Genomic DNA, 121,896 nt, shown 5'->3' with positions numbered 1-121,896 from the left:
TGTTGTAAATCTAACACCACTGGCCCTGGCGACAGCTCCGACAAACACAATAACAACGTAAGTTCTTAAGTATATTCGTGCTTAAAGGTTTTTAAATATTAGTTCTGAAATGAAAACCCTTTCAAACTTTCTTTTTTCCACCAATCTTGACAGATCATTTTACCGCATAAAAGTGATCATTGTTGACAAATAGGTCAAAAATTGAGAGAAACACTTAAGCCTTTATCATAAATCACTACAGAATCCAAATACAAGTCACACTGCACAAATGTGTTTCTACACGAGTGCTGAAGATATCGAATACACCTCCACCCCACCCCCAAATTCTCTCTCATTCCCAACCCTCTTTTATAAATGCCACCACTAAATCCATTAATTTCACGCTGTTGAAAATGGATATGAATTACACCATGTGTTAGAAAGAATCGCACTTCATTACGACAGACCAGGTATTGATTTACAACCACCGTTACAATTATATATGTGTACGGTTTTGTTTACTTTATGTATCAAAATTAAAACTCGCGTCACGATCATGCATTCACTTGATGGTGTAGATGTTATTGGCAATAAACGGTGGCATGATTCCTTATTCAGCATACAACCAGCTGTGCGGGTCACGTGACCGTTTATATCTACAGCGTAAGTACAGCGTGATGTTGCGGTATAGAAGGGCGCCTCATTCAATACCTGTATGACTCAACAATGCTATGTACTCAACTCTCGCCATGAGACTGCCCTGGTATGGTGTTGTTGCGGAGGCCATCTCCAGAAGCAACTTGCCAGTTGCCTTTTATCGTCCTAATCTAACATGTTGTCATTTACACATCCGATTTAATAAACTGAACAGTGCATTATAGAAGATTACACGAAGAAATGGAAGATTGCAGTACATGGTGTATCCGAACCTGTTCGGAAGCGAAGCTTCCGTGTGGCTCTGTGGACTAGCCTCAAGCCACTGCCCCTCTCTTAGCACTAAGGTGATTAGAACTATGAAGACCGTTAAGATCAGTTTGTCAACGAGGACCAACACGCTGGTAGGCACGCTCCCTCGTGTTCCACAAACTCTATTTTAATATCCTTCTCACTGTATTCTCTCTTCGTTGTGCATGTATATAGCACGACCCGCCTAGCTTCGGAATGCATGTTCGCCCACGCACAGGGAGAAGAAAGACGGCGGGTTTTTAACAACTTGGGTCAAACATGGTGTCGATGTAAAACAGAATTGAGTGACCTGAATTTTCAACAAATGTTAGCTGCCACCGTTGCAGTGTTTGAATGCTTAAAAGTGATGTTTGTTTTGAGTGTACCGTGTCTGAACTGATTGATTTCAACAGTAAATGTCCTAACCTTATCAGCAGAGCCTAAGACTAAGAACCCCCGGTTTAAGTTGGTGTTGTTATCAGCTCCAATGCAGGCTGTAGTGAAGAGTATAGACGTAATTCTGTGACGTCATAATCAGTGTCCACGACGGTGCGACCGAGAAACAATGACACATGGCCACAGCCGTGACTCCAGCGAGTCATGGCGGTATAATGAAATGTCACTGATCATCAATAAATGACGCTTTAATGACATCCCGACAAGTAAGGTTAGCATGGACAAAATGTGGACACTCTTTACATTGTTATGCTGGCATGATGCTCATTTGTCAGCAGCAGGACGAGGTGTCCCGACTGACGAGGTGTTCTGACTGACGAGGCTTCTCTGTAGATGTAAAGAGGGATGCTTGTGTTTTGGACTTAAAGCTTTCATATCGGAATGGATGGCGTCCATGCCCAGTACCGTGTTTCATGTATGGCAGGATCAGCTAACGGCATGAAGATCATGCTCCAGAGTGTATACAATAGACACATGGTTGGGATAACGTGTTACTTTTATATTCATTACTTCGAGACATCCGAGACTTCGAGACATCGAACGAGAGTCGATGTATGTCGATGAGATCATTTCCACTACTTAACTTCAAGTCGATAAATCACACCAGCCTTATAAGTAGGAAACCGAATATTCCAAATTCAACAACTTATCACAATCCGTCTATATTTCCATTAACTCAAAAGCTGTATATCATAAATATTTAAACAAAACTAGACGCACTATATTCCACATCGCCACGAGATCAAGACTGTATGTACAAAGCGGAGACAAATCAGTATCACTACGCTAAACACTCGCGCTGCTCAACTAGCTGTACACTTCATAGCACTTTATAATTCTGCTGGATACCTTCTGGCAAAAGTTGTGCATAGGTGAATATGGCAGAATACACGCCGAGCAAGACACAACTGAGGGACATCTGTTGCTTCATAAATAAATCATTATGACTCATTCATAATTTATCAATAACCTCAATCACGCACTGTGCACAGAAGCCCTCCAACAATGTAGTAAGTGACCCACCTACCCAACTGCACAGTTGTCGTTCTCGATAGCGATGTGTATTCTGCTTGAATTAGATAATATCATATTATGTGGTGTCGACGGTAAATTCTTATACACAACATGACAATATACAGCTCAACAGCACCGTGCCGGCCCTAGACCACCCTAAATACATCCTGAAAGACACGTGGGTATACTGTTGCTATAGCAACGGGGCCAGATCCAAATCTCCCTTGACTATATCTTGCACTATGTACAAAGCATGGGTGATAGGTAAAGGTACGCGTCGTATTGCTGACGAATATGTGTAGAAAAAAGCCAGGATTTACAGTGGTGAAGACGCAGTTGAGTATGTTGGGGAGTTAAGGCGATGAAGAAATAGGACAATGTAAAACTTTGATCGGGAGCCTGAGACGAAACACGAATATATGCTGAACATTATTTTAAAATTCATCACTGTTAATATCAAGACATTCAACTGGCAAGTGTTATAACGGATCCTTAGGCAACAATGTTTTCGCCAATTTACCCGTGAAACAATTAAATATGAAAATATCATAAAGATTAATTCCCTCCTCAAAATCAGGAGCATGCATATTCCTAAACTCGTTCACACCTCGGTGTACCGAGGATGGTTTACATGGAGGGAGTCCTTGGATCTCCCCCGTTAAAACGTCTCTGGTGCCATGACCTGCCTGCCTGTGTAAGCTTTACACCCACGCCTTTAGTGATCCACTTTAGTGGAGCCGACCACGTGGGGTGGAAGTGGGGGTCCGGTGTCTCTTTTATAAAATATTATTACCAATACAAAATCCTAATGAGCCATGTGTTCAGTAGATAGGGTGAGTTCCCTTAGGCCTTTACACTTGCCAGGAGTCATGTCATACGTTTGCATGTAAATCAACAATTACGGTAACAACAACACTCAAGTAGCCACATTGCAACATCGTCGTCAACATGGCGTCGCCTACTATGTTGCCGAGGGCAGTATTGATGGACGGCTACACCTGCTGATCCATTCCATACTTTAATGACGTGATCATTGCCAAACAACATACTATAAATGAATGAAACATAATTCGGAGAGTGGTCAGGGAATTATTATTTTATAACAGGTGTAGCTGTACATCGAAGCTACCCGAGTGATTACCGGTACTCAATGGTCCATACGTACCAGTTAACAATAACACCATATGTTCAAATCAAAATGCCACATATGTCAGTGTGCCAAGGTCAACCTAGTACAGTACCATTAGAATGTAGGTGATTCAGGTGAGATGAACATGGTGATCGTTATGGTGAAAGTTTGATTATGAAGTATCCAGTATTCCCAGACACTCTGTGATAGCACTATGATGGTGAAAGAACGGAAGTAGGAACGATGATGTTAGACTTGCATATGAGGGATGTTGGCCCACTTCCCGGTGTATGTACATATTAGGACTATGCGAACCTAACATCCATGTTATATCGTCAGCAACGGGTATATCTAAAACACCCTTACTCGGCATGTCATTACCCTCTGTATACCAGCGTACAACTATTACAAATCAAACGTCCGCCACCTTAAGAAACGTAGACAGTGTGGCGCACTTACTTTAAGTGTTCGACGGATAAAATCATGTTTAAATCAATGATCTATGTTCAGTGAATATGTCAAATGGAATATTTCTGAGAATGCACTAGAACACAAATATGCCGCTTTGTCCACAGTCACGTGATAGTCGACATACACTGACCTGGCCGCTTGCTTACCGTGTCTGTTTCCTCCGAACTGACAAGTTGTCGTTGCAAGAAAGACATTTCAATGAAAGACCGTGTCACAAAACACAGTTATCTATTTCTACACGTCACCCTATTCAGAGTTGTTTGCCATGAAGACCAAATTGACCGGCTAATCTGTCCTTTATGAATGTAGCTTCCAGAAACACGCCAACAACCTGGAACAAGGACAAAACTGTTCACACCTAATCAAAATGTTTCTGGGGTAACCTGGGGTAACCCCAGTCCTTCATTCCACCAGCCAGGTTACTTAGGAGATAAACACCATGTGTTGGCCAATTTCCGGGTGTTATTGAGTATTTGAAGCACGGGAATGCATTTGGAACCGACGGCGTCAGCCGGAGGTTTCAAATGAAATATTCCCGTGCTTCAAATACTCAATAACACCCGGAAATTGGCCAACACATGATGTTTATCGACATTGTAAACACAAAAGTAAACCAAAGGGTTTTACTGTCTGCACTCGTTTTCATCGAGTAGGGGTACAGCAGTGAAGTGTCATCAGCTGGCCGTTTCAGCTGGTTCCCATGGTAGCATCTGGAGTTGCTCATTTGTGACGTCATTCTAACTTTACGTCACAATATGATTTGAATGACGTCACCACTGTTGATGACGCAACAAAACAATTGTTTGCGAGGTTTCTACGTGTCAGTACGCAGTAAATAGTCTTGCAGTTTCCGGGAATCTAATACCATTTGATCATGTTTTTCAACCAATCAGATTACAGAACGCAGTGACTTTTAGTTTACAATAGTAGTTCTCATATACATCGCACACAATCACTACGACGTCACTGGAATCTGTCACACACAATCACTATGACGTCACTAATCTCCCTGAAGGCGTGGTTCTAGATGCATCTAAGCGGTTGTAGGTGGTTACTGGTCCTTGCCTGTGGGCACCACGGACACTGCCATGACACACCGGGTCACACTTCCATGGAAACACACGGAAACATTTTGGACAAACATAATTCCGAAAGCAGTGGCCAGTGGACTTCGACATTATGTTTAGCTGCACCATTAACGCATAGGAAAGCCAGTGATGACGCTTTGTACACTGACACTGTCTGAAATGGAATGTCTATAGTTTTGGCGACGGAGGGAGGCGGAGTCCTGACAGCTGATGCAGATGCACACGTCACGATGATGTGAAACATGTCCACAGTACCGCTACACTATCCATCAACACACTTCTCCATCAGACTGTATGCCACGTTGAACGGGGTTCCGGGGAATATTGGCCGTGCGAACGTTACATCCATTATTCCATGCTCCTGTTCGTGTGCACATCATCACCGTCATCACTATCACTCTTGCTGCGTCACTGGTTATTATACACGGTGTCTTGAATGTATTGAACAAATGTGTATTACTATTTAAACACCAAACCACAAATGTTGATGTGGTACATATACGTACACATGTTGATGACTCATGCACTACTGAGGTTTTGCATAAAACAGTTAAATCGAAGCATGTTATATTGTCCAACTTTACTTCCAGAATGCCACTGAAGAAACAGCAAAAATCCAGAACATCAACACCCGATAGCCCTGCACCGAGAGTCACGGTTGTCAGTAAAGAGTCCTCTACTCCGGGTGATGAAGCATTAGCCATAATTACTGTGCATATGAAATCACACCATCCAATCAGATTATCAGAACTGCAAGTGAGAAGTTTCATATAAGATATACTATGTACAACAGTAAATCAACGTAGTAGGTCATTTAAGTTCCTTCACTTATGTCCTATATACAATCGTTCACAGATCGATGTAGTTCATCCAAAGAAACACTTGCTGACCTCGTCTACACAACGGTTTCATCCAAGTCCATCTCCACCTCATTGCTCTCCTGGACGTGGTACAACTTGCCAGTATCTCGGATCTGTTTAGTGGCCATGTTGACCAGGTCCTTCTCTTGTTGTTTGACCATCTTCTCCACGCGCTCTACCGTTTCATTGAAGTCGAACTGGTCCGCGCGTTCCCTGATCGTGATGGTGTGATCAACTTCGATCACGTTTTTTCCCTTCAGCGCCATGACTGGAGCGGCGTTCCTAGCAATCAGCTTCCCGACCTCAGCTAAGCATGACTGAGGCTTTGATATTGCGTCCGTGTCCGAGATGTACTGTAGCTCTGGGAAGTTGTTGGTCTCGCGGAGTTCCTTGTACGAACAGGGCACGCAAACACAGGCGCTGTTCACCTTCGTGAAGAATGTCGTCTGCATCTTCCCCTGGGCTAGACGGTAGAAGTAGGTGGTCAGTCTGCTTGGCCGTTCGTGGTTCAAAGACAACTGATTGAACTCTTGGATGACCTTGAGCGTTCCGTGATCCTCCCCACAAAGGTCACACAGTGTGCTGGTGTACGTCATCCCAAGACTCCGACTCTGAACACTCTCGCTCTTCAAACGCCTCAAGTTGTGGTTCACTCCATTAAACTTCTTTACGATTTCGTCGAAGTTGGTCAACAATGAGATACTTGCCTCTTGTTCACTGTCGTACGCCGAAGAGGAGGCCACTGACGACATTGATGTACTCGGCGTCATTGACGACAGCGGGGACATAGGTGACAGCGGGGACATGGGCGACATCGGTGACGGTGGAACGCTCCCATAGTCGAACCTCATGAAGCAGATAGGACACCTCAGACTGGTATACCGTCTGGCCATATGTTTCCGCAGGCAGAGGTGGCACAGGACATGTCCACAAGGGAAGGTGTCGGGGGCCTTGCTCACCTGGACGGTCTTAGAGTAATCCGTCGTGTTGTTGTTATTGTTCACATTATCATTCTCTCTGTACTTGGCCGCATCGAACAGCTGCACCGGATTATCCGGTTCATACATGAACGTGGGTTGGTAGTAGGAGCCTCCTCCCCCATTCGTCTCCGAGGCGTCGTACAGCTTGATAGGACGACCTTCCATGATGACGGTGCGAGTATCACACACACATAAAACTATCCACTGACGTCTCACATTTCCGACGTACCATCAGGCCAGTCAATAACTACTTGTCTTAGTCACCGGAGTTCCACAGAAGTACCACATATAGTCCTCTTCAGAGACGTTTCACGTGTTATGTCTCTTACTGGCGGGAAAACTGTATTTTCTCACTCTCCACCCTTGTCTGCCCGGGCTTCAATAGCGCTGCACTGAAAAGGTTCCTGAAAAGAAACGAAAAGTATTAGTAAACCTGCTGAGACGGTGCAGCATATGAAGGATCTATTCTCTACAATGAATGAAAGCAGAGAAAGGTGGCACAGTTGAAACTTGCTCGTCACTTGAAGATGTCGCCCACCTGACCTCCTCGCGGTGTAAATATTAATACAACACACACAGCCCTTGTGGAGGACATCTTGTCTACACACGGATACATGGTCTGCATACTGACATTCTAGTATCAAGTCGGGGTTAAAACATATAATTCTAGTGTAACTTTGAGGATCAGAATGAATTCGGGATGAAACCACGATACGTACAATTAGCCTGTTGTCAGGTGTAGTGTAAGCAAATGGAAGGAAGCCTTCAGTGTAAGTTGTGCCGCTAAACAACAATGCATGCATCATGGTGGAGAAGCATGTTTCATCAGCTGAGGATCACGATGAACAGTGAGCCGTGATCGTGGACGTTGCTGTCCACGGGTCTATAGGGAGTAGAGGGCTTGTTGTTAACGCAGTCATTACATTGTACTAGGCTCGTGTTTTGGCAGTTGTCTCAAGTGTTCTATAAACGAATGCCATTGTTTGTAATTTCAAACCTACTGCAATTACCCTCTGTGAAATCTTACCTTGGTACCAGAGACAAGATCCCTGTTTGATACAAGGCACTCACTACGGAGATCTAGTTAGGCAGCAGTCCCGTGGTGGGAAATGATTTCACTTTAACGTGTTCACTACCACTTTAACCAAATAAGTGAGCAAGGCATGGACGAATACTGACATGGCCATTCATCCACGACACATCTTTAACTAAGGTTCACCTAAACTCCCATTTTTTGCCACTGCACTAAGGTTACCTTAGAGACTTACGATCACCTTAGTCCTTTGTGAAAGGAGGCCCTGGTCACGTGTCCTGTACATGTACCCTGGCATACGACGCCAGTCGGAGGCTACATTCTGTAAATAGTGGGTAGACTGCCAGAAGAACCCAGATTGTTCAACACAAAGCCAACCAGTCGAACTTAAGTAATCCTGTTTGCAACATTACCTGACCACACCGAATCGAGTTACTGTTCACTAGGACAGACATACAGACAGACAAACAAAAACATATCAAACATATATACAAGTACGTATGTCATATGCATTCACATCTTGCAATACTGCATGAATCTTGTGTCTGAGGAGTCATTTACAACGTTGAGAAGACTCAGGTCTTTGAGTTAGACGATACAGCACCAATGCTACGCGAGGCACTCACCCCAGAGGTGAGTTTGGGCAGGTGCATACTCTTGTCAAACCCGGACGTCATCAGAATGGTCTTGACAGCAAACAGTTAAAAACTATGACTGATCACTAAATAAGAAACCAATATCAAAACGTAAATCGCATTCTATTGTCCGACACATAATGTGGTGTTGGTCTAAACTGTGTTATTCTTGGGGGTCTGTTCGCATGAATACATTAGCATTTCATCTTGGATATAAAGGTGTTATGGTGATTAAGATTAAGAATAGGACGCGCCAGTACACTTCGCATTCACCACCACCGCAGTACTGTCTCCCTGTCAGGTAAGTTGTCCTGTTTTCACTGAAGGTAAAGCAGTGTTCATCCAGGTTAATGGTGCATCCATGACAAACACAACATCAAGCAGGGCGAAGCAGTAGACGGGTACCCGTCTGCAGAACAACACCTCTGCCCATGTGATCCACGGGACAACTCCACTTCTCTCCGTGGAGACACCTGACGTAACTCTAGTACCTTACCAAGCTTGAAACAGTTCACTCATATACAGACGGCACAACTCATATACAGACGAGACAACTCATATTAAGGCGAGACAACTCATATTAAGACGAGACAACTCATATAGGTGAGTTGCTTGATAACGGTGTTAGGATCTACATCGAAACGCCGCTTCTACTGCTTCTAAAGCTGTCAATCCATAAGAAAAGGGTCTCCTCTTCAACTCATATAGAGACTGCATAGCTCCTACACGGGGAGACGTCGAGTTAAGTCATTAACTATTTGTAATAACAAGGTCATGTCTCTGCTAATGCACATGTAATGGTGCGTATCATTTAATGGTTATCAAACAGCAGTAATTACAAAACCCTGAAATATTCACCCGACCGTTTCCCACAATCCATCATTACATTTATGCACTCAATGGGTTGTATACGCTTGACGTCCTGCTAAATCAAGCATATAGGGAAGGAGATTAAACAATTCCCCATCCGGTCAGTGACGAAACGATCCGTGTAAACTGGTGTTAATCTGCTAAGACTGGATCTGGCATTATGTGGCGCTGTAAGCTGGCCTCAACACACGTTTACACGGTGTTCACATGCTAAATATTAACACGGGGTCCAAGGGTGAGGTTTGAATACAGGTTGGTTGGGGGAAAGTTGACGTTATCCATGATAGGTACGAACCTTCACAGCAAACACCTGTGTTCAAACATTAGACATAGCCACGAGCAATGTGGGTGAATCCTGTGTGCAGGGTGAACAATATAATAATGTTACGATTACCATATAATATACGGAGTGACACTGTCAGGTGTTTGATTATGAGGGCGATTGCTCTACCTCCAGCACCACTTCTTCCCAGGTGCAGGTGACTTAGTACTAAGTTTATGATGGCTGGGGATATCTAGAACTGATCAAAGAAGTGAGACCCGCCCTTGCTACATAATTTCAAGGAACGTGCTAATAAACGCGTTAAAACAGTGCAAAATCTCGTAGTCAGGTGTCAGGAATGTAGCATTGACGACATACTATTGTCCGACATATGTGACTGTCCTGACATGGATGTGGGAACTGTACAGCACGTGGGAGGATCATGTACCAACAGGCAGTACAGTACACATGATCATACACCACCAGAGGGCGCTGTGTATATATGGTGGTCACCGACATACCGGTGACTCACTCCTCGACGATGTACAAAGTGGCCATGAAGTGACCAGCGACCTTGGGGATTTAGCACTGTGTACAGTGAGAGGCTGGGACTAGGAACTTAAGTCAAACTTTGATAACATCTCACAATTAAACCGTTGTTTTGAACTGATTTATGTCGTTCTGAGTGAAACAAAATGTATTTCTCTCACAAGGTGAATAATACGTAGCTATGAATACCAGATCGGCCGGCAATAGAGACCTGGTAATGGAGGGTTGGTCGAGAGTCGATATTCACACACGATAGATACGTGCCCCATCGATCACTGCCAGCCACTTGTCTAGCTACATGTCGACATCCTCTGAAGGATGTGTACATTTATTGAATTATGGCAGGGGTGGTATCACTCATTTCAACACTTGAACTGTTGCAACACAGGGCACATTCGACTCTGACGTCACACTGAGCGAGTGTGCTGATATAATTGTGACTAAACTGTTTAAATATGCAGAGAACAGGTAACATTCTTATAACGGATACTCATACTTGGCTCTTATTTTTTCCGCTTAATGTCGATCATAAGCCAGGGTAATAATAAATGCCATCTTTAAACCCTTTTTGGCATAAAAAAGCCACAGATGAAACTCCTACCTTCCGCTGTTCAACTAGATTTAGAATGACAGAACCATGCAAGTCATAGTCGTGTTTTGTGTAACCCACATTTGTGGTTTCTGACTGCATGGGACACGCCCATCTCATCTCGTGTTACACGAAACGATCTGTGAAGTTTATCAAGATCTTCGCCTGACAGCGATGGGCACAAGTTCGTGACATGTAAACTACCCTTAGTATGACATGGGAGAAAAAGATGTGTACATTTATTGAATTATGGCAGGGGTGGTATCGCTCATTTCAACACTTGAACTGTTTCGACACAGGGCACATTCGACTCTGACGTCACACTGAGCGAGTGTGCTGATATAATTGTGACTAAACTGTTTAAATATGCAGAGAACATGTAACATTCTTAACGGATAACGTAACATAACGGATAATCATACACATTCAATATGACATGGGAGAAGAAATTGTAGTCAAGTGGGAATGTCTCAATGACCCAACAACCAGATGAGGGTGGAGCATGTGACACTTGTGTGTGTTGTAGTACAGTCGGGATGACATGTGTTATCAGTCTTTGGGGGTCATACTAAGAACGAAAGAGAATGACCCTGACTGGTCTTCAGTCCGAGCTAATCATCAGGTGTTACTTTTAGTGAAATATATGTGGATTATAACTGACAAGTGTGTGGTGCATGAGATGTCACGGCATTCCCTGGGGCTACACGCACGTGACGTATCAGTACGCCTCTGTCAGAACTGACCCAAATACAAAGGTAACATTACGCAAGAAAATACAACACCACATATCAACCATGAACACAATAAACACTATCAGGTAATTTCTTTAGTTAAAATATCAACTGGTCATTTTATGTGCCAGTCATGTCTTCCCATAATTATAAGAAATAGAACTGACGTCAAATAAACTTCCCATATACATGGGGTGTACTTAGGAATTCGAACCTTACCACGAGGAACGAATTCTCTTTCTTCATGATGTTTGTTTAACAACTAACCTATAACATCACGTATCAAACATTCGTCACGTAAACATAACTGTACTACTAAGATACCCACCCTTACATCAATGTGGTGTATTTCTTTCCGTGTGAAAATCAAACACATGACAAGGGTCCGTTGGCTACAGGACTGAGTATGTAGCAGCTCCCTACTGGGGTAACCCGACACCTGCTGGGGTATGATCCCCATTATTACGTGCCGTTTTCAAAGTTGAAACAATAGGTTAACAAAGACATGGTCATGGGCACATGACAAAATACATTTGGGTGATGGCAACGAAAATCTTTGCTTTCGACTTTTGTGTAGTGGAGAGCAATATGAACATAGGGCCAATGACGAATTAGAACACTGGTAGTCTTTTTCACCATGAAACAGATAACGTCAGTGTAAGTATGTTCCGGTAATTCAGATGACGCACCCACAGCCACGGCCAAAGGAAGAAAACAACATTATTACCCTGTTAATTCATAAACATGTATATTACAAAGTCTGGATAGTACAATATACTTTAAGACGCGTCTCTTTCTGATTGTGGGAAAAAGCCATCCAAATTCAAACTAGAATGTCTGGACGCGGATCCAGCCCATGTTGTCTGAAGCGCTACCAAGTCAGTGTGGTTGTCCAAGTACATGGCGACCCGTGAAGGTCCCGGGGTAGAATAGGCCTTCAGCAACCCATGCTTGCCATAAAAGGCGACTCAGCTTGTCGTAAGAGGCGACTAACGGGATCGGGTGGTCAGGCTCGCTGACTTGGTTGACACATGTTATCGGTTCCCAATTGCGCAGATCGATGCTCATGTTGTTGATCACTGGATTGTCTGGTCCAGACTCGATTATTTACAGACCGCCGCCATATAGCTGTAATATTGCTGAGTGCGGCGTAACACTAAACCCACTCACTCACTCACTCACCCAAGTACATGGCGGCGGTCTCAGTATGATGGAGTGACCGTGATGAGGTGCTCATGGTTACCATATGAATCCTGCCACCGTATCCATGCAGAGAAGCAGTGAGTGAGTGAGTATACCTCTTGGGGCACTTGTTAACACATTGAAACGATGCGATGCTGGAATTCGAACCCGGACCTTCCGCGTGATGAGCAGACGTTTTAACCACTAGGCTACCTCCTCAGTGCCTCTTTTAAACAAGTACTATAATTACCATGGTTACATAAGCACACATACCAATGTAAAATATAAACAAAAAGCGTAACATCAACACAAAATGCACGAATGCCAAATAAAGATTGTGTTTGTCCTGATATCTGTGCATTAGTCATCGGCCGCTTCCAAGTAACGTTCAGGCTTGAAGTACAAAACATCATTGATCTACACAGTTTTCGTGACAAGCTTCACTGTTGAAGGCATCACGTGAACGTTAATCAATTCACATGCCCAAGGATTTGGAGAGAGCAACACCTGTCAGACACTACAGGTTGTATTGACCAGTGGAGATATCGATTTGTATCACATGTGTTCCTACATACGATCACCTATCTACCTCAGCCTCTCAATGTACACGTTGGGATGATGTTTTACATTATGACGCAATCGCCTAATTGAGCCTGCACCAGATGGCGGGTATCGTAGATCCCACAAGCCGAACAGGACACCATCAATCAGCTAAACACTTCCGCTGAGAGACATAATGTTATTACTGTTCCGATCAATAGTAATTCTCTAACATCCAATAGTTTCCACTGCACAGTTCTTGATATCACCACAAACTCACAGAAAAACTAGGAATTGACGCTTTCACCGAGGAACTTAAAAGTATTATGTCAAATGTTTTCCACACACTTCTCCACCTTGTTTACAGAGACGTTGCTGGGTCGTGTTTACGTGATGCGAAGGGACGTTTTACGTTCAGTTCCCACAATGTGATGTGATTGCAGTAGTGACAAAGGCCGTGTTGTACGGACGACTATGATGACGATATCGATGTTGCTGACGATAGGGGTCTTAAGATGTTGATGAAGTTAATGTAGGTGATGTTAATGACGCTTATGGTGAATGATGTTGACGATGATGATGCAGTGATAAAGGGTATACCGCCGCTCCTGAGTCATCCCTATGGCATTACACCAGCGGCTGCTTCGTGACGATCAGCGAGCAACATGCGGACCTATCTATCTTCATCTGCCATTTCCTTCGGGGATACACTGACACACACAGAACATTCTACTTAAAGTATTGTCTGCAAGCATCTTTCTTTCTGAAATCACTCTCGTCCTGAACAACGGTCGTTGTTTTCCATGTATTTCTTGTCGATAACGACCATACTGCGTGTTTAATGTCATCCAGCTGCAGATGGTGACTGGATAATAGGACTCGACACTCTATCTACACATGATGAAGTCATCGTTTCTATATTGTTGAGTCAGCAGTTTAGACCAACAATGCTTGCAAAGTCAAGATGACCTACGGCGTCAAGGTGACAGGGTCACTGACTATGAGACGTAATTCAGTCGGGATCGGTGAACACTGACCATGTAGAGACGGTCCTGTTGTTTATGCTGGACACCTGTATCAGCTGCCACCCTGTCTCAGTACTTACAGAGCAGCCATGTACGACGAGCATGATGGTCAATAAAAAGTGCATCACCAAGCTCCTTCCAGGAGTAATCGATATCGTGCAACCATGCTACAGTTTAACTGGATTATTATAGGAAGGTCGTGTAACATAAATACGTCAGATCATTCTGGGGCTGACTCTTTGAACTACTCACCACACAGCAATGGAGAAATTATATGACTATCAAAAGGTTATTTTTCCAACAACTCTGTAATCTTCCCCGTCTCACTTTCCAATGTCAGCAAAGAAGCCATACAGCTCCGCCATCTTCAGTCAATGTCAGATGTCTGAGATACCAATATTCGTGACTCGTATTGGTATTACTGATTATGCCCATCTTATCTCCCCTGGGTCACGGTCATGAGCTTCAACGTGGCGGAATAGCTCAGTGGTGCTGTGGGAAATCGTCTGATCAATATCCCGGTTCTTCACACGATCGGTTCTCGATCACTTTCCACATCACCATGGACTTGTAAGGAATTAGGCAATTAATATCAATTCAGTCTGCCCTGACAGTGGTCATTTACATATCAATAACTCCCTGTAGAAGCATGGACCGCTCGCTACCCGTCACTTACAACCATCAAACATATGTATACTCACACTGTGTTATATGAAATATGTTACAATGGAATTCGCCCTCAGTTATCACCCGTTCTTCGTTCTTCTTGCAATACCCGCATTTCATGTTCTGATAGTCGACGCATGCGTATCGCATGTGGGAGACATACACCTGGTCCGAGGACTGTCAAGCTCTAACACCCAGTACAATCCACTAATCATACCACAAGTCATGTATTAAAATACCTGAGGACTATACACTAGTACAAGTAGAGCGCAACATGTCTGTCGAGGAGCAGACGCTTGCTGTGCCTCACAAAGCCTACATTTCTAGGGACAGACATCATTTCTTCTTGCTGGTTTTTGACTCCTGTCGATGTTTGTTTTCACTGGCGTCAACTTGCAATTCTCGAAATACACACAAGGAACATCCAATGACAAAAAATAAAATAAATGATCAACTTTGGACACCCTGTATGGCTGCCGTTTACAGAGTGATCTGCATCTTCTCCCATGTCTCTGGGGAAATCACACACCAGTCCATCTACCTGTAGTTCAGGTGCTTCCATCCACTTTGAATTGAAGAACGTGAATAATCGATATGCATATAGGTTGTGAGACCTATGGACACATTCATCTGTAAAACATGTGATGACCATTCGTTAGGGATGGCGTATGTGGTGTGTGGTGTGTGGTGTGTGGTGTGTGTCGGGGCTTGGAAACATTTCCATCCAATTGCTGGGTGTGTCCTTACATACTTAGGACCATCCCCTTTAGCACTTCTGCTGCAATGTTAAGAACAAGTTGTCTCACACACAATCGGTAAATCCTTTGATTCTAAGCGAAATCTCGTTGCTTGTGCTTTATCACCAAGGCTGCAAACCTGAAAGAACTGATTTAAAACAGACGGACCACCATATTAAGCAGTGGTCTGTAGCATTTATTGAGACAGCCTATATATTTATGCGAGACAGCCTACATTGAGACAGCCTACATATTTATTCGAGACAGCCTACATTGAGACAGCCTATATATTTATGCGAGACACCCTATATTGTGACAGCCTATATATTTATGCGAGACAGCCTAAACCCTAAAATATACCTTGATAAACTAGTGGGTAATTATCCGCGGGACTGATGACATGCATGTCCAGTCCTATCAGCAAACTTGTCACGGATGTCCAGTCACATAACTGGGGCTTGGCAGTACTTGGCAGTTTGTCCCCATTTGAATCTGTTAAAAAACTAATTAATCTCTGCCGTCGACGTTCCACACTTACATGGCCTTATGCAGGTTCGTTAAAATATAAACACTGGATAGGGAGCGTCACTTGGTATGCTGTTAACTTTAAATGCTAACAAAAATCAACATGTTAACAGAAACTACAATTCTCTAAAGCACAGCTACCCGCCCATTACATGTCGAAGTGGTCTCGCCCCAGTGCGTCCCTTCAGACAGATATAGAGTCTTTATGATGACACTTTTCATAGAGGAACTCGTTTTAAAGATAATTCGATAACCGCCACGTACATTTATACATCATAATATCAGGTCTACAAAACGCAGATCTATCCATAGCCGACGTTATGTACCAATAGTGAGGATCAAGCGAACCCACGAGGGGTCGGGTTTTATCACGTTCTTCCCGGAAACGCGTTCGTCACTGGCAAAACCAGAACCGGTTTCAGCATGGGTTTGCGCCAAAGTCCTTGTCTGTTTTATACATCACACGGAATCAAATCTACATTTCACGCTTGGGTGCACTTTAACGACATTTAGCCACAGCCCGACATTAAATAGTTCTTAGGCAAATAAACCATAAATAGATATTAGAGGGTAAGCTCGTTCCTGTGTGTTTGGGCAAAAAGCTTACATTATACACTGTAGAGCTTTATCGTAATAAACCCTTTATCGACAGGCGTAACCACTATATAGAGGAAAAACCATTGAACATACTCCAATAGGACATTTCATTTGATGTTGGCTTGTTGCAAAGACGTTTTGATAGAGTAAAACCAGTATTTTGTGATTATTTTAGAGTTTCAACAGTATCAAACATCTGCTTCAGTTTGTTGAAAGATCGAGCAAAATGCTTTGTAATGATCCTAGCCGAACACAAAGGTGTACCACGCTACAGGGCATGTAGAAGTGAGGCAGTTACTAACGTCCACTGTTATAGTGGAACAAGCCAGCTGTAGACGTGAGGCAGTTACTAACGTGAGGCAGTTACTAACGTCCACTGTTATAGTTGAACAAGCCAGCTGTAGACGTGAGGCAGTTACTAACGTCCACTGTTATAGTTGAACAAGCCAGCTGTAGACGTGAGGCACTTACTAACGTCCACTGTTATAGTTGAACAAGCCATCTGTAGACGTGAGGCAGTTACTAACGTCCACTGTTATAGTGGAACAAGCCAGCTGTAGACGTGAGGCAGTTACTAACGTCCACTGTTATAGTTGAACAAGCCATCTGTAGACGTGAGGCAGTTACTAACGTCCACTGTTATAGTGGAACAAGCCATCTGTAGACGTGAGGCAGTTACTAACGTCCACTGTTATAGTGGAACAAGCCAGCTGTAGACGTGAGGCAGTTATTAACGTCCACTGTTATAGTGGAACAAGCCAGCTGTAGACGTGAGGCAGTTACTAACGTCCACTGTTATAGTGGAACAAGCCATCTGTAGACGTGAGGCACTTACTAACGTCCACAGTTATAGTGGAACAAGCCAGCTGTAGACGTGAGGCACTTACTAACGTCCACTGTTATAGTTGAACAAGCCATCTGTAGACGTGAGGCAGTTACTAACGTCCACTGTTATAGTTGAACAAGCCATCTGTAGACGTGAGGCAGTTACTAACGTCCACTGTTATAGTGGAACAAGCCAGCTGTAGACGTGAGGCAGTTACTAACGTCCACTGTTATAGTGGAACAAGCCAGCTGTAGACGTGAGGCACTTACTAACGTCCACTGTTATAGTTGAACAAGCCAGCTGTAGACGTGAGGCACTTACTAACGTCCACTGTTATAGTTGAACAAGCCATCTGTAGACGTGAGGCAGTTACTAACGTCCACTGTTATAGTGGAACAAGCCATCTGTAGACGTGAGGCACTTACTAACGTCCACTGTTATAGTGGAACAAGCCATCTGTAGACGTGAGGCAGTTACTAACGTCCACTGTTATAGTTGAACAAGCCAGCTGTAGACGTGAGGCAGTTACTAACGTCCACAGTTATAGTGGAACAAGCCATCTGTAGACGTGAGGCAGTTACTAACGTCCACTGTTATAGTTGAACAAGCCAGCTGTAGACGTGAGGCAGTTACTAACGTCCACTGTTATAGTTGAACAAGCCAGCTGTAGACGTGAGGCACTTACTAACGTCCACTGTTATAGTTGAACAAGCCAGATGTAGACGTGAGGCAGTTACTAACGTCCACTGTTATAGTGGAACAAGCCAGCTGTAGACGTGAGGCAGTTACTAACGTCCACAGTTATAGTTGAACAAGCCATCTGTAGACGTGAGGCAGTTACTAACGTCCACTGTTATAGTGGAACAAGCCATCTGTAGACGTGAGGCAGTTACTAACGTCCACTGTTATAGTTGAACAAGCCAGCTGTAGACGTGCTTTATCACGAGACATTTGAATAAACTTTCATTACGTTTAGGGGAAACATTGTTCTTTAACAAACATGTCAGCACATACATTAATAGCACTAACACTGGATGCACCATGTAGTGTCTTCTTTTCAGAGAATGGAATTGAGACCGATATAGTTTTCAGTTGATGATAATCTGCATTGTTCATGGTTTTTCTCCCTCTGTAAAGTCTCGTAAACCTAGAGGAACATCAAAACATGAAACAACACCAACTAAACCCGTTGCGTTTCATTTCCTTTCGCTTTTCAGCATTTTGCGGAGTTACAATCAGGAAAGTGATTGCGGCCGAGAGGATTAAGCAGTTGCCGTGATTCGGCCTAGTGTTCGGAGATGAACCCCCCAATCTGTACATGAATATTCATTAATCCTTCCCTTAGCACAGCTTGACCTCCACTGCTCACAGCGTTCTATCGCCACGTGACCCCCATAACTGACACCCTGCTACAGGAACCCTGCTGGCAACCATCGGGGTCCAGCATAGCGGAATGTGAAGGTCATTTGCAATGGACCGAAAGGTGTTGGTGTGGTGTGTTTAAACAAACAAAAACACACACGCGCGCACATTCATAAAGACATCAGCTATTTGGGCCATATACAACCTCTTGTGCACGGAGGGGTGGTGGGGTAGCCTAGTGGTTAAAGCATTCGCTTGACACGCCGAAGACCCGGGTTCGATTCCCCACATGGGCACAATGTGTTAGGCCCATTTTCTGGTGAACCTCGCCGCGATATCGCTGGAATATTGCTAAAAGCGGCATAAAACCAAACTTACACACTCACTCTTGTGCACGGACAGCCTGGTGTCATTCGTCAAGTATAAATAAACCTCGTCTACTCACAGTCTATTATCACGAGTTTTTGCATATGGCGCCGTCACGTTATGGTCTACGCAGAATCTCTACTGTGTGGTGTCAGACTGACTCCCCGTGAATATCCGGGTTAGAACTGATCCTTGATAACCCTTGTTTGTTGTAAAAGACCTGAGCCTCTGACTTATGTTCTGCCTAGATGTATGTATTGACACCACCCACTGCACTGACTACGGCAGGGAGTCTGCCAAGATGACGTTATACAGGTAACATTCACCTGACAACACATTATATGTATGTAATTGTAATGGGACTGTAACGGCAGTGACTAACGCCACTACATTATACAGGTAGCATTCACCTGACAACACAGTATGTGATTGTTATGGGAATGTAACGTGATCACAGCATGGACAGTCATCGTTATATCGCGTACACAACACATCCGTCGCGCTCTTCTTTGCCGCTAAAGAATGTACCTACAACACGACGCCAGTGGCAGCTAAAGGCATATTGATGTGCGGTGTATTGCGTGGTGCGGGACTGGCACCCCTTGGATACATGCACGGCCACAAGATGCTTACAGAACATGTCACAGATTAATAACGTTTAGAAAACATAGACCATATATATCTGATCCTAAACAACACGTATTACATATTCAAGGTATAGTAATGACGTAATAGAACATATATTCAAAAGTCAGTTAATACCTGATTGAAATCCTTTGAATATAGAATAGACCCATCTGTATCTTGAAGATTACACACGGCATCAAGTGCATTCAACACGTGTAATCAATTAAACATTTGGCTCGCGTGGCTGGCTGGCTGACTGGCTAAGGGATGATGCTGCAGACACGCTGTGTTCCAGCACAGAGAAGCAGGACAGCGACCTACACGGCACCTGCTACATCGTCGTGGGATGTGGCAGCATTACACAGTTGTATGGAATATTGACTAAATCAATAGTGCCATATGAAATTTGAAACAGCCTTTGCTGTAACCCTTTATGTGCCGATATCGCTAACCTGCGAGGTTCATTCGCCTAAACTTCCGTTCACCTGATAATCATAATAACTGTTAACATATGATTAATTATTAATCCAAACACTCACACAGTAGGACCACTAGAGGTGTATGAAATTACTATAACTGAAGTCATCAAAAGGGTTGACATGAATTCCATGTAAGGGTCACCTTCAGTAGCCATGGGTCCAGGTGTCTGACAAGTGAGCACCCTGGTCCACACTGGACCTGTATCGACTGATCTCGGACATATGTACTATCTAGCTCTGCTGTAATGTTCTGGGGTATTCAGTTGTGTGGGAAGTAAAATAATCAATGACTCTCAAGTTCGATCAAGGAAGATGTTGCTTTCACTATATCTGTTGTAGACGCATAAGATTTCTCTCACCTGTACGTCAATATCCACACCCAGCCTACACGCCAGTGTTTAGATAAAACATCGTGCTTGGGAGAAATGAGAAACTTCGTTCAGACATCTTTACAAACGGTTTGCAGTTTTCAAATAAAGTATGTCACATTAGTCTGCCTTGTTAGTAGTACACGACTGTACCTCTAGGACAGACAGGGTGTGAAGACACCCGTCCATAGACTGCCTTGTTAGTAGTACACGACTGTACCTCTAGGACAGACAGGGTGTGAAGACACCCGTCCATAGACTGCCTTGTTAGTAGTACTCGACTGTACCTCTAGGACAGACAGGGTGTGAAGACACCCGTCCATAGACTGCCTTGTTAGTAGTACACGACTGTACCTCTAGGACAGACAGGGTGTGAAAACACCCGTCCATAGACTGCCTTGTTAGTAGTACTCGACTGTACCTCTAGGACAGACAGGGTGTGAAGACACCCGTCCATAGACTGCCTTGTTAGTAGTACACGACTGTACCTCTAGGACAGACAGGGTGTGAAGACACCCGTCCATAGACTGCCTTGTTAGTAGTACTCGACTGTACCTCTAGGACAGACAGGGTGTGAAGACACCCGTCCATAGACTGCCTTGTTAGTAGTACTCGACTGTACCTCTAGGACAGACAGGGTGTGAAGACACCCGTCCATAGACTGCCTTGTTAGTAGTACATGACTGTTTCTCTAGGACAGATATGGCGTGAAGACACCCGTCCACAGACTGCCTTGTTAGTAGTACTTGACTACATCTAGGGCAGACAGATTGTGATGAACCTGGTCTATAGACTGCCTTGTTAGTAGTACTTGACTGTACGTCTAGGACAGACAGGGTGTGATGACCCTCGCTTATAGGCTGCCTTGTTAGCAGTACTTGACTGTACGTCCAGGACAGACAGGGTGTGATGACCCTCGCCTAAAGGCTGCCTTGTTAGTAGTTTTGATTGTATTTCGATAAACGTTGGGTTTATTTAGTCAAATTCGAAAATAAAAGTGATGGTACCATTGTCTCTTCTTATGTCCCTAGGCCGAGCCCGGTCTACACTTCAAGCTATGTCATAGAACTATAGTCGGGAGTCTGAACTCTCATTCAATAACACACAGTAGCAGATACCACCTAGGTGACACTGACTTGATACCTCAACGTGTTAACAATCATGTCAGCAGTAAAACATTTCACGACTTGTGAATAATTTGGGAATGTTGTTCTAATCTGCATTAATATCCGGTAGATACAGTCACGTGCAAATGCTACATGGCCTGGAGAAAACGGGGGACGGCTGTAGCACCTATATGTGTCCATATGACTCACAGGACATAGGTACATTCAAAAACATCCCTACAGTCTGAGAACAACTCCATGGAATGAATACAGCCGATTTCAGCTGGGGTAAAGCGTGCCGTGGTCAGCACTATATTCAATTATACACCTTGACATGTAGGTTCTCCCAGGTAGAGCGAATTCACTTCACTTCATTCTCTCAAAAGCACTGGTCACACTTCGTGGTTACATTATACGTGACAACGTCACAATGAGCTCCGAGGCAGTTAGCAGAGCTGGCGGTGCAGTTTAATGTCAGTGTAATGCCTTATATAGCCGACATGTCATGGCCGGCGTGTAAAAGTACACATCAGACACTGACTACCGTCATACGACTGTCCAATAGTTGGCGAGATGGACACTGAATGTGTGTCCAGTGTGTACTACAGACAATAGAAAGGTATAGAAAGGTAACAATCGATGACACGGGTGTTTTTCGGGACACGATACATAGGTAGAATATGTGCTTGTACCTGTACCTGTATATCTAAGGGAATATAGACAGAAATGCTTGGACCATCTCAAGCAGGAACTGAAGATCTGTTATAACCTTGCAGAAATTCTGCAAAGGTTTTCATGAAATATCTTAAACACAATTCAGTTTAAACAACCTTTTTCTGAGAACGCTTTTACACGTAAAATATTAATAATAATAGCATGTTTCGGGGATCACAGTCTTTTTGAGGATGACAGGTCAATAGAGAATCTCGACATCAAAGAAATACATTTGTATCACTAATGTTCAAGTTGCGCGGATTTAAGGTACTGATGTATGGTGGTAGGTGATTTCAGGCACTGGTGTATAGCGTTAGGTGATTCCAGGTTTCACTTTTCCAATATTGATCATCACATTAACATAAGCAGTCAACAAGCAAACACTGACATCTAGTCAAGATTGTGGCGATAAAGATCTAAAAAGCGGAATGTAATCTGTTAAATAATGCTAAATAGTATCTGTTTTCACAAGAATGAATGTTTTCGTGAAATTCAAACGTTATTTCGTTGAAGTCACGTGACCTCTCAAACATATGTTTGCATCACGATTTCACAATAAATGGCCAGTCATATGGAATTCATAGCGAAACCTATTCGTGTTGTTCAGTGAACCAGCTGATGGCGATGGTTGTGTACCATGTGGTATGCACCATGCGCGGCTTCCAACAACGCCGGCTGCAGCTACGAGATGTATAGTATGTGTCATGTGTACAGCCTTCCAATTACTGGCATATTTATCCATGCGGCAGATAAACGTGGCACACCTACCTCCGAACACAACTAGTATCGTCACACATCCAGGTAAAATCAAGTGACAGCTGATCCGATGACCACTAACTTCCTTGTCCCAAACTAAAACGATTCCAGGGCAAGGAAACAACTCAACTCCGGGGCAATGAAACAGTCCCACTCCAATGGCAAGTAAAACTGAACTCCAGGGCAAGGAAACAGTCCGACTCCAAGGGCAAGGAAACAACTCGTCTACAGGGCAGGGATTCAAACAACGACACAACGCGACATTCATACTATGCACATCCACAGGTTCACAAATTGTACTGATCTAGATCCGTGACAAGACGACTTTCACCTGTCGTCGCTTATGTAGTCTCTGGTCAACATCGTATACAGAAACAGCTCAGATGGGTCGGATCTACTTCTGACCCGACACGCTGGCTTATTACAATCCCTGTCACATGACAATCACTAAACGTATGGTGGTGTAAGTAAACAAACCTACCTACAGTCACACTTTCAGGCCAGACTATAGTCCACAGCCGGTGTATACCACCACACCTGGGCTTCTGCTACTCTCAGGTAATTCACGCAGGACAAAGCGCGCCTTCGTTGCCGGCACGTGTCAGTGGGGATGCTCTGTGAACGCCGTCTACTGGGGATCGCGAGTCACTCATTCATATCGTGTTTTTGGACACCGCCATTTATAGACATATTGACTACTGTACCCGGCACTCCAACGTCATTCATAAACTAGGCCGCCTCGTTATAATGCAGTTTCCGCGGATGGGACGTTAGAGGAATGTATAGAAATATCAGTGACAGTAAGCTATACAGGGTAATAACGAGGTTCCTGCGTGTTGGTACAAACTGAAAGCGTTGTGCTGATTAAATCATGGATTGGATGAATAATACGATAAGGATCAGAATAGGTTTACCTGAGGTTAGAGATCAAAGGATTAATCCATTAAGGTAATCCTACAGGCTCTAGACACGCTAATCCCATATATCATACAGTCAGTACATGCAAAAAACTAATCAGTAAGATAATGTAGATAACATTTACCTTGCTCTTTTGGTAGGAAGGACAAAGTTAGGAGAGTGAGGTGTGCTGATCGATAGTATTTTCCTGGGTGGCTTCTGGGACGAGTGACGGTGTACCTGGTCTCTATGTAACCGGTATTGTGGAAGAGTTGCGGGTGCGGTCCTTACGTCAAGATATTTATACGGGTAACACAGAATGACACAAATCAATGCAGTGACCGTGAAAGCCTGGACCTAACCAGCATGATTCATGTAACAAACTTCTTAGAATATTTTGTGAAATACATTTCGTTTATAGAATAGAACAGGGCGTCCTGATTCGGATAACACAAGTGCAGAACCAGAGAGTTCTAGAAGTTGTCGTGACTGCTGTAGGAGACATATGTCGTGACTGATATATGAAAGAATTCACTGATTGTGTTTCGTTCTACAGATTCTTTCTCTCACTACTGATACTCCAACACAGATCACTTCCCCAGCCTCATACGTCCTCGCCAACTTTGCTGAAGATCAGATAGTTACAATGTGCGACTGGTTGATGTCGTTCCCGGATCTGTACTGTCACTCATACGATCAGCCATTGGTGGGTCTACAATGTATTCCCTGGCGCCCTCATATAACTTGATATATTCCCGCTGCGGCCTAAAATAACTTGCTTTCTCTTCAATATTTGTTGTTTTTGATTAGCATCATCCCGACCTTGATGACCTACACGCCATCGGTTCACTGACTAATTATTCAGTGAATCTGTTATTGTCCTACAGTTTGTGAGGGTGAATAAACAGCTTTTCTGTCGGTTCCTCATACCTGTAGCCTAAAACATTGTTCGTTATTCATTTATTCAGTCGCCAGATCAGTCAGTGTTTTGTGGTGTTTTCGCCACGGATCGATCTTATTGCAGCCTTTGAGAAACAGAACGGTAATCAAGTTAGTGATATCACGCTTGTCCCTGGTTGTGGTTTAATCAGTGCTTTACATAGCAGCTTATGCACATAGACGTCTACTGACAGTCTCGTTTGGTCCCCTTGGAATCTCGTTGAACACGAGACTAAAGAGGGTAATGTAATTCAGTGCACAGGATTCAGTGCACAGTCGAGGCAACTATCGTGGTGGCTGACGACTGTTGATCCACCACCTTGTCGACAGGGCCGAGACTGGGTGATAATATATATTCTCACCCAGTCTCGGCCTTGTATTCCCTGCATCACCATGATAGTTGCCTCGACTGCATGCGAATATTCAATCCTGTGCACTGAATAACATTACATAATGATTATATATATGTGGAAAACACGACACGGATCTTCTACATTTTTCAATATTGTATCTTCAGGGAGAAGTGATTACAGTTAAACAGATTGCTTCGGAAACTACTTGTTATGTATATACTACTGTACGCTCGGTACTGGCATCACTTTCTTTATGTATATATCATGTAATGTAATTCTGGTGTGCCTATGGGTCTGTATAAAGTGGAAGCAACCATTAACAAAGGCGGAAAGCGCAGAATTTGTCCTGAAATCTCATATGATTTAGTAGAATGGTTGTCCTTGATGTAGAAAGGTTTTATGTACTTTTTTTTAGAACATTTGCTAATTCGCAACACAATACAATTTTTTCGAAACCAAGTTCTCAGGAGCGTTTTTGTAAATGTCTCATCAATTATCTATTATGAGAAAGTTATCCACAGCGTGATTCAGGACTATATTGATAGCTTTCCCTCACGCACAACCCATGTGAAACACACCTTTTAGTAGGTAGACACAGGCTTCACATGAATATATTTCGGCAAAATGAGGCAATGTTCTAGGCAATTAACCTTCTAAGTGTGCATGCCGTTGGGTTAAATTTATATACATGCCAGTATAATCGCAGAGAGAGAGAGAGAGAGAGAGAGAGAGAGAGAGAGAGAGAGAGAGAGAGAGAGAGAGAGAGAGAGAGAGAGAGAGAGAGAGAGAGAGAGAGAGAGAGAGAGAGAGAGAGAGAGAGAGAGAGAGAGTTGTTACTTTGCTTCAGTTCCAGTGGTTTGAAACATCTTGTACATACACTTGTTCAGAGTGTTTAACTCGAGCTTATATAAGAAAAAGAAGACAAAAGCAGTGGATATTGCATAACATTTTCCTCTCTGAAAAAGGAACAGCAAGAGAAGATTAATACAGCTAGAGAAGATTAATGCAAAAAGAGGAGAAGAGTGGTGTGACAAGAGACGAAGATTAGAGTTCCAAGAGACGAAGATTAGTGCAGGAAAAGGAGAAGAATGGTGTGACAAGAGACGAAGATTAGAGTTGCAAGAGACGAAGATTAGTGCAGGAAGAGAAGATTCATGTAGCAAGGTAAGGTTAGTGCAGCAACAGGTGACGATTAGTGTTGCAAGGGGAGAAGATTAGTGACGTAGGAGGCGAGGATTAGTGTAGCAACAAGTGAATATTAGTGCAATAAGTGGAGAGAGTAAGTGAAACAAGAGGTGAAGATTAGTGTAACAAAGGAGAAGATTCGCAGGAGGTTTACCTAGCTCATGAAACTGCTTACAGTAAATAGTTGTAAGTCCTAGTGACAAGCTGGTGTCTCGATAACCATTTTCAGTATTAAATAATTTGCCAACGGTCAGAGTTTGGGGGCATTTATAATGATCCTTCTGAAGCCAAGATAACACAGTGAAGTTGAGTTGATGTAATCTACCGTAAACATCACCTACGTGCTGAATATTTTGTCGTTAAAGTCGATAGTGTCCATTTTTTCATATCGGTGTCAGAAAACTGTAGTTATTACTTTGAATATTTACATTAAAACATAAACATTCAAATCTATCTACATTTCCATGGGCCACGTAGTATTAACATTCTACTATTCCAAGACTTCGGGGCGACCAGTCATTTTTTTTCAAGGTCTTTAAGAAACGTACAACTTCTGTTTTTATTGATTATATTTGACACCCAAGGCACCTGAGTTCTCACAGCCACTGTACGAAGAGATCTCCCAAAACCCACACCACCATAAAACAAACAAACAATACAAAAATACCAGACCAAACTGCAAAACAAAGAAAATATAATTCCGTGCATATGTCTGCAACTATCCTTATAATAACATTGAGGCTAAGTACTGCGAATTTAAATATTTTTCATCACAAGAGCGTTTAAACGATTGTGGATTTACATGAACATTTGTTTTTAATTTTACGGATTGATTTAAGTCTGTTTTCTGATTCCTTTTACAACGCGATATACGTGACTAGAGGCAGTATGTGACGACGTGAAACCGTGACTTAACAACCCCTTTCATTCCACTCTGCTGGCCTCCTGACAACACTAGCGTTATTTACTTACAATGGCATACGCTTGAGAACATCATTCCATAGATTGCCCCCAAAACAGTTCCAGATAGTTCTTGTGGGGCACAGAGACTTGTTACAAAAACATTATGCACAGTGAAACACGAGTTTGCAAAGTGATATGGTGTTGAATCACAGTTTGATAAGTGGAGGAGTTAAGCCCTCTTCAACACGTTCGACTTCAAGTCATACTGATCAACGAAGAAAGGACAGTTCATGTCAGATTTTCTTCAACCAGTTCAGCTACACACATCATGTCATCAAACTGCTTCTTTATGTTTATACACCTAGAAGGATGTATCTAGGCAGAAACAACCAAACAGGTTGACATTACTATCGCAGGATGTTATCTATGTATCATTTAAATCTCTTATCCGATTGCTCTGCAACCCGAGCATTGACCACCAGTACGTCGGTAACTTCAGCTACCTACTGAACAGAAACAGATGGAATAAAGTACCACCATCCCTTCAATATGCTAACGTAGCGTTTCGTAATTAATGTAGCGTCTCGTAACAAATGTATTGTATTTAACGCCTTTACACATCACTTCATCAGTGATATAACAGTAATATAGCATGCTATCTGTATCACATTCCAAGATACCATGCACCCTGGTCATCGCGGCTTACCTGCCCTGTCACACGTGTAATTACCTGCCAGATTAAGGAGGGGTGTTCAGGAAATCCAGATCTATTCCGCCTCCATTCAGAACTGTCCTGTAGAACGCGGTCTCAGGTGAGACAATCCGACCACATACTGACCATTACCTGCTGTTACTCACACACAGACACGCGGAAACAATTAGCTGTGAACTCGTGTTTCTCTTTGATGCACGTCGCCGACCAGGTGTCACGTCTTACAGTCAGGTAAGGTCAGATAAGGACACAGGTTGATAAGTGAGGGAATTCTGCTGTGTCAGTGGTAGGAGGGGGTATGAGTATCGAATCACCTGGATTTAACTACAAATGAAAGTATTTCCAGCGGACTCAGGGTGTTCAGGTAGATTAAAGGTCGCCTTGTATTTGCCTACATGTATGTAGAGAGACGCGAGTCATACCCACACCATGACTCATGTACACAGAAACCTACAGTCATTCATCTCACTGTTGCGTATATGGTAATGTATATCTAATTATATCCTACACCTGAGGGTTCTATGTATATTACCTCGAAGCTCCTGTTACTGTGTACAAACCGAATAGCTCACTGCCGTAACATACAACCCCGACCCACTCACTGCCGTAACATACAACCCCGACCCACTCACTGCCGTAACATACAACCCCCACCCACTCACTGCCGTAACATACAACCCCGAACAACCAACTGCCTTAACATGCAACGCCGAACAGCCAACTGTCGTAACATACAACTCCCGAACCGCTCACTGCCGTAACACGCAACAACGAACCTCCACAAACTGAGAGTACACTTCAGAATAGAAATTCGCACTGCCCCACCCCGTACAGAGTACCAAGAGAATCAGCATACCCTGTTCCCTACCACAAACACCTCAGTACAGAAATTCACACTGTCCCACCCCGTACAGAGTACAAGGAGAATCAGCCCCATTCCTACCACACATGCTTCAGTATAGAAATTTGCATTGCCCCACCTCGTACAGAGTACAAGGAGAATCAGCATACCCGTGCCCCATTCCTACCACACATGCTCCAGTATAGAAATTCGCACTGCATCACCTCGTACAGAGTACAAGGAGAATCAGCATACCCTTGCCCCATTCCTACCGCACATGCTTCAGTATAGAAATTCGCACTGCATCACCTCGTACAGAGTACAAGGAGAATCAGCATACCCGTGCCCCGTTCCTACCACACATGCTCCAGTATAGAAATTTGCATTGCCCCACCTCGTACAGAGTACAAGGAGAATCAGCATACCCGTGCCCCATTCCTACCGCACATGCTCCAGTATAGAAATTTGCATTGCCCCACCTCGTACAGAGTACAAGGAGAATCAGCATACCCGTGCCCCGTTCCTACCGCACATGCTCCAGTATAGAAATTTGCATTGCCCCACCTCGTACAGAGTACAAGGAGAATCAGCATACCCGTGCCCCATTCCTACCGCACATGCTCCAGTATAGAAATTTGCATTGCCCCACCTCGTACAGAGTACAAGGAGAATCAGCATACCCGTGCCCCATTCCTACCGCACATGCTCCAGTATAGAAATTTGCATTGCCCCACCTCGTACAGAGTACAAGGAGAATCAGCATACCCTTGCCCCGTTCCTACCGCACATGCTCCAGTATAGAAATTCGCATTACCTCACCCTGTAGTTCAACAACGAGCGCACCTGGCGAGTGACTGTGGGGTACCTGTGGACAACTCACTCCACTGCTGTACGTTGATACAGCACACACACTAGTGTAATATATCAGAGATAAAGGCTGGATTTCTGAGGCCATGTTTATTGTTCTCTGGTGTCCCGTATCCCCTACAGTGATAGACACTGATACCGTGGCGTGTGTCCACCTGACGAACACACGTCACCACATCAGCTGCAGCATGGCGGGTAATAAACTACCTGGCCTTGACCGGACAGATACAGACTACTTAGTTTATCGGTGCCAGGAATCACCAGTCTTCCACAGCCAGAGGAAATAATTCTTTGAATGTAACAGCGGGACCAAATGGCTTCTACGTGGTTCATAGCAGTCAAGCACTCCAAGAACAAGGGTTTCACATGTAGCACTTACAAGACAATAGGGACGAGTGCTTGTAATTAACAGATGTTGCAGAGTTGACGGAAGACAGTGTCTGCCGTAACATGCAACGCCGAACAGCCAACTGCCGTAACACGCAACAACGAACCTCCACAAACTGAGAGTACACTTCAGTATAGAAATTCGCACTGTCCCACCCTGTACAGAGTACCAAGGGAATCAGCATACCCGTGCCCCGTTCCTACCACACATGCTTCAGTATAGACATTCGCACTGCACCACCCCGTACAGAGTACAAGGAGAATCATCCTCCCTCCAACACACCCAGACAGTGCCACCCTCCCTCCAACACACCCAGACAGTGCCACCCTCCCTCTAACACACGCAGACAGTGTCATCCTCCCTCTAACACACCCAGACAGTGCCACCTTCACCCTTGCACACCCAGATAGTGCCACCCTCTCTCTAACACATCCTGACAGTATCACCCTCCCTCTAACACACCCAGACAATGCCATCCTCCCTCCAACACACCCAGATAGTGCCACCCTCCCTCCAACGCTCACAGACAGCGCCACCCTTCCTCACGCACACCCAGACAGTGCCATCCTCCCTCCACAGACAATCCTAAGGTCGTCAGTCGTACGGACAGTCAGTAATCACACATGATGTGTACGTGCGGTGTAACAACGACTTCTACGATATAACCTCTTGTTTAAAGTCAGGAATAGTACACACTCCCGTGTCTAAACATTCCTTATTCGAGTGCCTCCACTTACCAACCAGTACAGTGAAGCGATCGCACACAATCAACGTTATGTCTCGATTGTAGTTTTTATTTTACAGCCTTCGCGAAGTGAGTATTTGATAACAAGGACTGAAACCTGAGGCTGCGTTCTTGTTTGTTTCTGAGAGCAGTTTTATCGTACAATCGTACAGTCTGTTTGTTTGTAACCCGACCCGTCAGGAACTACTGCCCCAGTCGAGAGCACGCTCAGTACGCTATTGACTAGCAGTCTTTAACAGGCATAAAATATATGAGCTCGACAGTTTCATAAAGGCCTATTGGAGAGCTATGTTTGCATGTATGTTCCTCTATAAAACACTCGATAATCCTTCTGGGAATTCAAGCTGCTTGTTCGCTTCACAATAAGTATAAATAAAGCAAGTGCAGCTACAAGCTGACCAGAGCACGCCTCTACGTGTATCTACAGACTGACCAGAGCACGCCCCCAAATGCAGCTACAGACTGGCCAAAGGACGCCCTCGTATAACTACAAACTGTACAGGGTACGCCCCTCGTGTAACTACAGACTGACCAGAGCACGCCCCGCGTGTAAATACAGACTGACGATAGCACGTCCCACGTCTTACTACAGACTGACGAGAGCGTGTAACTACAGACTAACCAGAGCACGTCCCGCGTGTAACTACAGACTGTACGGGACACACAGTGACCCAATAGATGGTCAAGGTCGTCGTGCTTCACAAGATGCCGGATTAGGAATTTCGTGATGCTTCGCTATAAAAAAGTTTCTAGGACGATCGACAATGATATAAACGACAGCAATCTACACAATCTTAACTAAGATAAAAGCCAGTGATATTCTTGTGTCAAACTGTCTCTAAGTCTTCTCTATTTCCTGTAAATAATATTCCATCAGTACAACATTAGCGGATGGACCAGGCTAGCTATTCTCGAAACGTTCGTAGCCCTACGAACTTCTTAAGCCCATTCTTAATACATTGGCTACGATCAAATTCTTAGAATAAGGACCCTGGTTATCTAAGGCTAAAGCTCTGACATAACACCATACCGCAATGACTGAGTGTGTGCGTGCGTGCGTGCGTGCGTACGTACGTGCGTGAGCGAGCCAGCGAGTGAGTGAGTACAACATGTCATACAATGCCGTGCCATCTGGCTCCGGGAGGGAAGGATCGGGTGAGGCAGGCCCATGTGTCTTAGCACCAAGGTGAAACCAGGGGGGTTAACGTGGATGCAGGGTCTTATGTGTTAACGCCATGGTGAAACCCCGGGTATAACATGAATCCAGGAATTTGTGTCTTAACACCACGGTGAAACTCCATAAGAGAACGTGGATCCAGGGCTTCGTGTCTTAACATCATGGTGAAACCCAGGAGATAATGTGGACCCAAGGCCTTATGTCTTAACACCATAGTGAAGCCCGAGGACAAAGTGGAAGCAACACTAATAATTAGAAGTTGGTAGTTTTGTTCACACAGTACTTACAGTAACCAGGGTTGCTGGATGCTCTCTGGAATGGTATTCCTGGTTCCCCGCTGCTCCTGCAACAAGACACGTGTAGTGAGAGGCTGAGAGATCATACCTTGTCCCTGGCAACATCTGTATGTCATAACAGATCAATACACCACATTACACCACTATAATCTCATCTGTTGCCATACCCAACATATATCTGGTCGGTAGAAGTAGGCAACCCTTCACACAGAAGTGGAACAAAATGTCCGGAAATCGGTAGTAACTGCTGTTAAAATGCTTTATGGTTCAACTTCTTTATTATACAAGGTCACAACGTTTCGAGAAGGTTCCTAGTCTCTTCTTCAGGTGAAGTGATGGTGAAACTAAAGGGATGTAGTATACACACACAAAACAGTAGACAGATAACAATGGGTAACAAGATATACAGGTTTCTATTAACTGATGTACAGGCTTCTACTGATGTACAGACTTAACTGATTGACTTAAATGACTGGCGTGCAGGCTTCTACTGATTAGGTTGACGAGTTACAGGTAAAGATGTTTAGATAAAGGTTAGTCACTGAGGATAAGGTGGTTCCATGCATTGGGTAGGTAAACACGTGTAAAACTACTGTTTATGTGTAATTACATCTTGTCCGCACGGCGATGCACAATTATGACTCACACATGAACTTGTTAGAGTGTGCATGGCGTTAGTGTGGGTGAAATAAATTGTGTAGATATATGTGTTATAGGTCATACGTATGTAACAGGCAGGTTAAAATATTGCACAGGTACAGGCGTAAAGACGTTATATAACAAAAAAGTTCATGATTTCGTCTGTCAACTCTTCAGGACTCCAAGCGCTGTAGAGTTTGTCCTAAGTCTAGCACTAACTAAAATCGGTTTGTCTATACATGCACATCAGACCAACAACGATCGGTCACGTCCTAGCTGGCTCATCTCAGACCTAACCCAAATAGAGTCCGTGTCATACACTATTCTCAAGCAAATGGCGTATGTTGTACTCGGCAGGTGGATCGGGTAACTGCGCGCATATCGGGTCATCGTGGCCTAGCAAACTGGGATTGTTCCCACTATATATATCACTGGTTTGTCTGGATGGCGATTACATACGGGTTCTCGTCATGCAGTTAGAACGTGGAAGAGGACTACGTTAAATAAACACACACATCTTACATGCCCTGGCGTCACCATGGAGAACACACTTGATACGATGTCCATATACTCCGTGTCTTTCAGCACTTCCACTGACCTTAACTGCCTATACCTGATCATTACCATGAGATGTACTGTATATCTAATTCATTTCACAAAAGGCTGTTCGACGTGCTGGCATGTCCACACTTAGAGTCCTATAGCGTTAGCTTTACGGGTTTTTTAGCATCATGGGACGCCAGAAATGTGCCCATGTGGGAAATCAAACCCGGGTCTTCGGCGTGACGAGCGAACGCCTTAACCCCTCGGCTACCCCACCACTCCATTATTATAATAGGGAGTGGTTCATCATATAATCACAGGGTGCCGGAGATGATATGACACTTCCCACTTCACACTTATCATCAATATGTTTGCTTCAAGAAATCTGATCTGTCTTTATGGTAATTCCACTGACGTAAGAACATCGCAAGTCGTGTTGCCTTCTCGCAAGGTCACCATGACCTAGATCGCCGTGCACTGAAAAGATTAGTAAGCGATATTGCTGTTTATACATGGACGGTGTATTGTCATTTTCTTTCTCATCCAACAAGGTGTTGACAGAGTGGGCTGAGCAGCGATAGTGAAAATAGGTGTCATCCAGGTGTCGTCTTACAATGGCCACAGAGAAGTATTGAAAGCCTGTAGGTCAGCAGCGAATCCTTGTCTCCCCGAGAACAGTACGTCGGTTGTAACACAGAATATTGTGTTGGCGAGAAGGCAACGTAAAGTTCAGAAATTTAAAGCCTAAATTTCGTTCGATTTCGACTGACAAAGATATTGGTAGTGAAATACTGAAATGCCCATCAGGATCTACACAGGAAAATATACAAACTATTCAGCCATAACAGGCTCTTAAGGCAGCATTGATAGCAAAGGTCACTTTGGGAGGGACGTTGTGGTTGAGGATAAACTGTTATAATATGTTATATCTTCCCTCTTTTGTGAAATACAAAGTATTTTTATATACCACTGTAAATCATAGAATGTTAACTGAAAATCTTCGATGGCCTGAGGGATCTGCTATAGCAGATATACCCGTGTGGAAGTTGTCCCGTGTGTGGCGACATGTCTATAGGCCCTTATGATCTTGATGACGTTTGTTGTGCTTTTGGTTTGGGCAGGAAGACAGCATGGCGGGTTAATCTTTCGATCGTCTCGGTCTCCCATGAGCAAAGTATTTCCAAAGTCATATTTGTTGGTGCTGGGCGTTTACTACTTTGGTAGAGCCATGAGCACAGACCTAGAAAAACAACCAGGACCGACCGGTATTCGGACCTGTGATCTTCCTTTCTCGGCGAGCACAAGAGACAGAACTCTGCATAGCGCTTTTGGCGCCTCAGACTGAGCTAACGCGACCTCCCTGTCATGAAACTATATCTGTTCCTATAATTACCTGAATTAACCTACTCTTGTTTACCAACATACTCATTACTCACTGTGAAGCCACATGACCACACACGAAGACACTGTTCCGACGAGATACCCTCCAAACACTTATCTCAGACATATCATATTTGTACTATGAGCTTATTTTCATATTTACGTGATAGAAATACGACATACTGTCATAAGAACAAACACATATCGTCATCAATGGGATATATCAAGTGTTGACAATATCAAGTGGCTTAGTGGCACGAGGTCTGTTTGTTTCCACAAAGCCATGTGGGGATTACAGACAATCAGCTGCTACCCGCAGTGTGGCTCAACTGTCCACTTGTCAGTATACACATGGTGGACAACGCTGGTCAAGACGGCACGAGAGGTCACGCGCTGGATGACGTAGTAGACGTGCAAGACGCTGTCTCATCACATCGTGACTGCATGGTGACCGAGGCGGTCTATATTTACCGCTCGGCTGCAAGTGACTATGTTGATAAACGACGTACTAACTCCGTCAGAGACGTCAGAGACGTCAGAGACCGGTTGACTTCAGTTTGTTCTACATGTAATAAGTTAGAAACAGAGCCAACGAGTGATTCACGATTAGCACATCTATGTTTCATACACCGTGTCTAATGTTTGCGGGTATGCTGAGGGCATGATACTCATACGGGTGTTTTTTTCCACTATTGAGGACAGAGATCATGGATACATGGCATCTGATGTAAGCAGCGCACAATGATTGTTTACGCATCAGGTGCCTAAAAGCAGAATTTGGGTTACCGAATCAATATCATATATAAATACAGAGAAGTTATCAATGGCAAAGCAACACTCGTGACATGTCAAGGTCGACCGTGCACGTTTCAGGTCACGTCACAGCACGGCAGGGCACGGCATGGCACGTCAGCCAGACAACCATATTCAGTTAGTGCATCTGTGGAATCGACCCCAAACGGCCAGCTTCCCCCAGGCAACATTTGAAGATCAGAATATACGAGAGCGGGACAGTCAGCTGTTCGCAGTGGAATCCAGATTCGTCCGGACAGCTCTGACGTTAGAGCACGGGCCAAATGATGTCCAGGAGACGAGTCGTTGTGAGGTTTAGGGATGGAAGTGTGAAGAAAAGGAGCGGGATCATAGCTCATATTTCTATGCACTTGTAATATGCCACTTTGTCAACTGCTGGTTTCTTCTCCTACAGCCATAATTCAGACGTGAAGATATTTGTGAATTACAATTTCTTTTACTTCATAAGTGCATCGTTTCGACACAGATCCTTGCTGCACTTCTCGGCAGTCATGCGCCCAATGGTTCTTCAGGACTTTCTCCCCATGCTTACAAAGCTTCAGGCATCTGATACCAGAGCGGTCGACCATCACATCTGGAGACGGACAGATCGCGGGATCATGCGTAACCTTATGGGATTATCTCCCCTTGTTACAATGTCACCCGCGGCGGACATGCCAGATTATGTCGGGGTCACTGAACAGCTTGAGGTCACGTCAATCACATTGGTCGTCAATGTCAAATCAGCATTTTCAGTCATGCGGAAATTGGAGTAGATCAAAGGATTTGCTATTTATTGGCGGGAAAACATGTTGACAACGACCAGTTTGTTATGAGAGGGCGTTTATTGATGGCTATCCAGCAATCTTTGAAGCGGGGTGCCTTGACAGAGGATATAATTACCGTCGGTTCTCACAGAAAAACACTAACTATTTAATTACATGTTGAATATAAACAGTATACTTATCCTAGTACTCGACCCAGACTGAAACCAGCCCTATATATGTCAGTGCACTAACACTGGAATGATTTAGATGACAAGTCTGCACGTCCTTGGATGGTAAACATTGTGTTTGGCGAGTCATGGCCTAATGGTAAAAATATACATTTATCTCCCCAAAATATACAAGCTTGATTATACTGATGCTTAATTCGCTGAATTTAAATTGTAAAGGAGAACACAAATATTTACTAACCCAAAACATGAACGCGTGATTAGACTAATTCTTTGTTTTTCAGAAATACATTGTTCTTATAGAAAGCTGATTGTCGGGGCTGTTATTTTAGTCCGTAATCCGTAACTGAGAGTCCGAACGCTTTAATGATAAATTAAAATAATTTTGCCGGGACTCTGCGTGTTGTCCAGATTATGGGGGAAACCGGATTTGACAGATTCCACATTATAACTTCCCTGGAAACGAACTACTCTTTAAACTGTCATTGGGCCCAGCGGAGGATACTCAAACTGACCTGTGGAATATCTAGACTTGCTTAGAGCGACATGGATAGTTCAAAATAAACTTTTTGGACACTAAATTACGGTATTTTGGACTATTATATACTCTGTAATGGAGAGAGTGGTTTGTGATGAGCGCCATTGGGTGCAAAGCGGCACAGCTGTGTACACGGCGCCTGTCAATACAACGCTGCATCAGACTGCCAGGGCGTTAATGGTATTGCTGTTAACACGAAATTTGAATTTCAAATAGCTTAAATATATCCTCTGTAATCATTTGCGTCCTTGAGTTTAATGTTGTGGATGCTCTCGTCAGATAGACGAATATTGTAAGTGCAGGGGTATATTCGCTGTGCATTTTGACCTGATAGTAAAACACAATGGACTTGGTTTTATATATGGGCCAAGAGTACCAAAGGGTGCCCAAGTGGTGCCCCACCATGGTGAGTAGGTGTGTCGTCTCGAGGCCTGTAAATAAAGAACACATGACAACACAAGAGTTCCGTTATGTTGTTCCAGGTTTCTGTATAAGCTGTGTATCGCACTGTGTGAGATGAAAAGAAGTAAAGGAACACTCGTGCTTCTTAGTGTTCCCTTACTTGTCTCCCTATATGTATTGGTCGCCCCTATATGTATTGGTCGAACAGTTGTATGTTAACGCAAGGTTTCCTGTGACTCCCTTTTACAGTGAGTGGTCCAGTGTCTGCCCTCTATTACTCAGTCAGAAAAACCTGACCTATTTAAATGCATTATTCAAGCCAGTTGCTACATGCAATAACGCGATCAGCTGTCATCACCCCAGTCAGAGCGTGGTGACATGAACTCGTCCAGGGGGCTGGCACGGGAAGACGGGCTCGATTACAGTGGCAGACATGCTCTCACATTACTATTTACACTATGTTATTTGGAATTTAATTAATTTTCCAATTTCGCTTTAAAACTATTTCGCATACTCCGTGGTACTAGTGTACAAGAGATGGACACTTGTGACATGCGGAAAAAAATCTGTACATGTAACACGTGATTGTCGTAGTAAGGAGAACGTTGAGTGAAGGACTCGGTGGTTGTGAATGGCATCAGGTGCAACGAGTGGGGTAGCTGGAGAGTTGTACCTCATTCGCTAAGACGCGACCATCTGTTTATAGGCAATCCAAACTGTGTTCTCTGTGAAATGTATTGTATGAATGAGTGAATTCAGTTAAACAATGATAAATGTGGACCAGACGGACCTGTGACTGGAACGTTTAACAACGAACAACGCTGTCGGTGTCTGAGAACTTAAATCGGTTCCTGGGAGTCTGCTCTTACCTGAGCGGTCTCCGGATGTACTGCAAGATCTAGAAGATACTTCACTTCATCTAACAGTTGCACGTTAATGTGGATTGACAGTTTTCAGTATCAAGAAAGCAGACGCTCTTAACATGCATGTCTCTTAAACGTGGATACAATACCTCGTATAGCAGTGACGTCCCTTAAACATACACACACGCCCACATCAGTTTGACACACACCAGAGTGACACACTGCTAAACGCACTCACTTAAACAATTACCAGACATTCCGATGCTTCATAAATATGCTTTCAAACGTACACTTACTATCTTAAAACATCCTGTGTTTTCAGAAAAAAAGCCTTATTTGAAATGACAAATGAAGGTATTTTGGTTTGACCTTGACAGTTGGTGGCCGTCAACAGGATGCACGGTGATCTCTACACGACGTATCAGGTTAGGGTCCCTCGACACGCATCAAGGCCACTGAGTCTCTGTACGTCCTGGGGAGGTTCCCTACCGACACACATGCTGTGGGGTGGGGCACTGGACACACTGTGGAACTGTGTTACCTACCACACATGCTCATCCTCCTTCCTCGTCAGTGGAAAAGGACGATCGTCTTGGAGAGTTACAGCCTCATGGCAAGCCCAGAACATACAATGGGTGGTTGGACTCTAGGTTCGTCCTGACTGTTCCTAGGTTCTTACCCATTGTGTTGGGAGATCGTGCGGGAAGTCTAACACCAACATAACTTCATACTTTCCTTTTCACCATTCTTACACGCCGTGATATAACAATATATCATCATCGTTGTAGCGTTACTTGTGCTGAATAGTGATGGCATCTGTGGTGTGTAAATATGTGTGATTTTCTTGTGATGGTGACGAGGATGACGACGATGATGCCAATAACCAGGGGAGTAATAATCACAAGAGTAATGACTCATATTTACAAGTGAGCGTTCTATACACGAATGTCGGTATTAATGCCCAGTAGAGCCAATAGCAGCGGGTCTACATACAAGCGCAGTAGTAACGAAGTTCAATAGTACAATAGAAGACAATGACATGATAGCAGCATTCACGGCCACAGATTGAACAAACAGAAGAATGGACTTCCTTGGCACCAGGAAACAAGATAATTGCCAGTCTGTTTTAATGTCATATCTGTTCCCGAAGCCATGACTCCACCATACCCTTAGCATGACTGAAGGCACACAGCAAACACATACACTCGGCCGTCCTTGACGCGGTGAACTATGGTATATTCAAGGTCAGGCCGATACGACATTTGGTCAATTAAGGATGATTCACTTATCCCTCCCTGTCACCTAACCCCTCACTTCAAACATCCTCGGCTTCTGTCAACTCAAATGATTCGTCAAATGCATCAATGTGACATCTGTGGACATGTCACCGCCTTAGGTCTGTCCCTCTCGGTGAATCTGTTGACACTTGCCATCGTGTGTCGACTGTGTAGATCGATGTTCGTGGTGTTGATCACTGGATTGTCTGGTCTCGATTATGTACAGTTTTCCGTCACAGCTCTACTATTGCTGAGTACCGTATAAAAACAACAAACAAACAAACAAATCTATCTATCACAATGTTCGCCAAATTTGATAAACCGGAACAAGCAGCGGCTCAACTTGATCTTTGTTTCTTCAAGTTCAATACTGTAGTAAATATGGCGTGTGTCAATAATAATCTAATATGACGGCAGCCACAGATGTGTTCACGTAGGCGCTGTTTATCCATATGATTGCATCTGCGCATGGCAATTCAACACTCGACAAAGTTGCACTTTTAGCAAGTTAGTTATAATCACTTTTTGAGTGACCTTTGTTGCTACGAGTTCCATATGTAATCAGTCTCCTGTTGTCGGCACTGTGACGTGACGGTACGTCAGCTGACCAGCCTGTATGACACTAGGAAAAGGTGAGATGATGCCCTTTTAGACAAACAACATTAATATTCCTTTATTTTTAACGCTTTGAATTTATTACATAACTATACCTGTGTCACATTCACTGGTCTGACTAAAATGTGTTGAAAGCAAGAAGACGTGCCCTATGTTTCAAGATACGGATGACGGCAGTGCAGACGCTTGGTGAAATTCGTCGACTCCATGAGAAGTCGTCATTCACAACTCCATTTCAAAATAAAAAAACCCATTCTCGTTGATTTGCAATCCATCTCTTACGAACAACAAGTAGTTTCAGGTGACAGCCTCGATCTCGTCTGTCAAACAGACCGGAGGTACAACCGCACAGGGAGCATTCTATCGTTTTGCAGCGTACATCTGTGTCAAGCGGCATCCAACCATTAGCAGCATCATGGTATGACATACAGGCTTACACTCAGACAACAAAAACTGGCATTGCCAACTCTAGTTACATAGTATTCGCGTCATGGGAAACACTGGGCAGTTTCCATATAATACAGGGAAAGTGATGCATGATTGTTTTGGAACTTATGCATCCATATTTGTATGCATGCACCTTCTGCATTGTGACCGATGCTAATACAGGTTGTAGTCGAACAGGTTCAAATATTGAATGTCTGCAATCGCTAGAGGTTTTCATTACTGTAATGATTCTTCCAAAAACATGAACACCTGACCAAACTAGTATTCGAGGAAAGCATAAACCAACAAGACCGTTTACCATATATAACCATTCATTAATATAGGTTCTTCAGGTATTCCTGCCAGGTTCTGTAGTCTTATTTTTGAAATAATATCATATATTAAAATAATATTTCTATAGAATAGCGGATGGCAAACCTCTTGCTAAAATAGTATTTTGCATTTTACTATTTCATAAGCACCGTGTCACCACAAATTCGAACTGTTAATTGATTCGACTGACAACAGAATAACGTTTTTCCCTGCTTCCCTCATTGTACCTGTGAGGTCTACTGCACCACCGTTCAGCATCCACGAAAGGGACAGGTCACGCATGCCGGCCGCTGTCCTCAATGAACCCTTAAAGTAAGGCCTACTGCACCACTGTTCGCTATCCACGCATCGGAGATATCATACAGTCTGTTTCATAACATACAAAATCGATAGGTTTTAACCTCACAACCTCATGCCATACTTGGTATTGATGATACAGACTACGAAACAGCGTTGCACAGACACCACTTGCTGTCTTCCTGCAGATCGATACGATACCCTGATTAACCTCGGGACGTTCGGGAACCTCGTGCTTGTACGCAACGTATGTCACCTCTTGAGGCAGTCATTTAGATGACACGTAGCTGTGACTTCCGTTGATACATCAAACTGGTCTGTTAAAAGGAGAGACTTTTGAAGATTTACTAATGTTATTTGGCGTGATGAATGCAGTGGTGTATTTGCTCGATACGTAATGTAAAGGGGAAGCCGCCAATACTACTGGATGATAACTTATGTGTCATGTTGCTGAATACTCAACGAAATAACAATTATACTCAACGAACTAACAATACTCAACGAAATAACAATTATACTCAACGAACTAACAATACTCAGCGAAGTAACACACGTTTAGCCTGGAAACATGTACGAAAAACACCGGCTCTTAATACACTTTATCCGAAGGAAGTACTCAACCGGATATCCACGTTCACGGAACATGCTGTCATTACAGGCGCTGATGATAGTGTGTAGGTGTTTGAAGCCAGCGGGTAAGGGCCATGCGGTTTCGTGTACAAGAATGGCCTGCGTCAAGTCCCACATTCTTGGTGTTCCATGACAATCAGCCATCACACTATGATGATGCCATTGCTAACAAAAGTTTTAAAATAGCAGCTTTTACCCTGGATAAAACTACTCCAGAATCCCAACTGTCCTTTTCGCCCTCACTGAGCGATGATGTGTGAAAACCTTACCCACGGACCTACTCAACCATCCCTTTATTAGAATCATTGATGTTAACACAATGCAGCCGACATCTATAAATAACAAAACATGCACATAATATCAGATTATTACAATAGCGTTTCAGTAAATATATCACAGCATATTAACCATAACCTTGTGCAAGCTGCTACATATTGAAGTAAATGACCAATATGATGGGCGATAGATGATTGTGTGTTGCCAGACAGGGGCAGGTTCACTGAAGCACGTCTGGAAATAGGCTGGCGAAGGAAATTGGATTGTGACGTATTATTTACTACAGACGAAATAAAGAGGAAATTGTACTGCTTTGTTGCCAGTAATGACTTGTCAGGTCTCCGTCATGTGACATGGGAAGAAAGCAGGCGGAGATTAACATTTTTCTTGCCAATACAACAACGATAAATCCGCCGGTAATAATGGGATGGAAGTTCATATTGTAATAGTCTTTCGAAAATAAGTTTACCACAGTGCATAGTCTTCGGATGATTCATGGAACATATCTGTCGTCTGACGGGTGTGTATATTTGAAAGTTTGAGTAAGTGAGTGAGTGTGGTGTTCAGCCGTCTAAAGCGATGTAACCTTGTTCACTAACATCGATACACACCTGGGCCTTATGTGGGGTTACCCCCGTAACTAAGTCAGTGTGGACGTAACATGCTGAGCATGATTTATACCATCTAACAAAACAACATACCAACCCTATCAATTGCCTCTTACACTAGCAGGTGTACACTAACATCAGTTGTCACCCGGAAGTTCCTGCATGATGCATACATGTACCCAGCTGTGTATCACTGACAGACATAGGACAATCTGACGAACCTATTTCCCCTCTTGATATCCCACACGGGTTATATTTGTAACAATTACAAAGTTTCGATGAATAATAGTATACTACTGTTGTGTCGTTATGCGTTTGAACGATGCACCCACTGGTTTGCTTTTCGTCACGAAAATCAAAAGTATTTTAAAAATTGTCGTTCCATTTAATCTATTGCTTAGTCACTTCTCAGGTAATGTTTATTGACATTGTGCTTCACATGAATAGGTATCCCAAAATATCATTTTTGTGAAAAAAAAGATTTAAACTGGTTTTTCCAGTACACTGTTGAATACATCCCGGACGGCCGTGACCTGGCTGGTTATATGTGCCGATACGTTGCACAATAACAAAGGTGCCATTGATGACGATACTCGAGACATGATGGCATTCACAGTTAGATTCTGTAGAACCAGATCTACCTTACTTGTTTTCAAAGCGTGTTGTAATGAAAGGAGTTTTGCTTGAAAAAGACGACAGGTTATCCATTTGCGCAAACAGTGCAGGCAGTCCTTTGTCTCGAAGTGTCTCGAACACCAGAACAATTTTCTAGAAGTATGACACAGAGAATAGATGCTACTCAGGTTCAGGTGTCAGAATGAAGCGCCCTGTATGGGAATGTTGACGAAAAGAGTGAATTACATTTAACGCCTCTTTTAGCAATAATCCGCTTACATCCAGTTACATTTGAAATTGCTGCGAGAAGAAACCGCCAACTAATGGGTGAGTGGGTGGTTATGGTTTGGCGCCGCTTTTAACCGCTTTTAACATATTCCAGCATTATTACTGAAACTAACACCTGAAATGGGCGTCACACATTGTACCTATGCGGGCAATCGAAACCAGGTCGTCGGCGTGACGAGTGAGTGCTTTAACCACTAGGCTACTCCACAGCCTTCTCAACTAATGCATTTCTTAGATGTGCAGCACTTTGGTTACATCCACTAGCAGACGTTTAGTGCTGGCAAAGCTACATATATAATCAGTGCGAACTGGGACTCGAACCCAGATCAACGTTGTCTCGCACGCCAAAGGGACACAACTCTCGCTTTACACGTTGGGCTATCGATACCACACAGCTGACGATTGACCATAATCATCCCATTAAGGGGAAAGGAGAAAGTTGGGTCCGACAGCGAGATACGTTAGATTTGATCGTCATCAACGATAACGAGCCAGGTTGACATGTTGGTTGGCGACTGAGAGCCATGCTCGCTACATCAGTCGCTGGAATGCCTGATCCAGATTGGATTCCTTGCGAGGAGCAATGCAACACAGACTGGACACTGACTACAGACCAGGCAAATGTGTCATACGTATGGGCCTATCTGTCCCTTATTTTTCCTCATGTGTGCCTAGTTGCATTGTTATGAAACGCGACTGATCTGCTATGATCACCGTGTAGAGGTCGCCATCAAAGACGATGTGTGACATAATGGAGTTATCGGGTTCGTCAAAAATATCAAAAATATAGAACGCAAGCCACGCCTAAGTCTGATTACTGTTTAAATTAAAAGTCCCAGTACACATCGACCTCCTCTAGCGAGGCTACGTATTGTGACGTCACTGGGGAGCACGTTCTGGAAGACCAGTTTGCAACTAGCAGCACGTGTCTCCAGGGAGACGGTGGGCGGACGGAGAAGAACAAGAGATGGCAACCAAAGGATCCATACAAGCCAGGCGGCTTGGAAGTGAACAAGTCCATATTCAATAACAGAAACGTCTGGTAAAATAATCGTATAACGTTCACCAAAGCGGAAGGCTTCTTGCTGGGCACACTGGTCTGAATGGTATTGTTTTAAAACTATCGTGGTTTCGTTAACATTAAGATAATAAATGAATAATGCATGCTCCTGTCTTTCGTAGATACATGCCTCGCCACTGAAAAACCCTGTCCTTTTAGTTTATACGAACAATAGTTCAGAACAATTTGTCTAGAGAGTTATCGGATGTGCTTAACGTGTTCCATTCCCAAGGGAGTACAAGCCTACACATAATGTATTTAACTGTACACAGATACTTGTGTTTATGAACTGCAGTGCATGAAACATACCAGGCCAGCTTGTGAATCAGATTGTCGCCATCGATTGATGGTGCCGGACCGCACCACAAGAAACCAGAAATATCCCCATCTGTCGTATTACACCCATACTCCGCTGTAGATTTACCATGGTCGCAACTCCCTCGTAAACACACGTACGTCTGTCGTAACACCCACACTTCAACATTGACTTTCGCCTGCCAAACATCTGAGATCGATGCAAAGAATGTGAGGAAAACTGAATTATCGCTGCTTCTTATCGATGAGTGTATAACTGAAACAATTCAGAACCCTCTGCTGGTTCATCCATGAGGAAAACACCATTTCTGTCACTGCATTCACGGACATGGAACATAATTTACTCATAATGGGACATAATGTTTTCACAAAACATCCATCGGGGGCATCAGAAATTGGCTACACCCTTCGCTCCATCGGTTCATCAGAGCTGTGCCGAGTCGGCGTGACAACAAAATGATATAGACGCCACATCTGACAGACTGGTCGAGTGTGGAAACGACAAACGCACCAATGACTACTTACCTTGCGTCGTTGCCCTGGATACGGGTATGTAATAAGTGTACCATCTTTGCTGATTATTCAGGATGTGCAAATCACTCATGCGGACCTTATGACATCAGACAATATCACTCGAATCTAGGTAATGGTGGACTCTCGTTGACAATTCAAGTGTTGCTTGGGGAGATAACACGTCAGGCATACCGGTACATACATGAGAACTACCAAGCCGACCTTTGGCCAGACAAACAGTGCTTGTACTCACTTACATTGTACCGTCGATCATCCACACACCGTCCAAAGTGTGACCCACCCGCAATATTTGCACTGTCCAGTTTTCTACAATGACCCGACATTTGCAGGATGTCACGCATACCCGACATTTTGTCACGGCGCGTGGTAGAGTTTGATCGGCATTTCCCGCCCAAAAGAAACACAGTCCCCGTTGTGATCTGCGACAATCAAAAGCATCATCTATTCATCGTGAAGTCATTATATCTCGCACGTGTGTAGTGACGGCATACGTTGTGGCTAACGCCTTTCACCAGTCAAGGTCATCTGTCAATATTGGCGAGTAAATAACCATCCGTTCCAGTTGGGTACTGCTTTCTGTGACTGAGCGTTCCCTATGTGCAGACGACAAGTACGATATAAGACGAAGTGTTCCCCCTTAGGTGACAGTGATATAATGCAGCCGTGTAGGGTGGGTTAATCTGAGAACTAAAATGTCAGAATCAGATTCAAAATGACACTACGATAAAGACTATGTCAATAAACTATGGAATGTGACTGGGAAATCTCTGACTGATGTTCTGCTGGTAACTCCCATGAAAGAGAGGGAGACTACGAGAAAGGTAAAATTCGAGTTTCAGGACGCGGGTCCAGAACTGATCCCCAGCGAAGCACATTTCCCTATACCAACCACCAGCATTCTGTAGTGCTGCCCGACCTCAGTAAATACCGATGCTTGTTCTCACTACCACAAGATCTGAGGACATCCATTACAGGTCAAGCCACAACGGCCTTTTGCGATCCATGATCGACCAGTGGAACGGCTACCAAGAACTTGGCCTTTATACAACTCAAAGACCTATATACAATTTTGGTCAAACATAAAGTAGTTCTGTCAAGCGTTCGCGACTACCATACCAGAGTACATGTATATGAGTGTCAAAAACATGTCTACAGTACGACGAAGTCTTTTTGAAATAATGTTTGTCCAGCTGGAGTGGGTGATAGACAATGATGTGGACGGAACTAGTCGTACAGCCTGTCGGTCCCATCACTCCGTGTTAATGTTGTCTAGGCTACATAATATGAACGCACTTTTAGATTGTTTTCTCGGTCTGATTAGTGACGTGACTGTTGGTGTGAAGGAAGGTCGTTCTAATGTGACCCAGAAAGGGATATGCTCAGATTTTTGTTGAGTGTTAGCGGGAACTACGATCTCATTTGAATTAGACTGCACACATCGTTACACAGACACCAAAATTTCAACAATGGGCAACCTTTGTGGTTGTACATACTGACTGATGACAACACCTGAGTCACGGAGCCGCCATTTACCTGTGTTACCTGTACGTTACAGGAGTTTCTTAATTAAGGTAAAGCCGGGATTCTAATCCAGGTGTCAACACTGAGGTGAGACGCAAGTCAACAGACACTGACTGCCGATCACAGGATGAAAGACCAACATGAGCGCTGGGATCTTCTAGCGGAGCCAATATACGGGAGAAATACGCTATTTACATAAACTATTAGGAAAAAGAAAATTAAAACAGCAGTAGCTAATGTATCCAGATCGTTAACATTCTCTTCACTGTACCTCCATAAATGTGTCCCCCTTTCTTTGAGTAGGTCGGTGAAAACATCGCGCATAGATCTGCTGTCAGAAGACTCCGTGATAAGACCGCGCATCTAAACCTTCCGCGGGGCAACTGGGCAATACCCTGGTCCCTGATACACTACATCGCTACATCACACAGCAACTGCTCCACTGGATATAGCAAGAAGTCCTCACATCGGCTTTTAGATCTCGACATGAAAAACGTATACACTGAGTTGTGAAACGTTGTATCTGTGTGGCCCCGGTGGAATCATTATATAAACTTTAATCCAACATTGGTAGTTTTTGTTATGTCGAGCCAATGATAGCTCGAGACACCAGGTGTCTGACCTAGACAAATCATTGTGAGGTAAACTTTCTCAAAGATTTACATTCTGTTCACCCTGTTTTGTGTGAACTGAAAGGCACAACTGATTGTAAAACAAAGGGATTACGCGTATGTTATCAGGCTGAGATGATATAGAAACGTTTTTATGGGTACATCATCTGTATACGGTGGCATCAATAGTGGCGAGCTTAGTAATAACCCCCATCTACCACCTAGACGGCCGATAATGTTAAACCTCGGAATATAATTTCACTGGGATGAATGAGAATCTGCTCTCTGCAGTCGGTGGTAGTGCTTAATCATTCAGAGGATTTCTGTTGGGTAGGCTTTGAAATCGTTCCTGACGGTGTCAATGGAATCATTAGCTCTGCCCGCTAGACCCACCCCCAACACCCTCCAGTGACTGAGTCACGTCAATGTAACAGTCGGTGGGTGCGTTTGTTCAAATGAAAACTTTATTGAGTTATATTAAGCTGGGTGAAAACGTTTGAAAAGAGAATTATCAAATCAATGAAACGAAAATGGATTTTATGTTTTCACGCCAATCAATACCGACAAAGGTTTGTAAAAAGTGTGCGGCATTCTAAACTAATATTTCTAAATGAATACATTATTAAAGTAAACAAAGAGAATGAATTGATTTCAGTTCTATATCAGTCGTTATTAACAAATTTACTGTCATGGAAAGTTATTTTGCACAATGTGTGCATGAACCCCGAGGAAAAGGGGGTCCCTATTTCATAATTAGAAGTGGTTGCGGACAACACAGCAAAGTTTCCACTCAGCACTGCCGCGGAGTTCCTATTGATCTCAGCCAATGAAGGGGCAGTAATGCCATCAGCGAGCCAGTCTAACACATCTGACGTAATGTCTCTTTCATCTGATCTCCGTCTTCATGCTTTAATTATTAAGTTATATTGAATGTAGACGAGGTTGGTTTTAACGAGGTGATTAAACGTATATAATAAAATTGATAAAGGCGAATGTCCTCGCCGGGTCATCAAATGCCATTAAAAACCCTCCTTTCTTTAAACTTAAACTTTATGCACCATCCTTACCTGGACTGGGGGTGGGGGGTGGGGTGGGGTGGGGGGTGAGTGTCTTACAAACAGCAGATGAGCTAGGTGACTAGTAAACCGTATCTGTCGATGAATAGCTCGCTGAGTCCCCATACCCTCAACACACTAACTTTAATTAAAGCCGTGCCAGCATGGTATAAAGGACCTATAACGACTCACAAAACCATGTACCGGCTAATGAAGACTGGATTGATAAGTGTTCATCAGTGCTATATAACATGACATCGAGGTTGAGCGACGTACTTACTCTATCCAACATTAATACTGTGTGGGTGGTAGTGAACACATATCCACGGCTGCTAGACACAAACACGTGGCGAACCAACCACATTGTAACATTGCAACACGAAAGACGCAGAGTCAGGGTCAAGGTCAGGGTCAGGTAAAAGGTAATTCAAGGAAAGGTTAAAGTCAACGAAGAAAGGTTGTTTTTATCTTAGGTATCCTGTCCAAACAGAGATAGTTTACCGAGTATGTCAGCTATCATTAAATACCATCAACATATTCCAACGAAAATCTTTTCTTAAATAACAAGTTAGAATTTTCAAAACTTCGTTATCATACCTTAATATGAGCTATCATTAGGAAAAAGGAGGTGAGCTCTATGTCAGGTGCGTGTCTGGGGTGAAGTACTGGATCTATGTCTCCTGACATACACCTAGCATATGAATGTTGGGATAGCGGGCGGGTCAGGTAATCCTGGGCATGGTGCTGGGAAGGTGAGGTGAATGCAAGGCATTGTCGAGTTAATATGTGGATCAAGGGCTTATCAAGGACTCGATTCTGTGAGTACAAGGCATGGCCAGGTGAATGCGTGGATCAAGGGCCTTGTACTGTGAATGTATGGCATGAGGAAGTGAATGCATAGCATAAGGAGGTGAATGCAAGGCATGGCCTGGTGAATGCGTGGATCAAAGGTGTTGTACTGTGAATGCATGGCATGGTCAGGTGAATGCGGGTATCGAAGGGCGTGGTCAGTAAATCCAGGGCAGTGTTCTACTGACGGCCTTATGGAAAACACCCCCAGTCACCAGGAACAAGTACATCAAATATACACATAATTATCTAATGCCTGGGATAGCTAAACAGAATCCCCATCGCTTGACAAGACAACCAAGGCACCAGCTCCATCTGATTCCCCTGACACCCACTGAACAGCGATAAGCGTATAACTAGCGCAATTATGCGGTCACCAACGGACCGCCGTAGTCGACGCCCGTGGCGCTGTCCGACTTTATTGTAGATAAACACCGGTTTATCGATACTTGTGCCCAGCTGACCACGTCCTGTGACGTGGATTCATCAGGCATGTCCTTATGGTGATAGTTTTATGGATGTGATCTGGTTGTCGTCCCTCCACCGATTTTCCCAGTCCACTGCTGTTCACAATGCTGTATCAAAAAGTGCCGTCTTGTCTTTGGCATAGCATGCTTCTACAATACCTACTTCTTCTATATATGGGTGTGACAATTGCATCTTGTCAAATAAACCTTTTTTCCTCAAAAGAGGGCAAGAAATTCCCTGATCCCATATTCCCTCTTGTAACACTCAGCAGTAAAATAGTAAAAATAATAAACAAATAAATAAACATACAAATAAATAAACATACAAGTAAACAAACAAACAAACAAACAAATAAATAAATGTGCCGTCTTGCGACGCGGACTGAAACAAGCCCTCCGTCACCTGTGGGGCAGTAGCCATACCTACATACTCCTCACAGAGTCCTCTCAGCAACACCTCAACATTCACGTACATAATGCATGGCACACGTGACCAATTAACTGAACATTACAGGTAGGGTGTTAGAAATCTCTTGCCAGGGGAATCACATGGTATTTTCAGGGGTGGGTGTCTACGCCCCCACTGACAGTCTGGTGAACTGGTAGTCCAGTCTGATTCACCTAACACTGTTTATGTGAGTCATGACTTATTCCTGCATGTACGTACTAAAATGGACATGCCTTATCTGGTAAACATTACTCTGTATCAGCATACTTGAGGCCAACTAGGTAAGTTTAGTCATAAAGGTGGTCCCAGTATTATACATTTTACGTATTCATGAAAAAGGTTAGAACTGGCCTTAGGGAACCAAAAGTTTTTTTGTATCGTATCCAAATTGTGTAGATCGATGTTCATGGTGTGAGTCACTGGGCTGCATGGAGTGTTGGAGTGCAGCGAGAAACAGTACAGATCATGGTAATCTAGTTCCATCTCCATTTGCAGGAAGTGTACACTTCCTATGGACATCAAGGACATCTCGTCTTCAGAAAGGAGTTTCCGATAATGAAAGACATTGTGACCAAGACAATCGGGCTATCTGTACAAATAAAGAAGATCCTACAGTACGGAAATACACACTTGGGGACCCGGAAGTGTTCGCGCGGGTTCTCTGTACGTTATGTCACTAGTAATACTTCTTATCCGTTTCCTGCTAACACGCAATATCACACTACTCTAGTCCGAAGCAACCACCTCTGACGTTCTCTATTTTCTTAATGGAATACAAACAAAACTATAGGTAAGGCTTAATGGAAATGTACACCACCCACCATACCTGACATGAAGCGTCCAAATTATTGTCCTTTAACAGGAACAGACTTGTTAACATATTGTCCTTGTCAGGAACAGAAGCGTCAAAATGTTGTCCTTGGCAGGAACAGACTTGTTAAAATGTGGATCACGTCAGCAAATACTTCTTAAAATACTTTAGTGAAATAAATTCATGGCAGAAAATTACCATAAATGTCTTATAACACCAACTATGAACTAAAGTGCAAGGAGCACAATCACATGTAGAACATAGTTTGTTATTTGTTCCAATGACAACATTAAGACGCTGGGTTCGAGACTTCAGATTAGACTTAGGATACACAGTGAAACCCGACGTAACAGTCACGTTACTATACACAGAGAACATCAGCGTGTGGGATGATGTGTACGATTGTAACATATCGAGGTACACTACGACTCTCGTATCTAAATCCAGGTGGGTCGTAAATCTTAGTCTTGACATCGCCATATCTTAATCGTAGATCTTGCTTGTGGTTGTCTACCACAGACAGGCATTGTATCCTTTGTGAACAGATGCATTCAAGGGCACCTGTACCACGGCACTCGGCCACAATGCCGGCGTTTTGCACCTCTGTTACAGAACATCAATTGTATTAGCAATATCTCCTAGTAGCATTGTCGTGTCCTTTCTATCTACACATTATATGTCTCTCTGAACACCTCCCATTGCCATCAAAAGGGTCAAGGGGTCGTTTATAGAAAAAACCAAACTTGGAAGATGAATGATGGAAGGGTCGATGGACAGGGACAACGAATGCGAGGAGAGAAGACTGTGATGTCGACAGATTGTTGCTGAGATGTATTCTGTGGATTATTTATTGCAATACGTGTACATGTGACGGACTTCGAGTTCGAGTTGTCCTCGCTGAATGTATCCGTCACTACATGCTCATGAGGACAAGCCAGACCCACCCACCACCACGCGAGTAGCTGGGAGTGACCTGGCTGTATGTATATGTCACTACATGCTGATGAGAACAAGCCAGACCCACCCACCATCTCGCGAGTAGCTGGGGGTCACCTGGCTGTATGTTCTGTACATCACACTCATCAAAGTCTGAACCACACAATATTTCCGCCGATTTCCCTGATCGGGAACATTTCTATATTTCGTTGTGGCCACAGACCTATTAGGCGGAATGATACACTGTGATTTCCAGCCACATGTACTGTGTATCACACGACCCTGCCACCAGTAGCTCCAGTAATTCGGTGGAACCTGGTACAGGCACAGGACACATGTTCCAGCATACCTGACAAGAACCAGGGATAAACCACCTGAGAGTTTGAACACACATCAAGCAGATAACTCGTGAAATACGTTCTGCCACCGACGAGTCTGTAGTGGGCTTTCTCAGATTTCGCAACTTTCAGAGTATAGTTGCAACGTTCTATTGATGACTCAGCAAATATATAAACCAAATACATAATATCAAATGGCTACAAGGTGTGAGTGAGTATGGTTTTACGCCACAAGGCTCTGACTGTATCAGTGAGTTAGTGAGCGAGTCAGTCAGTGGGGCTTTTAGCAATATTCCATCAATTTCACTCTTATCACCAACAATGGTTTTCACATATTGTAGTGCCTGTACCCATGTTGGGAATAGAGAAGGGCCTTCGGCTACCTCACCGGCCACAGACTGTATCAGGATAAATACATTATTGCTGGGTGACATGAACCTATCCTGCGCCTTATTCCTACCGGTACATGCATGGGTATTGCCACAGAAATGACAAGATATGTGTGAATACAAATGGATAATCTAATCATTGATATCTGAGTGTATCTGTAATCTAACATGTACGAATTGTGTCGCTTCTCAAAAAGAAACTAAATATTTTGGTCAGACACATTCTTGCCTTTAGCAGTGTCGATGTAACTTTACATCGACCTCATGCCAGCACATATGTAGTATATACACGCACCTCCACACATGCGTGAGGCAGTTCTCACAGTGGGGTGTACAACCTGGGACCATACCCTGGACCTGGCTGCAGTAACATGGACAAGTCACCCCATTTACTACTCATGACAATATGTGAAGATAAAAACACGAAGGGGTGTTCATATCACGAACCCCAATAGAGTGAGTGGGTGAATTAATATTTAACATCACACTGGCAATATAGAGCCCCAATAGATTAGGTGATCGCCATGATGTTCCAGCGCGTCACTCAGCCCCAAAGAGTCCCAGAGAGACTCATACCTAACACTGACAGGTCAGATTAAGGTGAAAAAACTCTCCCCGAGACAAACTGACGAGCGAGGCTACAATGAAGCGCCCATTAAAGTCATTGACATATTTTGTCACTGCCTCGGGCACTCGTATCTTTAATCCATCACTCTGATATATACTAGCCTATATAAAGTACAGTGGAGTATAAACTGCTTACTGTCTGATCGGCAATGAGGCCACTGTAGGATAGATAGTTCAATATATCCGCCTTTACATATATTTATGTTAGACAGCCTATACACACACAATAGAGCGGGTCGATAGCTCACTCAGCAGTACATAGATGGGACACTTATGTCTGATATTGGTCAATAGTTGGCGTGACTAGTTAACACTGCGCTGTCAAGTGACCCGTGCTGAAATGATGTTGGTGAAATTATTGTGAGGGATATTTCGACGGAACACGGGAAACCAGGCTCCCGAACATTGTATTTAGTGGCCGAGTAGTATGTACATCCAGGGTATGTAAATAAATGACGGTGAGTGTAAGCCTGCTGTTGCACATATCACACAATATAGCTGCATTGAAACTGCAATGGCGAGTATATCGAAAATAAGTTTCAAAATGCACATGTGCATGATATATTTCACATTGACAAACACTAGAGGAATTAGGAACTTGTTACTGAATGTCCACATGCTGTTAACCTTTATATAAATCAAGGGCATCGCCAAAAGATGAATCTATTGCGAAGATTGCGATGTCCAGATAAAACATTTAATCCAACGCTGAAAACAGGTAGCATCAATATAATATGCATGTTTAGAGATACTTTTGAGATGAATTTCTACATTTTATCGGTCAAATGGATACATTAATGTGAATGTTTACCGGTTTCCATGGACACATCGATGTGTTGAAGTGTCCAAATAAATGAAAAAGGGAACTGTTACGGTATGCGAACTAGGTGTCGTGTTTCATATAAAAGAGCATGGGTTATTTCTCCCAAAGATGACGTAATTACAGTGGACGCTGTCACAACCGGCATCTGTCCAATCCCGCAAATTGTCAATACCAGCATAAAATCTCAGTCCTGTCCGTGGCATGTACATTTATCATCAGCTCTACAATCCGGCATAATGTCTTAACCGGATTATTTCTTCAGTGATGATGAGTGCCGGTTTAGACAGCTTCCACTTTCCCATCCTAGTAAACATTCTACACAGACAAAACCCACTGTTTTAAGAAATTAATTGCTAACACTGACATGTTCGTCAGAATGATTACACGATGCTATTAGAAAGTGGTCAAATGCAACAAATGTCATATTTGAATGGTTGAATCATATTCGTCAGAATGCTTATTTGTCGTCTGTTAAATATTGGGAGGTTTTCCTATAAAAAAAAGTGCGGGACTACAACAACTAAGCCAGCGATGAAAAGTTGTATACCTCAGGACAATGGGCAAATCATAAACATTAATATAGTGGCAGTAGTTCGCGAGTCAGGTATAAGGTTGTTTTCGCCATCATGTTATAGTGTCACCCTTCATTGGTCTCCATGTCGTCTGCTCGTCGCTTCACGCGCCAGTGCTTCCGACTCGTTTTACCGAGGACGACTGTTAATGTATCGTTTGGGAGAGTAGCCCATCCACACAATATTTCACTACAGAAACAGTAATTAGTCAGGAAATTGATGAGGAACTGAGCCAGGTATATAAACCAAAGCGTTAGTTCACAAAAGACAACTTTTCAAATTCACCCAAGCTTCCCACACTTTTATCCTGAAATAGGATACATGTCAGGTAACCTATGTTAACACGTACACTATTGGAGACATGTGAAGTGATATGGCACCTTTCATTAAAATATAAAACATTATCCCCTCTCATGATATTGCCAGATCTTGATACGATACGACTTCACCTGAATGGCGGGCCAGTGGGCGCAAAACCGTATGTACGTGTAGTGTAATACATAAGTATACCGGCAGACTCTGAACGTTCCATGACACAGTAAATATAAAGTACAAATAACCTCACACCTACCTTGTCTGTTATAGTCACTGGTTGTCACTCCAGAAGAATCCAGTTTAATTAAGTTGCAACAAAAACAGACCACACAATATCACAGTCTCTTCTCCACTGGCAAACAGCTACCGTGAATAGATCACGTGACACTTCCAATGTAGGACGGCGGTATATCGGGGTCTCCACGCTGTCAGGTATATTTGACAGCCAGCTGATCTCACGGCTGTTGCAACGGACGTGGAAGTGAAATTGTCCTCACGGTGTGTGCGAGCTGACGAGATTATCACCCTGCAAAATAACACCACTTTGTTTTCGGATATATATCCTATAGCAAACAGCGGATATTGCTATACCTGAAGTCTCTCACCACCTTCCAACCGTCTGTCCGTTAAGTTTGTAACATGCAATGATGTAATCAACTTGCTGGGTTTCTGATGCAAGCTCTCGTACACAGAAACTGCTGAGCAATCATTCCCGATCGATCGTCTGCTTGTGTTTTATCGTCTGTCATCGTATGCATATTGGCTGGATCTGCTTACACTCGCATGCAGCACACCTACAGCATATCCAGTGACTGTAATTACAGCAGACTAGACTGGGGAACTAGCGGCTGATCGACATCGTGTTTCTCGACAACCTTGCCGATCTGAAAGTCTGACGGAATGAGTTGTTCAAGGGATCGAGAGTTTGGTTCATCAGGTCAAAGTGACCTCCCTGGTGACCCATGACAGGAATACGTATATTACTGTCTGACATAATGGTTGTGTAACGAGGCAACGTTTTAGCCTATCCACTGGTGTTAGGATGATGAATGTGTTGCCATGATAGTATTGTGAAGTCAAAGTGAACAGTGATGATGTCAACTGACAGGGTGTCTTCAAATATATGTGCTGTAACTCCGGGCGACCTGTAGCTATGCGCATACATTACCATACAACCTCATTAATCTGGACAGGTTCTTTTCAACCAAACGCGTTCAAAACGTGGCAGTAGTAGATTATCGGGATTTCAAATTGACAGGAAGCTAAAATTAATTATAACCTTGCTGTCATGTAGACACAGGGTGTGAACACTGGAACAAGTACTCGTAACAACGCTACATCGCCGCTCGATTCGCGGCACATTACAGCTGTGCCAGTACAGTTAATCTAGCATCACCTTCACGGTGAACATGAGGTGTCTAGCATATACATGGCGGATACGTCTGTCAGAGGAACGACACCATTAAACCAGCAACCATGATATATATGTATACAGACGTGAATGGGAGCTGCGCGTGTTGAATATGGGTAACTCGCTAGCTTGAGATTTGCCTGTGTGTTTGTTGTCCGGCTATATGACGACGGCAGGTATATTTCCGAATATGTACAGACTATCCAGTGATGAGATTATAAGCAACGAACACGTCGACAATGTACCCAGACACATGGTCAACATTTTATGCCAGAAGTGTGCCTAGTCATCCAATCAACAACGATCCACGCCATACACCTGACCAACCACGATCCGTTCTGACAGTGTACCCAGACACCCGGTCAACAACGATCCACTGCGACAGGGTACCCAGACATTCGATCAACCACCACCCTCGAGGACTGGGTAGAGACACCTGATCAACAACGATCCACGCCGACCGGGTACCCAGACACTTGATCAACAACGATCCATGAATCTGACCACCCAGTCCGTTACGTCTTCTCTCACAACCAGCGCTGGTTGCTGGAGACGAGTGATACACTGACAATCATGAAACAACTGACGGGCCGGAAACAACTGACGGGTCGGAAACAACTGACGGGTCGGAAACAACTGACGGGGTGTATCATTGTGAGTTCAGTGTTACACAATGTCGCATAGAATGAATGAATTTGGGGCTTCACCAGTTGCAGACATTTCCATCAAAACCACAGCGTCCAACACAAAAGATGGACTTCACTTACTGTATAAACTGTGGATGGAACAGATGAAGGTTTTAAGCGCTACTCCACCATCTTACAAGACTTAAAGGATACAAAATACCCATCAAGTCGTTCTGTTTTTTCTTTGACATAACATGACGGCATTGTCCTAGTGCTTTAAATACTCAAGTCCTGAAAACGACCTTTGAAACGTTGTTCTTCTCATATTAAAAAGGTTTGATTATATTAATTACCTCGTTTACAAGATAGAACCCACTAATTATATACAGTAACGTCCTAGTGCTGTCCTGCTACACCAAGTGTATCCCGGGGTTCATCGTCACGGTAGAGGTTTCGCCTGCGATAGCTATAAGATGAATAACGCGGACTTGTATCGGTGAAGCCGCTTTCTACCCACTTTGTGAGACTTTAAGGCAAACTAATGTCCTCTAACCGAGACCGGGAACATCCTACCCTAGGACTTTTGCCTATGTGAAATACAGGCATGAGAAAACCTTGAGGCTGTTGATTGGCTTTGGTGCTGCTGTTGACAGTATTACAGCACGCGATGAGATAGTTGTATGCGTCAGTTGTCCTTCTTCCGTGAACTGAACTACAATAACGTCATCATATGTCCCTTATTTCTGAGTTATATATAACATGCTGTCATTTCATGACAGTGCAGTCAGTGCAGTATGTTTTGAGGAGATCCCAGGACAATACGGAGTGTTGTTCTTGTGTGTCAGTATACTTTTACGCTGCAATGTTCCGGACTCACACACATTACTGATGTGTGGAATCGAACAAGGACTTTGAATGTGACAGGCGAACGCGTTATACTGAATGACCTCAACAGATCTAGATGTTTGTCTGGTAGAGTAAGGATCACGATCGGGCTGAGGTTCAAACATAGCGAGTCTGGATGACTCCATCCCACTCAGGAATTTGAGACCTGTTTAACCACTTGGATAACACTCCCGCTCAGTGCAGGAAATAAACATTCAGTGTATATACCAACAGGATATTTAAGAAGACGAAAAATATTTAAATTCCAAATATTATTTAACAATGCGAATCGGCCAAAAGTAGTATCTTGAAGACGTTTACGGTGTGCCAAATTGTCAGTTGTGAAAAAAGAAGATTTTGTAAGCTGACGTCGTGCTAACACGCCCTGTCAAGTTTGTATCCACCATCCACATTGCATACACTGGCATTCCTACCTCGCATGCCAAAGAATTCGGTCATCGACAAAAAACAATTTTGTTCAGTGCTTTCTTATTGTTGGTCATGCAGTGTTACCTACGCGCTAACGGGTGTTATAGTGACAGTATCAGGCAATTGGAAGGAGCATGAATGTTTGTATCATCAGAACTTGCTGCTGGGACGCGACCGACAGGTGCCACTAACGTCCATTTATTCACAGTATCACAGTTACCTACGCAGGTTAATGTTGTTTATATATCATGATTTACTAATATGGGGGCATGTGCCCTTTCCCATACTCGGCTACCAGATGGCCGCACAGCGGTTACAAGGACACGTGACCAGTCTATAAAGACAGTTACTCGGTCACAGGATGTCTGCAATACCGTTAAGAGAGAGGAATGGCAAAGTAGGGGAAGCGATGTTTCGTCACGTCGAATCCCAATGTAAGTTATAAAACCAGTTTGTTGGTGTTGGGGTATAACTGGAATATCGCCATGTGCGGTGTAAATCCAAATTCACTCTCACACTGAGGCAGCAGAATGCAGAATCTGCAGACATAACTCACACGTTGATAGAAAAGGAGAGTGCAAGATTATTGTAATCGTAGAAAAATACTCTACACCTTAATCATTCTGTGATAATTAAACCCTATATATGAAACATTAAAACATGTTCCACCTTTACAACGTTCATATCCACGTTTGTCAGTGACAGCTGATGGACGATGCTGGAGCGACAGTAAAGATGGCCAACGCTCTCTACCCAAGTTACACGTAATAGAAGTCGTCACTCAAAATATTATGACGTCATGATTCCACGCCGGTCTAGCATCACAAGAGTATTTTACAAGATGGGAATGCCAGATCACATATTTAGTTTCTTAACTATGACGAAACAGGGCTGTCCTGATGCCAGGGGCATACGTACCATCATAAAACAATGCTTGGTTATGCTATGAACGTCCTAAATACTATCTCACTATGAAGCTTTGCAATTTATCTGACTAATACGAAACAAATGGCGTGCCACGTGCTTGTATACAGTAGATCTAGTGTTGGGTGCGGCGTTATTGTCTGACTCATCATGGCAGTAACAACTGTCCAAATACACACGACATATGATGCCAGTTTAAACCATATACCGTTGACATGTCCGTCAATGATCATACGTGATCATTATGGTTCGTGACTGAAAAAAGGAAATACATAACATTTTACTGTTTGCTCAACTCGCGACATACTTGTTTATTGGATTATACAATATCGATTAATAAAAACAAAACAAAAACAAAAAAAACCCAATACAACAGGTTGAGAGTAGTGTTACATGACGCTGTCCATCAATTATCCGGTGTCGGCCTTGAATAATGGATCTGACACGTTTTTATATGTTTTCATTAAATTAGACAATATTGTCTGACTGAACGCACCAATAACTCTTTTTGGTGCAACAGGTAATTTATTAATTTTAAACTGGTATTAATTTAAAGGCATAAAGTCACTGCTTCCAAATATACCTTTTATATCATTGAAGCAGGGGGAACAAGACAAGTGTTATGGACATCAAGTGTCCAGTAATATAGTAAGTGTAAAGTTCAGACTAAACTATATATCACCGTTTACTGGAACGGACCTTTTAAAGCAAATCCCTGTCCTACCCCGACAAATGCAGATGTTAACCCCAACCTGAGGGTGACTGAGTGAGTTTGGTTTTATGCCGCTTTCAGCAATATCATGACTGGGGAAACCCCTAAATGGGCTTCACACATACCCATGTGGGGAATCGAGCCCGGGTCTTCGGCGTGACGAGCGAACGCTTTAACCACAAGGCTACCCCAACGCACCCCTGACCTGAAGGGTCCACAGTTGGCAATATTGTTAATTTTGCAGGACATGATTTTACTATGATCGAAGACAAGTAGTAAAAGGATGAATATTGAAGATCGAATATTTCGGGAAGTATTCCCATTACTTGCTGTTTAACAACACGTCTGTAACTGACAACAAACTAAAATGCTCAGGCTATTTTTAACTGTGAAACTACAATCAACACTTTGAATATTTTGCAGACAAATTACGGAGCAAAAATACTTAGATTATACATTTTTCAAACAACTGAGCAATGAACAATTGAATAATGTACAATAGGGAGAACGCCTTGTGCCTACCAGAGAGCGTTGTCTCAACCGGTTCCCACAGGACTCACAGGCTTTGCGACTATAATCTCCAAGAACAAACTCAATTGATGTAAATTCATTAAAATCACGGTCTGTGAATGCATAGCTACATGTTGGTCTGAATGACCGTCGTGGGGGAATATGCAGACTGTGTCGCATGGAATCAGTGACTACAGGACCGACCAGAAATAAGCGTCTTTGTGATTGTGTCACCTCAAACGGAACATGCACTATATTATGTTGACAACTGCACTGCAATCGACGTGTTATACATGCAATATATTAAAGACGGATACAAAATATCACCATTTGCATCTCTGAGGGACAAACACGTTCTCGTCAAACCGGTTTCCACTAATCGTGTGTCAAGACGTCTGTAAAGGTGAGAAATGTGAGAACATTCACACTCACACAGGTTTACTCAAAAGGGTAAACATCTCTTCTTATAGCAGTAACTCACACGTCATATGTTTATACACCCTCTTCACAATCATTACAGCAATATCACACATATGACATTGGGTATAGCAACAAGAAGCTTCATGGCAACAGTCGGTGTCATGGTGGCATTTGCAGCCACCCCAACCAGCCGTGACTGTAGCACGGTGGACCAATCGTCGTACCACACACATATTGTCGGGAGTTTCAATCTGATATTCGCATTATTCAGTGTGGGGTTCACTAAAATGCCAAACGTCTGTGTTACTTCTGGCTTTTATACTTTTCACTTTATTTCGCCTTGTGTTACACAATGTCCATATATCATATATATGTGTAAAGTGCAGTACATTGTGATGAGTGCACACGCAGGTTGACAGGTGGACTACACTCACAACAACACACAACGTTACTTTGTCCACAACGCTCTGTGCCCGACATAACTGAACAATGCACAGGTTCCCAGCTGCTGGTCTAACAATTATGTTGTTTAACCATGTTGTCGACCATTTTGTACTTGTTTTGACGTCTGCTTTCAACAAGTGTGGACCAGTGATTGACGTCATGAGCCAGGTTCCAGGCCGTGGGAAAGCGTTAAAGGGGCACTGATGCGGAGCGAATAATGCTTCTCGCCAACGGTCTTATTACGAAAGCAGACCGCAAATTGGTCAGCGCCCACTCCTTCGACCGTGACGGACAAAGGAACTGGGCTCCTGTCCATATTAGCAGAATTTCTTCACCTAAACAGTCAGGAGGCCGGATGCCCATCACATGCCATTTATTTAAAATATCCATGATATTCCTTGTCTGATCGTAACCATATATCCCAGCAGTGTAGTTCTTTTCGGATGCTTGGATGGTATACTTACTGATCCAATTTGATCCTATTTCTGTGTTTTTAACCTCGATATTTAATCATGTTACATGCAAATATGATGTCTACAGGCACGGAGCAAGCTATTTGTTTCAGTACGGAAGATTGCAAAGCTTTATATTTAGGTAGTTTTGAGTGTTGGTTGAGCTGTGATAGCAAATAGTATACGTAAATTTTGGTAGCTATAGTAGCTACAATGGTTTATTATTTATGATAATAAAACACACAGTTGATTTATTTGAATTCGAAATAAAAAAAAAAGATGACTTTGCCTTTGGTAGAGAAATCTGAAAATTGTCTTACGTTAAAAAAAACTTATTTCACCTATTTACCCAACTACACAGCAAATGCCTGTATGTATTCCTTATGCAACGAAATTCCGTTGGTATCCTCAAAACAGTTTCGGTCCAATAGTGTTTTCAGGCTGCATGCGACACAGAGATTACATCTTCCTTGCTGTAACTCGCGTTTGATGGTGTAAACCTACACGTGTTATTTGTCATCATTCTCTTGATGGTCAATTCATGAATTTATAACAGGTATAATTAGTAGCAACACCACTTCGGTTACTCAACAAAGGTTCCCATTTGGCATTTCTCCTGTCTGGAGTAAATACTCAACATTATAAATTAAGGTCTGTAATGGCAAATGTATTGTATGTTATGTAATATGTGCATGTAAGTGATGCAAGACGGTTTATCAGCTGAGTTACAAAAACAAACATCGATCAAAGGATTAACCGATAACACACTGATTGATTAATTACTTTTATCTTCTAGCGGATTTGTCAAAAGGCAGTGTGTGTAGATGACTACACCCTGTCGTAAAGTGTGAGTGCAAAAACAACATCCTCCCTTCAAAGAATTAACCACCCTTGCGGTGATTGATTGATTGCTCAATATTGGTTAACTAAATTACTTAGAATAGTGGACATCATACAATTAGTTGCCAGGTGTGCTATCTTGGGAGACCAATGAGAGGTTTATCTAGTTTTCACCAACGATAGACGTGAAACGATGTGTTACTTTTTCGCAAATGAGACAGTTGTAAGACACGCGACACAGAGCAGGATTATTTACCAGCTGAAGATGAATGGAATACGATTTCTTTTACGTGGACATTGATGGATACATTCCTGGACAAGGTAGTAGCCTGACATTGTTGCTATAAAATTAGTCTGTTTTACATTCATTATTTGCATTTTGTTTTAATTTATTTGTTGTAGCATTCAGCAGAATCTGTATGACAGAAAACACACACTAGATCGCGTATGTGTGTGAAATAGGATCCACATTGGCAATCTATACAATGTATAAATGTTGCTGTTATGTTAGAAATTTACTATGAGTATAAGCAAATCGTGTGTTCTTTTATTAGTTTTCAGAATCATACAAATATGACAATAAACTAATTAGGGTTATGAGACAAAATATAGAGACGTACATTGGCTTCGTTACTTTTCCGTCCTAATAGTTTTTTACCATTTCTACCACTGGCAGATGATTAACCTTCAAAGTGTTTCATTTGTTTTCCTAATACATTTGTAATGAAGTACAAATGACTTCACCTCAGTTGATCTGTCTATAATTAAACTATCAATTGTGCTTACGGACTGCGCAGCAGAGGTCACGAACCAGTCACGAATTCTGGGATATCATCAGGGTACTCACGGGAGAAAAACAATAACAAAAGTTTACACCAGTCCACGGAAATTACTCCGCATCAGTGCCCCTTTAATGCGTCCAGTAACAAAAACATACGTTAGTCTGTACGGACAGTGGTTCGTGATTGTCTGAGACAGTCTGCACTGTCACGACAGTGGTCCGTGATTGGCTGATGTAGACCGCATTGTCGCGACAGTGGTCCGTGATTGGCTGAAATAGTATAATCTGTGGCAACAGTGGTTCGTGCTTGGCTGAAGTAGCCTGTACTGTCCCGACAGTGGTCCATGATTGGCTGAAGTAGCCCGTATTGTCCCGACAGTGGTCCGTGATTGTCTGAAATAGTATCATCTGTGGCAACAGTGGTTCGTGATTGGCTGAAGTAGCTTGGTGATTGGTAGGTCTTCAGAGCAGATCAAATACATAGCAATATACTCACATTGTCGAGGTGGCGCCATGTCCATAACGCTACAGTAGGCATTAAACAATAATGTGTAATCACATCCGACTATAATACCACTAACGCATTACTGTAGAAAGAGACACACTCAGTGTACAACATTACAGGAAGGTTCAATACCTTTCATGGCTTTAGCAGTCTCTAGTCACTGAAGCGATCGTAAACATTTGAGGGTGAAAAGGCTGCAAAGAAAATATCTCCTAAAAGTGTCGCGAAACAGCCTACACAAACACTGAATATATATTTTTCATGTTAAATGAAACGGTACATTGAACAGACTGTCAATGCATACTGACTTACCCGAATATCTCACAGTCTCAAATCATCACCATCATCATCATGTTACGTGAAACAGAGGTTTTCTTTGAAGGTCATAGCTTGACACCACCCGTCAATCGTTTCTCAGTTCGGTATCACGGTTTACGTTTGTTTAAGGCACGGAAATTCACTATATAGAGTTGTGGCCCTTTAGCAATGTGAGGATTTGATGATCAGTGTTTGCGAGATTCGCAGGAAACAAGACCATTTGCCAGTAGAGGTGGACCCTGGGCCGTGGGTTTCATCAACCTCTGGATGTTATGTCACGCTCACCCGATGTTGGTGGTGAGCTGGAATGTTGTGCTTGGGGAGAGACTTTCGTGACCTAAGTAAAGTCGGAGCTCGCTGTGAATACTCTAGTCTGTTCCTATCACCACCCATCTACGGTAAACAACTTGTTTACATGGGCAGAGACGGGGAGTCGAGAAGGGTGGATGTAGCCTGGCGTTACGCATCACTAGATGCACTTGACAGTGTATGCGTTTATCCTAGTACGTGTGGAAACACACTTGTCTGACAAGTTAAAAAGTTGAGGACATATTCTCGGGGAGAGTAGTATTCCCAATGAAGACATACTCTCGAGAAGAGTAGTTTTCCCAACGAGGACATATTCTCGGGGAGAGTGGTTTTCCCAACGAGGACATATTCTCTAGGAGAGTAGTTTTCCCAACGAAGACATATTCTCTGGGAGAGTAGTATTCCCAACGAGGACATATTCTTGGGGACAGTAGTTTTCCCAATGAAGACATATTCTCGGGGAGAGTAGTATTCCCAACGAGGACATATCCTCGGGAAGAGTAGTATTCCCAACGAGGACATATTCTCGGGGAGAGCAGTTTTCCCGACGAAGACATATTCTCGGGGACAGTAGTTTTCCCAACGAGGACATATTCTTGGGGAGAGTAGTATTCCCAACGAGGACATATTCTCGGGGAGAGTAGTATTCCCAACGAGGACATATTCTCGGGGAGAAAAGTATTCTCAACGAAGACATATTCTTGGGGACAGTAGTTTTCCCAACGAGGACATATTCTCGGGGAGAGTAGTATTCTCAACGAGGACATATTCTCGGGGACAGTAGTATTCCCAACGAGGACATATTCTCGGGGAGAGTAGTATTCCCAGCGAGGACATATTCTTGGGAAGAGTAGTTTTTCCAACGAGGACATATTCTCGGGGTGAGTAGTATTCCCAACGAGGACATATTCTCGGGGACAGTAGTATTCCCAACGAGGACATATTCTCAGGGAGAGTAGTATTCCCAACGAGGACATATTCTCAGGAAGAGTAGTTTTCCCAACAAGGACATATTCTCAGGGACAGTAGTATTCCCGACGAAGACATATTCTCGGGGACAGTAGTTTTCCCAAAGAAGACATATTCTCGGGGAGAGTAGTATTCCCAACGAGGACATATTCTCGGGGAGAGTAGTATTCCCAACAAGGACATATTCTCTAGGAGAGTAGTATTCCCAACGAGGACATATTCTTGGGAACTGTAGTTTTCCCAACGAGGACTTATTCTTGGGGAGAGTAGTATTCCCAACGAGGACATATTCTCGGGGAGAGTAGTATTCCCAAAGAAGACATATTCTCGGGGAGAGTAGTATTCCCAATGAGGACATATTCTCGGGGACAGTAGTTTTCCCAACGAGGACTTATTCTTGGGGACAGTAGTATTCCCAACGAGGACATATTCTCGGGGAGTGTAGTTTTCCCAAAGAAGACATATTCTCAGGGAGAGTAGTATTCCCAACGAGGACATATTCTTGGGGACAGTAGTTTTCCCAACAAGGACATATTCTCAGGGAGAGCAGTATTCCCAACGAGGACATATTCTCGGGGAGAGTAGTATTCCCAACGAGGACATATTCTCGGGAAGAGTAGTTTTCACAAAGAGGACAAATTCTCGGGAAGTGTAGTATTCTCAACGAGGACATTTTCGGGGAGAGTAGTATTCACATCAAGGATATATTCTTGGGGAGAGTAGTATTCATAATGAGGAGAAATTCTCGGGGAGTGTGGTAGGTGGTAAAGGTGAGAGAGTGAGGAAGGGAGGCTTGGTGGTGGTGCGTGAGGTTGGATGACTTTGGAGAATACCAGGACAGAAGTCATATTTCAATATTACATTCTTTATTGAGTAAAACAGGCGTTCAATTTACAAAATGTAACTTACAACAAGAGACAGTAACAATGAAGGGGGGCTAAAACCTGACATCCACATACATACAGCACTAGTCCAGGGTCTGATACTGCCTGATACTTCCTTAGGAACACAGCTTTGCATTGATGGGGAACCTGGAGTGTACTTAAGAGGATGGATAGAAGAAACAGAACTTGTCTATCGAGTGAATTTAGTTTTACGCCGCACTCAGCAATATTCCAGTTATATGGTGGTGGTCTGTATACATTCGAGTCTGGACCAGACAATCCAGTGATCAACAACATGAGCATTGATCTGCGCAACTGGGAACCAATGACGTGTCAACCAAGTCAGCGAGTCTGACCACCCAATCCTGTTAGTCACCTCTTTCAACAAGCATAGTTGCCTTTCATGGCAAGCATGGGTTGTTGAAGTCCTATTCTACCCCGAAACCTTCACGGGTCACTTGAGTATCAAATTTGCATTGTACTTTGTGTGTTGATATAAGTAAACGAACTGAAATTAGAATTAAAGTTTTGAATTAACGGTAGTTAAATTAGTCCTTATTCAACAAAGGCTATGGGTTCACCATGAAGTCATCAGTGTGCTGTCCGTCTGTCCGGTTTCACTGTCTTGCCTTCACTGGGTTGAAGTCTGCACTGGTCAGCTCAGCTCTCATCTCCAAATGGCATTGAGTAATAGCATCTTGCCTTCATTTTTTTTGTATTTTGTCTGGTTGCTGAGTCATTGATATAGTACTGATGCACTCACTTCACTTGTACATGTGTTGTTTATTATGTCTAAATAAACATTCTTATGGTAGGACAGGCACTTCAAGGAGATGCTCAGTTACCTGAAAACCTCAGCTATCATCAAGCTGTCCAACCTAACCACAAAGTCTGTTAACTTCAACAATGGTGTGAGTACTGATGTCTCTTGTACCCATATACAGTGACTGTAGCACCTGCTTCGTGTCTCGATGGTCTTCATCAACAAAGCCATGGGTAGCACAAGTCAGACATGTAGCAGACTGTAGCGCCTTATGGTGCCATCTCGGCAGGAGGTGTACACATGGGTACCATCACACACAGTCTTGTACACTGGGTCGCAATCCGCACCGGTCAGCTCAACCCTCGTCTCTTGGCGCTCATCTACATAGAAGCAGGAACCGTCTCCTGGAAATTAGCCAACTTGTTATGATTTGGACAAACAAGTAACTTGTAGCATTATGGGATGGTAATGCCGACTGAATGGAGCTTGACTGAATTTTGAACAGAAAGGTGAAATTAATCCTGAAAATGAGGTGTTCCAAATAGATCTTCTTATTTTGATTTTAGACCTACTTCTGATCAAACAGTATTTTGAATAACGAACAAAAGTGTACAAAGTCATACAAAGTTTCTTATCTAGTTTTACAGTAATGATGACTGTGTATGTCTGATGTCACTGATTGTCAAAAAGCAGACTACCTGTTGATGCAAAAAAGCCCTGTTTGTGAGGCAGCAGAGACAAGATGGCCGACCGAGACTCCTGCCATTCCTTCAGCGGCACTCTGACAAGAACAGTATAGTGTCAACACATCAGTGTCAGTACAACATCAATACAACGCCATATAAATACAAAAACAATATGTGAGTTATGTCAGTAGGCAGTAATATGTGTCCCACGCACATCAATATGACAAAGGTTGTGTCAGCACCACTAGCCATTGTCTGCATTCTTTGTGAATGAGAGTGAGTGAGTTTAGTTTTATGCCACACTCAGCAATATTCCAGCTATATCATGGCAGTCTGTAAATAATAGAGTCTGGACCAGACAATCGAGTGCCAAAAGCATCAGTATTGATCTGTGCCACAGGCAACTGATGACATGTGTCAACCACCAATCAAGTCTGACCACCTGACCTCGTTCCTTGCCTATTTCAAACAGCATGGGTTCCTGAAGGCAGATATTGTAGCCCAGATCTTCATGGGTAAGATTGTTTGAGAAACTCACCTACTACATGTGGGATCACAGAAACCCAAATGATGTTTAGATAATAATCCCAAAGATTATTATCTTGCAAAGTACAATTCATATTAATACTGCACAATATTTACAATACAGAATTTCTGGTGTCCCCTGCTGTCATATTGCTGTCATATTGCTGGAATACTGCTGTCACATTGCTGGAATACTGCTGTCATATTGCTGGAATACTGCCGTCATATTGCTGTCATATTGCTGGAATACTGCTGTCATATTGCTGGAATACTGCTGTCATATTGCTGGAATACTGCTGTCATATTGCTGGAATACTGCTGTCATATTGCTGGAATACTGCTGTCATATTGCTGGAATACTGCTGTCATATTGCTGGAATACTGCTAAAAGCAGTGTAAAACTGAACAACAATATCGAAAACACACACTTAATTGTTTGATTGTTTTCAAAGCCACATGACCCATATCTCACACATATGGTTTATACATATGTATCACACCACACATACACAGAGTCACTGGATAACATCAGATTTCAGGCATAATGTAAAAAACAGCTCACATATATTTTGACTGAAGAAAGGTGTATAGCATTAAATCCAAGCATCAGATCGAGGAGTAGGTTGTTTCTTAAAACATGACAGTGAGAATGTGCATCAGTATGCAGAGGGTATGTTTTCACCACAATGCTACCCAACAGCCCCATCGAACTTAGGATCTAATGAATACACAATATAGTGAGATACAAGGTGTGTGTGGCTGACAGTACTTGTCTACACAGGTACCAGACAGCAGAAGAACAACTCCAGTACAAGTGGACCATCTTGTTTTATCCCCCAAGGCTGACCACCAAGCGGGAGAACACGTACCATCTACGAGTATTTCAGTATCAGTCCATGGAAGAGGTTTCAACTACAAGTACAGAAGGCAGGTGGTCTCACCACTCTGCCATGGAGAAGGCCAAGGACCCACCTACTAACAATGTCAAGGTGAACTTAAAATACAACCCAATGACTAAAGAAATATCTATCACAAATGTCCCTTACTAAGTGATGTAGTGATGTGGCTTACAGAATTCCTTCAAACCATCAGCAGTATTCACATCCCTGTGGCTGACAGGGACTCACTGACACACCTGTTCAAGTCTGCCTAAATCAATACTGCCAAACAGACTGATCACCTAATCATACATGTTCACAACTGTGGGTTATCAAGGTTGGTCTTCACTACTACTTAGAGTGTGTTCAGCATGTCAAGAGTTATCTCCCTTTACCTCACATTTCTGATGTCAACAATGGTCAAGTGACCATCCTGCGTCCCACATACTGCCTGAACGTCTGATAGGAAGGCAACAACATTGACAGCTGAGTGACAGTCAAGTTCAAATATCTGGATGAAAACAGAAACATGTGTTACAATCTTTAACATAAAGCAGCATATTTCCACTGATTTCCTATAGTGTTGTGTTGTGTTGCGAATGGGCTGTGTTGTGGTGAGTTATGTTGTTTTGTGTTGGCAATAGGTTGTGTTGTGTTGAGTTGGTCTGTAATGGCTGGTTGGCTGCGGTAATAAATATTAGACAAATCGAAATGAAACTGCTGATAACCAGCCAGGGTTATCCAAGGTGTATATGGTACATTGACAAATACCCTTGACTGAATCTGTAGTGAAGGCTGAGACTGACCTTCTGACGACTGCGTAGCCCGTAGCCCTGCAGTGTAGCATTCTCACATCCCAAAAGCAGCATCCTGCCTTCTGTTGACACCTCTCTCTCACCTGGGGACAAGACACATAGGGAGTCATTTCCTTCAAACAAAGACATCCTGAAACAATTATGTGTAATACTCAAACTTTTAAAGGTAAAACAACAAAATATTGGGAGGGATCACCAACCTAGGAGATCTACTTACTGGGAGGGTTGTCAGGTGCACCAAGATCTATGGAGTTGTCCGTTACTTCCACGGAGCAGCTGTTCACGATGCCGCCACAGTCCTTGAAAGTTGTCAACACTGAACTCTGACCTACATCCCACAGTTTGGCGGTGCCGTCCCTGCTGCAGGACACTATGTTCCGACCTCTATCGATCACTGCTGTCTCCAGGATACCTGCATGAGATGGCATCCACCTATTACTTTATCCATTAATTTCTCTATATTATGGGCTTTGACATGTATGTCTGTCCCCAAAAACCTGAGCATATCTGATAGTCTGCCAAAGAAAACAAGAGCCAAATGGTTTCTGTGTCCTCCCTGATGTTTATGTATACATAAATCAGTCACTTGGAGTCTTGGAGTTGCTACAGACTAAACATCACGAACCATGTTTACAGTTAGAACAACACTGATATACATCACTGGTGTAAAATTGATCCAAGTATACAGCAACATCAGGATACACACCAGCTGTATGCCCCACTAGTGTTGCTGCACACTTTGCCGTCTCTGCCGACCATATCTTGAGTTGCATGTCTGCCCCACCGGTCAGGATCACCACGCCGGAGGGGAAGAACCGGCAAGTGTACACGTCACCCTTGTGGCCTTCAAGTCTCCGCTGACACCAACAAACATAGACACGATAAATAATTATGCAAACAAAATTTGAAACTTAAAAGAACACAATGTATGTCAATATAAATGTCAATATGAGAAAACGAACAACTTTTACCCATGGTAACTAGATATCTATCAAGCCAGAATTGTTTCCTGATACTGAACCTATGTACCATGTGTGTTTCAATCCTTGCTTCTACATGCAAGGCCTTTAACAGATATCACGATTATGCTGTGCCTTACATGTATCACTACAGGGTTGTATAGGATCTTACAGGATGGCTGCGCTTGAAGAACACCAGATTGATGGATTTACACAAACATGCTTCTCACAAAAGCAGGCATACCTTGACATTAACACAACAAACAAATAATGCATTCACAATACAACACAGTACAATATGACTACCTTCAGATATTCAGAATGCAAAGTAGATCATCTAGATGTGCAAATTGTGGTTGGTGATACTTGATACCTGATACTTGACAAACACCTGATACTTGACACATATTTGATCATGTAATGAACACGCTACCTTCGCTGACCAGATATACATACCCTCACTTCTCCATCACTGGTCTGCCACACCAGGAGCTGGTTCCCACTGTCACATGACACACCCAGACCACCGGCTGTCACGTCCACACATGGTACCTGGGAATAAACAAACAACTATCACATGACACACCCATTTCAACAGCTTTCATGTCCACACATTGCACCTGGGAATAAACAAACAACTCTGACATGACACACCCAGTCTGCTGGCTGTCACATCTGCACACGGCACCTGGGAATAAACAAACAACTGTCACATGACACACCCAGATCACAGGCTGTCAAGTCCATTCACGGCACCTGAGAATAAACGAACAACTGTCACATGACACACCCAGACTGCCTGGTACAATGGTAATAACCAATCATCTGTGAGCTGAACTTGTTTTAAAAAAAAATGTAAATAATAGACTCACACTTTTGTTCTGTTTATGTATTGCTGAGAATGAGATCTGTGGGGCCACAAACTTCCTGGTGAGGCAGCCGAGCTCCCCGCTGTATTGGGCTGTTAGTGTGTACTGGAACAATGCAGTGGGAAAACATGTCACAGTCAGTTTCCATAGTAACAAGTAATTCTTGATGAGAAATAACCTGTAAACTCCACCAGGTCAAAAAGTGTTCACATACACAGCCATGTGACACTACCTCCTGTTTTACAACAACAGTCTTGTGGAAGGTGTGTAGGGTAACGCAAATTCCTATCTCTGAATTTACATGATTTTTGTCTATCTTAAGTAGCTTTCAGTTTCAGTACAAGTTTCAGGAGGAAATCCAGGAACAAATAACACTGCAATAAACAAATAAATGGACAATAACAATTACACATTTAATTCAATTTGAGCCACAGCATCTGTGGCATAAGATTTTCATTGTCAAACATGTCATCAGTCTCTGAGTCAGTATTAGTGGATAGTCTATCAGCAAGCAAGTCAGTTGTTGTGATGATGATGATAATAATATTACTGACATGCTGCACGTTTGATGTGACAACTTCATGTCAACTTACTTTTGAGATGTCCTGTACAGTAAAGCCATCTGTACCAGTGAGTTCTGGAAGACCTTCCCCGGACATGCCCTGTGTGTCCAGGTGGCCATGCACACTGGGACAGTCTGAAACACACACCTCAATAAATAATTCTCTACTATTATCAGCACAGCTTCACCACTGGCTTATCATCCATAATTGCAATCAATTCCTGCTCACATCTGAGTGATGATAAACTAATGCTATTGTACTACATGTAGCAGGGCAAAGGGTAAGGAGTGGTTCTAGTCAATGAAGACCATCGCCTGCTGGGGTGTAAACTGTGACTTGGGTTACATGTAGCAGGGCAAAGGGTAAGGAGTGGTTCTACTCAATGAAGACCATCGCCTGCTGGGGTGTAAACTGTGACTTGAGCTATATGTAGTAGGGCAAAGGGTAAGGAGTGGTTCAACTCAATGTAGACCATTGCCTGCTAAGGTGTAAACTGTGACTTGAGCTATATGTAGCAGGGCAAAGGGTAAGGAGTGGTTCTAGTCAATGAAGACCATCGCCTGCTGGGGTGTGAACTTTGACTTGAGCTACATGTAGCAGGGCAAAGGGTAAGGAGTGGTTCTAGTCAATGAAGACCATCGCCTGCTGGGGTGTGAACTTTGACTTGAGCTACATGTAGCAGGGCAAAGGGTAAGGAGTGGTTCTAGTCAATGAAGACCATCGCCTGCTGGGGTGTGAACTGTGACTTGAGCTAGAAGTTTATTATATAATTTGTTTTGCTTTTTTTCACCTTGTAACACGATAATAACAACAATCAACAAAACAATCATATGACATATGTACTAATATAGCAGATTACACCTAAAGGTTAGATGCTGATAATGGTAATATGCCATAATGGACAAATACCACACGCACTGTCATAAAAAACATCCTACTCCAATAAAAACTTCATATCAAACTATTTAAAAATGATACAGTCTTTACATAAATAAAATGTAAAAATATGACTCTACCTTACAATCATACTGAAGACTGGATTATATATACAAATACCTATTGCTACATTCTATCTCATTTGAAAATTTATTTCACACCATAAGTTTGTAATGGAATCCCATCAAACATCAGGCGTCATTATTTTATTGATGGCTTTGGTTCTCACTGTGGCCTCTAAATAGACACTCCGTAGTGGAGTACCTGAAAGGGGAGTCACTCAATTATGTGACTGCCGGACCATGAACACGATCATCCTGCATGTCATGCAAAAGAATGTAGGAAAAAAAGAAAAAGGAAAAAAAAAGAAATAAATGGGGAACATAAGTATATGTAACATATTATTTTATGAAGATGTGGGTTAATGAATTAAGCAAGCAGAACTCATTTCTTTTTTTTTTTCCTGTCCTTTTTTTGGTTTTCCCATGCAAAAAACATGCCTATTTATAGCCAGTGACTTATATTGTGAGCATGGTATGGCCCCCTCTTCCACTTATGTGGTTACCTCCAATGACCAACTGAGGTTTAAAACTGGAATAAACATATATTTTATGTTCTTGCACGACAAGAGCGAGAGTAAGTAGTATGTATACTATAGGACATATGTGTGTAATGAAAATATCTTACTCACTTGTACCTTTGTAGGTTATCCATGCACGACCCTTCTCTTCTCTGAAATTCAAATGACATATCTTGCCTATTTCAGGTTGCATATTAAGGGCTATCAGAGATACTGTGCAAGGAAAAGACAAAAACAGAAATGCTATCCATACATATATTTGTATCTTAATCATGTAAATTGTCTTTCCAAAATATATTGGATCTACAGCTCATGCCATGCCAGTTATATTCAGACGCCTGACATAATTCCCATAGACTTACATGTTTATTTAGTGCAGCATAAATAATTTTAATGAATTTAATTTTTGTAAGACCCAAGTAAAATTTTGCACATTTGTGAGAAATTATCTTACCTACTGTCCATTTGAATCAAAATCTACGAAAGCCTAATGCTGCCACTTTTTTTCAAAGACAATTCTCGTTACTTTGATTATTTACTCGTTGCTTCGAGCATTTTCTTGTTATTTCAATAATTTTCTCATAACTTCAAGTATTTTCTTGTTATTTCAATTATTTTTTTGCTCCATCAAATAATTTCTCATTGCTTCAAGAATTTTCTCGTCGCTTCAAGTTTCAGTCAAAAACTTGAAATTTCGAGTAATTACTCGTTACTTCAGGTTTCTTTCATAAATTTCGAATATTTACTCTTTGCTTCAAGTTTCAGTCAAAAACTTGAAATTTCGAGTGTTTACTCAATGCTTTGATTTTTTTTCTAAATGTCTAAGTTTTATGAATTTAGCATGTATATTTTAGGAGATCTGCTCCGAGCAAGATGACATCCTCATAGTCACACACACGCTACAAGCTACACCCTACACCACCCGAGTTTCAGTGGTCATAAAACAAACTTTCAGTTCAATAGGGAGGTTGCGCACCCTTGCTACCACGGTATCTTCCCATAAGGCAGACCTCACAAAAGACAGAACGCTTAAAACAACACACTTTAGGGTTGTTTACATAAGGCTTAATTAAGCTGATAATAATGGCATGTGCCCAGATATGTAATATATAAACTATACTTTTCTTAATTCATGTAAAGAATTATGATTTTTATATTAAGATCTGTTGCATCAAAGGTACAAAATAAAGTGCTTGAGAAAATTCTCAACTTCTCAAACAACTCAGTTCTCTATTACTTTTCACTCTAATTACCAGTAAACTAAGAGAGATGGCAATGTGTTGTTGCTATACAAAATACATGTATAGATAGAGGGATTCACACAGAAATATTTTCTTAAAAATAATATTCATTGTTTGACAAATGGAGGGCATATTAGTAAAACATAGCTTGACTACAAAGATTACAAGGTCAGTTTTCTTAAAAACATTCAGACAGTGCTTTGTTTCCATCGGTAACCTATGATTTGTTGTCCTAAATTTTGTCAGTGAAATTCTACTTTGAAAGGATAATTTAAGACAAGGTTCTGGAATAAGTGTATTTTCATACATTATGTAATGGAATCCTATTGATGATTGAGTATTACTTGAATTCCAAGATTGTACAAACTGGTCTAACTCACTGTACTTGCTACACTCTGTATTGACTCCGGGTGAGCTCATTAATTGAATAGGGGTGGAGAGGATGACTGAGCTAATTAATGTACTCACTGAGTCTATCTTACGGGAGCTCCACCTTTTAGGAGTGAACTGCAACTAAGAATTAATAAAGAAACAATACCATATATTAGATACTTTGAGGATTTGACAGAAGTCAATTTGGTCAAAAAGCATACCATTTTGGTATGAATATCATATTAAATAAACATTTTCAATAACACTTAAAGTTTCATATGGCCACAGGTTGTATAACAATTTCTAAACCTAATGTTGTCTTATTTATCAGGACACATACCACAATTTTCAAGGGTACAGCTTAATTCATCCTTATGCAACCAACCATAAAATGTGTACTTTTAAGCAGTCTGTCTTTTTGGGAGGTTGATACCGTCCGAAGCATATTTCTTAAACTATTATCAGACTTGGTACACATATCAAGCATGATAGATAGGTTTGCCATTTGGGGTTTAAACCCAGATATGAATCTTTTGCGATTTCCAGCCAAATGTGACTTAGGCTGTGGGTATGAGGATGTGATCGGTGCAGATTTCCTTAAACTATACATGCTAGCATCATCAAATTCGGCACACATATGAAGCATTTGATGGTTATACCTAGATATGAATTTTATTTTTTGCTGTATCCATGGACACGTGACTATGAGGATGTCATCTTGCTCGGAGCAGATCTCCTAAACTATACATGCAAACTTCATCAAACTTAGAAATTAAGAAAAAAATCGAAGCAATGAGTAAATACTCTTTAAAAAACTTGAAGTAACAAGAAAATATTCGAAATTTCAAGTTTTTAACTGAAACTTGAAGCGACGAGAAAATACTCAAAGCAACTAGAAATTAATAGAAGGAACGAAGAAATAATGGGGAAATACGCAAAGATACGAGAAAATTATTGAAATAACGAGAAAATACTCGAAGCAACGAGTAAATAATCTAAGTAACGGGAATTGTCTTTGAAAAAATTATTTTACGCTACAAAAGTTAGGCTTTCATAAAAATCTCCTGAACGAACTGAACACATGGTTCAACAATGCACAATCCCATGGGCTGCCATGTTAAAGCGATTCAAGGCACTGTACATGTTTATATAATTGTTGCCATTTGATAAATAAGCAACGCAAAAAAATTAAACAGTATTTATTTGATTGTACAGTCCATTTGAGTTAAAATCTCCCCAATGAATTGCACTCTAACTCAAAAACAAATAATCGTAAATGACTCAAACTAACACCAAAGTAAATAAAAAAACCACACCAACTCTGTAGAATTTCGTTACAATTTTTGTTAACAAAATATCAAAGTTGTCTAACAAACCATTATTATTTTCATTCGATACTGCCAGATTTGTGACACTGGTGCAGCAACAGCTCTGGTAACAGCCAGGTAAGCGAGAGGCAAAGGCTAATTTCTCATGTGATGTTTTATTCTACTGATTGAGCGATTGATTCATCTCACACCGTGAAGTTTACTGCTGATGGTAAAGCTTTAATTTACAAGGTCTACGACTTCCTACAACTATTTGTTTATACAAAATTGTGTTCTTAATAAAACATCTTTTCCCTGCGCATGATATACTGTGTCATACCATGTTTCTTTTCCCCGTAATTTCTTGCGTACAGTGTCATCACAGCACCTCCTGTAAACACTGTCTCGTGTGCAGAAGCTTCCATCACAATCAGAACACAAAATGTTTGAAATGTTTAGCTTTCTAGGAAGTTATGGCCTAATTTCTGCCAATGTTCTAAAATCCTATCCTAGAACGTAATGCACTTTGAGAACTTTCGTAAATGTGATCATAACTTTTGAAGCAATGCTCGCAACTTGTCAAGCAGGTCATCGTCTGCTTGAGTGAAAAGCCATACATAAGTATCAGTTAAATCAAATATAATGTTGCCGATGTAATAAAAAGCCATTCAACACCAAATTGGCCATCTCTTACATACATTTTTTTTGTGCTGCAGAATTCGTACCAGGCATGTGACCTCTGGGTTCATTTAGAATACTATTGCAATGATACTATACAGCGCAGACATGACATTTTTTATTATCCCTCAAATGGCGGGCCATGCACACAAGAAAAATGAATTTGCAAATGATTGCATAACTTACCTGTAAATATGTTTATTTTTAACAAATTTCACAAAAAAAACCATTACAATAGTCAAGAAAAATTTACAAGTTTGCTTGGCTTTTAATTAAAATGATATGTTGTATTTGTTGATTTCTGTGGAGAAAAATGCATCACATGTGCTTCCATAAAAGGGAATGACCCGGGACAATAATGAATAACACGAAAACAGGATAAGTGACTTCTGCGGATAAGACACGAAATGTACTTTGCACTGGAACAAGTGGAAACCAGCGTACGACAGAACATTTGAACGATAAATTTATGAAAGGTGAGGAAATATTTATTTAAAGAATTACAATTTTGATAATATCTACTGATATGCAATAATGTTCATGATCATCTTTTGCGTTACTACCCCGAGAACATGTTACGCCATGGTAAATTTCCATTTTGTCCATTTTGTATTTTGTTCAAGCTGAGTGGGTCAATTACCTACTCAACTCTATGATCATATAAAACAATTTTGTGAGGAAATTGATAGTTTGTGAAATGATCAGAAAAATGTTCCAAAATAATCCGATCGGCCTATAACAAAATAGACAGAATAGCCTATAATATGATCTATCCCGTTCAGTCTATTATAGGTCGATCGCTAGGTTTCCCCAACATGTTAAAGGGGCACTGATGCGGAGCATTTTCCGTGGACTGGTGTAAACTTTTGTTATTGTTTTTCTCCCGTGAGTACCCGGATGATATCCCAGAATTCGTGACTGGTTCGTGACCTCTGCTGCGCAGTCCGTAAGCGCTATTGATAGTTTAATTATAGACAGATCAACTGAGGTGAAGTCAATTGTACTTCATTACAAATGTATTATGAAAACAAATGATACACTTTGAAGGTTAATCATCTGCCAGTGGTAGAAATGGTAAAAAACTATTAGGACGGAAAAATAACGAAGCCAATGTACGTCTCTATATTTTGTCTCATAACCCTAATTAGTTTATTGTCATATTTGTATGATTCTGAAAATTAATAAAAGAACACACGATTTGCTTATACTCATAGTAAATTTCTAACATAACAGCAACATTTATACATTGTATAGATTGCCAATGTGGATCCTATTTCACATACATACGCGATCTAGTGTGTGTTTTCTGTCATACAGATTCTGCTGAATGCTACAACAAATAAATTAAAACAAAATGCAAACAATGAACGTAAAACAGACTAATTTTATAGCAACAGTGTCAGGCTACTACCTTGTTCAGGAATGTATCCATCAATATCCACTTAAAAGAAATCGTATTCCATTCATCTGCAGCTGGTAAATAATCCTGCTCTGTGTCGCGTGTCTTACAACTGTCTCATTTGCGAAAAAGTAACACATCGTTTCACGTCTATCGTTGGTGAAAACTAGATAAACCTCTCATTGGTCTCCCAAGATAGCACACCTGGCAACTAATTGTATGATGTCCACTATTCTAAGTAATTTAGTTGACCAATATTGAGCAATCAATCAATCAACGCAAGGGTGGTTAATTCTTTGAAGGGAGGATGTTGTTTTTGCACTCACACTTTACGACAGGGTGTAGTCATCTACACACACTGCCTTTTGACAAATCCGCTAGAAGAACAAAAGTAATTAATCAATCAGTGAGTTATCGGTTAATCCTTTGATCGATGTTTTTTTTTGTAACTCAGGTGATAAACCCTCTTGCATCACTTACATGCACATATTACATAACATACAATACATTTGCCATTACAGACCTTAATTTATAATGTTGAGTATTTACTCCAGACAGGAGAAATGCCAAATGGGAACCTTTGTTGAGTAACCGAAGTGGTGTTGCTACTAATTATACCTGTTATAAATTCATGAACTGACCATCAAGAGAATGATGACAAATAACACGTGTAGGTTTACACCATCAAACGCGAGTTACAGCAAGGAAGATGTAATCTCTGTGTCGCATGCAGCCTGAAAACACTTATGGGCCGAAACTGTTTTGAGGATACCAACGGAATTTCGTTACATAAGGAATACACACAGGCATTTGCTGTGTACTTTGGTAAATAAGTGAAATCAGTTTTTTTTACGTAAGACAATTTTCAGATTTCTCTACCAAAGCCAAGGTCATCGTTTTTTTGTTTACGAATTCAAATAAATCAACTGTGTGTTTTATTATCATAAATAATAAACCATTGTAGCTACCATAGCTACCAAAATTTACGTATGCTATTTGCTATCACAGCTCAACCAACACTCAAAACTACCTAAATATAAAGCTTTGCAATCTTCCGTACTGAAACAAATGGGTTGCTACGTGCCTGTAGACATCATATTTTCATGTAACATGATTAAATATAGAGGTTAAAAACACAGAAATGGGATCAAATTGGATCAGTAAGTATACCATCCAAGCATCCGAAAAGAACTACACTGCTGGGATATATGGTTACGATCAGACAAGGAATACCATGGATATTTTTAAACAAATGGCATGTGATGGGCATCCGGCCTCCTGACTGTTTAAGTGAAGAAATTTTGCTAATATGGACAGGAGCCCAGTTCCTTTGTCCGTCACGGTCGAAGGAGTGGGCGCTGACCAATTTGCGGTCTGCTTTCGTAATTAGACCGTTGGCGAGAAGCATTATTCGCTCCGCATCAGTGCCCCTTTAATAAACAGTGGTCGCAAAATTGAACTGAAATTATGTGATTTCAATTTTGGTTGCCTGCCAAAGTTTACAGAGAGCCATCCTAAACTCATTTAATGGAAATTATTAATGTAAGTCTTGTGGACGGTTCGGGAATAATTTCTGTAAACTGGTGATGAGTTTGGTGGCATAGATTGAAACGATTTACTAACGTTGATAATAGCCTAAATCACTGACATTTCACATACGCAACCCAGCACAAATGAGAAAGGTGTGTTCGTTAAAACTTCCTAGGAGATGGTATAAATAGATGCGACTGTATCGCGTAATTACCTCAAAGAATACTGCCAGTCACTTTGCAAAATCATTCGCTCCATGGGCGCAGCCATTTTGCCAGAAAGTTATACGAAAAGGGATATTTTGCGACACAAATAAATAATTCAGTCTCTCTTACAAATATTATATGCGAATAATTATAATAGCAATGTTATCGTCGGAAGAAAAAGCCTCAAGTTCCGCTACAATGCTCAAAGCGTAAACTTTACTATTGTAACAACAGCCATAAATGAATAGCTTACTGAATTACAACTTCCGGTTTTGTTCTGTAATGTTTTGATTGACGTTTCATACAGATTCTTTAGAGGGACTGTAATCAACTTGCAGGGGTTGTCGCGTTGCGTTTTGTTTACATATTTAGTCTTTATTTTCATGTGTACTCGATAGATCCCGTCAATAGAGTCTCAGTACGTAGGAATACCTTTTATAAATCACCTAACAGGAAACGTCAGACTGCGCCGCACAATCACTCATGCGTAGGTAGTTTTGTTTACAAACAGTTTGGCACGTGAACTACGATGTTACAAGCAGTAATAGTTCTAACCTGATGTGAACGGAGACATTTTCACGGCTAATACATCATAATGAACACTTCCTGGGCTCTCAAGAGGAAGTTCCAAAGAGAAATTGATGTAAGTAAAATGGACTTTAACTGTAGTTGGTATTAAGCATAAACTATCATGCACAAAGATCCTTCCATCTGTGTTTGTTTGAGACATTGAGATACAGTTGTGTTACAGGTGCATACATTATACAACCATATCAGTGCATGTTTCTAAGATTTTACCTCCAGATTCTGATTCATTTATCCTTTAATGTGGCCAACTTGTGTACAGGAAAATCTGTCAACAATGTTTAGGGGATATAAACATGTATAACTTTCTTGAATTCTTAATCTCAAGTCATTAGTTGTTTGCTTATCAGTCTTTACTAATAAAAAGGACAAAGTGCCATCTTACTTTTCTTGCCACACCCTGTCATTGACAGAATATTTTGAGTGTGAATGGCATGAAAATGACATTTCATAATCATCATATCAAATTACCTCTTGAACATTTAGATCACAAACATCATTAACTAATGATTAGAGAAGCAATTTAGTTTGGCTTATAAGCTTTAGGGGCTGTGGGGTAGCATAGTGGTTAAAGTGTTTGCTTGTCACATGAAGACCCAGGTTTGATTCCTCACATTGGAAGCCTGTTTTTTGTGTCCCCTGCTGTGATATTGCTGAAATATTGCTAAAAGTGATGTAAAACTAAACTTACTGTTATTGAATAATGGCTGAACACCTTTCACTTTAAAGACAGAGCTGCATTTGATGTGAAGTGACAATGGTCAGGTGTTACCTTACATTTTTGACACCATAATATTTTATGGACTACAGTTTCTTTATTATATTATAATTTGGACAGTGAATTATATTTTGAGGCTTCATATACAAAACTATCTCAAACAAACCTGCATGTGGATTTTGGTAGATTCACAGATTAGTAAGAACAGTCTTTCTGATAATGGTTTGATCTGTCATTCCAGTAGGATGTTTTCTTGTGTTCGGGTTCACATGGATCTATCTCTTAGTTTAGTTCATTTAGTTTAGGAAGTGTTTTTACAAACAAAAAGCAGCAGCTAAAATCCAACCATATCATGCAGAAAATTTAGCATGGTTTGACTCTCACAGGATTAGGTTGCATACAGTGGAATTTAACTCAAGCTCCTTGAATGGTGGAACTCTTCTCAAAACTCACCTGTATTAACATAAAAATGCATAAATATTTTGTAGTCTGTTTTTCCTTATTTCTTCCTTATGATTAGACAATTTTGAATGATGGCACCTCAAAAACTGACATGTTTACCATTTCATATTAATGTAAATAGTAATAATAACGTGCTTTTATATTGCGCTGAACTCCATTTACTAGGTCAATGCTCATATCGCTAGCATTCAAAGCACAGCACATTGTCAGTGTTTACCCTGACACAGAAGACCTGTGTATTTGACAAATCATCTTAAATATACTGTGAGTTTAGAAGCTTGTGTCATTGTTGATGCAGTGCTACTGGGGGGACCCTTAGTTCAGATAATCTAAACTTGTAAATTGCTGTCATTTAAAACTACTTAGTTAAACATATGCAAGTTACCCGCTCAGTTTTGATTAAATACCTGACATGCCTTGCCTTGTTTTAGTTATTAAATAATCACAGATGATGTCTTGATGAAAGTTCCAAACTGAAATTGACTCCCAAATACATATCCATGACTCCTCATGACACCAGGGAGTCATGAGGACTCCTAAATTTTTATGCCTCAGGCAAACACTTTGTAGTGTGAAATATTAGTAATTCTGATCAAATATGATGAAACACTGCAAGTGCAAAGAAATATAGTTTGCCCACAGTAACACCACCTGTAGTAATTCCTGTGCATTTGCTAAAGCGATTTGTTGTTTGACTTGATCCATTAACTGCTCCCTTTGTGCAGAATCCATTTTCCCTCCAGCAGGTTGACCCGAATAATCCATTTTTCTTAAATTTAATGCAGGACAAATCTGAAAACATGTGACCCTTCAACCCCTACGAACGTGTATGAGAGTTATGCCCCTTGTATGCATGTGGTTTTTATGCATAGGGCAAACACTGATTATTATCACCCAGATGTCACCATTGTTGGTCTTCCAGGTGGAATACGAAGATGAATTACTCTGTATTGTTTTCATATATGGACAAAGTATTATGCTCTACTACTAGATAGTCTTAAACAGGTGTATTCATGTGTTGTATAATCACCTCCTTCAGATATGTTCTTACTTCCCTGATACACACAAAGCAGGAAGAGTATATGTATCAAATTGTTCTATAGTTTTTGTATCATGTGCGTAACTGTGTAAGTTGTTAGGTAACTAGATTTTTGTCTTTCAGGAGAAACTACACACAGGTTTCCAGCGTGTTTTACAGGTCACCCCAGATTTGATAAACCGTCTTGGGTTGGAAAAAGAATTAGAGGTATATTTCAATAAGTATAATACTTCGAATATGTAATATTTTTGTCAATAATTATCACCCCGTGATAAATCAACATGCTCTTAAAGTAATTTTCTAAAGGTCAGTTGGACCCTTCTTGCTCTGGAGCATTGCATTGATTTCACTGCAGCTACTTAGTGTAATGTGATAGTGAGTAGTTTGAGGTTCCCAGCCAGTACATGGTGTAATGTGATAGTGAGTAGTTGGAGGTTCCCGGCAAGTACTTGGTGTGATGTGTTAGTGAGTAGTTGGAGGATACCAGCAAGTACATGGTGTGATGTGTTAGTGAGTAGTTGGAGGATATCAGCAAGTACATGGTGTGATGTATTAGTGAGTAGTTGGAGGTTCCCGGCAAGTACTTGGTGTGATGTGATAGTGAGTAGTTGGAAGATACCAGCAAGTACATGGTGTGATGTGTTAGTGAGTAGTTTGAGGTTCCCGGCAAGTACTTGGTGTGATGTGATAGTGAGTAGTTGGAGGATACCAGCAAGTACATGGTGTGATGTGTTAGTGAGTAGTTGGAGGTTCCCGGCAAGTACTTGGTGTAATGTGACAGTGAGTAGTTGGAGGTTCCCGGCAAGTACTTGGTGTAATGTGATAGTGAGTAGTTGGAGGATACCAGCAAGTACATGGTGTGATGTGTTAGTGAGTAGTTGGAGGTTCCCGGCAAGTACTTGGTGTAATGTGATAGTGAGTAGTTGGAGGATACCAGCAAGTACATGGTGTGATGTGTTAGTGAGTAGTTGGAGGATACCAGCAAGTACATGGTGTGATGTGTTAGTGAGTAGTTTGAGGTTCCCGGCAAGTACTTGGTGTGATGTGTTAGTGAGTAGTTGGAGGATACCAGCAAGTACATGGTGTGATGTGTTAGTGAGTAGTTGGAGGTTCCCGGCAAGTACTTGGTGTGATGTGACAGTGAGTAGTTGGAGGTTCCCGGCAAGTACTTGGTGTGATGTGTTAGTGAGTAGTTGGAGGATGCCAGCAAGTACATGGTGTGATGTGTTAGTGAGTAGTTGGAGGTTCCCAGCAAGTACTTGGTGTGATGTGATAGTGAGTAGTTGGAGGATACCAGCAAGTACATGGTGTGATGTGTTAGTGAGTAGTTGGAGGTTCCCGGCAAGTACTTGGTGTGATGTGATAGTGAGTAGTTGGAGGTTCCCGGTACATGGTGTGATGTGTTAGTGAGTAGTTTGAGGTTCCCGGCAAGTACTTGGTGTGATGTGATAGTGAGTAGTTGGAGGTTCCCAGCAAGTACATGGTGTGATGTGTTAGTGAGTAGTTGGAGGTTCCCGGCAAGTACTTGGTGTGATGTGTTAGTGAGTAGTTGGAAGTTCCCGGCAAGTACTTGGTGTGATGTGATAGTGAGTAGTTGGAGGTTCCCAGCAAGTACATGGTGTGATGTGTTAGTGAGTAGTTGGAGGTTCCCGGTAAGTACTTGAAGTAATGTGATAGTGAGTAGTTGGAGGATACCAGCAAGTACATGGTGTGATGTGTTAGTGAGTAGTTGGAGGTTCCCGGCAAGTACTTGGTATGATGTGCTAATGAGTAGTTTTAGGATCCTAGCAAGTACTTGGTGTTGCGTGATGGTGAGTAGTTGGAGGATCCCAGCAAGTACATAGTCTGATGTGATAGTGAGTAGCTGGAGGTTGCGAGCAAGTACTTGGTGTAATGTGATTGTGAGTAGTTGGAGGATCCTAGCAAGTGCTTGGTTTTATATAATAGTGAGTTGTTGAAATGGTCCCATCAAGTACATGGAGTTATGTGATAGTGAGTTGTTGAAAAGGAAACAGCAAGTACTTTGTGTAATGTGATAGTGAGTTGTTGGAGGATCCCATCAAGTACTTGGTGTTATATGATAGTGAGTTGTTGAAAAGGCCCCATCAAGTACTTGGTGTTATATGACAGTGAGTTCTTGAAAAGGAACCAGCAAGTACTTGATGTAATATGATAGTGAGTTGTTGAAAAGGTCCCATCAAGTACTTGGTGTTATACGATAGTGAGTTGTTGAAAAGGTTCCATCAAGTACTTGGTGTTATACGATAGTGAGTTGTTGAAAAGGTCCCATCAAGTACTTGGTGTTATATGATAGTGAGTTGTTGAAAAGGCCCCATCAAGTACTTGGTGTTATATGATAGTGAGTTGTTGAAAAGGTCCCATCAAGTACTTGGTGTTATACGATAGTGAGTTGTTGAAAAGGTCCCATCAAGTACTTGGTGTTATACGATAGTGAGTTGTTGAAAAGGTCCCATCAAGTACTTGATGTAATATGACCGTGAGTTGTTGAAAAGGTCCCATCACGTACATGGTGTTATATGATAGTGAGTTGTTGAAAAGGTCCCATCAAGCACTTGATGTTATATGATAGTGAGTTGTTGAAAAGGTCCCATCAAGTACATGGTGTTATATGATAGTGAGTTGTTGAAAAGGTCCCATCAAGTACATGGTGTTATATGATAGTGAGTTGTTGAAAAGGTCCCATCAAGTACTTGGTGTTATGTCATTGTGAGCTTTTGGGGGGTCCTAGCAAGTACCTGGTGTTATATGACAGTGAGTTGTTGAAAAGGTCCCATCAAGTACTTGATGTTATATGACAATAAGTTGTTGAAAAGGTCCCATCAAGTACTTGGTGTTATGTCATTGTGAGCTTTTGGGGGGTCCTAACAACTACTTGGTGTTATATGACAGTGAGTTGTTGAAAAGGTCCCATCAAGTACTTGATGTTATATGACAATAAGTTGTTGAAAAGGTCCCATCAAGTACTTGGTGTTATGTCATTGTGAGCTTTTGGGGGGTCCTAACAACTACTTGGTGTTATATGACAGTGAGTTGTTGAAAAGGTCCCATCAAGTACTTGATGTTATATGACAGTAAGTTGTTGAAAAGGTCCCATCAAGTACTTGGTGTTACATGATAGTGAGTAGTTAGAGTGTCCTAGCAAGTACTTGCCAAGTGATTGAGCTGTTGTGTTGCAGGGGCATCAGGGCTGTGTGAACTGCCTGGAGTGGAATGAAGATGGCACGTGAGTACCAATCACTACATTCAGAATAGGGATGAGGTGAAGTGTTCTTGACTGCATGTTACTATTCATAATTTTGTGTCATAATTAATGTTTCCATGTTTGTAATGGTCAACAGGGTGGTGGGGTGGCCTTGTGGTCAGTGTGTTTGGTTGTCACACTAAAAACCTTGGTTTCATTACCCACATGGGTATAACTAAGCAAGATATAGAAATAATTCAATCATGAATACGGAAAATGCTCAGTTTTTATCAGTCAGTCAAGACGTTTTCAAAACCAAATATCTGATTGAAACATGCATGATTTGTTCAAATCTTATCAATAGGTAACCTTTGTTCAGAGTGTTATAACAAATTCAGGAAGTCAAAATCATGAATGATGTGTCGGTGCTGATGTGATTATTAGCAGAAAGATGATGCAGGTTGATCTGTCAGAATATTTGTTTCTGTAGGCGGCTAGCAAGTGGCTCAGATGATGTTCAGGTGATCATCTGGGATCCGTTCCATCATCGCAGTCAGACTACAGTCAGAACAGGTCATCAGGGAAACATCTTCTCTGTCAAGGTGAGAACAAGTTATTAAGAAAATACTTCCTCTGTCAGATTGGTTTTCAGTGAAAGATTGAAGTTGGTTTTAAGAGATCTGATCTGGTTATTGATCAGAGACTTGCATTGGTTTTCAGTGAGTGATTTGAATTGGTTATTCTTGACAGATTTACACTGATTTTTTATGTGCAGTTCCTTCCCAACTGTAATGACTCCATCGTGGTGACTGGGGCAGCTGATTGCAAGATTCGTGTCCATGACCTCAATCTCAAGGACACAACACAAGTGTTCAGCTGCCATGCTGGGAGGGTCAAGAGGATTGCTACTGCACCCAATGTACCCTTCATGTTTTGGAGCGCTGCAGAGGATGGCACTGTTATGTGAGTTAATAATTAATGTAGCTTTGGATGGCATCGTTATGTGAGTTACTGATTATGGTGGCCAAGGGTGGCAAGGGTGAGTTACTAGTTGTGGTAGCTAAGGATTATGATGACTGAGGAAAGTATGGTGTGAGTTACTGATAGCTAAGGTGAGTAGCTAAGGTGAGTGAGTGAGTGAGTTTAGTTTTACGCCACACTCAGCAATATGCCAGTTATATGGCGGCAGTCTGTAAATAATCGAGTCTGGACCAGATAATCCAGTGATCAACAACATGAGCATCGATCTGCGCAATTGGGAACCGATAACATGTGTCAACCAAGTCAGCGAGCCTGTCCACCCGATCCCATTAGTCGCCTCTTACGACAAGCATAGTCGCCTTTTATGGCAAGCATGGTTTGTTGAAAGTCTGTTCTACCCCGGGACCGTCACGGGTGGTAGCTAAGGACTATGGAGACTGAGGTTAGTATTGTGTGAGTTACTGCTTATGGTAGGTAAGGATTATGGTGACTGAGGTTAGTATTGTGTGAGTTACTGCTTATGGTAGGTAAGGATTATGGTGACTGAGGCTAGTATTGTGTGAGTTACTGCTTATGGTAGGTAAGGATTATGGTGACTGAGGTTAGTGTTGTGTGAGTTACTGCTTGTGGTAGGTAAGGATTATGGTGACTGAGGATAGTATTGTGTGAGTTACTGCTTATGGTTGGTAAGGATTATGGTGACTGAGGTTAGTATTGTGTGAGTTACTGCTTATGGTAGGTAAGGATTATGGAGACTGAGGTTAGTGTTGTGTGAGTTACTGCTTGTGGTAGGTAAGGATTATGGTGACTGAGGATAGTATTGTGTGAGTTACTGCTTATGGTAGGTAAGGATTATGGTGACTGAGGATAGTATTGTGTGAGTTACTGCTTATGGTAGGTAAGGATTATGGTGACTGAGGATAGTATTGTGTGAGTTACTGCTTATGGTAGGTAAGGATTATGGTGACTGAGGTTAGTATTGTGTGAGTTACTGCTTATGGTAGGTAAGGATTATGGTGACTGAGGATAGTATTGTGTGAGCTACTGCTTATGGTAGGTAAGGATTATGGTGACTGAGGTTAGTATTGTGTGAGTTACTGCTTATGGTAGGTAAGGATTATGGTGACTGAGGTTAGTATTGTGTGAGTTACTGCTTATGGTAGGTAAGGATTATGGAGACTGAGGATGGTATTGTGTGAGTTACTGCTTCTGGTAGGTAAGGATTATGGTGACTGAGGATAGTATTTTGTGAGTTACTGCTTATGGTAGGTAAGAATTATGGAGACTGAGGTTAGTATTGTGTGAGTTACTGCTTATGGTAGGTAAGGATTATGGTGACTGAGGATAGTATTGTGTGAGTTACTGCTTATGGTAGGTAAGGATTATGGAGACTGAGGATAGTATTGTGTGAGTTACTGCTTATGGTAGGTAAGGATTATGGTGACTGAGGTTAGTATTGTGTGAGTTACTGCTTATGGTTGGTAAGGATTATGGTGACTGAGGATAGTATTGTGTGAGTTACTGCTTATGGTAGGTAAGGATTATGGTGACTGAGGATAGTATTGTGTGAGTTACTGCTTATGGTAGGTAAGGATTATGGTGACTGAGGATAGTATTGTGTGAGTTACTGCTTATGGTAGGTAAGGAGAATGGTGACTGAGGATAGTATTGTGTGAGTTACTGCTTATGGTAGGTAAGGATTATGGTGACTGAGGTTAGTATTGTGTGAGTTACTGCTTATGGTAGGTAAGGATTATGGTGACTGAGGTTAGTATTGTGTGAGTTACTGCTTATGGTAGGTAAGGATTATGGTGACTGAGGTTAGTATTGTGTGAGTTACTGCTTATGGTTGGTAAGGATTATGGTGACTGAGGTTAGTATTGTGTGAGTTACTGCTTATGGTAGGTAAGGATTATGGAGACTGAGGCTAGTATTGTGTGAGTTACTGCTTATGGTAGGTAAGGATTATGGAGACTGAGGCTAGTATTGTGTGAGTTACTGCTTATGGTAGGTAAGGATTATGGAGACTGAGGCTAGTATTGTGTGAGTTACTGCTTATGGTAGGTAAGGATTATGGAGACTGAGGTTAGTGTTGTGTGAGTTACTGCTTATGGTAGGTAAGGATTATGGTGACTGAGGTTAGTATTGTGTGAGTTACTGCTTATGGTAGGTAAGGATTATGGTGACTGAGGTTAGTGTTGTGTGAGTTACTGCTTATGGTAGGTAAGGATTATGGTGACTGAGGTTAGTATTGTGTGAGTTGCTGCTTATGGTAGGTAAGGATTATGGAGACTGAGGATAGTATTGTGTGAGTTACTGCTTATGGTAGGTAAGGATTATGGTGACTGAGGTTAGTATTGTGTGAGTTACTGCTTATGGTAGGTAAGGATTATGGTGACTGAGGTTAGTATTGTGTGAGTTACTGCTTATGGTAGGTAAGAATTATGGAGACTGAGGTTAGTGTTGTGTGAGTTACTGCTTATGGTAGGTAAGAATTATGGAGACTGAGGTTAGTATTGTGTGAGTTACTGCTTATGGTAGGTAAGGATTATGGAGACTGAGGTTAGTATTGTGTGAGTTACTGCTTATGGTAGGTAAGGATTATGGTGACTGAGGTTAGTATTGTGTGAGTTACTGCTTATGGTAGGTAAGAATTATGGAGACTGAGGTTAGTATTGTGTGAGTTACTGCTTATGGTAGGTAAGGATTATGGTGACTGAGGTTAGTATTGTGTGAGTTACTGCTTATGGTAGGTAAGGATTATGGTGACTGAGGTTAGTGTTGTGTGAGTTACTGCTTATGGTAGGTAAGGATTATGGTGACTGAGGTTAGTATTGTGTGAGTTACTGCTTATGGTAGGTAAGGATTATGGAGACTGAGGATGGTATTGTGTGAGTTACTGCTTCTGGTAGGTAAGGATTATGGTGACTGAGGATAGTATTTTGTGAGTTACTGCTTATGGTAGGTAAGAATTATGGAGACTGAGGTTAGTATTGTGTGAGTTACTGCTTATGGTAGGTAAGGATTATGGTGACTGAGGTTAGTATTGTGTGAGTTACTGCTTATGGTTGGTAAGGATTATGGTGACTGAGGTTAGTATTGTGTGAGTTACTGCTTATGGTAGGTAAGGATTATGGAGACTGAGGCTAGTATTGTGTGAGTTACTGCTTATGGTAGGTAAGGATTATGGAGACTGAGGCTAGTATTGTGTGAGTTACTGCTTATGGTAGGTAAGGATTATGGAGACTGAGGCTAGTATTGTGTGAGTTACTGCTTATGGTAGGTAAGGATTATGGAGACTGAGGTTAGTGTTGTGTGAGTTACTGCTTATGGTAGGTAAGGATTATGGTGACTGAGGTTAGTATTGTGTGAGTTACTGCTTATGGTAGGTAAGGATTATGGTGACTGAGGTTAGTATTGTGTGAGTTACTGCTTATGGTAGGTAAGGATTATGGTGACTGAGGATAGTATTGTGTGAGTTACTGCTTATGGTAGGTAAGGATTATGGTGACTGAGGTTAGTATTGTGTGAGTTACTGCTTATGGTAGGTAAGGATTATGGTGACTGAGGTTAGTATTGTGTGAGTTACTGCTTATGGTAGGTAAGGATTATGGAGACTGAGGTTAGTATTGTGTGAGTTACTGCTTATGGTAGGTAAGGATTATGGTGACTGAGGTTAGTGTTGTGTGAGTTACTGCTTATGGTAGGTAAGGATTATGGTGACTGAGGTTAGTATTGTGTGAGTTACTGCTTATGGTAGGTAAGGATTATGGTGACTGAGGTTAGTATTGTGTGAGTTACTGCTTATGGTAGGTAAGGATTATGGTGACTGAGGTTAGTATTGTGTGAGTTACTGCTTATGGTAGGTAAGAATTATGGAGACTGAGGTTAGTATTGTGTGAGTTACTGCTTATGGTAGGTAAGGATTATGGTGACTGAGGTTAGTATTGTGTGAGTTACTGCTTATGGTAGGTAAGGATTATGGTGACTGAGGTTAGTATTGTGTGAGTTACTGCTTATGGTAGGTAAGGATTATGGTGACTGAGGTTAGTATTGTGTGAGTTACTGCTTATGGTAGGTAAGAATTATGGTGACTGAGGTTAGTGTTGTGTGAGTTACTGCTTATGGTAGGTAAGAATTATGGAGACTGAGGTTAGTATTGTGTGAGTTACTGCTTATGGTAGGTAAGGATTATGGAGACTGAGGTTAGTATTGTGTGAGTTACTGCTTATGGTAGGTAAGGATTATGGTGACTGAGGTTAGTATTGTGTGAGTTACTGCTTATGGTAGGTAAGAATTATGGAGACTGAGGTTAGTATTGTGTGAGTTACTGCTTATGGTAGGTAAGGATTATGGTGACTGAGGTTAGTATTGTGTGAGTTACTGCTTATGGTAGGTAAGGATTATGGTGACTGAGGTTAGTGTTGTGTGAGTTACTGCTTATGGTAGGTAAGGATTATGGTGACTGAGGTTAGTATTGTGTGAGTTACTGCTTATGGTAGGTAAGGATTATGGAGACTGAGGATGGTATTGTGTGAGTTACTGCTTCTGGTAGGTAAGGATTATGGTGACTGAGGATAGTATTTTGTGAGTTACTGCTTATGGTAGGTAAGAATTATGGAGACTGAGGTTAGTATTGTGTGAGTTACTGCTTATGGTAGGTAAGGATTATGGTGACTGAGGTTAGTATTGTGTGAGTTACTGCTTATGGTTGGTAAGGATTATGGTGACTGAGGTTAGTATTGTGTGAGTTACTGCTTATGGTAGGTAAGGATTATGGAGACTGAGGCTAGTATTGTGTGAGTTACTGCTTATGGTAGGTAAGGATTATGGAGACTGAGGCTAGTATTGTGTGAGTTACTGCTTATGGTAGGTAAGGATTATGGAGACTGAGGCTAGTATTGTGTGAGTTACTGCTTATGGTAGGTAAGGATTATGGAGACTGAGGTTAGTGTTGTGTGAGTTACTGCTTATGGTAGGTAAGGATTATGGTGACTGAGGTTAGTATTGTGTGAGTTACTGCTTATGGTAGGTAAGGATTATGGTGACTGAGGTTAGTATTGTGTGAGTTACTGCTTATGGTAGGTAAGGATTATGGTGACTGAGGATAGTATTGTGTGAGTTACTGCTTATGGTAGGTAAGGATTATGGTGACTGAGGTTTGTATTGTGTGAGTTACTGCTTATGGTAGGTAAGGATTATGGAGACTGAGGATGGTATTGTGTGAGTTACTGCTTATGGTAGGTAAGGATTATGGAGACTGAGGATGGTATTGTGTGAGTTACTGCTTATGGTAGGTAAGGATTATGGAGACTGAGGTTTGTATTGTGTGAGTTACTGCTTATGGTAGGTAAGGAGAATGGTGACTGAGGATAGTATTGTGGTAGTCGAGGATGGCATCGTCATGTGTTGATGAGTAGGAAGCTTTTACTAGGGGCTCTCATTTTGATTACTGAAACAACCATGATGCTTTTTCATTGCCAGTTTGAATCTAAGCTGGGGTTTGAGTTAATCTAATCAGGCAACATTTTAAACAGTACATTCAAATAAATACTGATTTAATATATATATATATATTAAATTTTCTGCCAGTGAGCCTGCCAAGTAATGAATTCTAGGTAAATACCTGCTTTTATACATGAGAGTAACACTGTCCTAAAAATTTCTCTTGACATTTACAGGCAGTTTGACCTCCGCAGCCCTGAGTCGAGTCAAAACAACCCACGGAATGTCCTCATCAACCTTCTTGCTCACATGGGAGAGTATGCTGAGGCAAAGTGTATCTCCATCAACCAGCTGCGACCAGAACTTATAGCGGTTGGGGCCAATGATCCATATGTGAGGGTATATGACAGACGCATGCTCACCTGCCGCAGCATGAAGTTCCCTGGAGACTTTAACAACAGGTAAGACCATATACCATATCACCGGTAACAGTGGTTCCACTCATCCTATGTCACCTTGGTATTATTTCAACAGGTAAACCTTAAGCTCGTGATAGAGCTTGCAGGAACTAACAGGATCGGGTGGTCAGGCTTGTTGACGTTGTTGACACATCATCTGTTCCCAGTTGCGCAGATTAGTGCTCATGCTGTTGATCACTGGATTGTCTGGTCCAGACTTGCTTATTTACAGACTGCCACCATATAGGTGGAATATTGCTGAGTGCGCCATATAATTAAACTCGCTCACTCTGAATTCTAATTCAGCATTTGATTGCAGATTCCCATGGGAGCATCCTCACTTGGAGCTGATGGATGGAGAAGACTATGCCCTGCCTCCTGGTTGCGTCAGCTTTTATGTCGCAGGTACATCAGCTGGCTTCCTACACACTCCACTATACTTTCTACATACACCACTGTACCTTCCTATGTACACCACCCTGGCTTCCTGTACACTTCCATGGAATCTTGTACACACATGCATGGCTTTCTACATACCCTTGACAGGCTTCCTATATACACTGCCATGGCTTCCTATATACACTTTTATGGTTTCCTGTATATACTTGCATGACTTCTTATATAAACATGTATCTTTCTACATACACTTCCTTGGCTTCCTATATATACTATATATTGTTTTTTGATGAAAACCAAAGTGTTTGGATGTTAACATTTTGCAGATAAAAAGTCCATTCATACCACTTGAAACACACAGTGTTCACTGACAAAGATGAGCACCAAATGAACTATTTTTGTTTCTGGTTCTCAGGTCATTTACCCCAGAAGCAGTCTGACTACAAGAAGAAATACCGCACACTGGCTGCAACATACGTCACATTCAGTCCAGATGGTGCTGAGCTCCTGGTCAATCTTGGGGGTGAGCAGATCTACCTGTTTGATGTCAACAGGAAGAGGCAGGCGCAGAAGTTTGACCTGACTAACTTCCTCTCACCTAATGGAGTAGTCAAAGGTGAGACTGATCACAGTCAGCGTATTGAAATATACTTTTTTATTAACAACATTATGGGAAGGGTTTAATGGTAACATGAGTTTTTGAGGTGAGCACTTCCCAGTCAAAAATGTTTTGTCACTTACTTGGACTTTGTGTAAGTATCCAAAAGGAAAGATGTCATAAGTATTGAGAGGTGAGAATGACAGTCACATAGATCCCACGCTCAAACCATTGGAGTGAGAGAACAAAGATTAAACAGTAATGTAAACTACAAATGTTGGGTTGTTGTGTCAGTTGTCTTTGTAACAGTGTACTACATTGTATTGATACATTGATGTATTCACCAACGCCTCTGATGTATGGTGCACATCCTCCCACTTCCGTGTTGTAGAAGCAGCAGCAGCAGCAGCATGTTCACACACCAATGGATTCAGCTTACATCGAAATGGCACCACTGCCAATGGCGTAACGAATGGCGTAACCAAGCACTCGGTGTTGACATCTTCAGCAGCCTGTGTAGCCAGAGACAATGATGATGCCATGCCTAAAACAATAAAGAGGTAGGAAGTATATCCACATATATCTGGTCCAGGCTCCCCAGCAAGTGACAGCCTGACATAGTTCCTCAGGGTTACAGTGGAGACCAATACAACATATTTTTAACTTACCTTACCATAGGGCTTATGCATATTACCTCAAGCATCGCTTAGAAGAGATCAGACAGTTGTTGATACGCCATTCTACCGAATGGCTACCTCATGTATCGACGAGTGTATAGGAACGGAAGTGACGTGATCTCACTAATTGCACATGCACGAGCAGTCCAAAACTTCACTTTTACTTCAAGCGTCCCACATGTCAGATGTGTTTTTTCGTTTGTTACGCTATTTGCTACTGTGTTTGATATTAAAGTGCTTTTTTTACTGGTAGGTATGGCTTTCTACCGTTTTTTCCCCTACGAGTGGTGAAGTTTACAGTAATTTAACTTCACGTACCTGGCTACCTTGTGTCCTCGACTCACATGGTTATCCTCAGCTTTGTTTGCCGTTTTTCTTTGCACATGTGGGTAAAGGTTGGTCCTCAACATGTTTCCTTTGCCTTTGTGCTTTGCCATGTGTATATATTGTAGTTATTATCCATTTTATCGTCGTTTTTTTTTTTATGCCGTGCGTGTTTCAATGGGGGCAGCCATGTTGGTTTCTCTCTGTTGTCGCTAGGACGTGCTCCATTTTCTACTATAGGGGGTTTTTGTTAACCATTTCTTTATGGCGTGGTTCTCAGTGTTGTTTGCTTTTATGCATGTTTCAGCTTTATTATGACCCGACAATTTTGCACACTCTGTAAGGTGCAGAAGTCTGCAAAGGATCCCCACCCCTGGTGTCTGGACAGTTGTGCAGTTGTTATTTGTGGTTTTGATGATCGCTGCCATCATTACTCGTCTCTTGCTGTACAGGAATTCAAGGCTTACTTGTTGGCTAAGAAGAAACGTTTTACACAAAGGAAATAGAAAATGTCGTCTCCTGCTGCTTTTTTGGGCTCATGGTCTTCACTTGCAAGGACACCGGATAATCAACCATCTCCATCACTGATGTCGGCGCCTCCTTCAACGCTTCCTTTGCCTCCTCCAGACCCGACGCCTGGACTGCAGCGCTCTCCGGACGCCTTCGTTGATCTTTCTAACCCGGACGCCCTCACTCACCCGGAGGTGCAGAAATTGCTGAGAACCCTGCTACGCTCGAGCACTGACCCAGCACCATTGTCGACTTTGATTACTACGTTATCTTCGGCGCTCCCGATGCCGATGCCAATGCCAATGCCTGCCGCTGCGCCTTTGTCGGATACGTTGTCCACAGCAGCAACGCCGACGCCTATTCCGATGCCATCTATTTTCTCTGCTATTTCCCTATCAGTGCCTATGCCAGTTCTGATGCCTTTGTCAGCCTACACCATCCCTAAGCGCATGTCTACTGCCACTATCTCTAGGGAAGAGTTGCACCATCAGCAGCTTATGGAGGAGCGTGCTCGACGTGCTGAAACGGAACGCTCCCGGCTCCAGGATGCGGATTTTGTTAAGTTGTCCCTGTCATCTACGATCAAGGCACCTAAATCTAAAAAAGGGGATTATAAGATTCACAGTTTAGACTTTGGTGACAGTGGAGCGGCTCACGACGAATCACTGAAACGGTTGACGTGTTCGCCACAGAATTCTTACAGAGTGCAAGACTCAAGGCTGTTAGCTATTGACACTGAGTTAAAGAGAATGCTGAAACCTATTTCAGCTTTGGCATCTGGGACGTCGACAGCCGTCTGGGATATTACGGAAGATAATACCTCTCGTGTGGATCACCTGTCGACGCTATTTCAGTGGTAGGGCAAAGTACTATATGACTTGTTAGCACACCTGAAAGCGGCTCTTGCGATGACGACAGCAGTTCGGTTTCCTGGAACCTTGCAACTGGCAGGAGGAATTCAAGTGCAAGCTGTTTAGGGCTCCTTTTTTGTCCCGCTACTTATTCGACGACATGATCCCGGACATCTATAAACAAAATGCCGGACTGACTAACACTGAGGTATCATTATCAACGTTCGAGGCCCTTGGATCTGCCTTTCGTAGCTCCATGCGTTCAACCTTCGGCAGAGGACACGGCCGTGGTATGCCAGCCGGTGATGGTCAACGCAGTGTGTCTGAGCGCTCCAGGGAACTTCCTGTGACACCCAGCCGGGGTAGAGGCAAGCTCTGACACCTAATGCTTCGGCCGTTACGTTTTCTCCTGAAGTACATACAAGCCGACCACCTTTGCATCAAGTTTCCTCTACCAGACCATCTTCACCGGTATCTGCGGTGATGGACTCTAGAGTCGAATGTTTGCGTCGGTGTCTCCTTGACAGACTTGATACCCAACCACGAACTTTTTGTCAATGCTTCGCTTGGCTGGGGCGCTCACCTCAACGGTCAGAGGGTCTCAGGCCTGTGGTCCGATGTCGAACGCCGGTGGCACATCAACAGCCTAGAGTTTCAAGCGGTCATTCTCGCAGTTCAGCATTGGATGTCAGTCTTGCAGAACACATGCCTACTGATAGCTTCCGACATTTCCACGGTTGTCTGGGTGATACGGAATCAGGGCACAACACGGTCAGCCGCCCATCGACCTGTTTGCGACATGACTCAACAATCAACTTCCATTGTACGTGTCTCCCATTCCGGATCCGCAGGCTTGGGTGACAGAAGCCATGTCCCTGTCATGGAAGGGGTTAGACGCGTATGCGTTCCCTCCGCCAGTGCTTCTACCAGCGATGGTGGCCAAGATCAATCAGACCTGGCAGATTCATCTGCTTTTGGTCGTGCCCTGGTGGCCGTTATCAGCTTCTCCTCAGCGTCTGGCGGCATTTTTTCTATACCCGAGAAGGTCTAAACACTTGCGAGGAAGTACCATTGCGACATATCTTTCAGCGCTGAACTCCGTCTTAGCAGTCAAGTGCGACCGGCGAGTTTCCAAGGTGCCAGAACTTCTTGCCATGTTAAAAGCCTTTAAGTTGGAGAATCAGAAAGTGAAATTTCATCCACTTGAACATCGTTCTAGAACATCTCCATGGCCCTCCTTATGAACCCTTGGAGCAGGCTTCTTTTGAGAATCTTTCAAAGAAGACAGTTTTTCTACTGGCGCTAGGCACTGCGGCTAGGGTCAGTGAAATTCACGCTTTGGATGTCACCCGTGTCAAGTTTGAGCAGACTCCACACGGTCGAGCTTACTTAGGACTTTTATGGGATTTTATCGCAAAAAATCAGCTGCCTGGACAACCGGACAGATTGTTTGCCATCCCTCTGTTGTCGACAGGCCCTCAGGACTCGGACGAACCGCTTTTGTGTCCAGTACGGGTATTGAAGCTATATATCTCCAAGTCAGCCTCTCGAAGACGTACTCGGAAGAGACTGTTTATTTCATTTGCTGAGTCCGTAAGAGTAGAGGTTTCGAGGAATACAGTAGTGCTGTGGTTACGAGCCACTATTCTGGCTGCTTATGATGCTCAACACCTACCGCATCCGTCGGCCAACAATCCTCATGAAATTCAAGCTTTGGCGTCCACCATGGCCTTGCACAGGAATTGTTCCGTTCCAGCAATTATGGAAGGATGTTTCTGGCGATCTTCCACAGTTTTCGCAAGCCATTACCTTTGTGATGTTGCAGTCAAAGATGTGGAAGGATTCCAGTCCTTTGGTCCTTTGGTGGTAGCGCAGCAACTCACCCGACCTTCCACCCACTAGGTAATTATGAATTTCTTACCTTGGGGTCTTAAGGAAGTGTATGGTTTGGTGAAATGTTTTTCATGGTTGCTTGTTTGGAGTTGTTTTTTTACTGAGGATTAGATATTTACATACTTACCTTACCAAGTGGAGGTTATGCCCACCCAACGATGGATGTTTTTCCTCCCCACTCTGGACTTTTCATTTCATTTTCAGTAAAAGTGAAGTGAAGTTTTGGATTGCTCGTGCATCATGTGAGATCATGTCACTTCTGTTCCTATACACTTGTCGATACATGAGGTAGTCATTCGGTAGAATGGCATATCAACGACTGTCTGATCTCTTCTAAGCAATGCTTGAGGTAATATGCATAAGCCCTATGGTAAGGTAAGTATGTAAATATCTAAAAATTTAGATTTTAATAATTTGTAGAGAATAAAGGATGACTACCGTTGATTGACTGTCCTACAAGGGTCCAACCTCCCTTAGCGTTCCTCTGTTGCGTCTTAGTGCAGTCATGACATCATTTCAAGACTGTAAAGGCAAGTGTAATGGCTCTGAAAGCAAGCCAGGTCCTACAACACTTAGATGATCCATGACAACATGCAATTAGTGAGCTGTTCTGCTTTTCACCTGGATGTGTTTGTGCCGCTGGACAGTATTGAAGAAATGGAGACTTTAGGACTGAGTCTTGAAAGTTATTTCTATTCTGGGACCTGCTGGAAATCAATGTAAAATGATATCTTAGCTTTGACATTGTCATTTTATAATGAGAAGAAATTGTGGTTGTGAGTTCATGTGAAGTATTGTTTTTCTGAAGCAACCCATTGTAAGTTCCTATGGTTGTTGTCTACAAGGGTGATCTGTGGCCCACCATCCACCCATGGGACAAAGATGCAATATGATTTGGTTGAGAGATGAAAAATTATAAACAATTCCTGATTAAAATTTTCAAATTTAAACATCATTTCAGTACAGTAGAATACTTTAATAACGAACACGGATATAACGAACGAATGGTTATAGCGAAATGTTTTCAAAGTCCCGCATAAACCACAATGTGTTATCAAATAAAAAAGTCGTGAATAACGAATTCTCTATAACGAACTTACCGGCTATAGCGAAGTGATTTGCAATCCCCATGAGTCCCAGGTAACACTAATTAACGGTGTGAATAACGAACTGAGCGAACTCAATCAGTGTCATTGCCAGTTAGCGATGCTCACTTTGAATTCCTCGACAGTTCCAGTTAACACTAATTAATGGTGTGAATAGTGTGTTGAGCAAATTCAATCAGTGTCAATTAGCGGCGCTCACTTTGAAATCTGACCAATAAGTTAGCTCAATGGCTAACACTTTTGTGTAAAAAACACACTCCAGTTTTTACACCCATGTGAAGTTGTAGTTTGCATTATTAACCAATCAGATTGCCAGAGGCCGTAAAGCCCGTCGCTGACGACCTAGTTTTGTATACTTCCAGCACAGCAACTCGGTCTTTGGTGATTTAATAGAAAACGACAAGTGCATCCCCTCAAAAGGCCTGTGTATATGCCTCCCACACACATCAGAAATGTGGACAGAAGCTTTTGATACTCATGAGACTTTGAAAATATGATGTATTTAATGACGAGTGACCTGTGTAAGATTACTGACTTTGTAGTGAAAAGAACGTAATATGAATGAATGAATGTACGAATAAACTGAGTAGGAATGTGTTGTACTGTATAGTGTGTTTTACTGTTCTTTCAATGGATTTTCATGAATAGCGAACTACCGATATAACGAACTAATTTCAGTGGTCCCTTGTAGTTCGTCATAAGAGTATTTTACTTACGGTTATCACAGTAAGATCAGTGGAATACATGTGAAAAGTAGTTAGGATCAGGGTGTTATGCAAGTGTTGGATTTAAGGGGCCTAATTGTTCTACATTACATACCTTACCGATATACATGATGTTTGCAGACACAAAGCTGACACCAAGAACCTGGGCCCACTGGTGGAGACCCTCAAAAAACGAGCTAATAGTTGTTTTGAGAAGGAGCAGTATACAAAGGCTATTATGTTGTACAACCAGGCTATTGCCCGAGCCCCACATGGTCCTGTACTGTATGGCAACCGGGCCGCAGCATACATGAAGAGGAAGTGGTGAGTATCTCATCCTCCACTCAGGAGATGTTGCAACAGGGGAGATAAATGGGCCTGATCACAGTTGTAATGGTCTTGGAGTATCTCACTCTGACTCCACTTTCAATTTGTGGACATGTTCAACCCTTCACATGGCAGTAGAATTATGTCTATACAATAGCCAGTTAAGGGTGCTTATGCATGTTTTGTCCTCATTTAGTTTTGTTATGGTCTGGACTTCAAAGAAATGTACAGTGAATACAGTTAAGTAATATGTCTGGCAATATATACTCAGATGGTGAGGGTGTATTGTTTCCCATGTTGCATTTACCAAGATTTTGGGCTCTGTAAAACTGAAAGACGTAAAGCCCTTTTTCTTTAATTGTATTTTGATGTGGGTGGTGGAAGTTTTTGCTCACCAAATGTGCAAGATGTGGCTTGATGCATTGTTCAACCATTCACTTTTCACTTTGTCTTCTTCTCTTCTACATGGCTTAAGGAATAAACAGCAGAACATTTGGGAGCCATTGTTGTTTCTCTGTATTTCTGTTCATTGCGATTTGTCGGCTATGTTTCCAGGGACGGAGACCTATATGCAGCCATGCGAGACTGCCACAGTGCCTTACGTCTTGACTCCAACCATCTGAAGGCACACTTCCGTCTGGCCCGATGTCTGTATGAGCTGGCATGGCCACAAGAGGCACATGAGTGTCTGAAACACTTCAAGTCCAAGTTTCCTGACTACGCCAAGAGCCATGCATGTGAAGCCCTTGACAGAGACATAAAGGCAGCCATATTCTCATGGACAGATCCAGGTATATTTGTCTGAAATATATATGGTACAGGTTATTCAATGAAAGTTTAGGATTGGCTTACAGGCCATTATATGTGCATTTATGTTTCACACCAAAACCTTGTGAACGTCCAGATTAGAATTGATCTTCAGTAACTCATGCTTGTTGTAAGAGGTGATCAGATGGTCAAGCTTACTAACTTTGTTGACACATGTCACTGTATCCCATTTGCATAGATCATGCTGTTAATCACTGGATTGTCTGGACTTGATTATTTACAGACCGCTGCCATGTAGGTGAACTGTTGTGGGGAGCAGCATAAAATGCATTGGAAGCTGTCAAAACTGGCATCTGTCCAATCTGGCAAGTTGTAAACACTGGCATGAAATCTCAGTCTTGTCCGTGGCTTATCATCAGCTCTGCTATCTGGCACACTGTCTGAGCCAGATTATTTCTTCAGTCCCACAGTCTAAGTAAACTTATCCTCAGTGTTATTCGTTACACTCCACCACTGAGTCTAACAAACCCTAGTAGAAGATTGTGGCAGGTAACCTTTGAGCGACCTATGACCGTCCAATCAAATGTGAGACGGGTAAATAGATTTAACCAATCAGACAACTGCTGCTACTTAGGGATTGGAGGGACTTACAAAATATTTAGGTCACTAACAAAGATCTCTCCACAAACAAAAATTTGCATATAACACAGTTATCTGACCTGCAGTATATACGCTTCTGTTTCTGCTGACATGGTTACCATTAGCTAATATTTCCGCAAGACAACGTCCTTGAATATTGCCAAAATCACTATTTTCAGCAACAGTTTACTCACCGTTGTCATGGTTGTACATACGCATCACCTAAATAGCATTCGGAATCGTTCGGGTACGAACCTTTTTGAGATAAAAAGTTCAAAAAGCATGTGCAAATGTCCACTTTCATGATTTGGTAAGCTGTGTTCTGATCTCAAAGATTACCTGACGCGACCTCCCACTATGTTTTGTTAGACTCAGTCGTGGAGTTTAATGAAAAGTACTGAGACTAAATTTACTTCGACTGTGAGCCCGAATGAGTGCAGAATTAGACAGCTTCCACTGTATATTGAAATGATGCCACTGATTCCATTCTGATTTCTACAGTCTTTATGTAAGATTGAGTATCGTCAGTATGTCATTGTATATAAACTGTAAATCATGTAATGAGGTACTGATTACATGTTTCAGCACATTACATATATGAGAATGTTGGAAAGCAAATGAAAATTGTAATTTGTTAGTAAGTGCTTAGTGAAAGTATATAGCTAGTGCACTGATCTGTAGGTGAGGAGAAGGAGAGTGGAAAAGGGGACGAGGGAGGGAACCGGCGCCGCACACCTGTCATCTCAGACCAGGAGAAGATCCTCCGAGACACAGCTTGTGACTATGAGTTCCGCTTCTGTGGACATTGTAACACAACAACCGACATCAAGGAGGCCAATTTCTTTGGCAGGTAAGTTTTTTTTAAATGACCATGAATATATTCATAGTTATATAGTCTGTTTCTGTGTTTGTAATCGTGGCGTTGAACAGGTGCCCTTGAATATTTTGGTGGTTATATTTCGGCTTACTTCATGAACAACAGGAGTTTGTTCTTCTTGTACATGTAATATTTTTATTTCTGTTTTTGATTATGTTGAGATATGATTTGATTGTTGAGTATTGGTGATCCCACCGAGATCAGCAGTATATATTGGGACATTAAGACTCCTGAACACAGGCAATGGTAGTGTACACTGATACATTGAGTATACTGAACAGCAAAAGCAAGTTTTGAAAAACTTCAACTTAATAAAAGTAAGCATTCATGTCTTCTATTAATAAACTTGTGATGCTCAGTATATGTATCTCCTGGCAAGCAGATACTCTTGTCCTGTTGTGAATGGCTGATGTTTGCTATTCTGTAAATAAGTCAACAAACAGAATAAAAATTATTTTTGAAAAAGTTTTAAAAAACCGAAACAACCTCAGAACAGCTGTACCATCCTCCAGTCCCATTCACTAAGATATTCGTCTAGGCACCCCTGTGTGAGTTACAGTTGGGTTTCCACACACGTTATTGGAATCATGGAAATCTTACAGCAATGGGCAATACATCGTGGCTGGTTCAGACGATGGATCCTTCTTCATCTGGGAGAAGGAGACTACCAACATTGTGAGGGTGCTAAGGGGAGATGACTCTATTGTCAACTGTCTACAACCCCATCCAAACTCCTGTCTCCTAGCAACCAGTGGCATTGATCCTGTTGTACGACTCTGGAGTCCTAAGGCAGAGGTAATTACAAGTGCAGTGAGGACAGTCCGAAAAGTCTTTTTAGGGTCCTGTTCATCAAAACAATCAATAACTTTCATCTTGGACTCTTGACTGGTCTGTAAGAGTGCATAAAGAGCAGAGGATTCTGTTAGGAAGTTGTCTTGTACCTAAACTCAGTTATGTGATATATTTTTTTTATTTTTACAGAAACTGGTACAATATCAAGAATTTGATCCGTTTGATTGTCTATAAATTGTACTAGCAGACTAAGACAAGCAGGGTGTGATACCTATGTCGTACATGATTAGGTTACAGACTGCTGTCATTTTGATAGAATAATACTGACTTAGTGTGAAACAATATCTGCTCATTCACTGAGGTGAATGTGAGAATTTATGGTGCTAAATGCAATTTTTTGCATTTCTTTTAAGGATGGTAGTAAAAATGAACGTGAAATTGACAACTCCGATGATGCGGCGTCTGCCAATCAGAAGCGAATGAATGCAGATCCTCTTGAAGTGATGCTCATGAATATGGGTTATCGTATCACCGGATTCCTTGATGTAGACGAAGATGACTCAGAACGAGGCGAGCAACCTGTCAACTGTCGACCTACCTGATCACCTAGCATTATGTGTCATGAACTGGTTACCATGACAACCAAGTAGATGTCAGCATTTCCCAAGGGAATGTGTCCGAAGTTCACATATCATTTTCAACATGAATCATTTATTTCGTTGGTTATGGCTAGCTTGTCTTTCAAGGCACTCTCCATTAATTGAAGAATTTTTTAAAATGTTAGGATTGTGATAATGAGTGATCTTGTTTGTCATATTTGTTTCTTGAGGAAGTTGTGATGTGATTTGACACTGCAGTGTGTGTTGGAGTGACTGTGAAAGAGAGCTCCTCACGCTGTTTCTGCTAACTACAATACAACAATACTGGTTCTATAATGCTTGGCTCTCACTCTAGCAGTTAACACGCTGACTACTACCACAAGTATGTTCATAGTATCAATGTCTGCTCGAATTTGCCACTACAAGTTATCTCCAAGCTGTATCAGTGGTATTTTAAAACAAGTTTCACATGCTCGCAAAACAGACACAAGAAGCATTCTTAGTTACTGCCACGAGATAACTCGTAGTTGCAAATGTGAGCCGACATTGATGTTATGAGTATATGTCAATGTGTTAAGAACTGAGTTAAGAAGGACTGACACAAGTTAGAGATGCACATTTTGGCGCATTTAAAACTGATTCTGGGAGATCTAATGATTTTCATCGTGGAAAGAACTCTACATCCAATTTTTGTTCTTTAAATTATTGAATACATCTCAAGATAAACCCTTGATTTGAATAAACATGAGGCACACAAAAATATAAAATGCCAGTCAAAATAAGTTTGACAGTAGAGTGAGTGTTTGGTAGGCTTGTTGTGATGAGCAGTAGAGAGTGGCAAGGGTGCTGGATGAAGTATGTTTTCTCACTTTGTGTACGTTCTTTCAATGTCAATAATATCAGTTTGGTTGTTGAACACTATTTACTCTCTAGATGTGAGAACATCAGTAACTCTCAGATGTTTTCTCTTGAAACACAGCCTCTGCTTGCTTGGTACGCGGCAGTGTCTGTATACAGGGCTAGGATGGCGTACAGGTATGTCATGATTTTATGTCTGAGTCAAGTGTCCTCCAGGACTACTGCAGTCGTTGATGTTATTACTGTTGATAATTTCTGCTAAAATGTTTGGAATGTTTTCCTTGTATCAACAGAATATCTAAAGTGTGACCAGTGAGAAGAGACTAAACTCAAGTGGATTCAATATGCTTGTTTTCTCACTGCAGACCCAATATGAATTATGTCAGTAGACAAATTCACTGATCTCAAAGAGGGCTTGTTTTCTGTATGAATATCAACAATGGATATGTTGCTAACCTGGTTCAAATCTGCTGTTGGTTTGTTTCATTATGTCTGTCATCTACTGACTGTAATGGTCTGCTGTACGAAGGTCCGACAACTTCTTGTTCTGAGGATGAGCTTACCCTAACACATTATTTCTGTATGCATAACTGGAGTATAGTTACAAATAAATGGGTACATTTTCATTCCCCTCTGTATCAGTTAAAATTAAAATTATCAGTTAAAAGAACTGTTTCCAGTAATCCAGTTTCCAGCTTTAAATTTAGTCACATGTATACTTTAAACATTGACGTGCTGATATTAAGAGTGCCCACCACGTCTTGTGCCGACTGCGTGCTAGTGATCTTTGCAACAATAGTGGTGTTGTTCTTGCCTTACGCGGCTTCTGTGATATCAAATAAACTCATCTGCTGATAATATTTCAAGTCAAGTAGACCTTGGGCCTTTGTTCGGCGTTTAGTTCCAATGAACTCAAGAAGATAGATGCTTATATATCTGTCAGCTTTCTGTTCATATGGTGGATGTAAAGATTTCCACAGCATGAATTAATTGATGATGAATATTGTGTATGCAAGCATTAACTTTAATTAAACAAGAGATAACAGAAAGTTTTTGTGTAGACTATACAGATGTACGGTTTGAAATATATGTTGAAATCAACAGGAGTTCAGTGATCAGAGCATGGAGGAGAGTTGATATTGCTTCATTACAAATCGCTAATCTTCCAGCTATTTATGTGATGATTCAGTTAGATCAGATGTTAGTGTGTGATCATTTCAGTCTGATGCCATTATAACCAGACACAATGGACGAAGCATGGATGTATTGTTCTATAGCTATATTACACAACTACTTATACTAAATACACCTTTCTGGAATATCCTTGAAATACTTGTGAATGATCAGATGTGTATTATTTTCCAAAATCTCCAATGAATGAATCACTACACTTCTGTGTGTACAGCAATGTATCACCCATATGGATTTGTTGTATAGTTGACCACAAAACACATTTGGCCATTGTCCATATTTCATTAGGAGTATCTCCATAGCCGCTTGTGTCAGATATGGAATTTTACTGAAACAGTGTGCGTCCTGATAACGACAGTCTCCACTGATGAGGCAGCATATGTACCTCCTGAGTGTCTCCATAGACACTTTTGTCAGACATGGAAACTTACTGAAACAGTGTGTGTCCTGATAACGACAGTCTCCACTGATGAGGCAGCATATGTACCTCCTGCATGTCTCCATAGACACTTTTGTCAGACATGGAAACTTACTGAAACAGTGTGTGTCCTGATAATGACGGTCTCCACTGACAAGGCAACTTCTGTACCTCCGGAGTATCTCTATAGACGCTTGTGTCAGATATGGAAACTTACTGAAACAGTGTGCGTCCTGATAACGACAGTCTCCACTGATGAGGCAGCATATGTACCTCCAGAGTGTCTCCATAGACACATGTGTCAGACATGGAAATTTACTGAAACAGTGTTTGTCCTGATAATGACAGTCATTACTGACGAGGCAATTCCTGTACCTCTGGAGTATCTCCATAGACACTTGTGTCAGACATGGAAACTTACTGAAACTGTGTGTCAGGATAATGACAGTCTCCACTGACGAGGCAACATCTGTACCTCTAGAGTGTCTCCATAGACACTTGTGTCAGACATGGAATTTTACTGAAACAGTGTGTGTCTGGATAACGCTGGTCTCCACTGATGAGGCAACATATGTACCTCCGGAGTATCTCCATAGACGTTTGTGTCAGACATGGAAACTTACTGAAACAGTGTGTTTGGAAAACGACAGTCTCCACTGACGAAGCAACGTCTGTACCTCCAGAGTGTCTCCATAGACACTTGTGTCAGACATGGAAACTTACTGAAACAGTGTATGTCTCGATAACTGACGAGGCAACATATGTACCTCTATCATGGGTAGTCCAGGAATCCTATCTCAAGGTTTACAATACCCTGTCCCACCAGACTCTGTATGTGGCCACATTGTCATCCCACCAGTGTGAGTGATCACATGGATGTTATTAATGCCAGGCTCAAATGATGCAGTGGGTGTGGAGAAGAGACAAGGTACCCTGGATTATGTAGGACAATCACTGGTTGGGACCTGTTAGCCTGAGTATATTGCTAGGTTTGTCAGCAGGGTACTGTGGTTTAATCATCATGGTGTTATCGTTAAGTCTTTCTTCTCCTTCATTAGGACACTGGGCAGTATAACAGGAATGATGTGTGATATTGCTGCAATATTGCTGAAGGCTGTGTCAATCTAAACTCACTCACTTGCTGGAATGATAAGTAAAGCATAACTGAACCAAAGTCACACAATTTTCTGTTGATTGGAAGAGCTGTAAATTTAGAGTGAAGGTTTTTGTACACTGGAGTCATCTTGGGTATACCTAGCAGTGCAGATTTTAACTACAGACAGGAAAGGGAGATAACTGTTTTTCTTGCCCAACATGAGTTCTGTATACGATATAATGTGTTTGTTTTCATGTCTTGAAACAATAATTGCAGAATGTTGGAGTGATTTGATTTGTTTTATTTAACCATGATCACATGTACCTTTGAAACATCTTTTCAGTAAATGACATTTTTAACTGAGTAAACTCAATGTCACTTCCAGATGAAGCTAGCGCTTTCTGTCCATGTCGTAGTCAGTATGCTTTAACATAGGAATTTGAAAGTCTATTGATAAAATATCCAGATTTTGGGGTGGGCAAGAAAGTGAATAGTTCCTGGAAACAAGCAGGAAATAGTTGTTATTATTCAGTGTCAAAGAATTGTTGGTCCACTCCAAAGACTTACTGCTAATTGCATGGTTTGTTATTTTGAGTCTGATTATATTCTTACTGAGATGTTTGCTTTTTTACCTTAGTTAACTTACAACATGTGATATTGACACAATGTGTTGGTTTGAGTGTTCACATGATATACAGATGGAGGGCAAAAAGAGGGCGTGGCAGGCCTGTATTTATCATTTCAAGATTATTTAAATTATTTTTCTTTCTTTGCCAGCTAAAAGGATGTCCTGTTCCTCCATGTTGTTGGAGTGAAGACAGCACATAAGTCAACACCTGTCAACATGGAGGTGTGTTCATTTGTGGGTTTAAGTCAGAATAATCAAATTCTCTCCTGCCAGTGTTTCATGTATCACAGAGAGACAGAAGGGTGAACGGATGCTACACATGTGACTGTGTGACTTAATGATATTGTGGCCAGGTGATCATGGCTGCAACTTGTAAGTTAGTGGGAGTTAGGACTATGATAGGATCACTTTGTGAAGTGGGGATGGAGGTCAGTGTGAAGTCATCTTGGTGAGGATTGTGCTTATTAAGACGATGCAGTTGGTCTGTGAATGTTGACAGTTGCTAGTCTCATGCTGTCAGCTGGGAGCGAAGGTATTGGTGGGTCAAGGGTTTTGAAAAGCCATGAAGATAACAAAGAATACCCATTACAAGTCAGCTTGCTTTGGTGTGTGAAAAAAAGGGTGTTGGTGTCCAGCCCACCGTCCATGGAATAGCCAGTGACAAGGTGTATACTTTGACTGTCACTTGTGTAGTGTGTGCCGTTTTGGCTCTGCGTCCCACATGTTTTGTGTCACAAAAAGCTAACTGGAAATTTTGCATAAGTCATTAATGTGCAAAAGTTACACTGACGCAAAGAAAGGTTTGTTGACTCACAGAAGGTTATATCGAAAACCGAAATGTTTTTGTTGACACAGAGGAGGTTATGCCAGCAGAGAGAATGTCATGTTGACACAGAGAATGTCATGTTGACAAAGAGGCGCCTTCTGTTCCTGTGGCATGTTCCAAGAGTAACAACAAACTTGTCCTTGTTTCTGTAGTTTGTGACAGACTGACAGATTGTCCCATCACTCTGTACAGAATTGTGGTTGTACAGTTGTTATATTGCAGCAGTTGTATATTTGATGTATACAGCATCTAGCTTCTGTATGTGTACAAGTGTTTTGTAAGATGTCTGTAATATCATGTTTGTACAGTTTAATTCTTTCCCCTATGTACAGAATTCCAAATGACAGTAACTGGCAGCAAAGTGGCTCCTCTGTCAATAAATGATGGTATGTTTATTTGGCCTTTGTTATTCTTGATCTGCTGATAGGAAGCAGCGATGGACACTGTTACTGGCAAACAACATGGTATGATCACAGTGAGTGAGTGAGGAGTAGGTGGGTCGGTCGGTGAGTGTTGTTTTATGGTGCTTTTAGCAATATTCCAGCAATATTATGGCAGGGGACAACAAAAATGGGCTTCACACATAGTAGCTTTATGGAGAATTGAACTTGGGTCTTTGGTGAGATGAGTGCATGCTTTAACCACTAGGCTACCCCCACCATCCCCAGTGAGTGAGTGAGGAAGGAAGGAAGGGAGGGAGGGAAGGAGGGACCTATTGGTCATATGGAAGTAACTGCCATCAATCCCAGGCCACTCTCATCAATCCCAGGTCTTACAGTGTGAACAAATCTGTTTCCGAACTTTTAAGTGGCAATAGATGTGGTGTCAGCCTTGGTGTCAGTCTCCTCGGGAACTACAAAAGGATGCTCCGATTTATAACGATCAGCTGTACTGTGTAAAATGAGTAACATAGGAAAAGATATTGAACTGAGTGTTAGTCCGAAAGCTAATATTAGGTAAGAGGACTTGGATTATTAATCAAATCTGGAAAGTATTTTGTTTATTTACACCCAATGTATCTTCACCTGATAACTCTGATGGTAAAGAACAACAGATAGTTGAACACGGTAGAAATCCATTATTATGGATTTTATGTACTAAAGAATCCACAATGCTGCATTCTACGAGTTAGTGAGTTTGGTTTTACTCTACATTTAACAATATTCTAGCAATATCACAGCGATGGACATCACACATTGTATTTGTATGTAGGGAATCAAACTTGGCCCTTCGGTGTGACAAGCTAACATTTAAACCACTAGGCTACCCGACTGCCAAGGTAGGCAGCAGTAAACCTTTCACCATTCAGTGAGCAAAAATATACATGGTATAATTTCAGATATACCTCCTAAAGCCTAATCAACCCTTTATGATATACATCACAGGTTTGTGGTTACACATATACTGTGCAAGACTCATAAGAACATAAACTGGAGCACCTTTAGAATACAGCAGCACAACTTCTCGTGAGGACATTCGGGTTAGGTTAACCTAGCCTAACTTAACGCTGATCTAACCCAAACCCAAACCCAAACCCAAACCCAAACCCAAACCAATCACCAACAATTATGTAAAAGAGTATTATGACATGTTTTTAAGTTTCTGGTGCTGTTTTCTAAAGGTAGGACAATAAACTTATTGAACTGACTGAAAATATTCTGTCAACTGAAATTCAAGAAACTGCACATGTAAGCTGACTAAAGGTTCAGTCGATGAATATTATGTGTATCTTGTCTTGTTTCCTAAAACAAAACACAATCAGGGATACCAGTTGTCACAGGATGAAGTGTTATCACCAAGTCAACACCACTATATGTAGCTTAAAGACACATTATGGGAGAACTGGTGAACCAGTCATCAAAGCTTCTACAATTTGCTGTGTGGAGATGTGTGGATACCAAGAACCTATGAGTATGGGTTTGAATCCAGGTGTTACTGGGTGAGTCAACCACACCATGCCCTGCTTGTGGGTTCCAGTGTGGTGTGCAGATGTCTCTCCCTGCACCACCTCCAGCATTCCTTCCACACCATAATATTGTACCGGAATACCTTTCAGGGTTAAGCTCCATCACTCATGCTTACCAAGCCACAATGACGTGGTTCAAAACTACATAACCTGATGCATATACTCCAGTGACTACAGACACCTCTTTGGTGACATAATGATACAAAAACTACGCTAAACAGATCAGAGAAGATAAAATTTATTTGTTGTAGTTGCCACATTAAGCATACTTTCTGGGGGACAATGGGGTACTAGAAACAGCATCTTTTCCTACTACACTGAATATATATCTTAAAATACAGACTGTTATCATTTCAGTCAGTAAGCGTTATTAGAAAAATCATGATTCGTAATAAAGTCCAATCATACATTTTGATTAACCCCAATCGGATGCGTGTGGCTCTACAAGGGGCATAACTCTCATACACGTGCGTAGGGGTTGAAGGGTCACATGTTTTCAGATTTGTCCTGCATTAAATTTAAGAAAAATGGATTTTTCGGGTCAACCTGCTGGAGGGAAAATGGATTCTGCACAAAGGGAGCAGTTAATGGATCAAGTCAAACAACAAATCGCTTTAGCAAATGCACAGGAATTACTACAGGTGCTGTTACTGTGGGCAAACTATATTTCATTGCACTTGCAGTGTTTCGTCATTAAGGCCCAAATTACCAATATTTTACCGTACATTATTTGCTAGATACATGCTATCACAATCAATGACACTATTGGGTCCCCACAAATGCCATATTCATTCTTGTGCTTTTGTTTGCAGAAAATGTCTGAAAAATGTTTCAAGAAATGTGTCACAAAACCGGGCACTTCATTGGATAACTCAGAACAGGTAACCAAAAGCATAAAAACCACTCCGTGGAGTTAAGTGGAAGGAAATTCCAATGTGAAGTTTTCCTAACCAGAGCTGTAACTATTTACACTTTATTTTGATTCTACCCAACCCTGGCTGAGGACAATAACTGATAAGCTGAAATATGTTGTCTGGGTAAGAGTTGCCCCCGTTCTTCCATCACAAATAGTATTTATAAGTTAATGTTTGCTAATATTATAAACAAAGTGTAACAGAAAAATCATGATTCAAGTGATTCAAGTGGTTTCAGACGATCTTATGTCAAACCAGTATTATGTGCCTCTATCAAAGCTTCAGATATGAGTCTCATTTAAAACATGCTATACTTTCAACCTATGCCCTGTGTACCTTGTCTGCCTCTGTAACCATCCCATACTTCCAAATATATGTATGTATGTGAATAAACTAACAGCACAATATGGTTGAAATATTAAAAGTTAAAACAGCTTTTAAGCAACTTTAAGCCTCTGCATATGCCAATGTCAACTGGAAACTCTACTATTCAATGTATAATGTATATGTATAAAGAATGTATACAACACATGCCCAACAAATAACCAAGAGATTTATTGATCATGATCTGTATCTGGCTAAAGTCCTATTATAGGTGAACCATTCTTTGTGAGTCCTACTGCAGGTGATCATTGTTAGTGAATCCTGCTGTGGGAGAATCAGTGAAACTATTAACACTGGTAATAAACCATCAAGATGTTGATAAATTCTGTATATATTTCTCATTAACCTCAAATCCTCAACATTCAACAAGTCCAATGTAAATTTTTGTGACCTTTGAACTATTTGTTTCAGAAATGTATAGCTATGTGCATGGATCGGTACATGGACTCTTGGAATCTGGTGTCCCGAGTGTATGGCAGTCGCTTGCAGAGAGAGAGGGGAAGTCACTGAAGTGCTTTATATAATGACTCTAGTGATAAAGTCCAGAGCATTTCCTACTGAACATGATCTGAGCAATCAATGGAAGTTGGAGTTCTTGGCAATTGAAGAAACCTGCATGTAGGGATGACTTGACAGCTTATCATTACTGTCACCTTGAGGAAACTATTGTGAGTTAGACAATGTTGAAACAGTAGTGCCATCAGTATTTCTATGCATTTATTAGTGTTTCTAGAGTGAATGGCATTGTTATCTGTAAAGTGTGACAAACTCAGTTTTAATTACTATAGTTGACTGATCATTAAGGATGAGAGACTGGCACTAGCTGGAACAAACCTAGGCAGTGTAACCTCTTTGTTAAAATGCTATCTACCATCAATGTTCAGTGCAAACTGAAAGCTTAACTCATGTGTACATGGTTTAAGAACAGGTTTAAATGATTTGTGTGAATTATGCTGATCCGTTTAATCCAAACTCTCTGGATTTAAATTATTCTTAACCATGCTAATCTTTACCAATGTCAAAAATATCTATGTTATAAATTATGAATTTGTCTTGATATTCAAAATTTTGTCTTAGTAAAGCATTGGAAATTGATCAGTATACGATGACATCATTATGATGTCTGCCCTCAGACCTGACCTGTCGATGCAAGAGGACGTTCACCAACTAGCGTCAGAGTTATCCACAGGGCTGTATTCTCAACAATTGGGTGGCCATGTAAAACTGCACTCGTCAGTGTTTGGTTGTTCCTTGATGAAAAATCGTAGCTGTATGCTCCTCTCCTATTACTGTCTGTTTAAACATTGAAGTGCTAAGTAACTTTCTCTTATGTTTTTGCTCCTTTTAAGCATGACATGCAGTGTGTTTAGATTTTAAGGAGTCGAGAACTAGGGAAACAAGTAGAACTTTGCCCATATGGCTTTAAAAATCAACTAGTACATATACATTTTCGACTGAACAACTTTGTAAATAAAGGTGAAGGTGATGTCATTTGAAGGTTAGGTTCAGGTATCAGCCACCCTGACCAAGTTGAGTAATGCCTGCAACATTCCAATAGACTTAGGAAATTTATACCAATTACAAGCTGTTGGGCAAGCGTTTATACCAACATGGATAGACAGCTGGAGCAGTTGTTCAGCTTTTTTCAGCGTGACTAGGTCCAGCGACTAATTGACCACAGACAGTCACAGCTTTCACTCAGACTGGGAAAACCCTTAAGAATGAAAGCCTTGAAAAGTTTGGTAAAGAATTCTAAAGCTAAAAACGGAGCTGAACCCTGCTGATTGATAAATAATAGTGACCTGTTTTCAATCTTTCTACTTTTACTCATGGTGGGAGGGAATGTTGAAACAGACACTGTTTCATGGAGAAACAAATACAATCTCATATTGAAATAAGTAAAATGTCTTAAGGACTCAGTTAGACAAGTGATAATTTTAGACCGAGTTTGATACAAGACTATCACGATGATGTGTTGCTGGTTTCACATAACAGACCAGTGTAATGTCAGTGTGTAAATGATGTAGCGAGAAATGTTCAACAGAAAGAGTGTGTATAAATAAACAAAAAAATTTGACTTTTTTAAAACCTGTTGAATTCCCTTATTGTTGCCTTCAGTTCAGTCACATCCATCCTCATGGGCTGAAAGAGTAAAACTATTCCCAGCTTCCCACACAGATCATATGAACAACTCCATCATGGTTGACTGTCATACCTCATAGACATGGAAAGTTGTGCATGATGTCTATCAAAGGCTTGTCTGGTCGAGATTTGGTTATTTACAAGTTGCCCCTGAATACAGCATACATTGTTATTGCAAACAAAACAAACACAACAGTCTGAACTTTCTGTGGTTTATTTAAAACCAATTCACCATATTTAGTTTAGAATTTAACATAGCCACAAATCACCTGTGGCTTGGAAAGAACCTTGGGTAGAGGAGGAGGGATGTTGGATGTGTTGTGTCCTGAGGTATCGACACTACAGACATATGATCAGAATGGGTCTCCTTGTCCACCTTCAAATATTTTTCAGAGGTATGTTCTCACTTGACCCACACATTTTCACCTCCCTCTCACATGGCTGAATATAAGTCAACTTGATTTACAAAATTAATACAAACACCTGCCATTACTGATAGCAGAGTAATAGCATGTCCTGCATGGCTGCATAGCAAGTGCAAGACTTGATTACAGATACCAGTGGTTTTTTGTTGAGCTGATCGGCACAGTAAGCAATATTCCTTTCATTAAGGCCAAAATCTTAACAAGTCAAGGTATTTCTTGTGAAAAACCAGACCACATGTTATTTATATTCAGTAATTAAAAAGTGTTGTGAATGGCCTAAATATATAAATATTACTTCAGTTGATCAGTCACGACAGACTAATTATGGAAACACAAAAGAATCAGCAGATGTTTAAATATATTTGAATAGTATACCTCAGATACACATATCTGTAACTGGGACCAATACATTTGTACATCACATAGACTCATCAAACAAAGGTATGTTTCACTTTCGTTGGCTTCACAAGAATAAAATAACAACTGAAATTGATTGTAACTTACGTAAGACATAGATGAACCTACATCAACCTCAATATAAACAATCAACACCAATGTGTAATAACACAAATTTGACAAGTTTCTGATGTCATCATAAACATCTTGACGACCACATTGTGAAGGACATTTTCAGTTCACACGGCAACTGTCTTGAGCTGCATTAGCTTACAGTATTGTTGGCAGGCAGAACTTGACAACTCAACACTGGTGACCGACAACTGGACTTAACAACTCAGACACTGGTGCCCTGCAGCTGTTCTTGACAACCTGACACAGGTAAACCGACAGCTGGACTTAACAACTCGGACACTGGCACCCTGCAGCTGTTCTCGACAACTTGGACACTGTCACCCCACAGTTGTTCTTGACAACTTGGGCACTGGTGACCAACAGCTGGACTTGACCTTCACTAGAATGTATGAACATATTCACAAAACTGTAGTCCTCCTTGAACTTGGCTCAGGAATTAAATTGTCAAGATGCTCAGCAAGCCTGCTAAAACAGGTTCCGGCACAATGGACATGTTGAGTTGTGACTGGTGCTGAACCATTTATACTGCAAGCAAAGTAATAATGGAAATACATTAGAGTGACACTAATCATGAATAGTTTCTCATGACCTAATGTCTGACTGGAATTCCAAAACAAAATTTTGAATTCAATACAGAAATTCAAACAGAAACGGTAAGATTAAACACATTACAGCACTTTTTCCTGCACAGCCATACATAAATCAGATACAGAAACTTGAACGTGAAGGCCTACATACCAGACATGCAGAATGGAATTTCTTCTTGCATGTGCGGCACTGCAACCGGGGTAACTGGAAGTTGGTGCCATGTAGAACTGAATAGCAGATCATGCAGTCGTCCACACCCTCAAACCTCTTGTCAATGTTCTTCTTCCACAGTTTCAGCCCCTCAATGATACTGCCATTCTACCAACACAAAATATTACGCATGGCAACAGATTGGCACTACATGCCAAAAGGCTGTCCTGATTACTATGTTTACATGAATGATCATTACGTCAACCACTTGCAGCTTAGTGACCATTTCATGCGGTAGTTGAGATCATATTTTAGAATATCTAGGAAACTGATGCACAATCATTTGTTCCCAGGTTGTGAGAAGAACACAGAGGAGTGACACCCTGACACCCTGGCACCTACAGGAGATTGCTGGACTGTGCAGCATGTGTCACATGTTACTATATTTAGTATATTGCAAACTGTTACTTTCAAAGTGTAGTAATTGTATGTGACAAAGAACACTTATTGAACCTTCCTTTAGGCCCTTTATTTTAATGTAATTCTGGCAACACTGTTTCCTTGATCACATGCGCCAGTTTGTAACTATGGCAACATGAACACAAGCCATTCTAAAAAGCATAACAGTTGACAATCATTCAGTTTGATACACTATTGGACAGAACATGGCACCTTGTATCTACCTGACTTTGCTGATGGCATAGTCCATCCATGTGATACAAAGCAGGTTCCAAGCTGTTGGAACACATGAGCCAAACTGTTGTACTGGGTTTAAATTGGCAGCCAAACAGAAGGGTCTGTATTAAAATGGCATGCAAACTGATGGGCCTGTATCAAATTGGCTGAGAAACAGAAGGGTCTGTGTCAAACTGGCTGCCAAACAGAAGGGTCTCTATGAAATTGGCTGTCAAACAGAAGGTTCTGTGTCAAAATGGCTGCGAAACAGAAAGGCCTGCACAAAAAATACCATTCAGAAAGGTCTGAATCAAAAAGAAACTTTTTCCACTTCACTTCCATTGCCGCAAATCTCTGTATTTACCACGAGCTGGGTAAGTTCAGATAGAGTGGTCAGCAGTGACGTCACCTTGTCACTGACCACTGCAGTGCTCCGTTTCCAAGTCTCACATATAGCTCACCTGGTGCTGGAGGAAGATGTTGAGGTGGAGCAGCCACCGGTCCCACTGTGACTGGGTCACTCCGACCTTCTTGTCACTGACCACTGCAGTGCTCCGTTTCCAAGTCTCACATATAGCTCACCTGGTGCTGGAGGAAGATGTTGAGGTGGAGCAGCCACCAGTCCCACTGTGACTGGGTCACTCCGACCTTCTTGTCACTGACCACTGCAGTGCTCCGTTTCCAAGTCTCACATATAGCTCACCTGGTGCTGGAGGAAGATGTTGAGGTGGAGCAGCCACCGGTCCCACTGTGACTGGGTCACTCCGACCTTCTTGTCACTGACCACTGTGATGCTACCAAGAGGGTAGTTCTCTGGAAGTGAGATCGCGACCTCCACGCTCACCTCCGACATTGTGTACTTTGCTATCACTTCACGGATTTTAGGCCGAGCTTTGATCTGGAAGAACAACAAGTGTAGGTGGTATCCATCATGTAGGATGTAAGAAACAAATTCACTTGATCTTTCTTGTTTTAATTAAGTACATGTAAGACATTAATCTCAATTTAGAATAGTGACTTTGTTCCAAAATGGCCCTGTTCACAAAATAAGTTGTCTTTCATGACCTGCATACACTTCCAGGGACCTACTCTAAGCTGGAAACTCCACAGAGTTAAAACATTCAAGTATGAAAGGGGTAAAATCTCTCCATGGAGCCTTTCTTGAAACAGAAAACACTGACCTCGATTCCATCCAGTTCCTCGTCTGTAGCCTGCACTGAGGAGATCTCGGAGTGACACAATAGTGGACTCACATGCTTCTTGGTGAATCTAAACACAGAACCTCATCAAAATAGAACCCACAGAATCTCTTTTGTTGTATATGTAATCTGCTTTGTATAAGACACAACTAAACGACTATTCACCATAACAACTTACTGTTTTCCAATTTTATTCTTTGCCATGGGAAATCCCACCTGTTGATACATCTAGAAAATCCCACTTGTCAGTTGTAACTAGCTGTTCTCTTATCACAATCTTACTTGTCAATGTAACTAGTTGTCCTCTTATCTTGTTCTATCCACCATTGTCGGACAAGTGCTGGAATTGTCTCTAGACACTGCTGATATACATCACACGACAAGTGTTTGATGTCACATGACTGGGGACGAGCTGCAAAAGACAATCTGTCATTAGTTGCAGTAGAAAATTACAATGGAAAAAGACAATGACAGTGTTCTGCATGACTTTCATGCTTAAACTTCTGATAATATTAGGAAATCCTAGGAATATTAAAAAAAGCAAGTTCATCTGCTTCACCTGTAGGCAGCAACAATGGTGTGTCCTTGAAGTAACTGGTCTGTGTGTCAGGTGCTACAGGGTTATCTGGCATCAGTTGGTACAGGTGAGCCAACAGGTTAGTGACAATACCTGTCTCCTTAAAGTACACAGCGTACCTTGCTCTCAGCTGTAATATCAATACAGCAAGTTAGTGACAATACCTGTTGCCTTGAAGTAAACAGCAAACTTCACTCTCAAGTGTAATATAAACACAGGTTCATAACGGGTAAAACTATTCCATCCACTTTGCTTCTGAAATATCATCACCAAAGCAGCATCAATGGGACAAACAGAATGAAATTACCTCTGAAGGACTACTCTTGAAAAGCTTGAGGATAAGTTTCCATGACAACAGGTATCCCATGGTGTACCTATATTCATCAGTGTTGGGGGCAATGATAAAGCACTCCTCTAAGCTGGCATCACACAGCACGATGTCCATGGCAGCCGCACCCTCCATACATACCTTGTTGACAGCATGAGGTGGTTTACTGCAACATTCATTAAAGATATATCAAATGTTGTGTCTCCAAAATATGCATTATAAGAGACCTATTAAAAGACATGTTAAACTACTAAGACTTTCTCAACTAGTGTTTGTCACTAACATGGCAATGTCCCCAACCCCTAAAGAAAAATGAAATATTTATAACATATTCATTATTCTTTACTTTTTGCTCACACACAATACATGGAATGACTGGTGCCAGGATAATCACCCAATGTAGGCTGTCAGCAGAATTGAGGACATTGGTTGCAATGTTTTATGGAGAACTGCATTAGCACAAGTTTGAAAAGAGGACAAAGTGTTGTGGTCATATTGAAAATAAGATCAATGTAATCCAAATTGGCTAGTGTTCACAAAATCCCCTGATGTAGGCTGTCACCAAATTTGATGTCATCAAATAAAATAGTTCATGAGATATGCTAAAGAGTGTGAAAAGCGTTCAAAGTGTCAAAGTGACCTTGAAAATAAGGTCAAGGTCACCAAAACTGAGGGGTGTCTGTGGAATCCCCCAGTGTAGGCTGTCATCAAAGTTGAAGGTATTGGGTACAATAGTTCATGAGATATTGAGTTAAAAAGAATCTCAAAAGTGGCCAAAGTCTCATGGTGATTTTGAAAATAAGCTCAAGGTCACCAAAATGACTGGTGTCTGTGTAGTCCCCAAATGTAGGCTGTGACCAAATTTGAAGATATTGGGTACAATAGTTCATGAGACATTGCGTTAACAAGAATTGGGACGACCATACGTATGGAAAGACGCCGCTGAATACATAGCCCATACTCCATGCTGTGGTGGGGGACAAAAATGCTTTGTTATATGGATCTTGTCACTACCTGATGACTGATATACTGGACTGAACTCATAGTTTGGTCAAGCCCCATCACAGTCGATTGCCTCACCCCTCCATGACTGTGTGGACTCTTCCTGTCCCCTGGACTGTGTGGACTCTTCCTGTCCCCATGAATATATGGACAATTCCTGGCCCCATTACTGGATGGACTCCTGTTCAAACTGTGCCATCCTTGCTACTTGACCCCTCTGACAGTGGACACACTCATGGCACCCTTACTGTAGTTTCACCAGTCCCAGCTGACTGCAGACTCTCGCATGGCACCCTTGCTGTGGACTCACCTGTCTCAGCTGACTGCAGACTCTCCCATGCCACCCTTGCTGTGGACTCACCTGTCCCAGCTGACTGCAGACTCTCCCATGCCAACCTTGCTG

The 121,896-nt window shown here is 41.9% G+C and overlaps 4 protein-coding genes and 1 long non-coding RNA gene across 7 annotated transcripts in view; 1 reads left to right on the top strand and 4 right to left on the bottom strand.

Moving 5' to 3' along the window:
- Nucleotides 1–2,814: 2,814 nt before the first annotated feature.
- On the bottom strand, nucleotides 2,815–56,867 carry LOC137287575 (uncharacterized). 2 transcript variants are annotated; one of them, XM_067819941.1, is made up of 3 exons: nucleotides 56,175–56,867; nucleotides 32,762–32,817; nucleotides 2,815–7,326 (listed from the first exon to the last, which is right to left on the bottom strand). In XM_067819941.1, exon 3 carries the CDS (start codon nucleotides 7,085–7,087, stop codon nucleotides 5,978–5,980), a length of 1,110 nt encoding a protein of 369 aa, XP_067676042.1. In that variant the 5' UTR covers nucleotides 7,088–7,326; nucleotides 32,762–32,817; nucleotides 56,175–56,867; the 3' UTR covers nucleotides 2,815–5,977. The 2 variants fall into 2 exon arrangements, with proteins under 2 accessions (XP_067676042.1, XP_067676043.1); XM_067819942.1 differs by lacking the exons at nucleotides 32,762–32,817; nucleotides 56,175–56,867 and adding an exon at nucleotides 23,949–23,999.
- Nucleotides 56,868–64,104: 7,237 nt separating this feature from the next.
- LOC137287576 (uncharacterized) lies at nucleotides 64,105–65,614 on the bottom strand. The gene is made up of 2 exons (XR_010957040.1): nucleotides 65,170–65,614; nucleotides 64,105–64,745 (listed from the first exon to the last, which is right to left on the bottom strand). It is a non-coding gene; the product is annotated as an uncharacterized lncRNA (long non-coding RNA).
- A 1,688-nt stretch (nucleotides 65,615–67,302) lies between these two features.
- LOC137287390 (proteasomal ATPase-associated factor 1-like) lies at nucleotides 67,303–81,733 on the bottom strand. 2 transcript variants are annotated; one of them, XM_067819651.1, is made up of 11 exons: nucleotides 81,653–81,733; nucleotides 75,029–75,063; nucleotides 73,426–73,529; nucleotides 72,836–72,937; nucleotides 72,420–72,515; nucleotides 71,711–71,861; nucleotides 71,222–71,416; nucleotides 70,996–71,087; nucleotides 70,585–70,700; nucleotides 68,799–68,881; nucleotides 67,303–68,504 (listed from the first exon to the last, which is right to left on the bottom strand). In XM_067819651.1, the coding sequence occupies exons 1-11, from the start codon at nucleotides 81,706–81,708 to the stop codon at nucleotides 68,344–68,346; spliced, it is 1,191 nt and encodes a 396-aa protein (XP_067675752.1). In that variant the 5' UTR covers nucleotides 81,709–81,733; the 3' UTR covers nucleotides 67,303–68,343. The 2 variants fall into 2 exon arrangements, with proteins under 2 accessions (XP_067675752.1, XP_067675750.1); XM_067819649.1 differs by having other exon boundaries at nucleotides 75,023–75,063; nucleotides 81,653–81,730.
- Nucleotides 81,734–81,900: 167 nt separating this feature from the next.
- Nucleotides 81,901–106,913, top strand: LOC137287574 (WD and tetratricopeptide repeats protein 1-like). Its single transcript, XM_067819940.1, has 14 exons — nucleotides 81,901–82,287; nucleotides 84,572–84,655; nucleotides 87,646–87,692; nucleotides 88,141–88,252; nucleotides 88,426–88,613; nucleotides 94,313–94,537; nucleotides 94,854–94,939; nucleotides 95,346–95,546; nucleotides 95,920–96,088; nucleotides 101,735–101,917; nucleotides 102,476–102,711; nucleotides 104,009–104,177; nucleotides 104,807–104,999; nucleotides 105,410–106,913. The coding sequence occupies exons 1-14, from the start codon at nucleotides 82,240–82,242 to the stop codon at nucleotides 105,596–105,598; spliced, it is 2,130 nt and encodes a 709-aa protein (XP_067676041.1). The 5' UTR covers nucleotides 81,901–82,239; the 3' UTR covers nucleotides 105,599–106,913.
- A 9,303-nt stretch (nucleotides 106,914–116,216) lies between these two features.
- Nucleotides 116,217–121,896, bottom strand: part of LOC137287573 (E3 ubiquitin-protein ligase listerin-like) — a 44,448-nt gene continuing 38,768 nt past the window's right edge. Inside the window, exons 25-31 of the mRNA XM_067819939.1 lie at nucleotides 120,471–120,657; nucleotides 120,146–120,293; nucleotides 119,869–119,998; nucleotides 119,569–119,656; nucleotides 119,091–119,285; nucleotides 117,713–117,880; nucleotides 116,217–117,499 (exon numbers count right to left, since the gene is read on the bottom strand). Of these exons, the coding sequence (XP_067676040.1) occupies nucleotides 117,440–117,499; nucleotides 117,713–117,880; nucleotides 119,091–119,285; nucleotides 119,569–119,656; nucleotides 119,869–119,998; nucleotides 120,146–120,293; nucleotides 120,471–120,657 (976 nt within the window). The 3' untranslated portion in view covers nucleotides 116,217–117,439. The remainder of the gene's footprint in view (nucleotides 117,500–117,712; nucleotides 117,881–119,090; nucleotides 119,286–119,568; nucleotides 119,657–119,868; nucleotides 119,999–120,145; nucleotides 120,294–120,470; nucleotides 120,658–121,896) is intronic.

Source organism: Haliotis asinina, chromosome 6, assembly GCF_037392515.1.
Source record: "Haliotis asinina isolate JCU_RB_2024 chromosome 6, JCU_Hal_asi_v2, whole genome shotgun sequence".
Classification (NCBI taxonomy): Eukaryota; Metazoa; Mollusca; class Gastropoda; order Lepetellida; family Haliotidae; genus Haliotis; species Haliotis asinina.
The sequence above is the reverse complement of the archived record's forward strand: the minus strand, read 5'-3'. Positions and strand labels throughout refer to the sequence as shown.

What these genes read in the sequence shown, in the direction of transcription:
- LOC137287575 (XM_067819941.1), bottom strand. Translation starts at nt 7,087, where the DNA reads ATGGAAGGTCGTCCTATCAAGCTGTACGACGCCTCGGAGACGAATGGG.
- LOC137287390 (XM_067819649.1), bottom strand. Translation starts at nt 81,708, where the DNA reads ATGGCTGCGCCCATGGAGCGAATGATTTTGCAAAGTGACTGGCAGTAT. An exon ending in GACTGGCAGTATTCTTTGAG is followed by an intron (nt 75,064 to 81,652) that starts GTAATTACGCGA and finishes TTTGAATTTCAG; the next exon opens with AGAAGAGAAGGGTCGTGCAT. An exon ending in GTTGACATCAGAAATGTGAG is followed by an intron (nt 68,882 to 70,584) that starts GTAAAGGGAGAT and finishes TGTTCTTGTCAG; the next exon opens with AGTGCCGCTGAAGGAATGGC.
- LOC137287574 (XM_067819940.1), top strand. Translation starts at nt 82,240, where the DNA reads ATGAACACTTCCTGGGCTCTCAAGAGGAAGTTCCAAAGAGAAATTGAT. An exon ending in GAAACATCTTCTCTGTCAAG is followed by an intron (nt 88,253 to 88,425) that starts GTGAGAACAAGT and finishes TTTTATGTGCAG; the next exon opens with TTCCTTCCCAACTGTAATGA. An exon ending in ATGCCTAAAACAATAAAGAG is followed by an intron (nt 96,089 to 101,734) that starts GTAGGAAGTATA and finishes TGATGTTTGCAG; the next exon opens with ACACAAAGCTGACACCAAGA.